Below are 144,179 nucleotides of genomic sequence, written 5' to 3' on the forward strand. Positions count from 1 at the left end.
AAAACTCATTCTTTCTCTATTTCTATCATGTCAGACATATAATTTAAACAGATTTAGAAAGAGAGAACACCAAGCTTTCTCTTTGCATTTAAAAGTTTGCCATAGACGTTGCCATATAATTTAAAACCAAATCTTTTATAGAGAAAACCGCCAAGGTAAAGGTTTGCCAATTTTTTAAATAATTATTTTTACATGATACGAAAAAAAAGCAGTGACTTTTGTAATAATATGTTTGTCTAATTAACTGTGATTTTTTTAGTTTCATATAGAGTGTTAAATACAGTTCCCAAAAAAAAACCCATGGTTAAGCGATTTAAAAAACTATGTTAGAATTCAGTAAATTTTTTTTGTAAAATCAAAATCTGAAAGAATATTTCATCTGCTTTCAAAAACAGTTTTTATTTTGGGATATGTTGAAAAACAGCGAATCTATTGGAAATTTGATCAGAAGCGGGAATATTTGATGATAGTCAATTATTTTTGAAGATCAATCATTTATGTAATAAAATAGTTTTGAGTTACCCCTTCAAAAAACTCTCGTAGTCCAATTTAAAAATTCCACACAATTCCTCAACATGTATACAGATTATTCACACCATCTAATATAAAAATATAATATATCCTCACGTTAAATACAAAAATATGTCCATAACTTTCATTCTTAGCACAGCCCAGGAAAATATGAGTGTAAGTACTAACTTCACACATTCAAAATGACAGTGACTTATGCAGGGTTTTCCAATAAGAGGTGTTATTTTGATATTCAATAGTAAAAGATCAATGGTTTCGTTGCTTGTGTGGCACGTAGCGCCGTCTCGTTGAAAGTAAACATTGTCCAAATCAATACCATCCAATTCCGGCCATAAAAAAATCATTAATCATCTCTCGATAGCGCAATCCATTCACCGTAACTGTTGCTCCAGCCTCATTTTCGAAAAAGTAAGGTCCAATGACTCCGCCGGACCATAAACCGCACCAAACAGTAACACGTTGAGGATAGAGAGGCTTTTCAACAATAACTCTTGGATTTTTCGAGCCCCAGATGCGACAATTTTGCTTGTTGACGAAGCCACCGAGGTGGAAATAGGCCTCATCACTCAAGATGATTTGCATTTGATTCACTCAAGTGAATTTTAATAATTTCAATGCGTTGTTGAAGCTTGTATTGTTCCATTTTTATTAATGACGTAGTTTCTTCTTGTCAAATGTCAAAAAATGACAGCTTCAAAAGTAACATCTACCGAAATAGCGGGCTATTCAAAATAACACCTCTTATTGGAAAACCCTGTATTTATTCACTCATCAAAGTTATTTACAACAGCTGTGAAGCAAACGCAACAATATCAATATTACAACACCTGAAATTTGGGTAACTGTCAATTCAAATGTGGAAATCATCCTTATTATTTGATTAGTTAGATTAATAGATTATTTAGAATAATATCAGTTGATTTTAATTGTATTAATGGTAAGGAGAAAATACTGTTGATCTTTGTTTATAACTACGCTATAATCGACATAAACCGAGTGCTGTAAGACCCTTATAAAGTAAGGAGAAAGACAGCGCAGCCATTGTGGGACTTGACAATTTATATCAATTCCGTACCCTTTTGTAACCATTACTGCCCCATGGGGCGACGGCTTCATTTAAATAATTGAGTTTATTTTCGATAATTTCAAGTATTTGTCAAAATTCTAGTCTTAGAATTAATATCATTGTCTGAGCTGCTTAAATCTCGCAGTAAAAATGTTTCGTTTATCCAATGTACTAATATAATGTACAACAACTATGAAAAAACGAATAGTGCAAAAAATTGGACGAATATTTCAAAAATCTTGAATACTAAAATTTGGCATGATTATGAAAAAAGAGGATAGTTTGGTGTTATTGCAACAAGAGTGTGACACTATTAGATCGAATATAGTTAAAAATTGACACTTTCAGAAAGAAAGCCAAAATTTGACAATAATTACATCAAATTATGAATGTGGCAAGAATGCAACCAATAGGGAATGTCTTATAAGAATTATATTGGAATAAATAATAACATTTGAATTAGATACTATTCAAAGAAATAGCAATGAAATTTGGCATGGAAATGGGATGAAAAGGAATTTGGCTTTATCGCAATGCGTCGAGCAGTATTTAAATATTATTGTAATCTGCACTAGTATCTCGTTGAACCTTGTTTCATTATTAGAACGCAATAAGCAGTGCGCGTAGACCTGATTCGACAGTTTTAGTAAAAGCGTTGGGAGAGTTGGAGGTCAGTTGGAGGTAAAAAAGCGGAATCTATATTTTCGCTTCATGGCTCATCTAAATATAATACATCAATGTATCAGCGTAGATATTACCTACCAAATAAATTATGAAAAAAAGTCCAGGTTTAGGCATTTGTTTCATATAATAAATAATTAGAAATACTAAGGGCCTCTTGTTTCACAGAACTTGAATGTTAAATATTGATCTCATATAAATTGCAAGACAATTTGATTCAGTACTGGCCTTTCTTGATTTGGTTTTGGTAGAACAAGCCATTGGTAAACTTGAAGCTAATATGCAAGACAAATAATACTGTGCAGTTGAAATAAAATGTGGAATACTGAGCAAAGAAATTTAGTAATAAAAAGCAATTGATTGAAGAATCAGTGTCTGTTTTGGCCTAGATTGAATCAAAGAATGTTCCTTGCATGTTTTTGTTGTAGGTACAAGATAGTGTCATGTTTTGATGGATGGCCAATTAAATAATTAAATACATAATTTAAAATGTGATTTAGTTGATATCATGATATACACCATTGTTTCCAAATAGAAACAGAAATTTACCTTTTAAATTTTATATTTGGTGGATAATTAATCATGACATATTTTGATATCAATCGTAGAATGTACAAAGATAAATAAATTAAGACAATTAATAGTAATTGGACATTACAAATTTCATTCCATATCATCTGAAAGTATAAATGAAACAAATCGATTAAAATATATTTAAAAAATTGTGTTGAAATTTTGCGAATTTTGGCACTATTCTGTTTAAAATGGAATTTGATAATTTTGCTGGAAACAGCATTGAACTATGACATTTTCGAGTCAAATTGTGTTGAAGTTTGACACTACTGGATAAAATTGCACTCAAATTTGATATTCTTGCAAGATATGAACTGATATAGTTGAATTTGTTGATATTTGATGACACTGTAGGTAAATAAGTCTCTGATTTGACATTATTGTAACTAATATAGGTAGGGGTACGTTTGTAGTGGATTTAATAAATTAATAATGATGAAATTATTATAAAGCACATTAAAATATGATATAATATACTAAATACTGCTTGATTATCTGTTGAAATTTTTTAAATACTTTAAAAGCAGATTACAAGTAATATGAAAATACGTAATTAACATATAAAACTAACGAATGTAGAATATTTAAAATTTGTAAAAATATTGCTATTTGATACAAACTCAAATTTAAAAAAAAAGTATAACGTGGTTATATGCATATTTAACTATTACTAAATTAATGCTCGTTGGTGTGATTTCATTTTCAATAACTAACTTCAAATAATAATTTGTTTTAGCTAGTAAAATCTGAAAATGAAAAAATTTACGTTTGAAATTTTATACGCCTAAATTCGGGACCTTTATTCATTAATCAATAACGGACCAAGTACAAATCTAACTAAAAACATTTAAAAATACACTTAAGATTCATACTTAATACATTAAGAAAACATTTTGTAAAAAATTAATATTTTACTTAAAAATATGATATATTTATTTTTATTAGGAATGCATAATTTTTATGTATTATTAATATCACTACCGCAATTGATTACTGTTCTAATATGGCAAGTTCTGAACGAATCACCCTTAGACCGGCAATGTTGATTAACTATTTAGCTTGGTTAATCATTTAGTTAACTCAGTTAATTATTCGGTTAACCCAGTTAATTATTTGGTTAACTCAGTTAATTAATTAGTTAACTCAGTTAATTAATTATTTAACTAAATTAATTAATAGGTTAACTCAGTTAATTCAGTTAATTAATCTGTTAACTCAGTTAATTAATTGATTAACACAGTTAATTTATTAGTTAATTCAGTTAATTAATTAGTTAATTAATTAGTTAATTAGTGAGTTAATTCAGTTAATTAATTGAAAGCGTAATATTAGAAGGTCTGGTTAGCAAATAACCATGTAAATTAAGAAAATGCTACAATTTTAAGCTAGTAGGATACCGCTACCTAAGAAAACACCAGTAGTTGTAGGAAATTTAAATAGGAGGAAGAAACACCCTTCGACCCATTATTCTATGGCGCCAATACAAACCTCGATGGGAAAAAGGCTCAGATACCTGGGGAGTTGAATATCATGTTGTGGAACCAGGAGACATGGCCAAATAGACTATTTAAACTGGGTTACTATTAAAGGAAGGAGGTGAAACATGGGATAGTGTACAATAGGCCACGGCGCAGAGCTTACCGGATTGTATGCCATCTCCACATTATCAATAATAATTATATTAAATTAGTATAGCTCATTTGTCAAACAATTAATGTAAATTAATTAAGTCAAGCTCTCTCGGCGAGGCCTGATAGAAAAACTTAAGAACATAAATATAATAAGGTTAGGCACTAAATGAACTGCTAACGCAACAATTTAACCACCATCATGAACTTAAACTTCAGTCAAATGAAGTAAGTTACTAATACAACTCGTTATTAAGTATTGAATCCAACCAAAATAGATTTACAAGTTTACCAGCTATCAGTAAGTAATTGACAGGAAAGGTTAAGGTTTATCTAATCTTTCCGGATCAGCTTCCAGCTTAGATCATTCACACACTGAGATCAATGAGGTAAGCTAGATGCTGTTGGTATTGACGCGTGGAAAGGTTTTTTAATCTTTCCGTGTAAGATACATCATAAATATAACTGGTTACAAGATCACTCGAGTCAGACAGATCAAGTTGTCATTGATGTTAGTTCACCCGTGAGGTTTATTTCTTTCTCTTTTTCCAGGTTACCCGGGTACATGATTACTCAGGACAGCTCGATAGAGCTCTCGTTTATGTCAAGTAGGGTGAACAGGTTATCTAATCCTTTTGGGTCAGATAAATCACCAAAGTAATGGTAACCTAGTCACTTAGATTGATGTAGCTAGCTGGATGAAGTTGTTATTGATATCATCTAATCTTTTGGAGTAAGACAAATCACTGGTTACCCACTCACCGAGACCAATAACCGCTACAAAAGGATGCTACTAATTCCAGGTCGCCTGGAGAGGTTATCCAATCCTTTTGGGTAAGATAAATCACTCACTGAGACCAAAAAGGTCCGCTACGAAAAGTTGTTATGGATGCCAGGTCGCTTTGTCAGGTTGCCCAATCTTCCGAGGTTAGTTTCCGGGTGAGATCGGTCCCTCAAAGGACCGGTTCCGGATCTAGTCCTCGCCACCGCCACCATACTCCTTGCCCAGGCCGAGCAGGATGTAGAAGGCAAGGCCGAGGAACACGGATCCGAGGAGATCGCCGAGAGAGGTCAGGTAGGGGATTGCGGAGTTGTCAGGATCCATCTTGCTCTTCCACATCTTGTTAACGATGACGTGTGCTACATATAGCAGCACCATCACCTGAAACAAGAAAAATATAGTATTATACCCATAGACATATGAATATTAGTAGACCTGCCCTAAGTGATTAAAAGCGTATTATTCCCCACTCCCCATAGCGGTTCCATTGGAGCCGGCTGTGCTCGCGTATGGCCTCAAGTGAATTTAGAAAACGTGACGTCATCATTTTTGTGCGAGCTATGGTCGAGGCATCATCGGTTCATTTTACGAAATAACACGGCAAAATGGTGGCTTGTGGTATGAAAACTTGTAAAAATAGATGTGAAAAAGAGAATAAACCCAATTGTCATATTACATTCCATATATAAGCATTATTTTACTTTATTTTAAGCTTATTCACATCGTATAATATGGATCAGTAGTACAACTATTGTAGAAACATATACTATCACATCGAGATACGTCTGGACGCGAAACACAAAGCTGGTGGTTGCTGGGAAGTAAATTATGAAGATTATAAAAGTGTCTTAACTAAATACGTAAACGAAATATTCGACTCTGAAAATAGAAGAAATTTATTTTGCCGAATTTGGACTTCGCAAATTTGTTCATAACGTGGCGAGTAATTTGCGCTCCCATGTAAAAATGTCTATTCATTCAAAAGCAGATTTTACTTTTAAGAACTAAATGGTGATATTATAATGCGAGATGCCTATATACTGTCAGATTGATTTACTGACGAATCACAGTCAGCTTTACCCCCTTCGTTCTTCAACAGTTGATTTTACCCCTCATCTTTAATTTCTAGTCTATATATTCATATGTCTGTGGTTATACAAGTAAAACTGCTAGAAGCAAAGTACCACCCATTAATTCAAGGGTCCATAATCCATCTGGTTATTTTCTTATTATTTACTATACGATACAACAAGCAGTCCACCTGTTACGAAGGGGGCAGTCTGTAGAAATGCCTCCCAAAAAAAGAAAGAATTGTTGGTTTAATTAATTTGGTAAGTCGGACAAGTCAAGTTAAGTTGAGATTAGGTTAGTCTAGGTAAGGTTAGATTCATTTTAATTGAAGAAGGGTAAGGTGTAGGTTAGGTTACCTGTAGCGTAGAGCAGATGAGGTAGGCCACGGCGAATGCGAAGGTGATGGTGACTCTGGACATGAACATGTAGTCGGCTGCGAACATGAACACCACCTGTCCCACAACGGCCAGGAAGATCAGCAGGCGGGCCGTCTTAGCCGTGTAAGCTGAAAGAAGAAGAAGATGTAAATATCCTATAAATAATACACACTAAGGCTCTTAGAAGTTCGACAAATCGGAATTCAGCGCCATTTATAATTTTGACTCGGTATCAGTCTCAGCCCATTTCAGCATTTGATCAAATTCCAATCTGCCACCAATCACAGTGGTTATAATTGATGGCCAATGAAAATTATATCAAACCCATAAACGGCCGAAAATCTGCGAATACAGAGAAACATTAATTATTTTAACTGCGCTCATTGTCGATTTACGACAGTGTCAACAAGCGAGTCGATTATCGCCGAACTGTGAACAAGCTGCACAGATTATTAAAGAGGCTATGCAATGAAAGTTATGCGTTTGGTGTGTGGGTATAAACAAAGGCTGCTAAAGCAAAACAACTGCTGAGGGTGGAAGCGATTTTGAATAGTTTGGGAGAACGATATTTGCAACAAGGTTTCTTTTCTCCACGGCTGTAGTAGAACTCTGTTTTAACTTACTTCCGTGGAAGAGTACCCTCCAGGGCCACTCCACAATCCTGCATCCTTCGGGCAGTACTCCGGGAACTGTGGTCCGATGCAACATGGTGGACACACGCGAGGCGAGCACCGACACCAAGTTACCACCGATACCATTCACGATAGGCTGGAACACCACGAAACCCTCGAACCGGTCTACAGCCTGGTCGAGCACCAAACCTCCGAGACTGGAAATACAAATCAGTTATTAACAAGCTATTTTGCACATTGTTTTATAAGCCACTCCAGAAACACTCGAGTATAATTTAAGATAGCTACATCACTTCATTCCATCACCAAACATCACACAATAACAATGATTTAAAAACGATTTAAAATTGTATTTTGTAAGTAATGTTTTTATAATGAATTGACTGAATAAATTACACAGACTATCCGGGGTAAAGTGCATTAGGAAGGTGATTCTACGTGATAATACAAGTAAAAAATATAAATGAATTTTTTCAAAAACCAACTTTTAGGGATTCTTTTCTAGTAAAAACATAAAATTGGTCCGCCGTGCGGGTCTGGCATTACAATTTTGCGCTGTTTCTAAATCTACCATCCCGCTCCCAAATACTGTTGTTGCGTCAGTCTATTTAATTGCCGCGCTTCGTGTCAATATCTTTTATTTTATTACCAAAGGATCAGATAATTTAACGTATCTAACAGTGTTTAACCTTTCCTTATCTGTGGTGTGTATTTACTACACATTGCTTCTAATAACTTTAATAACTCTATAAATATAATAAATTCTGGGTTCAGATTTTAAGTATTCCTCCATTATACATTTATGCATGTTATGCTATTGTTTTCAAATTCAATTAAAAATCAGAGATTTTTGTTAAAAATCGGGAACAAATACACCAATACAATCAACCGTGTGATACTAATACGCGAAGAATGTGCGAGAATGTGTGCACACAACCGACACGAACGTACGAGTGCCACGGACGCCAGCTGATCGCTAGTTGATCGCTAGTTTCGTCTGAACGGTTCTCCACGCACACAGGACGCTCACCGTGCACGCCATCGCGGACGCAAAATGATCGTGGCAGTTCGGCCTTGCCTTAAGTGATTACTAGTTGAATAATTTTATTGTTCAATGTGTAACTACATTTTGTTAATTTTAGTACAGTTCTCTTTTGAATTTGATTTAAAACATACAAGTTGTAGCATAATTGTAAACGTCAAACACTCGGCCTAATGTTATTGTTTACATGAAGTTTCAATGGATACGGGCCGATCACAACGTTTCCATCTCAATCTCGGCAAGCTCACAGCGAAATTTATCGAGTAAGTTTGTACCTCACATTAAGGATTTTTAGTAAGTATGTCTTCTTTTTGCATGGGATCCAAAATTTCGAAAAAAGTCATTCACCTTTTTTACTTGTACTATCACATAGAATCACCTCCCGAAGTTAGTGCACTTTACCCCCCGGACACCCTGTATTGTATTGAAAATAATCATTAAATGGAGGCAAGAATCATAGTAATATGTCATATTTCATCATTTATTCTGGAGGAAAGAATCATTGTAGGTATGTTATATTTCATCATTCACACTGGGGAGAATTGTGTAATAATATTATAGTAACTGGAAATGGATTGTATAGAACACTTCATCGTTTCATCACTCACCCGCTGATGAAGAGAGCCACGATGACGGGCGTCCATCCGGTGGTGAGCACAGAGCGGGTGTACTTGTTATAGTAGACGATGTAGACCCACATGGGCAAGATCAGCAGGTAGATGGCTATCACCACACACGGTAGCCAGAGGTTCTCTTCTGCAAGAGCAAAGTTACATTGGGTGATGAAATCCAACAGAAGCAAGTTTGCGAGGTTATAAATGTTGACAGACTATCATACTGACAGACTGACAAACTGACAGACTGAGCAGACTGACAGAACTATAACTCACCTATGTTCCTGTACATATAGGAGGCGGTGATGGACAGCACCGTTATGGAGACCACGTCTCCGATGGAGGCAGCAAGCGGAGTGGCCAAGTTGTCGGGGTTCATCTTGAATTTGTGCGAGACGATGATCACAGACACCAGCACAAAGTCTGAAAACAACAGAAACTCACACTATAACAAAAACATCATTCAACATTTCGTCGGCTGAGGTACTTTATTAACAGCAAATTTTAGGTAAATCGACTTTTTAACTTCTTGGACAGTTACTTAGGTGTATTTTATAACACTGTGCTGTATATTGGGAAAGTAGGAGCAAAACTGTAATCAACACTTCAACAAAACTCTCAATGACTTTTTCCTGCCAAAGCCAAATGAAATGGCCAAAATTCAACTAAATGAGCATAAGTTTTGTTGGCATTTTGCCGGTATTATAGATAGTAAGATCTACTAGTTCTGTGTTGGACTCCAATTTATTTCATACTTAGTTAGGTTTGATCAGAGGTAAGTTACGTCAGGTCAAATTTAAGGTAACTTAGGTAAGGTTAGATCATGTTAGGTTGTGGTAGATTTAGGTTATGTAAAGACAGATTAGAGCAGGTTAAGTTATGAAAAGTTAGAGGTTATAGAACGTTTGGTTAGGTTAGGTATGTTTGAAAGGAATGCAAGGTAAATATGTGACGTGAATTGAAGAGAAGAATAAGTCGGGGATGCCCGAGGAATACATGGGACGGGCAAGTGATTGTACTTGAGTCTGAACATGCCAAGAGTCAAAATAATAGAAAGGTATGTACGAGACGATATATGAATGTGATTGAAGGAAGCAGTGTGTACCAAGACCAAGTTGTTTGGCGATTCCATCACTTCTAGCTACCCCTGAAGATAAACGGCTTAATGGTTAGTTAGTTAGGTAGGTTTTGGTCTGGATAGGTTGTGTTAGGTTCGACCTAGTTAGAGGTAAGGTAGGAGGTTCGGTTAGAGGTTAGGTTAGGCCTGGTGAGAGGTAAGGCAGGAGGTTAGGTTAGGCTAGATTAGGTTGAAACTGGTCAGAGATGATGTAGGAAGTTAGGTTAAGTCAGGCAGATAATTACCCAGCACGAAGCAGGTGGTGGTAGCGGTGAAGACGGCTGAGGAGGTCAGTAGGAGCGCATTGGCGAGGTTGACCTCCTGGTCCACTACAGCGTTGACGCAGATAGCAAATAGGGCCACTAAGATGGCTGCCACGATGGCTTGCACCTGGACAAAACAAAACATACCAATTAATAATATATATATATAACGGTTTGCAGCAATAAAACCATTGGGTTTGAATGTCAATGATGCAACGACGCAAGAAGAAATCTGCTTGTCATTAAATTTTACATCTTCGTAATTATCTCCACTGGCTCCAATCCTGGTCAAGTCTTCTTCTACGCAGTCCACCAGTTACTCTACTTGTCTCTCCCACTTGATCTTGATTTTATGTGTACTATCATCTGACATTATTTTCCATTACTAGCTTATGAGATTCTCAACAAAAGCTAACGAAGTGTTCATAATATGCATTTAGATTTCTTGATTTGATAATTTATTTTATTCAGGTATTCATATATAACAAGCATTTAATTCTCATTAAACGCAAAGTGACTAAACATTGTTTAATTTTATCAAGTTCAACAAGTGATAAAATCTATGCCTTTATTGGGCATAATTTAACGACAATGTTGTCTGTGATAATAATAATTATTATGAATCAGTTATACATATAATACAGTTTGCATACTGCGAGGCGAGTCAAGGGACAAGTGACCTCAGTTGTAGGAAAAATAAAAGTTTTCCATACTTTTTAAATCTCATCTGTATTTTTTGATCTGTATGTTTGTTTCATCACTAGGCATGATTGCTAGTCGAAAGGCTTACACCTCCGTGGCTTTCGACTAGCAATCCGAAGGTCGCAGGTTCTAATCGTAATGCTCAAGTAGTTTTATTTTATAAAGATGTGTTATTTCACAATTCATTAATCAAAAATAATACTCAGTATTGCCCTGATGTAAGACCACCATTCAGAATTGAAACATCGCTTGATACGGGTTTAGCCGTGTTTGGTGATCAGATCTGAACAGCCAGGTACTCCCACACCTTCCACTTCCTCATTTTCTTCCCCTACCCACTACCTTCAGCCTCACAACATACCTATAGACAGCCACAGGGGGCGAGCCTTTGAAATTAGACGCACGAAGATCTGGTCATTTGACATAGCCAAAGCCATTGCAAGCAACGTTTCCATTTGCAATGGTGAACACCAGAGCAATACTGAGAATATTTTACACTCTTCAACTAGCTGTAAGTTACATTGTTGCTTAGACATTTATCAAATGACTGATAGTCGTCAAGGTCTGCTAAAGTGAAAATTGCAAACAAATCGACACGTCAGTAAACACTTGTGTAAGGTGTACGTGGGGAGCAATGAATTGCATTGAATGATGCGCCTGCAATCTTGTTGCACTCAAGCTGGCACTTCTTATGCAGAAAAAACTATGCTAGTCATTTTAATGCTTTTTGTTAGCTTTATTAGAGTGTTTAGCCAATAAAGGTTGATTTTATGTCCTGCTCCGATATAAAATCACTTCAGACTTTCTTAAAAAAATTCAGAAAAATGCGAATTTTGCATTTGCGCTATCGCAAATGTAAATTATTAATTACCTATGTAATGCAAATTTTTTACACAAAATTCGTAATTTATACGAGAAATTCGTCATATTTACGAGAAATTCGTCATTTTTACAAGAATTTTGACATGATTTTGCCATTTTCATGAGAATACCGCGAAATTCGCATTTTCAGGCAAATAAAGAGATTTTTTGTATTTTTCACGCGATAATCTGGTATAATATACATAATTGGCTGCCTTATACAGGGTTTTCCAATAAGAGGTGTTATTTTTAATAGCCCGCTATTTCAGTAGATGTTACTTTTAAAGCTTTCATTTTTTGACATTTGACAAGTAAAAACTACGTCATTAATAAAAATTAAACGATAAACGCCTCAACAACGCATTAAAATTATTAAAATTCACTTGAGTGAATCAAATGCAAAACATCTTGAGTGATGAGGCCCATTCCCACCTCGGTGGCTTCGTCAACAAGCAAAATTGTCGCATCTGGGGCTCGGAAAATCCAAGAGTTATTGTTGAAAAGCCTCTCTATCCCCAACGTGTGACTGTTTGGTGCGATTTATGGTACGGCGAAGTCATTGGACCTTACTTTTTCGAAAATGAGGCTGGAGCAACAGTTACGGTGAATGGATTGCGCTATTGAGAGATGATTAATGATTTTATATGGCCGGAATTGGATGGTATTGATCTGGACAACGTCTACTTTCAACAAAACGGTGCTACGTGCCACACAAGCAAGAAACCATTGATATTTTACGATTGAATATCAAAATAACACCTCTTATTGGAAAACCCTGTATTATAAGAAAGTTAGTTAGTTTAGCAGTTAAATTCACTTCGAAAACGCAGTGTGCCTTGCAAAATATCATAATTTTGTTGAAAAATATACAGCTATTCCCAAAAACGCGAACTTTACCAAGCGATCCCTAACAAGTTAAATTTGTGTTAAGAAAATTGCCTTCAATTATGCGTTAGTAACAAAATCAACAGTCATAATCAACGAATTTTGAATGTTGAAAGAACGAGGGAGAGAAAGTGGAAATGACTTATTTTTATGTTCTTCAAAAATATGCAATTTTCAATAATTTAAAATACGCTTTCCGGAAATCTGTCTCTTTAAGACTTACAAAAACTGGTTTCCGGGAATCTGTTTATCAATACATACATATATTGTAAACATAGGTTTCCGGAAATTTAATTTTAAAAACATTTAAAAATAGATTTCCGGAAAATTCTCTTGTCTAATCTCGTCTTATCTGAAAATGACATACCTATGTAAACAACACACGCAATAATGAATAACTATTTAATAATAATAAATTAATTGTTTAATTAATTAACGATCTTAACGCCATTATTTCCAAGAAACAATGTTCCCGTCGTATTATCTTTATCAAAACGAATCGCAGTGACTTATCTAAAGCGTTCACGATAATAATATTGATGTATTTAATTAGCATGAACATTAACACCTCGATAACAGGAGCAAATTAATAATATATTTTTTTTAAATACATGTTTTCCAATAAGAGGTGTTATTTTGATATTCAATCGTAAAAGATCAATGGTTTCGTGTCTTGTGTGGCACGTACCGCCGTCTAGTTGAAAGTAAACGTTTTCCAGTTCGATACCATCCAATTCGGCCATAAAAAATCATTGATCATCTCTCGATAGCGCAATCCATTCACCGTAACTGTTGTTCAAGCCTCATTTTCGAAAAAGTAAGGTCCAATGACTCCGCCGGACCATAAACCGTACCAAACCATAACTCTTGGGTTTTCCGAGCCCCAGATGCGACAATTTTGCTTGTTGACGAAGCCACCGAGGTGGAAATGGGCCTCATCACTCAAGATGATTTGCATTTGATTCACTCAAGTGAATTTTAATAATTTCAATGCGTTGTTGAAGCGTGTATCGTTCCATTTTTCTTAATGGCGTAGTTTCTACTTGTCAAATGTCAAAAAATGACAGCTTCAAAAGTAACATCTACCGAAATAACGGGCTATTCAAAATAACACCTCTTATTGGAAAAATTGCAGTTGTTTTAAAATCATGAATGAATTATTATAAAAGATGACCCAAAAGTACTCACTCGATTTTCAAAGGCAGTGAACTAACTTTGTTTGTAAATAAAATTAATTATTTACACAACAGTCTTAACACGGTATTTTTTCGCTCCATTTGGACACGCTCCATTTGGACCCGCTCCATTTGGACACGGGTCAAGTTAGGGGTTACATGCGACCGAGCCGAGGAGACGAAGAACCGAGCCAGTTTGATGTAGGAAAATAATTTCCCTCAGGGCTTATGTCATCTTTTGGGATGCTGTGTGGAGGTTCTTTTTAAGGAAAGGAAAGAGAGGAAGATCGGGGGAGGTAAAAGGTACGAGCGTTGGGTATGAATCTCGGCCATGGGTCGAGAGACTAGCTGGAGAGGTCAAAGGGTCTCCCCAAACCAGCCTACCTAAACCCGCCTCCCAAATTGAAAGGATTGCTAAAGCAGGAACACGGCGTGATACCCCAAAAATAAATCACTATAAAAATAAAATTTGGTTTATTTAACCGGGATTCCACTATACTATGTATTCAATTATAACTCATTGTTAACTGAACACTTGGTAATTATTGCAATCAATCAGATTAAAGTGATTGTTTTTTATCATTGAGTCAACACGATTCTATCATTAATATCATATTTTTATGTATAATGCCCACTTGAAAACTACATTATTTATGGTTCCATGATAACTCTTCAAAATGACAATTCAACACACCTATAAAAAGTGCTATAAAGTTATGAAAAGTGATGAAACAAAAAGTAGATCACTTTTCATAATTTTATAGCACTTTTTCCGGTCACTATTATTTATATGTAATCTAAAATTTTCATTTTGAATAATACTATCAACGGCAAAAGAGTTCTAACTGTCGTGTAATATTTTAAATTGAGCCGCTATCAATAACAACCCTTACGTAGATGGCGATAAGGTTTAAATTCCCGCTTAACACCATCCGCCTGTTTTGATTTATGCAAGAAAAAAACATGGTCAAAAAGTGCCTTTTATTTTATTTTGTGGATGTTTAGGCATAAATATTTAATTTATTTTCGATCATTTTATAAATAACTTAATTTGCCACATTATACAATAAAATAATAACCGAAAATGGGTTCGTAAGTAGGAGATTTTGAACTTTAAAGCCGTTTTCATAGGCCTTATACATTATATTTTTCTGGGCTTATAAAAAGACTTATCTAAAAAATACTCGATTATTTTAAAGGCCAAGATGTATTCTACTCGCAGTATTTAATTAAAGCATCTGAAACATTTCTAGGCGACCAAATTTTCAAACCAAAAACAGATGATTTTGCATTACTACGTATGGCATCGCCTTAATGATAAACTAGTGTTTTTATGACAAGTTTTTATGCATAGCATAAAGGATAACAAAACCTTGTCTTATAAACATTAGTTTAACATAAAAAAAAATCGAATTTCATAGTTAATATGCGACCCGTCTATAAATTATCTTGTCTTATAAATGCGAAAGTTTGTTTGTTTGTCCTCACGTCGTAATGGAGAGACCAATCGTCGTAATTTTATGCATAGGTATAGTTGGAGGACTGAGAAGTGACATAGGCTACTTTTCATCCCGGAAAAAGTTTCATTCTCGTGGGAAAATTCTTTATACAGTAATTTCTACCTAATACCACGCGAACGAAGTTAAGGGTAAAAGCTAGTGATGAAATAATAACAGAATTTCAATAAAATAAATATTTTCAACTTTGAAATTTGATGAATTGCAACTCGTTCTTAAGAGAAAGCTACAAGCCAAAAATATGTATATTCTTGGTATAACTTATGTTGTAGGTAATAGGCATTAAAATCGCTTGACAAACGGAGTCTAGAAACGTTCGATTTCAAGCAAAAAAACTGGTTTTTATTTATTTTCTAAATAATTTTATAAGAAAGCAAAAAACGTTAATCAAGTGAAACTGTTACAGATATTTTTAGCTATAATACTGTATTTTTAAAAAGTTGTTTCCTTTATGAGTTCATACATTTCTATTGAAAAAATATTTTTGTTAGTAGCTTACATTTATATTTTTTATTGAGTAATTTATTATTTTATTTGTATTCTACTCAAACGAAGCGATAGGAAAACCTTCAATTTATCTAAAGCATATTTTTTGTTATTCAGAATGTACACCAATTCGTTATAAAGATTAATCAAAATAGTGATTTAGCATTAAGCTTCGCATTTCAACCCGATTATTGTCGATTTTTCGTGCATACATCAAAGGAACTTGGCGCCAACGTTGGTCCAATGTGTTGGCCCAACGTGTACTAGAGGCTTTACGCTTTATATGTCTGTTGGAATCCGGAATGGGGGGTGTTAACACATTCGCTGCCTGGAGCTTATGTTACAATTAAACTTGCATATAATTGGTTCGCCCACGGGAGTTATTGGCACTGAACCGGTTAATATACGCTAGCATAACAAAAGCGGGTAACATACCTGCACCAGCGAGATGTTCCCGATGACCATGGTGAGTATCTCTCGCGTGCTTGTCATGTGGCCCAGGTTGGCTTGCGTTGACAGCCTCGACGCAAGGCACATGTCCAGATTACCTGCAACAAACAAACAAATATATACATTACACATAGTACCATCAGCGTGTATTGAGACAAACACAAATATTTCTAGTTATCAAATTTTCAAACAAAAAACATATGATTTTGCATTAATTTCATTACACATGGCCAAAAATTATTAAAAAAGAGATAGCATGCTAATTTCCTGATAAAATATTAGTCATTCCGAATATATCGAGACCGGTCGGTGGCTGAGTTGACATCGCGTATGGGTCCCACCCAAGCGTAGTGTGTTCAATTCCTCTGTTGGCTAAGTCCTCCATCACAACACAAGAAGCAATTTCAGCTTACTGTGGTGGTAGTAGGAGATTTTCAAAGATTGTCCGGTTATTCGTAACCCGGGAATGTTTGTCTTTCTTTAAAAAAAAATTACAAATTAAAATTACGTATTCTTTTCCTAATGAATATCATGACGGAATACGACAATGTGAATATCAATATCAATATTTATATGAACACGTGTTCCGCCGTCCTCATAAAACATTCGTTTTTAACTGATAAATTGTTATGAACTCTGTCAATTCATTCGTTAAAGACCTGCAATCCCGTTTTTAACAGTATTTCATAAAGGTAAGTTTTCTCCTTACACGTCTGCCCTTATGATAGACACTGAAACGTTGGCTAAAGGAGGAGGTGCGAACGTGGCACAATACACAAATATATGAAAAAGATTTTTATCAAATTTTACCTAAAAAATTAAAACTTCGGACTCCATTTTCTCGAAAACGAGAACTCAAATCAAAAAAAGTTAGAGTACAAAATCGACTTCCAATGTAATATCACAGTAGATTCACAAGTTTCCCGCTTGTAATACGACTTTCCCGACACCGTGTACATCAGATTTATTTAGACTATGAAATAAATTATGAAAATGAATATCACGTTTTTTTTTAACCTAAGGAATGTAATATTATAGGATAGAAAATATTCAATTATTTGTGTTTTTAATTACATAATTAATTACTTAAATATATATAGGCCATAACAGATGTCAGTTTTTTATGATTCAGAGGCGACTTTGACAAATAATTTAGCTGCGTCTGTCTTTAAAATATGATGAAATTAAAACATAAAAATAAAATATGATTGTATTTTTTTAATTTAATTTTTTCAATAAAAATTCAATGCGTTCAGTTCTTCATCTGCTAGTTTCAAAGGCTTCGGATAATCCGCAAACAGCGATTAAGGTTGGATTTGAAGAGCAAATAGATAATAATTGCATTGCAATTAAAAGAAGCGCACGGAGCAGTAAATCAAGGGTTACAAATCTGAAGCAATTCTTCTTTTTTATTGGAACCATAAAAATATAGGAATTAATATGCGTAGTGGAAAAAACAAGCACTGACATACAGGGTGTTAAAGGGCGTAAATGATTTATTTTAATCAGTGATTCCAGAAATGTGATCCCTGAGGCGTATGTGTGCTAAAACCACGTATGATCTTGTGAGCATTGTGGAGATTCTCAAATAATCAAGTGACTTCTGATGCCATAGACTGGCTGAATAACTTCAGTATCGCTCAGTGACTTCCATCAACTTTCCTCCATTATAAAGAAGAAACAAACAATACTTATAGGCATATGCACTAGAAATGAGATCCCTGAGGGGTATGTGTGGTAAAACCATGTATGATCATGTGATAAATGTAGAGATCCGCAAAGAATGCAAGGCTGATGTAAGCGTAATGAGTAAGATTAAGAAAGAGACGCTTGGATGGTTTGGGCATGTAGAGCGAACAAAGGAGTGTAAGGCGAATAAATGACGCAAATGAGAATGGTAACAAAAGTCGGGGACGCCCGATGAAGACATGGCACGACCAAGTGAATCAGATACATGAGTCGGGCCATGTCAAGAGTCAGAATAATAGAAGAAGAAGTATGTATGAGACGGTGTATGAATGTGAATGAAACAAAGTGTGTGTACCAATAACGAGTTGTTTGGCGTTCCGTCCTCTCTGCCTACCCCTGCGGGAAAACGGAGTGATGGTTGGTTAGTTAGTTAGTTCCTGACATTATTTGAAGTAAAAATTTCAGTTGAAATTTTGGTCTATGTTGACTTTTTATATGTATTTTTTTTCAACAAAAAAACATAGAAAATCATTAGTATTCGGGTGATGACACGTGGAAGTTAAAAAAAAGTGTTTTTGAAAAAAAAATCTAAAATGTTATTGGAGACCGAAATTTCGTTTACATGTTTTACTCCAAATAATGTCAGTGAATCAGTGGTTAAAGTAAGTCAAGCGCGTCCCTTAACACCCTGTATATCATTTCACTTTAATAATATGATTTAATTGTTGTTTGCATTAATATTAGTACCCCGCAAGAGTCTCAACTTCTCCTGACTTTCCCAAAAAAATCACGGGATAATCTGAAATCTTTGCAAATAAGTTAAAATTCTTCTAACTAATTCTTAATATCACAAAGAGACATACGCGGATAGCGCCTTTGTTTTATAATTTATCACAAGCAATAATTAGTCGACTATAATATCAATAAAAATTGAAAATATCTCCCGAGTAAAAATAAATGCCGCCGACGGGAATTGAACCCGCGCCTTCTGATGTCCAGTCAGACGCCATGGACCACTGAGCCACGTCGGCTTATTTCCAATCCACCAAATAATTGAATATTTACTAGTACTTCAATCAATAATTACTGATTATTATATTTTTTCACCTGTAAACAACCAACTTTATTTTTGTAGGAAAGACTTTGTTAGTGCTAAATTTCTCACTAGATGGCGTCGAGACATATTATATCTACATTTGTTGGTGAATTTTTTTTTTGTAGAAAAGGCTTTGATAGTTGTTTTATACTATTTAGAGAATACTAGTACAGCGCTATTGGGGTGATTTTTCACAAAAACGGCGCTATAAAGGTCATTCAATTATGGACAGATGACTAGCTGATGGTTGATGACGAATTTTCATAACTTGTAAACATGACGCACAATCTTGTAGCAATGTTTCTCATCAAAACATCCTCTTGATTAGACATAACCTTATTGTCATTACTGATTACTGATAACTGATTAATGTTTTTGATTATCTTTTATTAATAATTATTGACAATCAAAGCACTTCATTCGAAGTTAATACTGCTGACCTTGTGCCTAATATTGTGATGGTGGATCTTACAAATATTTACCTGCTACATATTTCTGTAGTATTTAAAAAAAATAACTTCAAGAGAAATTAATCAATGCGTCGTTATCTCTAATGACATATTATTTTAATGCAAATAGTAACATTTCATTCCATTAAATGTATTTTATTTTCGAAGTGATGAAATTCCTATTAGTATTTTTTCTTTTAATTAAGAACTGTATGTGATTAAAGATCATATATTTGTAAATTTTCTTAAGGCGAAGCTTAATGCTAAATCACTATTTTGATTAATCTTTTATAACGAATTGGTGTACATTATGAATACCAAAAAATATGCTCTGGATAAATTGAAGGTTTTCCTATCGTTTCGCTTGAGTAGAATACAAATAAAATTTAAAAAATACTCAATAAAAATATAAATGTAAACTACAAAAAAAATATTTTTTCAGTAGAAATAAACAACTTTTAATAAATACAGTATTACAGCTAAGATTATCTGTGACAGTTTCACTTGATTAACTTTTTTGCTTTCTTATAAAATTATTTACAAAATAAATGAAAACCAGTTTTGTGCTTGAAATCGAACGTTTCTAGACTCCGTTTGTCAAGCGATTTTAATGCCTCTTACCGACAATATAAGGTATACCAAGAATATACACATTTTTGGCTTGTAGGCAATTTGAAAAAATATTGAATTTTTTTATATGAAACGTCAAAAAAGTGAGGTGATAACAATATTTTGTAATACACTTATTTTTACAAATATATTTTTGTGTGTTTTTTTTACTTCTACCATCATGTAGAATCACCTCCCGAAGTTTGCCACCGGACCTGTATGCTTTGAACATTGTTATTATAGGATAAGAGTCTGTAAAGAAATAAAGAATATAATATTTGAACAAAAATTGGGACTGATTTGTATAGAATTCGGACAATCCCATGATTTTTCGCGATTCTACGCCAGTATACGTCATATGTATTAAATACAGAGATGTGCTTTATTTCAAATAAATCCATTTCAAATGGAAATGCAAATGGGTATTTTCCATTTTGCATTTTAAATGCTTTTCTAAAAACCATTTTGCATTTTGCATTTTAAATGCTTTTCTCAATGCATTTACCATTTTAAATGCTTTTTTGCAACATTCTTCCTACTATCTCCACTCAACTTTTTTTCATAAGCCCCAAATATCAGTCGATCCTCAACCTCGCTATGAGAGATAATTTACATTTGTCAAGTTGCTCCCTGGTAGGAGCCCTGGCAATTGAGTGATACCATTACAAAAAATACTGATTTAAATACTGAACATGGGGCCATGACGCTGTAATATTAAATGTTAGATAGCAGTTTCTAGGTTTTTACGTTGGCAATATTAGTACCGCGCATATTTTTTGTGGTTTCATAATCTGTAGTCGTGGTGTTTTTGGATTTACCATCATGTGTTATCAATATGTTTGTTCTACATTGATGTCCATTATATTTTATTCTTTTCATTTTCTAATAGTACAGTGGTGCCTCCACAGACATAGAAATTAATAGACGAGAAGATAAAGGCGAGGGGTAAAATCAACTGTTGAAGAACGAAGGGAGTGAAGATGACTGTGATTCGTCAATAAATCAATCTGACAGTAAATAGGCATCTCGCATTATAATATCACCATTTACTTCTTAAAAGTAAAATCTGCTTTGAATGAATAGACATTTTTACATGGGAGCGCAAATTACTCGCCACGTTATGAACTAATTTGCGAAGTCCAAATTCGGCAAAGTAAGGCAGCTTCTATATTCAGAGTCGTAGTTAGTTTCAGAGTATTTAGTTAAGACACTTTTATAAATGTTCATAATTTACTTCCCAGCAACCAACCAGCTTTGTGTTTCGCGTCCAGACGTTTCTCGATGTGATAGTAACAACTGATTCATATTATACGATGTGAATATGCTTAAAATAAAATAAAATAATGCTTATATATGGAATGTAATACGACAATTGGGTTTATTTTCTTTTTTCGCATCTATTTTTACCAGTTTTCATAGTACAAGTAAACATTTTGCCGTGTTATTTCGTAAAATGAACCGATGATGCCTCGACCATAGTTCGCACAAGAATGATGACGTCACGTTTTCAAATATCACTTGAGGCCGTACGCGAGCCCAGCCGGCTCAATGGAACCGGTATGGGGAGTGGGGATAATACGCTTTTAATCACTTAGGGCAGGTCTACCTAATATTCATATGTCTATGGGTGCCTCACACAACGAACGCCTCGCACAGCGAATGCTGCACACAACGAACTTCCTTTTCGTTCATTTCACGATTCATACAACGAACTTCGCTTCACACAACGAAGTCGCCCGATCTTCTACGATCACTGCCGATTAATTGCATCCTCCCGCGCAGGCAGTCGTTAGACTCGTTAGTCACTGCGTAGTACGCTTAACTTACGCACGTATCGCAGCAATCGTTCTTCATTACGAATTAAATCGCACACGTATCACGGCAGTCGTCCTTTTAAGATAAACTCAACATTTTTTTTATATGATGGGTTCTAAAAAAAGCAGGAAGGTGATTTCTCTTGAAATGAAACAGGAAATAATTAGAAGGAGTGAATGTGGGGTAAAACAGTGTGACCTCGTCAAAGAGTTTGGCCTCAACAAGACCACCATTTTCACCATTTTGAAAAACAAGGATGCAATAAAATCAGCCAAAGGAGTACCAAAACTATTTAATGAAAAACATAGATCTTCAATCCACGAGGAAATGGAGAGGAATTTTTCACTGCACCATCGGCGGAAAATGGATGAAGATGTGCAAGATTCGATTATTTCTTAAAATTAAAAAATGTGTGTTTTTTTCATTATGTTTTTAGATGTATCTAAATAAAAATAATAACAAAAAATTTATCTTTTTTTTATGTCATCTTACCATATTTTATGCTACAGAACGAATTTTTTTTTAAACATGTATTGTTATGGGAAAACGCGTTTCACATAACGAACTTGCTCCTGGAACGAATTAAGTTCGTTGTATGAGGCACCACTGTATATACCTTTCTAAAATTTTTTATTTTATTTTTTACAAACTCTTATTGCCTTTCAGACATTTTATAAGCACTTCATTCTTGCTTATACTACTTTATTGTATATTATTACATATAATTTCTTACTTTGACTTAATACTATACTAAAGATTGCTACTTATATTTTATTTATATCTCTTTTTTTAATACTTTTAACCTTACTACTATTTACTGATTATACCGTTATACTTACATTTATATTGTTGCATTCCTTATGTTGCTGTACTATTCTCTGTAATTTAGTATGTGAATGGCACATGTTGTGCCGTATATGTAAAAATAAATAAATAAATAAATTAAATGACAAAATTCTTTAAAAATTCTATAATTATTTTAATTGCTTGACCTGAGAAACCATTTTGCATTTTCAATGCATTTTGAAAATAGGTATTTTGCATTTTCAAATGGAAAAGTTTGGACCCATTTCCATTTTGCATTTCAAATGGTTTTGGGTACCCATTTTGCACATCTCTGATTAAATACAATAATTACAGCGAACTATTTTACTGCCGACAATATTAATTATTATCTTCAGTGTAGAGATAAAACGAAATAACTCAAATACATACAATGTGGTCATTAATAAATTGTCGTCAGCGGTTTATAAATTGCTGTATTATCTTTTGTCTATGGATCTTGCGAATTAATATAATCTTATAATAGCTAATGGCCCATTCTTTGCACGGAGAGGTACAAATAAGAAATATCTTTTTGCTGTCTTTATAAGAATTCTCATATTTAAAACATCATTTGGTTGTCTACTTGCTTGCTTTTTTTCTTTATTTTTAATACTACCATCTAACTAATTATTCACAATCACACTGTTTCCTGGTAGAGATGGATTGCTACACAACAAGTAAGCTGGAGTATGCTAATGGTGTAAGAACTCTAACTAACTAACTAACCATCACGCCGTTTCCCCGCAGGGGTAGACAGAGAGGACGGACCGCCAAACAACTCGGTCTTGGCACACACTTCTTGCCTCATTCACATTCATACATCGTCTCATACATACTCTTCTATTATTCTGACTCTTGACATGGCCCGACTCAAGTATCTGATTCACTTGATCGTGCCATGTCTTCCTCGGGCGTCCCCGACTTCTGCTACCATTCGAATTTGCATCATATATCCTCCTAACACTCCTATCTTCACTCATTCGCTCTACATACCCAAACCATCTAAGCGTCCCTTTCTTAATCTTACTCATTACGCTTACATCAGCCTTGGACGCTTTGCGGATCTCCACATTCCTCACACGATACTTTCTATTATTAATCTACTTTCATACTTTCTTTGCCAGTTCCATGCCTCAATTCCATACATCAAGGTTGGTACCAGGACTCCGTTGTGGACTGCTAACTTCGCTTCTTTGGACAGCGCTTCGCTTTTTTGTTGGCGCCAACAGCGTTCAGTCCTCCATTAACGGAATACCTGCATTTACCCTTATTTACTCTCTGTCAGCCTTCCCATCTCTCTAGAACATACTTCCTAAATACACAAACTCATCCACCTGCTCCAAGTATTCCTCATTCACAACTATATTGCACACTGTTTTCGTACTCTATCTTTCAAACACCATTACTTTAGACTTACTTACATTCATCATTAACTCATTCTTCATGCATACTTCGTTCATCCTAGACACGAGAGACTGTAGATCATCCATACTATTAGCAATCAGCACCGCATCATCAGAATACAACAGGCAACATACTTTCAAATTATTCAAATTCGCGCCAAATCCCACCTCTTTCAATTCTTGCATACAATTATCCATGTATAGATTGAATAACCACGGTGACATGACGCAGCCTTGTTTAACACCTTTTGTGATATCAAAACAACCCGTAAAACCACCGTTTACCCTAACACATGCAACGCTTCCCACATACAGAGACGCAATTTCTCAAAACTCTAAGAACTCAAAACTAAATATACGAGTTTAAACGTGGTGGAACAAATTCTCGGGTATGTCTATAGACGAACGCATGGAAATTATCCCCGGTTAATGCATCGTATTATATGGACTTACTCCTTGAGACAGCGAATAGATTTAGACGTTCTTCAAATCTTGCAATATTTAGTTGTATATAAGTCTATTGACAGCCCATTCTACTTGGAATGCTATGGCTTACACATGCTTGAAAACTTCAGTTGTTGTCGTCAACACGGCTTCTCAAGATACCACACGGCAGAAAAGATATTCTAGCACAGCATAACATGACAAATTTCTAAAACAGTAGATTTATTTAATTACTTAAATTGATTTGTTTTGGGGGTATTATGCCGTGTTGCGCTACCTCCTTCTTTAGCCAACGATTCGGACAGTATGGAATGGCCTTATACTGTTAACCGACAAAACTGAGATACGTTTGACGTCACGCGTAGGGTTTGCAATCCCACAACACCACATCCCGGAATCCCGCGGAATTTCAGAAATTTTGAAAAATAACTAAATTTATACCAAAACTTTGCAGTTTTGATTATTGCACATCCTTGCCAGTTGTAGGGAAATGTCTGTTCACTTGAGGTTGACAGGATTCTCCATAGTGACATTTTTAACGATCTTATTTATTATCAAATATTATAATATTTATTACGATACGTTTTCCATATTTTTTGTATAATATTACTAGTACCAAAGAAGATTGATCTCAAACGACTGTGAAGATTCTTAAAATGTCTTCTAAAAATACTTACTATGTTACCTTTTCAATATTTTTTATAATATACTAGAATCAAAGAGGACTGATACCAAATAATAATAAAAGAATGTTCATGAAATTTTCAATTACTTAAAAATCCCGCGGTATTAATATATATTTTATTCCGCAATCCCACGGGATATGAAAAAGGTGCGGGATTTGTAAACCCTAGTCCCGCGTACCCTCCTAAGATTGTGATAGTTGTGGCGGGCTTTGAAAACTAATTATAATTATTTTAATCATGAAAACATCATTAGAGGCTTTACACACCTCCTTGCAATCGGAGGCAATATCGGGGCAGTGATGGAGAGCACCCTAGATCGCTTCATGATCAGCGCGTGAATCGGCTCCGAACTCTGAAATCGGGACCGATATCATAAGTCACCCCCAGTTTGCTTAGTGCTATTGTACCCAGTATCGCCATCTTGATCGACGAGCGCTGCGCTGATTCTCTGATCCTCCGATTGATTGCAGGGAGGTGTATCATTATCAAGTTATTATTTTATTTATAATAAAAAGGAAATAGTTTTCTTACCTTTTAGGCCTGATAGTGATGGAACGAGAACAAAAATGGACGATACTTCCAGGAACACGGCCCATGTCTGAAACAAACACACCACTATTAATACAAAGTGTTTATTAAATTTTTTAAATATAAAAACGATGGTACCTCTACCTGTATTGTAAGGATCCTCTAGGATCCTCAAGGAGAGTGAATGGTTGAAGAAGTTAAGGACGCCCGACATGACACTATTAAGGAATCCTGATCCTTGAGTCGTGCCATAACAAGAGTAAAAATAAAAGAAGAGTATGTATGAATGTGAATGATGCAAGAAGTGTGTGCCAAGACCGAGTTGTTTGGCGGTCTTTCCTCTCTGCCCACCCCTGCGAGAAACGGCGTGATGGTTTGTTAGTTAGTTAGTTTATCGCAGAAGAATGTCCACTTCGTCAAATTCCCCTGTGTCACATCTGTGCTGAACCAAGACACTTTCGATACTGTCAACTGGCTGAATAATCTCAGTTCTTGTAGATCATTGGATGCCAGAAAGCTAAAAAAGAATAATGTTGAGATGAAAAAAGAAACAGTATTGTGATGACTTACTTGCACGTGCCCCAACACCAGCCCGGCACCAATGGTCCCGATGCCAGCTATGAAGAATGGTACAGCGACTTGCATCAAAGTACTCCACCATTTTTCGTCCTTTGCCTGAAAAACACGTAAAAAATTAGCACAATATTGTATTTTCACAAATAATAAATGCTGTTAAAAATGTGTGGAATATTTCAAATATTTTTTTCTGGTTCTGATTGTCGCACTAAACTTGTTAAATTTTAATGTTTCATTGGACAAAAATCGCCAATTCATTAAGTTATTATTTTGGTAAATACACAGAAAAGCGGGACCCGAGGAGGAATTTAAAAAAATACTCATTAATGAGGAATTACACTTAAAAACAAACTTCAATTTTTAAATAGTGTATCTCATTTGTTGTGTCCTTTGTCCTTTTTAATAAACATTAAACATTGTTAATCTTAAGTGACCTCCCGGGTAAGTATGGTCCTGTATATTATTTGCCTGTAAAGAATATAAATAAATAATAATATATGTACATTCTAACGCAGCAACACGTTCATTGGTCAAATGCATTGTACAGGGTTTTCCAATAAGAGGTGTTATTTTGAATAGCCCGCTATTTCGGTAGATGTTACTTTTGAAGCTCATTTTTTGACATTTGACAAGTAGAAACTACGTCATTAATAAAAATGGAACGATACACGCTTCAATAACGCATTGAAATTATTAAAATTCACTTGAGTGAATCAAATGCAAATCATCTCGAGTGATGAGGCCTTTCCACCTCGGTGGCTTCGTCAACAAGCAAAATTGTCGCATCTGGGGCTCGGAAAACCCAAGAGTTATTGTTGAAAAGCCTCTCTATCATCAACGTGTGACTTTTTGGTGCGGTTTATGGTCTGGCGGAGCCATTGGACCTTACTTTTTCTAAAATGAGGCTGGAGCAACAGTTACGGTGAATGGATTGCGCTATTGAGAGATGATTAGTGATATTTTATGGCCGAAATCGGATGGTATTGATTTGGACAACGTTTACTTTCAACTAGACGGCGCTACGTGCCACACAAGCAACGAAACCATTGATCTTTTACGATTGAATATCAAAATAACACCTCTTATTGGGAAACCCTGTACATATAGTTTTGTATTAGTGATCGACGAACCGGTGGATGCAATCTATTAGCCATAAGTTTATAATGGTTTTTCTAGTTAGTTAGAAATAGAGTAAAGATAGAATAAAGATAAATAAGATAGAGTATTTTAGAAAGATATTATATGTTCGGCGCTATACAAATCATCCAATCAATATTGTCATAATTGATACCGACTAAGGGACATCAAATAACATTATTTATTACTTTTGATAGCATATTTTTCATTTTGTATGTCATGATAGCTGAGAGTCAATTTACAAGATGCATTCAAATTACACGAGAAAATTGAGATTTTTAATTAACTAATTTACCCCGTAGACAATGTTGACAGTGACCAGCGTTTCAAATTCTTTTAAAATGATGTGTATAACTGTATTTGTGTAATGAAAAAATAACAAAAAATAAGTGTCAATATTATCTACTACGACATAATAGCGATGAGTCATTTATGAATGAGCCGCACAATTGAGCTGGCTGTTTTTCATGAGCCGTATTCGCACGACTCCCGGTAAACTGTACAATGGCTCAATTGAACGGTTACCCACACCTTACACCTACTAACTACCCAGCGTCTTATTTTTTACACTGTGAAATACATAGCATCTGGCCTGACGTGGCCAGTCTGTATATTGGCTTAGAAGAGGAAGCGCCACACACAACAAAAATTATGAACCCAAAAATCAATCATCATTAGAGTGGAATACTTACTTCTTCGTGCAATAGAAATTCAAATACAGCATAACACCATTCACTCAAGGAGTTCCTTCCAGGTTCAGGATTATCGACGTTATCTGTTTCAGGATTCGAGGAAGGATTTGGATCAGAACTATTCTTATTCAATTCTGGAGGTGTTGGATTTGCTTTGCTTTCTTCATTTGTTTCAGCATTTGGATTGGGATTGGGTTCAGGATCGAGTTCATGGTTTGATTCAGGGTTTGTTGGAGTTTCAGGCGGACTTTGATCTTCATGACCGCCTGGTTCTTCAACTGGGAGAAGGTTTGGTTGGATTGGTAGCTGGAAGAAGGCTTTTGGAAGAGATTGGATCTGTAAATGGGATGGTGAAATAGGTTTTAGCTTTGCCACAGTTTTAATGATAAAAGTGTAGTTTTTTTTAGAATTTCTGAATTCATCCTTCTCTTTTGGAAATGGAATGGTATCGATAATCCCCATGGTCGTCTGGTTAAATTTATAGATTACGAATCCGAGGTTTGCGGGTTCGAATTCCGGCGTGTGTTTTATTTAATACGTCACGTTTTAACGTGTTCTATTACGTTTAATTAATATTTAAAAACACATCTCTTAATAGTAAAAAATAAAGTCGCTATTTGCATCTGTCTGTTTGTGAGCTTAGTTCTTCTAAACTACGCAACAGATATTGATATGGTTTTCACTATCATTTAGATAATTTCTTCTGAAAGGTTTGTATGTATAATTTATTTATTTATTTATTTTTATTTATTTTTTATTTATTTAATACATGTTACATTATTATGAAATTTACATAAAGTAGATATAATGAAACACCATACTAGGCGGCTGCCTGTTTCATGGTGACCAATTGAGTGTAATTAATTTGTATGAAATATGAAATCTAGTGTAAACATATGAAATTAGTAACTATAGATGAAGCTAAAATTTTGGAAAAATTGTAATAAAAAGTAGAAGATAGAAATTAGAAAGGAGAAAGAAGTAAATTAGCATTAGATTGTAAAAATGTACATAATTATATATATATAATTTTTAAAATGTGTGCATGCAAGCACACATGTGTATATAGCAGCAGACATACCTATATACATATAACAGCACATGTATACATACACCCATATGACGCATCCTCACGCATATAAACAATATATACACCTCTATCTGAGTACTTGGAATAGGCTACTAACACTATAACAATATAATACATGCATATTATATTTTTAGAAAAGAGAGGAAAGTCGAACAACGCTGGGTACACGTCAGCCAATAGACTATATTTTAATCGATGTCAGGTTTAAATCTTAGAGAGTTTAAGTGTGAGCTAAATAAATTTTATGTTAGGTTTTTTGATGTGTGTAACTCCAAAACGTGTAATTCTCACCATTAGTCATATTGGAAAGTAAATTCATAATAGTGTAATTTTGTCATGTAACCATTTGAGGTATGTTTCAGAGTTTTAGATACTCTTATCGCCCTGTTGAAAGACACTCGTTCAGAATCAAAGTTTTGCAGGTACTTCCCAACCTTCTATTCCCTATCTCCTTCCCTTTACCACTTCCTTTACTCTCATTACATACTTCAGTCGGGGGATGCCATTGTCCAACTGACTTGATATTGACATGTCTACTGGAATTGACTTAAATAAATAAAATAAAATCCACAAAATTTTCGTGATGACGTTTAAACTACACCGAAACATGTGACAATTTCAATAAAACATTTTTTTCTGAGTAGCGTCCTTCAGAAAATATCAGAATGAATAATTATCTACTCATCTGTTTTACGTAAGCAGACGTTTTTCGGATAAATGTCTCATAAATTTAAGTTGCTTGCAAATGTATTCTTATAATTGAAAACATCTGTACGTTGTTTACGAACATCAGGTACAATAAAACCTGGTAAATATGTTACAGAAATGCTAATGAATCATTATAATTGGAACTCGTGTTTCTTTCCCATACCAGAATTTCTAATTTTTGCAAAATAATTATAAAATTCATCTCTGCATAAGTACATTTTCAAATTTCCAATTTTTCAATTTAAAATAACTACCTACTTAATTTATTTTCGCTCAATCTATTTATATGAAGAATAGCGTCTGTGACGGGTGGAGTGGATTTGATTGTTTAATACAAATCTACAGTTTTATTCAGAGATTGATTTGAATTGAAAACTTGGCACACTTAACCTTTAAAATAAGAGAAAGGACACTATCTACATGAAATAAAATAAAAAAAATCATTCCCATTTCCCTTTCTTACCCTTGAAATAGAATTTTGATGAAGTTTTGTAAACTTAAGTACAAAATAAGAGGGAAATTACTGGCTACATCTGATTTTGAAAAACTCTTATGTAAATTCCAAGGAACCTCTTAATCAAATAAGCAGGGGGGTTTACTTCTATTTTTGCAATAGGCAATACTGACAGCGCCCTTTGTTGACTTCTTTTGAATATAATCGCCGTTTTACAAGAGTTCCTATTGCTCCCGACTATAGGACGTTGTGAGGTTGCTGGGAGTTGGTTATTGGAAGGTACATTTAAAGCAACATTTCGATTCTGAAAAGTGGAAAAGCGATACTGAGAGTATATACCACTTTGACGTCGTCTTCACAATTGCAGTCAGCGATCACAAACATTACATTTTACGCTCGGCGTCTCACCAATTACGTATGTTTGTTAAAACATGATCTTGAATTATCTTAAAGTGTCCGAATAATTTTTTCAACATATTTCAAAGTCAGCGAAACAGACTAAGAAAATAACTCTTTGTCAATTTAACGTGAATTTAAATCAGTCATTAAAATTAGCGTATTCTTTGGAAACCTGTTGTGTTCAGTTTGCATGCATTTGTCAGCCAAGTTATAAAAAATGGATGCATTCACTGTCTTAAAATGCACTCAAACAGATGTTGTTGTATCGATTGTACTATTACCGAAACAGTAACAAAAGCAAATGATGATAAAGAGGTAAGTAAGGTAAACGAATTTTCAAGGAATTATTGTTATTCGTCAGATATTTATGTAAATCTATAAAAGTTTTCCTACATTTAAGATGATTTTGAGCGCTTGCAATAAATACACATCAGAGTAGTAATTCACCCATTCTTCCGATTGAAATGGGTACCGCAAGGCTCTTTTTTGGGACCGCTACTGTTTTGCTTTATTTCAAATAAATTGGTAAAATAGGGGTAAAGTTAGTGATATGAGGCACATGATAAGCATGACGTTAGTGACGTAAGGCAGGTATTATGTGTGAAGCTAGTGATGATGGTATTGAAGTAAATATACATGTATTACCAGAGACGGGAATCTTGGTGTTCCCAAAGGTTTTGTTGTCGATGTTTCTACTAAAGGTACATGCTAGGTGTGAAGCTGTTGACGTGAGACACGTGTTAGGAGGGAAGATAGTGATGATAGCGTTAAAGTAATTATAAATATATTACCGGAGGCCTGTGGTTGACGGGGAGCTTTGTGTCCCCGATGGTACTATCGCCAATGCCGCTGTTGGAGGCAGAACTTAGGGACACCATGTCGAGTGTGGAGTTACTGTTGCTCTTTTCATCTGAGAACAACAAATATACAACAATACTATTATAAACGGTCAAAATAACATATAATTTTAAATTACGATTTCTAAGATCGTGCAGATGGACGCTTGAGAGATTGTGGCATTGAACGGGAGTAGGGGGGGAACAATCAGGACAAAACTTGTTCAGAAAAATGATTTTCAAAAATTATCCACTTGAATATGTTCATTGTGTGAAATATCACGGGATAGTCTCTCAGTTCCAATCTATCTATATATAAAAAATGTAAATGTTCCCCGCGTCTTGGTGATCTTAGTTCTTCTAAACTAAGTAATGGATTTTAATATGGTTTTCACTAGCATTTAGATTATTTCTTCCGTAAGGTCTTTCTATAAAAATAAAAATGTAAATGTTCGTTTGTTTTTCCGATTTTTGTCAGATTGATTTGAAATTTTGACACAACGTTGCAAGAGAATACGCGTGTTTTTTATATACCAATATTGTATACATAAAACGCGCTATTGTTTCTCTATCTGTACAAACATACGGAGCCACAACAACATAATTAATCGCTGAGACTCTTGTGCAGTATTTACATACAAAAAATGAGGATGCAATCGCTGAATCAGAGTTAAAGAGTTTACCGCTCTGCCACGGAGGTAGTCACTTACGAAAGCCGGCGAAAAGGATATCATAAATCGACAGTGTAAAAAATATTTTAAAAGTTTGGTGCACGACACCTTGAACTTCCAACCATGACATAATGAGATTTATTATTTTTATTATATACACTTCAGCGCTCTCCTGGTCTCAACGCTTTGTTAAATGCATTAGTCATGCAAAGATCATTTTGCATTGTTTTCAATTAACAGACCGGTAAGTTGGTCGAGTGGATACATGCGTCTGGTTCACACCCAGGAGACGCGATTTCAATCCTCTGTTAGCCAAGTTTTCCATCATTGGACATGCAACGTTTTTCCACTATAATGATGGAAGTAGGAGGAGTTCAAATGTTGTCAAGTTAATTCACGCAGAGAGAATAGACCGCCACAAAACACAGTCGTGGTACACAATCCTTGCTTCGTTTACATTCATACATGATCTCATACATACCCTTCTGTTAATCTGATTCTTGACATGGCCCGACTCGTGTATTTGAGTACTGCAAAAGAGTCCCAACAGCTCCTAACTGTCTGGAATCAACGAGGCATACCCAATTGGGGTATGTTTTGAGGCTGAAGGTATTGAGGAGAGGAAGTAGAGAAAGGTGGGGAAGCTGGCTATTCAGATCTGGTCAACAAGCACGACTAAAGCCATTTCAAACAATGTTTCGATTAAGAATTGTGGTTTTTCATCAGGGCTATTTTTATTCATAGACGTATTTAAAAAATATGCATATAGGTATTTATTTTTTTGATTAGTATTTTTTGTTTTGACTGAGGATTGTACCTTCCTCCCCTGGGACTGGCTGTGCACTTTTAAAACATAAAAAAAACAGTTTGACTAAGGACTGAACCAACCTCCGCAGGGGCTGAGTAAAATAAGTGAACATCGCTATAACTTAAGCCATACCCTAATTGGATAGTACAGAGATTTATATCGTATAAATAAACTGCTCTAAGTTTTTATAATATCATTTAATTTCAGCGACATGCGTGTGTGTGTGATTGCCACCAATAGTTGATAGAATGCATTGTCACCGACAACGAGTCTCTTTTCCGAGTTTCAGCTCGATCGGATGTAGGGAAGAGGGTTAATTTCCACATCCATTCCACTTTATTCATTCGCTTATTTTCATTAATTCAAAAAAACAAAAACGAAATATCATTGTGTTTTCACATTTATATCATAACTAGCTGACGAGTACCCGGCGTTACTGGGGGTTATCCTTAGAAAATAGACAATATAGACATATATCATGGTGGAATTTTTGTAGGTCGTTTTAAGATACACAATTCCGTAGTAAAATTTTTAATTCTATCTCATAAGGTTTAGCCAGCGTTAGCAATGTAAGCACAGAAAAAATATTTTTTACAACTTGATTACAAAACATCCAATTTTCTCTGCTTTCTGTAAGTATAATGCACATGTTTTATATACAGGGTTTATCAATAAGAGGTGTTATTTTGATATTCAATCTTTAAAGATCAATGGTTTTGTTGTTTGTGTGGCAAGCAGCGCCGTTTTGTTGAAAGTAAACGTTGTCCAGATCAATACCATCCAATTCCGGCCATAAAAAATCATTAATCATCTCTCGATAGCGCAATCCATTCACCGTAACTGTTGCTCCAGCCTCATTTTCGAAAAAGTAAGGTCCAATGACTCCGCCGGACCATAAATCGCACCAAACAGTCACACGTTGAGAATAGAGAGGCTTTTCAACAATAACTTTTGGGTTTTTTGAGCCCCAGATGCGACAATTTTGCTTGATGACGAAGCCACCGAGGTGGAAATGGGCCTCATCACTCAAGATGATTTGCATTTGATTCACTCAAGTTAATTTTAATAATTCCAATGCGTTGTTGAAGCGTGTATAGTTCCATTTTTATTAATGGAGTAGTTTTTACTTGTCAAATGTCAAAAAATGACAGCTTCAAAAGTAACATCTACCGAAATAGCGGGCTATTCAAAATAACACCTCTTATTGGAAAACCCGTATATGTAAACATTCATGAAGAAATTCTCTAAATGATGGTGAAGAACCTATCAAAATTCTTTTCGTAGTTTAAAAGAACTAAGCGCACAAACAGATAGACGCGGATGGCAAATTTGTCTTTCTTTATTTTGTAAATAATAAATGTCAACTGCAAATTTTTCGCATTATTGGCTCATTCTGGTACACAAAACTGGCTAAGAGAGGCAGCTGTCAAAATATAATAAAACATTGTCATTTCTTTTGCAGTTCATTCACTGGACATTATATTTAATCAATGCTAATAAACGTTAAATCAATATTAGAAAAAATCGCGTTTGCTCTGAGAGAAAATTGAAATACATATCTCGACACCACCTACCGGCCATTTTCTGAATTAATTAATCAAATTTATACAGGTGGCATATCTTCTTCTCTTCTCAATTATCTCTAAATAGTATAATACATAGTCACTATCCGCGTCTGCCTGTTTGTGCGCTCAGTTCTTTTAAACTATGCACAGAGAACTTTGGTTTCGTGGAGGTGTACATTTTAATTTTTCTGTGGTTATATTGAAAAATAAAGCATGGTGTTTTTTCTTTCTAATGCGGTTTATTATTTTTTTAATGATAAACTAATGTTTATAAGACAAAGTTTTAATGCATAGCACAAGGTTATCAAAATATATATATATTTGACAAGTCAAAACATTTCACCAACAAATGTAGATATAATATATCTCGACGCCATCTAGTGGGAAATTTAGCACTAACAAAGCCTTTCATACAAAAATAAAGTTGGTTGTTTACAGGTGAAAAAAATATGATGCAGCAATTGTTGATTGAAGTACTAGTACATATTGAATTATTTGGCGTGTTGGAAATAATCAGAAGGCGTGGGTTCAATTCCCGTCGGCGGCATTTATTTTTACTCGGGAGATATTTTCAATTTGTATTGATATTACAGGCGACTAATTTTTGCTTATAATAATTTAATACCGTTTAGTTCATATTTCTATCTATGACGGAAAGGAAGACAACGATTTCTACGAAACCATATGAGCTGGTCCGAAAAGCTACGGATAATAGTTGTTTGTTCCCAAAACCGAGATAATTAGCCTGAGGACTTAAGGCTCCGTAGTAAGCGTTCAAAGATGGTTTGAAAGGAAGATAATTGTAAATATGAATGTTAGAGGGAGCAAGCTAATTTAAAAAAAAACAATAATAATTAACCGAAAATTGTAAAATATTTAATAAAGCACGACTCGTTTGAAATAGACATAAAATCTCTCGACAAATTCTTTAGTTGCATTTAAAGATACACTGTGAATTTTTTCATGCCTATAACATATTAAATAATAGAACAAAATGTGTTTTTAATAATTTTCAGAGCTCACTTTACTTTGATTTTTTCTATCGAGGGAATTTCATGTAATTAATGTTTCGGCATAAAAAATGTATAGGTATTATTAATTATTTATATATTTAACGCCCAGAGGGCTTTTACATGTAGGTTGTACAATTTTAATAACAGTTTTGAAACATGAGAAAGAAATATTAAAAATAAAAGAACATAAATTAAAAATACAGCGATTTGAATGGCTTACAAAAATATAACTTCCATTTAGGAATAGTGTTTAAATAAGTATTTTACTTAATCCACAAAATTCGCAAAGTTAATATTAAATATATCGACATCACCTAAGTATTGGTTTCCCATAGTGTGAAACCGTTGTATTGGGGAGTTCGCAATGTAATTGCGCTTATGTGTGTTGCAGTGGAATAGTGTATTTTGTCGTGTTGTTATTGTAGGTATTCGTAAGTTTATGAGTTGCAGAAGTTCGCAACAGTCGAATTTAGAGTTAAGAATCTTGAATAAAAAATTTAAGTCGTTTATTTTATCTTCAAAAATTACTTTTTTTTTGGGTCCATTGGCGTTAAATTGCGGTTTGTGTCCATAACACGACTGTATCTAATTCAAGGTGATGTGGAGAATCACCTCGCTCGAGAGAATTAGATTTAGCTACAGTAACCTTGGGGTGAATGTGTTTTAAAGGATTGTTTATTAATGTGGAACCAAACAGTCGAAGTTATGACATCAAATGTTATGTTATTGTTAAGTCATTTTCATCGATGATCATAAATTATAACAATGTCATAAGAGATTTGAAATTTTTCTAAAAACGCTTTTCGCATTGGTTTCCCTGGGAGGAAAGAAGGCGTTGTGGGTTCATTCTTTTGCTGGCTAAGTCCTCCGTCATTGTACAAGCAAAATTTTCCTCTTATACCGAGCTCTTCATACTCTAAATAATATTTGTCTTAACTCTAACATTGACATTTTTTCGGATTCACTGCCCAAATTCAAACGTGGCATCATGTCAATAATTTAAAGAATTCAATGCACATACACATACATACTCACCTATATACTACACACGTCACCTGGTAAAGGAATAAACATACCACTTAACAGACATTCCAAGGAAACATATCATAGGTACCCAACATGAAGTATCTAATTCCTTTATATTGTTTCAGCACTGTAAATCATGTACTGTTTGTTTCTATAATATAAAATAAAATAAAAATAATATAGACAGGATTTTCCAATAGAGGTGTTATTTTGATATTCAATCATAAAAGATCAATGGTTTCGTTGCTCGTGTGGCACGTAGCGCCGTCTTGTTGAAAGTAAACGTTGTCCAAATTAATACCATCCAATTCCGGCCATAAAAAATCATTAATCATCTCTCGATAGCGCAATCCATTCACCGTAACTGTTGCTCCACTCTCATTTTCTAAAAAGTAAGGTCCAATGCCTCCGCCGGACAATAAAACCGCACCAAACAGTCACACGTTGAGGATAGAGAGGCTTTTCAACAATAAATCTTGGGTTTTCCGAGCCCCAGATGTGACAATTTTGCTTGTTGACGAAGCCACCGAGGTGGAAATGGGCCTCATCACTCAAGATGTTTTGCATTTGATTCACTCAAGTGAATTTTAATAATTTCAATGCGTTGTTGAAGCTTGTATCGTTCCATTTTTATAAACGGCGCAGTTTCTACTTATCAAATGTCAAAAAATGACAGCTTCAAAAGTAACATCTACCGAAATAGCGGGCTATTCAAAATAACACCTCTTATTGGAAAACCCTGTATAATATGGCAATGTCAGCCAATTATACCTCTGGGTAAGTCTAAAAACAATACATGTATCAAAACCATCAGAGCAATGACACAAGAGCAAAAACGTAAGAGGGAATTTTGATGCAGAAATATAATACAACCTTTGCTCAAAGCCACCACATTTATAAACCGCTTCACACATACTGCCACTATAGAGCATAGCAATAATTAATTTGTATAAAAGATCACAATATTACAATGGAATTGGAGACCTTATAGGTCACCCCAAGTGTTTCGCTAGGTTTGGTGATTGAGCAGGGATGCCCGGGTTCATTCATTCATTCACTCCTTATACCTTTTACCTTCCCAGAACTTCCTCTCCTACCTTTCCTTTAAAAAGACATACAACATCCCAAAATATGTATGCGGTTAATGTAAGAAAAAGACTCATCAGAAAAAGTTACACCTTGGTGGTTAATGAAAAGCATACAATTAAATTATATAGAAAATTAACTGTAGTAACATCTAATATTGTTGTTTTTACGTTGCATGAAAACGTAAAAATTGTATTTCAATTTAATAAACGAGGATTTATCGGCACTGGACTACAAACTACAATATGGTAGTAGAAGATTTTCAAGTATTGCCAGATTATTCGTAACCCGTTAATGTCAGTTTGTCTTAAAAAAAAAACCATTATTTACAAATATACTAAGAAGGTTTATACCAGAGGTTCCCAAACTTTATTTCCCCGTAGACCACTTGTCAAATATATTTTTTCCGTATTTTTGCCTGCCGAATATTGAATTTTCCTAAAACTGTTAACGTCCCATGTGATAATCATTTATCTTTTTCGTAAGAAGATTCCCTTCCCTTGCGTGTCCAACAACCGGGTGGCGGTATAGTTCCTCTGTCTTTACATTGTGCAGACAGGGGCACCCTTGTGAGGTATTACACCAAATGAAAATGGAGCAGGATAAGAAACGGGAATTTCTTTTTGTCTTGTTAGCGCTTATTCCGATCAGTTCTTCTTGTCATATGATATCCGATTCTTAAACATTCCGCTTCTACAGTCAAAATGTCCTCAAACTCAAGTCTGTGTAAAGTACATTTAAATGTTGAACGTCATTATTACCCTGGATGTTTTTCAAAAACAAGTTGGGGAACTAGGAAAATTCGTGGCTTCCGATGTGAAATGTTTTGCTTCAATATATTAATACTGACGAGAAAAGGAAAGTATAATTTTATTTATAAACCTCAATAAACAACTTTATGAAATATAAAAATATCAAATAAGTAATTTCTCATTGTATTATTAGTATTACGTAAACTGTGTTATTTGTGTAAGGTGTATTATGTCATCTACGGAACTCCTAAATGTTGACTTAAGGTAAATGGGGGTCCGCTCGTATGTACCCCATTTGAATCTCGTGGACCCCCAAATTTTTTTCTCGCTGACATAGACCCCCAGCAAGCCGATATTGACCCCTGGGGGTCTATATAGACCACTTTGGGAACCTCTGATTTATACAATAAACTATAATAATTTCTGAAAAATTCAAGAACTATCAACAGCTTTGTCAACAAACCAAATTATTTCAAACATTTGAAAACTTTTATCGTTCAATTGTGTTGACTAGAAAACATAATTCTATATTATATTTCACTGTATTTCCCTGTACACTAATTTTAACAGTTATTTACTCTTCAAAATGTATACATTTTACGATCTTGTTTAGTCTGCAGGTAAATCCCCCTCTAATTCTGTGAACAACAACACTGAAGAGATAAACAGATAGATGTGCGATATGGGCGTTTCCGTATGCCCATAATAGTATTCTCAAATTTTCCTTACTTAAATTGATTAAAAAATCAAATGTCGTGTTGACATGCATTACTCCACCGAATTACCTGTTCCTGTCTAACAGTATGGAATACCTACATACCTACAATAGTGAAATTGCAACAATTTATTATATATTACCAGTCTGTTAAGAAAACCGTTACGGCTAACATGTTACTTCAGTGCGTTTAATTCGAATCTATTATGGAAGCTTGTGCAGTGATCACCAGCAGTATCCTTCAACGCCATAATATCGATCGAAAAGACCGAGGGAATGTCAGAATCTCTTTCCAATTCTAATTGTTAACCACACTTACCCCGATAGTATATTTCGAGTCTATTATGGAAGCTTGTGCAGTGATCACCAGCAGTATCCCTCAACACCATAATATCGATTGAAAAGACCGAGGGTATGTCAGAATCCCTTTCCAATTCTAATTGTTAACCACACTTACCCCGATAGTATATTTCGAGTCTATTATGGAAGCTTGTGCAGTGATCACCAGCAGTATCCCTCAACACCATAATATCGATTGAAAAGACCGAGGGTATGTCAGAATCCCTTTCCAATTCTAATTGTTAACCACACTTACCCCGATAGTATATTTCGAGTCTATTATGGAAGCTTGTGCAGTGATCACCAGCAGTATCCCTCAACACCATAATATCGATTGAAAAGACCGAGGGTATGTAAGAATTCCTTTCCAATTCTAACTGTTAACCACAGCTACCCCAATAGTTGTGTCAAATTTTGATTACAGTCCACAAAAAAAACATAAACTTATTCGCATACATTTGCCAATCCATTTCGAAAATGTTTCTTGAACAGACAATCAATTTTATTGACCTGTCTCGGGCCTAGGAGTTGAAACGTCTCCTGTTAACTAATGGTTATGTGAGCTTTCTTTCTGATCGCTATAAATCACACTTCTATTGATTGTCTATTCAGTGTATAAAACCTTTTAATAATATGTGTAGGTACATCCGATTGTCTAAGATTGCCAACGTGTACTGGCTTTAGATATAAAACGTTTACAACTTTAGGATTATTAATTATAACTGTATGTTTTGTCTAGTAAATTGATGACTGGTGCGTGTATTAACCTTATGGGTGCTGCTGTATCATATGTGAGAATTCTACGGCGTGACTCATAAGCGACTGTCGCAAATATGATACACGAAGTTTCAATCGTTAATCTGTTAACGTTGATTTTGTAGATATTGACAGTTTATATATTTTTATGTTAAATTCATATTTATATTTTCTATTTCCTGAATTTTCTTAACTAGGTAATTTCTCAAAAATTTTGTTTTTTTTCATAGTATGTAAAAGCCTTCCGGGCGGTTAAAATAAATGCTTATATAAACGAAATCCTCAGCAGGGGAGATTCAGTGAGAATGTCAGTATCTCAATGTGTATTTGTTTTTAAATATGAATACGACACAAGAGTCCCAGCTGTTCCTAACCGTTTGGAGTCAGTGTAATAATGTTGACAGGCTGAAGTTAGTGGGAAGATGAAGTAGATGGGGAAGAAGGTAGGAAAGTTAGTATATTATTTTTAATGAGTAAATTGTTAGATAAACACAAATTAATAAAATAAAATTTATTTGTAAACGCCATGATTTGAACCCGCGATCTTCGGATTGCTAGTCGAGAACCTCACCCCTCGACCACAGAGGCGGTCAAAAAAAGAAAGAAAGTTATCTGCCCAAAAAAAGAATATACCAACACTCTTACGGAGGAAATTAAAAAACTCAATTATAACTTAGAAATAAATGAAATAAAAAAGAAAAAACCCAAATTAATTTTGAAAGGACTCAAATCGAACTTGACGGAAGAGGAAATAGTAAATGGGATACTCACACAAAACGAAGGGATTCAAGACATTGTAACGAAAAACGAAGAAAATAAAATAAATTTGATTACTGAAATAAAATACAAACATTCTAAGAAATACCAACGTGGTACTCGGGATCAAGAAGATGAAGAACAAAACAAATTCTCGAACTATATCGTGGAAACCAGCGGTACAACACGAAAAAATTTGCTATCCTTAGAAAAGATAAATATCCAGTACCAAAGGGTTAACATAGTGGATTGTGATCCTTTAACCCAGTGCTACCACTGCTGCAAATTCATGCACACAGCCGCCAGATGCCTAAATCGAATGAATCCATCGGTGTGCCCGCATTGCACGGGTGATCATACTTTTGCTAAATGCCCTGAAAGAGAAAAAACACCGGTTTGTGCAAATTGCACATCGCAAAATAAGAAATATGGCGAGAAAAATAAAACAGACCACACAGCTTTCAGTAACTTATGTCCCTACAAAAATAAAATGCTGAAAGTAGCAAGAGACAGAATAGACTTCGAAGAAAAATGACAGAATTTTTATATAACGCACTAGAAGAAAAAAATAAGACGAAAAAACATATAGCAGCTATCAAGAATATCGTACTCACCAAAACGATCTCAATCTCAGTCCTTTAATTCTACACATGAATATAAGAAGTTTGGAACGAAACATGGATGAATTTTTGACAACAGTAAATAATGATCTCAGGAAGCCCGCTTGCATTGTGTTAACGGAAACACATTCAAGTGGCGAAGTGGCGTACTATATACCGGGATATACCTGTGTATCTACTACAAACCGAATTAACAAAAACAGTGGAATCGTTATGTTCCTACAATATAATTGTGACATATTGTGCGAGGAAGAAATTAATGTGAATGGAACAAATTGCTTACATGTACAAATGAAGTGTTATAACAAAAAAATTGATATTATCTCTCTATACAGAACGCACTCGTCTACTGTAGGTTTGTTTATAGAAGAATTAAGACATGTGTTATTAAACTACAGAAACGCGAATACAATAGTTTTAGGTGACATTAATTTAAATATATCGCACGATTATACATCGAACGAAAAAGATAATTACTTAAATATGATGGCGGAATTGAATTATGTGTCGTGTATTAACTCTTACACCAGAAACGTCAATGGGCAACGTCCATCATGCATTGATCACATTTTCACAAATATCAAGGATATAAATAATTTAAACTCGGGAATTATAAAAACCTCAATTACCGACCATTACATGACTTTGCTACATTACAATTCAATAATACCTCAGGCGATAAACCAACATTGCGGACAAACTGCTAATAATAAGAAAGAAATATCTATTGTTAATATCGAATCTTTGAAAAATAAATTGTCATCGGAATTATGGTTAGATATTCTCCGAAGTGAAAACGTCAACGAGTGCTGTAAAATATTTGAAAATAGATTAACAAACTTTATAAATGATTCAAAAAAAATTATTCCAAAAGGAAATACAGCAAAATTTCGTAAAATCAAACCGTGGATAACACATGGGCTTGTTGTGTCCATAAGACACAAAGAATGGCTTTATAAAGAAACAAAAAAAAAACCACTAGACATTAAATTAAATGGTCATTTTAGAGAATACAAAAATAAATTAACCACGCTCATAAAAAACACGAAAGAAATTTATTATAAAAACAAACTTGATGATTCTGAAAATGACAGTAAGAAAGTTTGGAATATAATCAATGAAATCATGGAAAATAAACAAAAAACCAAAAGTAATACTATTAAGAGTGTAATACAAAACAATAACATAATTAACTGTATTGAAGAACCTAAAAAAGGAGCAAACGCTTTTAATGATTTCTTTGCAAATATAGGAAAGAGTCTAGCAGAAAAAATTACCATGAAAAAAATAAATAATATGTATATTGAAAATATTCCGAATATAGAAACTAAACTTGAACTCTTCGAACCAACCAATCCGTCTGAAATTGTACAAATTATATCAAAAATGCGAGATGGTTCTGCTCCGGGATTTGACGGTCTCACCGTAAAAACACTAAAAAACATTAAAAATTATGTTTCTACACCAATCTCTCATATTATAAACAATAGCTTTAAGACAGGAGTTTTCCCGAGCACGTATAAGAAAACCATAATCTCTCCAATATTTAAGTCCGGTAGCCCGGAGGACATTTCTAATTATAGACCCATTTCACTCTTATCTAATATATCGAAAATTTTTGAAAAAATTGCTAAAAAAAGACTAACTGCATTCTTAAATAAAAACAAAATTATAAATGAAAATCAATTCGGTTTCACAGAGGGAAAAAGTACCCAAGATGCCATTGCAAAAATTTCATCTAGTATTCAGAGTACCCTGGACAAATCAAATAAATGTATAGGAATTTTTATTGACTTAAAGAAAGCATTTGACAGCATTTCCCATGAAAAACTTATATTAAAATTAAAAGAAAATGGCATTGACCACTTAGCCCTTAAATGGATAGAAAGCTACTTAACAGAGAGACCTCAAATTGTAAAATTAAACCAAACTTTTAGTACACCACTAACAAGTACATTTGGCATTCCTCAAGGCACGGTCCTCGGACCATTACTATTTTTAATGTATGTAAATGACATTTTCCAACAGAAAATCAAAGGTGAATTAATCTCTTATGCTGATGATACTGTTTTATTAATAAAAGGTCAAACATGGGAACTAGTTAACAAACTTGCAAATGAATGTATTAATATCTTAAAATCATGGTTTGATAATAACCTACTCACACTTAATGCTAAAAAAACAACATATGTATTATTTTCACTACAAAAAATACCTAAACACGAAGTAAATATCATAATCCATGATGAAAATTGTGACAATATCAACTGTGAACTACTTAATCCTATGTGTACTGTAATCAACTCTTCTTCTGAAATCAAATATCTTGGTGTGATCATCGATGAAAATCTGAAATGGAAAAGCCATATTAGGGAGTTAGTAAAGAGAATAAGGAAATGTATATATATATTTGTTAGGTTAAGAAATATTTTAAATGTGAAAATACTAAAAAATGTATATTATGCTCTTGTCCACTCCCTGCTTATTTACGGAATCATAGGTTGGGGAGGATCTTATAAAAACAACCTAAACTCAGTAAAAGTCTCGCAAAAAATTATTATAAAAGTAATACTTAAAAAAAACTCTACTTTCCCAACAAAATTGCTTTTTAAATTGTTTCCAGTACCAAATATTGATGATATATTTAAGCAAACTTCCATTATAAAAATGTGTAAAGAAAAAAATAACACAGAATATCAAGAATTTTATAAACTCATGAGAAATGGAAATCAATTTATTACGCCAATCTTTAAAACAACTCAAATGCAAAACCATTATATTTACCAAGCCATAAAAAACTACAATAATCTCCCTTCCGAATTGCGCTGTATTACGAACCAACAAGAACAAATAAATAAAATCAAACTTTTTTTCCAAAAAAACTTATATTAAACAAAAATAAAATATATATATATATATATATTTTTTTTTTTTTAAACTTCCGATTTAGTTGTCCGGGTTAAGTCTTCCCCAAAGGAAAAACTTAACCCTTCCACTCACTTTTCCACAAATGATCAGCTAGTCAATCAACACTATGTAAGTGCATTATATAAGTAAAATAAATACAAAACAATACAAGAACAACAACACGTCAAATCACCAGATATCAAATGGGAAAAAAAAATTCACCGTCTCCAGATATTTTCATATCAGAGGGTTCGGCTCGGTAGAACTTCTAACAGGGCCTATAAATCCTACTGATCCCTCAACATAAATATTTAAAAAATCTTTTGTTATCCTACATGTATTCAAAATGACCGACTTTTGCATCTTTATATATAATTTTTTTGATAGATCTAATACGCCTAAATTTTTAATTAGAGAGCTAGGTATAATGCCAGTAGCCGAAATAACGAATGGTAATATTTTTATAGTCTGAGAATGCCAAATTCTTTTTATTTCGTTTCCTAAATCTGTGTATTTTCTAATTTTTTCATTAACAGATTTTTGAATGTTACAGGAATTTGGAATAGCGACATCAATGATATAAGTTATTTTTTTAATTTTGTCATGTAAAACTATATCGGGTCTATTATGACTAATCGCTCGGTCTGTTAGTATAGTTTTATCATAATATATTTTATAAAATTCGTTTTCTAAAAATGAATTTGGTTCGTATTCATAATATGGTACTACATTACGGCAGTCAATCAAGTTATGTTTAATTACCAAATTTTGGTGAATTATTTTTAAAACTTGATTGTGCCTAAATGTATACTCGGACGGTGCTAATATAGAACATCCCGATATAATATGTTCTATAGTTTCCGGAAAAGCCAAACATTTTCTACACAAATCATCAATTTGATTTGTATCTTTGATTATATGCTTTCTATAATTTTTAGTATTAATGACTCTATCCTGAATTGCAAGCATAAATCCTTCTATTTCTGCGCTCAACTCTCCAATACTCAACCATTTGTTTGACTTAATTTTGTCAACATACGTTTGGTTGAGATAATTGAAGTGTTTTGCGTGTAAAATTTTATTTGACCAGGAATCTAATAATTCCTGGTTGGGATTTATAAAAATGTTGGCATTCTCATCGTATAAATTTAAAGGTGTAATATTTCTATCTGCCTTGCAAATTATTTTGTGCATTTCTGAGCTATGAGCTTTCCTATGGAAAAAAGTTCTTAGCATTTCTACCTGATTATGTTTCAAAGAAGTTATTTTGACTATACCTCTACCTCCTAAATTTCTAGGTAAATTAACTCGTTCTATAGCTGAATTTGGATGATGGCAATTAAACTTTGTTAGCGTAGTTCTAATTAATCTTTCTAAGTTATCTAAATCTGTATTAGACCATTTAATTATGCCAAATGAGTACGTTAATAGAGGTATTGCCCAAGTATTTATTGCTTTTACTAAATTTTTAGCAGATAGATTGCATTTTAAAATTTTCCTTATCCTAGTTTGAAATTTAATCCTAATATCATTTTTAATACTACTATGGTCTAATCTATTTGATTGTGGGTATCCTAAATACTTATAAACCTCATCCCTTTTCATACTAGTAATTTGGAAATTTCTAAATATACTCTCGTCCCCATCTACAATTTTGCCTTTCTCTATATGGATCGTTCTACATTTATCTAAACCAAATGTCATTTTGATATCATCTGAAAAGTTTTTAACTACCTCGATCATTTTCTCTAAATTTTGTTCAGAATTCGAAAATAATTTTATATCATCCATAAATAATAAATGCGAAATTGTACTACTCTCCCTTGTATTACCCTTAACTTTTATTCCAAACTTGCTTTTAATTAACATTTTAGATAGAGGATTCAATGCTAAGCAAAACCAAAGAGGACTCAATGAGTCTCCTTGAAAAATCCCTCTTTTAATTGAAATGCCCGGTATTACTATTTTCTTACCTTTTAAATTGATAAGTAAATTGGTATTCCAAAAGGACATAATATTTTCCAAAAAGCTAATAATAATGGGGTTAATTTTATATATTTTTAATACTTTGATCAGCCACGAGTGCGGGACACTATCGAAAGCCTTTTGGTAGTGTTTTTTTAGTGCCTTTTATTTTATTATTATAATATATATTATTATATTATTATTATTATATCTCATTATGAATTATGAATCTAAGTAAGAATCGTGGCTCCCTTATCAGGCACAAGAGCTCCTCTTTTCTGATAAGGTATACATGACCATATATGAACCTTAATATTATATTTTGCAAAATATGTATGTAAATGTAACCCATATGATGTATATTAAAAAAAAAAAAAAAAATTATATTATCAATTAATTAGCACCATTCTTTCAAATTGTTAATTTTCTCTGGTGTTCTTGTATATGTTTCTCTTATTAGCAAAACACTTGATTGTGACGTTTCAATGACACTTCTGTTCGTTTTAAGATTACGGGTATGTTTATTATCGTCTTGTATTTTCAATGGATATCTAACTGGATTCACATCCGTTCTATAGGACGCTCTAATTTATTCTGAAGTGGCTCACTGAAGATGCTCGCCTGTAGACCCAAACGTCCAACAGTGGTATTACTACATACACCTATGGAGACACCTAACTACGTAAAACTATATTATCCTAACGACGTCTGTTGAGAGAAATTGAAAATACATACAAATATTTACAAACACTACAATTTTCGGTGACCGGATAAATCATCAAAACGATAGATTTTGCGGATAATATCAAATATCTCGGCTTAACTGTTGACCATAATCTAAAATGGGATCTCCAAATTAACCTAATAACAAAAAAAATCCGGAAACTATCATACATCTTCAAAACAATACGAAATATTATGTCATTAAATCAGCTAAAAAATATATACTTTGCACTTTGTCGAAGTATTCAGTATGGGGAGTAGCAGCAGACACTCATCTCAAATCCCTTAAAATTAATCATAAATCAATAATTCGAATTATGTTTAGAAAGCCTTATCAACATCCGACAGAACAGCTAATGATTGAAAATAACTTACTAGACATAAATAAACTGTTCATAAAGAAGATCATCTACAAAAACTGCATAAAAAAATTACCACATCACATAACTCACTCGCAAAACACGAGAGCAATTACACACAAACAATTACAAGTACCGTATATCAAATCAAATTTCGCTAAAAGACATGAATCTTACCTGGCTCCTCACATATTCAACATGTTCCTAACCAAACTAAAACTTACGTCCTACCAAATAATTTGAATTGGGTGTTCAAAAGATTTGTAAACTGGTTGATGGTAAAACATAGAACAGATATTAGAAATATTCTAAACATCTAATGCATTTTACAAACCATACTGCACACAAATTCTAACAAAATTACAAAATTTTACAATTAATTATAATACGAAATACTCATTTCATATTTTTATACATAATTCTTCAACACATATAGTACTACACTTATTTTTCTATTTTTATATTAGGTACTAATTTTTTTACTTCTCTTTTTTCTGATTATTTTTATTTTACTAATTTTTACTAAACATTTGGTTTATATATAAATTGTTAATTACCAGCCTCAGAACAGACTATGTCTAGTGAGAAGGGTAATGAAAAAAAAAACATCTGTACAGAACCAACCTTAAATAAACGCCCGGGTTGCCGGCACTGAAACTGATCATCACATCTTTAAAAAGTTATAAAAAGTCATGAAAAGTGATGAAACAAAAACTTTACTAACTGGGTTAAGTAGGTTAGGTTAGGTTTGGTTTTTTTTCCATCGTTATTAATGACTTTTTAAATGTGTGTTGAGTTATCATGGAACCACAATTTTCATACATTACACCTTTCACTTCTTGCATGCAATTTTCCACGAACAACACGACATTCACCTGTAACTGGTACATAATGTTGTTCAACGTAGGTACTAGGTAGCTATCTAAATCATTTTTACGACTTAACAAAGTTGTTTACACTATTAAAACAATTCAAAAGATAATGTATCAGATTTGTTCAGATTTAACTCGATAAGGCCGACCTTAAGGGGTTATGTTTTGATGAAAGGTGACCGTTAATTACTACAAGGTGTTAACCTCATAATTTGTAAACCTGCACGGGTTTTTTGTTCAATTTAAAGTGTAAATCTGCAAACTTTAATGTGACGAACTCAAAAAGTCTCAACTGAAATTGGTTTATGTAGTAAGACTCAAAGAGGCGAGAAGGAAATGAAATGGGAAGAGGAAAATCTAGAAGTGCCTGGTCATTGAGATCTGATCACTCAAAACTGCGTTTCTATTCTGAATGATGGTCTATAAACAGAGCGATACTGAGATTAATCAAATGCAGTGTACAAATATATATATTTTTTTTAAAGTCGGAGGCGGTTTACTTATGTTCCCCGCGAGCACTTAGGCCATAGGCCCATTGTACTATCTCCCATTTTACATCATTCCCTTGCCAGTAACCCGGTCCCTTTTATGAAGTTCACCAGGGCTGTCATTGGATATGTGGCGATGTCTTCTGGTTCCACACTGTGTCTTCCCAGGTATCTGAGCCTTATTCCCAGCAGAGCGGGACATTGGCACCATAGGTGAATTGGAGTCTCTTCCTCCTCTTCACATTTCCTACAGATGTTGGTGTTTTCCACTCCCAACAGTTGCATGTACCAGTTCCCTCGGTGAGTTTCTGTCCATATCGAGTAGTTGCCTGGTTCGGTTAGGGTCCGGTCCGTTTATGAGTACTTTAGATTGCCTCATTCCGGGTGCCTTCTTCCATTCCTTCCAGTGTTGTATAGTTTTGTATTAGTGATCGACGAACCAGTGAATGCAATCTGTAAGCCGTAATAATAGTTTGTCTAGTCTATCGTTAGTAATAAGATAGAGCATTGTAGTAATATATTATATATTTGTACAGCGCCCTTGAGGTGATTTTGCACGAAAACTATACAAATCATCCAAATGTTATGATTATCTATCACTCTAGTTTTGCTCATCGAGATTAGGTACCTAACTACCTCACCTAAAATACAGATATTTTCTTTTAAATTTAAATCTCCTAATGGATTCAAACACCAACACAGTAAGCATAAAACAGACCATCTTAAAAAGATAATTACAATATGACTGATAGAAAGTGTCAGAAAAGAATCGAAAAGCTTTCGAAATGAAACCTTTGTCTGACTGAAAAAATAAATTATAACGAATCGCTGTGGAAATCGGAGAAAAGATCTTTCTCTCCGTCTTTATCCCGACCGTCTTTATGTCGATCAACCCTGACTTTGAGATAAACCTCTTATTGAGAAATGAAGGATGTAGTATAAGTATAGGAATAGAACTGAACACGAGATCTGGACTGGACAGGACTGAACTTGATGACTGGAGAAGGAGATTTATAAGAGTCCACTGTTATCCAACATGACGTCTCCGAATTTGCCTACCAACACCGAGGTACCCAAATCCGTCAGCCTCCAATAAATGGACAGCTGCCCAAATAATGGAACAAAGATAATAATATTTTTTTACCAGCTGACGGGTACCCGGCGTTACTGGGGGTTATGCTTAAAAGAGAGACATATACAATCACGGACTTGTCTGTAGGTCTTTTTATTTCCGTAGTACATTATTTTGACGTATCTCATAGGGTTTAGCCAGCGATAGCAATGTAAGCTACCAAGTTTTTTTTACGACTTCACTACAAAACATCGACTTTTCTCTCCATTCTATAAATACAATATGCATGTATTTTATATATAAACCTTCCGGAAGAAATTTTCTAAATGACAGTGAAAACCTTATCAAACTCCGTTGCGTAGTTTAGAAGAACTAAGCGCACAAAAAAACAGACGCGGATAGCTATTTTATACTATGGGGTTTTCCAATAAGAGGTGTTATTTTGATATTCAAAGAGCTATTGAGAGATGATTAATGATTTTTTATAGCCGGAATTGGATGGTATTGATCTGGATAACGTTTACCTTCAACAAGACGGCGCTACGTGCCACACAAACAACGAAACCATTGATCTTTTACGATTGAATATCAAAATAACACCTCTTATTGGAAAACCCAGTATTTAGATATTCTTAATTATGTTGCCACCATAATACTGGCATTTGCTTAGTTTTGGGCATTTCAAAAATAAATAAATAATATTTTATCAATTGCACCCACAATTTAACCCCTGTTTCAGTAGCTTTGCAGGACGATGGTTGTCGACACCTGACATAGAAAAAGAATAGACATTATTCGCAGGCATAAGCAGCGATGACAGAACGTCGGAAATATCATTGAAAATATTGTCATATTTGCACCAATAATGATTGACGATAGGGGAAAAACCGATATACATGATAATAATTTTGGTTAGTTTTACCGAGTTATTTTGTATTATTATGACGTATCTTTAATCTCGGAACAAACGATTAAAGCCGATAGGCTTTGATATACATTATCATTAATTAGATAAACAAAAAGAGATATTCAAATACTTGGAGCAATAATAATAATAACATGGCATTTATATAGCGCAGTTTAGTGTAATTTCACTTCAAGTGCGCTTTACTATAACAAACTTAAAAACTGTAATATAGTATTAGTGGTCATGTTCTTAAAATTATTCAACTAAATATACTGTTTATACAACGTGATGACAAAACTTAAAATAACAATAACAGCAGGACAGGACAAAACAAGAATATTAAAACTAAAACATAATATAAAACAGGAGGCAGTTTGTGCTCAGAAATGAAAATCTTCTGATCAGACATTTTAAAAGGTACAATAAGGAGGCAACCGAAACCAAACAATTACCGGAAGTTTTAGAATATGGCTTATTATAAAATATTGCAAAGAAGTTAAGATTTATGAACGGTAAGATTTTTTAAATAATTTTGTTTTTAAAGCCTGTTTAAATTCAGCCAAATTCTGGAGATTAGTAAGAGCTGAGGGAAGTCTATTCCAGATGAGCGGGCCTGTTACACTAAAAGAACGATCATAGTAAACGGCTTGATTTGACCTAGAAAGTTCGATTAGACGAGTACTAACATCTAGATCTGCTGACCTTAGAGAGATATACCAGTTTGTGTATGATTTGGGAAATGTTTACGAGAGATAGAAAGGCTGTTAGAGATAGATATATTGAAAGAAGAAATTTTAGGAAAAAAATATGCTTCATAGTATTAAACAGATTTATTTGTTTGCGTCGGTACAATATGAATATATAGTTTTATCCGTATACAAACGCGATTCTTTCAAGAAAGGCAAACAAAATACAATGTTCCATAGGTGATTCAATCCAATATTGTATTTGAATTCGTGAAGTTCCGGCGTTGCCCGAGCATCACGAAGAAATTCATTTTTATCTTATTTTGAATTATGAACGTCATGTTGTCATGAGACGAAGTATGAATGTGAATGAGGCAAGGAGTGTGTACCAAGACCGAGCTGTTTGACGGTCCGTCCTATCTGCCTACCCCTGCGGGAAACAGCATGATTCTTAGTTAGTTATGTGTCTAATTATTCACCAAGAAGTGAGAAAATTTTGCTTTTAGGGGTTGGATGAGGGATGGAGGTGGTTTTTGGAATATCTTGTAAACAGTGACTTTCCTATTGTTTTGAAAATCAAGTGTGCGAAATTTCATCAATCTCTGAATAAAACTGTAGATTTGTATCAGACAAGAATCAAATCCTCCCGTTCTACAATGAGTTTTGTAACTCATCGGGATTCCTCTAGTAAGAAATAAAAATTATAATAAAAAAATTGTTTCTTGTTGTGTTTCATGTTTTATTTAGATTTGTCAGTATTATCGTATCCTTAAATGATATATTATATTGATGGAGATAACCTTAATAAGTTAAAGAAAATTTGTTGCAAAAAAAATGTTAATTTAATTGCATTCCGTCGTGTGTAAAACATTTTTTACAATTAAATGACTTTATCACTATCAACACTCGCTATCTATGTTGCACTTTGCATTCAATAATTAATTTAATCGTTGTTTTTACTTCTGTGTTGTCCGTATTTTAATCGAATATCAATCAAAGGCTATTAAATGAAATCCGAAGGACATCGCGGGCAGGATTCTGCATCACTTTCTTCAAATACCTCAATATCCGTAATCGTCATATGTTTGTCAATAATCTCCTATATATAGGATTTTCCAATAAGAGGTGTTATTTTGAATAGTCCGCTATTTCGGTAGATGTTACTTTTGAAGCCGTCATTTTTTGACATTTTTCAAGTTGAAACTACGCCATTAATAAAAATGGAAAGATACACGCTTCAACAACGCATTGAAATTATTAAAATTCACTTGAGTGAATCAAATGCAAATCATTTTGAGTGATGAGGCCCATTTCCACCTCGGTGGCTTCGTCAACAAGCAAAATTGTCGCATCTGGGGCTCGGAAAACCCAAGAGTTATGGTTTGGTACGGTTTATGGTCCGGCGGAGTCATTGGACCTTACTTTTTCGAAAATGAGGCTGGAGCAACAGTTACCGTGAATGGATTGCGCTATCGAGAGATGATTAATGATTTTTTATGGCCGGAATTGGATGATATTGATCTGGACAACGTTTACTTTCAAAATCTTAAATCTCCTGAAGCTCTTCACCGATTGCTTTCAAATTTTGACACAAAGTTGCATTAGAATACTCGCGTATTGTACAGCGCTATCTGTTTGACGTAAAAGCAACACGCGCTATTCTTTTTCTATCTATCGGCACCACAGTAATGCGTGGTGAGGTACAGGTAATCAATTTTATAATAACAATAACTGAGCCGATTGCAAAATTTTACGATAATTTTTTTTTGTGAACAATGCACTAGAGTCTCAACTGCTCGAAGGCAGTGGGACAATAGAATCCGTGAAAGGGTGAGTGAAGGAGATGCAAAAGGCGAAGGCCAGGGAGTACCTCTCTTTTTAAATACATCTATTTCTATTTAAATTATAATAATATTTGGCCAATTCATGTAGCGCCGTTTTCGTGAAAAATCACATTAAGGGCGATGTACAAATATATTTATTAAATAATAAATACATCTGGCTTACAACTAGGATTCATAATAACTAGTGACTTACATCAACGACTTACATCTAGTGACTTACGACTAAGGCCTATAACTACTGTCTTAATGACATATATATTTACATATGTAGAAAATTACAGCTTACATACTTACATTTAAAAATACATCGATAAATACTTTTTTCAATTTTACTAGCGCCAGAAGAAGAAGGAAGTTCTATAATTAATTTTAGAACACGGGTGTTAAAAACAAGAAATTTACGATAATAATTGGGTATGTCTTAGTCCCATTGTCGTGTTTTTTTTACATTAGCTCCACACAGGAAGCCCTGAGGAAAAAAAATCCGTCATTTTTGGGGATGCTGTTTAGAGGGGGAAATGTGCAAGGATGATGTTAGCGTAATGAGTAAGATAAAGAAGGGACGCTTAGATTGCTTAGGCATGTAGAGCGAACGAGCGAAGAAAGGAGTGTATACGATGCAAATGTGGATGGTAGCAAAAGTCGGGGACATGGCACGATCAAGTGAATCAGATAATTGAGTCGGGCCATGTCAAGAGTCAGAATAATAGCTTGGGGAAGCGCTACAAACACAACAATTGACCTAATTCAAAAAGTTGAAAAGGCAATTATAAAACTCATACTGCAAGTACCATTCTACACAGACTCAAACAAAATCTTCAAAACACTAGACGTCATGTCAATAAGACAACTTTACGCCAAAACTGCTCTCCTACATCTTATTAAGAATAATCTTCATATTACGAATCAACCAATAGCCATAATAAAAACCAGGTCATCAACAAATAAAACACTGAACATTCCGTTAACACACACCACACACGGACAAAGACACTTTCAATACTACGCAACCAAATTTTTAACAGTATGCCCATTACTTTGAAACAATTAATGACTACAAATACATCTACAAACTTTCTCAAAAAACATATCGTAGCCTGGATAAAAAATCAAGATATTCACTTTATTCAAAAGATTATAATTCCAAACCAAACATAACCAAAATATAATAAGTAAAATTAAATATTATACACGTTATTCAAGAATTATCCAAAAATACATACTCTCACCTTCACATATAAATGTGTGTTTTCATGTTTCAATATATGTCTATGAAAAAAAAAAAAACTTTCTACTACAACACATAAATACCTGTCACACTTAATCACAAACACGTTAACACCTCAGCACAGGTTCTCCTAGTGAGGTGTTGTTCACGTAACATACAATATTACCCACACACAGTTTTACCTATATCAACTTATGTTCTTTATTTTTTATACCTTTTTTCTGTACTACAATATAAACCACTGTAATCATTTGTAAAATGTGTATTTAAGAATAGACATAAATAAATAAATAGAAGAGTATGTATGAGACGATGTATGAATGTGAATGAGGCAAGGAATGTGTGCCAAGACCGACTTGTTTAGCGGTCCGTCCTCTGCCTACCCCTACGGAGAAATGGCGTGATGGTTAGTTAGTCTCGATTACTGTAACGGCATTTATGCCAGTCTTCCAAAATATCAAATTGACAAACTTCAATCAGTGTTTAATGCAGCAGCACGGCTCATAACCGGGGTTTCAAAATATTCGCACATTTCAGAACACCTTCGTAACCTTCACTGGCTTAAGTGCCCCGAAAGAATCCAGTACAAACTGTGCTGGATGGTGTTTAAATCCATCAATGAAATGGCCCCACCCTACATCTCTGAACTATACTTCCCGGAAAACACTGGTCTGAGGCAGTCAACTCTTAGATCAGCAACATCATCAGCTGTAGGCAGACTGATAGAACCTATGCGCAAGCCAAATACTAAGTTTGGTGATCGCGCTTTCGGAGTATCTGGGCCGAAGGCTTGGAATAAACTCCCTCCGGAACTAAGATCCATAACTAGTCCAACAGAATTCAGGTCTAAACTAAAAACTTACATTTTAAAGCTGTCATAGCGCCCTTGAGGTGATTTCTCACGAAAACGGCGCTATATAAATTAGCCAAATATTATTATTATTATACCCTTAAATTAAATATACCATTCCTGAGAGAAACTCCAGTCCAATTATGTACCAAATGCTGTATCTAAACGTGTTATTAATAAATTTCGTTAATTAAGTGTTAATCTCAAGTGACCTATCACGTAAGTATTGTACTGTATATTATCTCCATATATAGTTAGTAATAACAAAGTAGAAATGTATTATATACTTGTACAGCGCCCTTGAGGTCATTTTACACAAAAACGGCGCTATAAAAATCATCCAAATATTATTATTATTATTAGTTAGTTAGTCCGTTTAGAGGGTGTTTTTATGGAAAAGGAAGGAGAAGAAATTCTGGGAAGGAAAAAGGTATGAGGGGTGGGCAGGAATATAGGGAGTGACGGACGTTGAATCCGGCTGGAGAGGTCAAAAGGTTTCCCCCTGAACCAGTCTCATCGTTTTTTTTTTATTTTTTTTATATTAACTCCACACAGGAGGCCCTGAAGAAAATAATTTCCCTCAGGGCCTATGTCATCTTTGGGGATGCTGTGTGGAGGGTCTTTTTGTGGAGAGGAAGGAGTGAACATGGGTCTTGAAGAGTCCCATGTTGTAGGAGGGAGGAAACACAGAGGCCGGCAGTTCGTTCCACAGCCGAGCTGTTGAACTTAAGAACGAATCGTAGAAGCGACCCGTTCTCATGTGACAAGTGTCAACTGTGTACAAATGTTGGGCGCGCGTTTGGCGTGTATCCTGACTACGCACCGGTGCCGAAGGGATCAATGACGCTAGTTCCTCAGAGCATCTTCCATTGTAATACCGATAGATCAAGGACAGCATACCTACCTGACGCCTGTGCTCTAAAGATTGCAGTCCGTTTGTTAAGATTGGGGAATCTATCAAACGGACCGCCCGTTTTTGCACAGAGTCAAGGGGTTTTTTTCAGGTATTTAGGGGCTCCGGGCCAGAGATGGCTGCCAAATTCGACAGTAGGGGGCACTTGCGATTTGTACAGGGTCAGCAGTTGTGTATTATTAAAGTATCTGCGGGCCCTGTACAGTACGCCCAGCTTCTGAGAGGCCAACTTTACTCTGGCTTCGATGGAGCCCCCGTACCTGAGCTGGTCACTTATAGTTATACCAAGCATATCAATGGAAGGCCTGTTCGGAAGATTGCTTCCGTTGAAGGAGACTAGATTATCATTTGGATCCCTTTTAGACGTAATCAGACAGGATTGGGTCTTTGAAACATTAAATTCGACGAGATTATTTTTACCCCAGGAGGAAATACTCTCGAGATAACCGTCCATTCTCTGTTTCAAAGTCCTCCGAGCCGTTGGAGTTTGTGTGCCCTTTGGGGGCTTGTCAAACAAAAAGCTATCATGAACTGTACTGTCATCCGCGTAACAATGAATGTTTGGGTCTGTTCAGTCTGTTGTCATATTTTATCCGCGATAAATAACCTGTGAACAACAGTATAGTACTGTACAGGCACGTGCCATGATATCTTTCAATTTGATAAAAAAATTCCAACGAATAATATTATAGCTTGAAAACAGTTAAGTAGACAGTTTTTTTTCTTATCAATAATGAAATATGGGAAAAATCAAAACAAATCGTTTTATAATCCGTTAAGACTGTTTTTCTGCTTTTTAATACGCACGGAGAAAAATGATCCTGTTAAAAAAGTGATACCAATTTCCTGATAAAATATTAGTCATTCAGAATATATCGAGAGCACGCCTTATTTTCCTAATAAATATCAAACGTTATTTTTTAAGATAATATCTATATATTTGTTATGCCGAAACCGTAATTATATGAAATTCCCTCGATAAAAAAAGGCTCCAAAAATTATTAAAAACACGTTTGATTCTGTTAATTAATATGTTATAGGTATGAAAAAATTACTTTATCCAGAGATTTTTGCTCTATTGCAAACGAGTTGTGTTTTATTAAATATTTTCACTATTTTCGCTTAAGGCGATGCACTACGTCGTGTAATATTTTAAATTGAGCCGCTATCAATAACAACCCTTACGTAGATGGCGATAAGTTTTAAATTCCCGCCTAACAACATCCGCCTGTTTTGATTTATGCAAGAAAAAAACGTGGCCAAAAAGTGCCTTTTATTTTATTTTGTGGATGTTCAGGCATAAGTATGAAATTTTTTTTCGATCATTTTATAAATAACTTAATTTACCACATTATACAATACAATCATAACCGAAAATCGGTTCGTAAGTAGGAGATTGAGAGCTTTAAAGCAGTTTTTATAGGCCTTATACATTATTTTTTTCTGGGCTTATAAAAAGACTTATATAAAAACTACTCGATTATTTCAAAGGCCAAGATGTATTCTACTCACAGTATTTAATTAAAGCATCTGAAACATTTCTAGGCGACCAAATTTTCAAACCAAAAACACATGATTTTGCATTACTACGTATGGCATCGCCTTAATTATTATCGTTTCTTAATGATTAGCGAGCTCCCTTCAAAATTCGTATTTACAAATCTCCTTTTTAAAGCGTCTAAACTAAAAACTTACCTTTTTAAGCTGTCATACCCTTAAATTAAATATACAATTCCTAAGAGAAATTCCAGCTATATCCAATTATGTCCTAAATCCTGTATCTAAATTTCGCTAATAAACAATTAGTCAATGTTAATTAAGTGTTAATCTCAAGTGACCTACCAGGTAAGTATTGTACTGTATATTATCTCCATAAATAGTTAGTAATAACATAGATCAACGTAGAAATGTATTATAAATTTATACAGCGCCCTTGAGGTGGTTTTGCACAAAAACCCTGCTATACAAATCATCCAAATATTATTATTATTATCTTTAACAAAGGTGATGATACTGAGAGTATCTGTAACAGGTGTTTAGTATAAGTTAAAGTCGATTGTAATGATTGATTTAAAATTAAATCCTTTAAGACTTTTTGAAATTTCTTAAAATTTTTTCCATAAATCTGCTTCTTTTTTAATTAATTTCTTACGTCACAAATTGTTATTTAAGAAAATGTAATTAAGATGAACGTCACACTATGTTATATAAGTTGGATCTAGTCATCGATTTAAACAAATCAAAGTTGAATCAGTGGCGTAACGATAGTATCTCTTAGCCCCAGGGCACTTTTAAACAGTTATCTTTCCTAAATATCGTTGTAACTATGCATACTGGATGCTTGGGAGATGGATCATAAATCAATATCCTCAGAAAAACGATTTCCTTTTGGGCCCATATCACGTATTTGGGGAAACTATCTGGAGAGGAAGTTATGGGAAGGAAAAAAAGGTATTTAAGGTGTGTAGGAAGCTGGTCAGTGTGCCCAAGTGTGAAGGACGTGTGAATTGATCCCCTTACCGCGGTCCGTATGGAGAGGTCAAAGGGTCTTCTTCAAACAGTATCTCCATATTCATATTGCATCATTGCATCTTCTGGCAAGATCTGGACAAAGCTCACTCCACAAACTCGCACATCACCACACTTTAATTCAAAAAAGAACCAAATTCTAGACATAACACGAAATAAATACTACAAGTTGAAAACGCCATCATTCACGACGACTTGGTACTATTACCTAATATAAGCTATAGATATAACTTATTAACTATATTAACTGGTTCCATGATAAACCAACATAATGACAATTCAACACACTTTTAAAAAGTGATATAAAATCATTAGAAACGATGAAAAAAATTTTAAACCTAACCTAACCTAACTTAACCTAACCTACTTAACCCAGTTAATAAAGTTTTTGTTTCATCACTTTCCATAATAATAATTGGATAATTTGTAGAGCGCCGTTTTTGTGAAAAATCACCTCAAGGGCGCTGTGACCATGACTTTATTTAACTTTTTAAAGATGTGATGAATTATCATTTTGATGAGTTATCCAGTCACCGGTGATCGGATAAATAAGTTGTATAAAATAAGTAAAGTGAGTAAAATAAGTTATATAAAGTCATGGAAAGTGATGACACAAAAAAATTATTAACTGGGTTAAGTAGGTTAGGTTAGGTTAAAAAAATTTTTTTTTCATCGTTTTTAATGGACTTTATATCACTTTTTAAAAGTGTGTTGAATAGTCACTGTGTTGAGTTATCATGGAACCCCGGTCACCATATTAACTATATTTCTTCTCTCGGGGCCCTCTAAGTTCGAGCTCTCGGCGCCTGCCCATTCTGCCTGACCGTTTGCTACCTCAGTGGCAATCAATAATAAAATGGATTATGAGATTATTACACAATAAATTATCTGTTTAAAACCTAGTGGGAACATTGACTCCGGTATAATTCCTCGTATACAGTAGATATATTTCACACTGCACTTTCCGCAGACCCGGTACGTTGCGAGGCAGAATGGATTAAGGAGTTTACAATGGTTTATTACATAATGTTGCTAATTAAGTTCTTTAGAAAATTATGGTAAAAAAAAGTTTATTTATTTATTTATTTTTATTGTGTAACTTATAACATTGTTACATTGTACATAAAATTAGGTAATAATAGGTAATAGTGAAAAACATATGTTATTGAATTTCTACTCCAATGAAGAGTGCTAGCTCTTGAGCTTGGCGTAGGAGTTATTTCACAATTATTTCATGTTTATATCAGTAATTAATATAAATACAGTACAATAAATATAAACTTAAAAGAGGATTGTGACGTTAATTTTGGTTGTAACATGAATTGAAGTTATAACATTTGAAAGGTGATATTAATTTTTTTTAAAGATAAATTTGATCTTTTTTTTGAATAAAATAAAATCTGGTATTTTTTTCACTTCTTCGGGAAGACTATTAAAATATCTTATGCCTTTGTAAATGTAATTATTGTGCATTTGTTGTGTTGAAAATAGAGGAATTTGGATGTTAAAATTATGCCTTAAGGATGAGTTAAATTTAAGTTTTTTTTATTACAGTTTCTTTATATATTTGTAATATTGCATCTTTTTTATAGAGGTTCAATTTTTGGTACTTCGTAAATTTTGAACAATGATGCTGAATGTTGGTTGTTTTTTCAAAATTACTAATAATTAGTTTTTGTACCACTTTTACAGAGCTTAAAATTTTTTCATATGCACCTCCCCACCCAAACCTGTTAATCAATATTTGTATCTGAACAAAGCAAAATAAAATAAAATACATTTGCGATGTTCGTTTCTTGCAGAAATCGAAACCGGAGGCTGTTAAGAAGAGACAATCCCCCATATTAAAGCCAAAATCTTAACGACGTAAGTGAAGCAGCCGTGCATAAAAATTTTCGTCGCGCGGCTCTGCTGCTTTGGACAGACGTGAGGTTGAATTTGCCCTATCAAATCCCTGTAAGTGATAAAGTCGCGTAAACACAATATTAGGCGCTCGACCCGTCGTAATGGACGGACCTACGATCGACTTTGCCCTAGCAGTCCTAGAAAATCAATCTTTCCGTGGTATTTATTTGAATTATTTCTAATGAACGTATTACTAAAATCTCAATTTTTTCTATTGGGATCCTTGGGGAAGTTACTAATTCATCGTCTAAAAATATAAAAACTGGTGATTACCACAAATTTTATAGTTGAAAAACGTTTTACATAAAATATTTTAATGGTAATGTCCTGTTTTTATTAATCTTAAATATAAATAACTTACTTCCGTAGGGATCCTTCTAGAAACATTTGAGGTTTTAGTAATACGTTCATTAGAACTAATCAAAATGTGATCGTTGAGCAAACCCCCGTTATTAGTATCTTAGTCGCCTTATGCGGGAATTTAAACATTATCGCCATCTACATAAGGAGTGTTATTGTTAGCGGCCTGATTCCAAATGTTATACGACATGCATCATCTTAAGGCGAAGCTTAATGCTAAATCACTATTTTGATTAATCTTTATAACGAATTGGTGTACATTGTGAATACCAAAAAATATGCTTTAGATAAATTGAAGGTTTACCTATCGCTTCGCTTGATTAGATTACAAATACAAAATAAATTACTCAATAAAAAATATAATTGCAAACTACTAAATTTTTTTTTTTCAATACAAATGTATGAACGCGTAATAGAAACAACTTTTAAAAAATACAGTATCATAGCTTAGATTATCTGTGATAGTTTCACTTGATTAAGTTTTTTGCTTTCTTATAAAATTATTTACAAAATAAATAAAAACCAGTTTTTTGCTTGAAATCGAACGATTCTAGACTCGTTGTCAAGCGACTTTAATGCCTATCATCTACAATATAAGGTATACCAAGAATATCCACATTTTCGGCTTGTAGCTTCCTCTTAAAAGTCAAATAAATCGACCGTATGACATAAATCTATTGTTTACAATTATTATTCTTAACAAATAATGTAAAACTTAAAACGAGATTTTAACCTTGTATCTGTTCAGAGACGACAATGAAATTCCTTGTATTTATGTGAACCGCAATATAATAGAATGTTTATTAGAAAAAAAAGTGAAATCCACTTCGTTACATTGAACGGATTTGTAATACAAAACGATCATATTGAAAACAATTACAAGACCAGAGCGGTAGAAACTCTCTGTGCCCTAGTGGAGGACCGCCATTCAAAATGATTGGAACGTTGCTTAAAATGACTTTAGACCACAGACGTCCAAATTAATAGACTGGCGCTTACATGAAATCTGCGTATCGTTTCGACGAGCTGTAGGCAAACCACGTGACCATATTTTGGGTTCGAAAATGTTTTGAATAAATTATGACATTGACCACTGAAGAGCGCGCATTGAAATAACCAGAACCTGTGCAGTAAAGTAAAGCTCGCTACTGCATATGATCTGAATGTTCGTTATTAAACGAATCACCTGGCTTAGAGAAATTAAAATAGAATGGTTATGAGTTATGAGCCTTAGTGGTTTTTCCTTCCCAGAATTTCCTCTCCTTCCTTTCCATAAAAACACCCTCTAAACGGACTAACTAACTAACTAACCTTCATGCCGTTTCTCCGCAGGGGTAGGCAGAGGACGGACCGCCAAACAACTCAGTCACCACACACTCCTTGCCTCATTCACATTCATACATGCTCTTCTATTATTCTGACTCTTGACATTGTCCGACTCAAGTATCCGATTCACTTGGTCGTGCCATGTCCCCGACTTCTGCTATCATTCACATTTGCATCATATACACTCCTTTCATCGTTCGTTTGCTCTACATGCCCAAACCATCTAAGCCTCTCTTTCTTGATCTTACCCATTACGCTAACATCAGCCTTGCACTCTTCTTGCGGATCTCTACATTTCTCACTCTAAACAGCATCCCCAACCCCAATCTAATATTATAGAACTTCCTTCTTCTGGCGCTAGTAAAATTGGAAAGAGTATTTATCGATGTATTTTTAAATGTAAGTATGTTAGCTGTAAGTTTCTACATATGTAAATATATATGTCATTAAGACAGTAGTTATAGGCCTTAGTCGTAAGTCACTAGATGTAAGTCCTTGATGTAAGTCACTAGTTATTATGAATCCTAGTCGTAAGCCAGCTGTATTAATTATTCAATACATATATTTGTAGAGCTCTTTTCAGATGATTTTTCACGAAAAACAGCGCTACATAAATCAGCCAAAAATATTATTATTGTATTATTATCGATATCCAAATTTAAATACATAATTTAAATCCGCTAAACATATTGTACCGCACGTTTTAACTGAATAATTCAGGTAAATCTTCATATTACGCGATATTTTTTTCAGGAGAGCCGTCTCCCGGAAGAGTATTATTAGTATGTTTATTGTTATTGTATTTATTCTACCAATCAAACAAAACAAGCATATTATGTTTTTTAAACTAGCTGATAAGAACTGTCAATTTTGTATTACTATCATATTTTGTTGAAGAAGAAGAAAAGAAATGTGACGTGGGCGTGATTCGTAATAACAAAGTCTGACCATTCTTTGCTTATTCGAAATTTAAAAAATATTAAGTTTCTAAGTTCCTAAAAAATATATGTCATTTTTGAAGATAATATCTATGCATTATTTTGTTGAGCCGAAACAGTAATTATATGAAATTCTCTCGATAAAAAAAACGCAAAGCGAGCTGCGAAAATTATTAACACTTTTTGTTCTGTTATTTAATATGTTATGGGCATGAAAAAATAACAGTGTATCTTTAAATGCAACTAAAGCATTTGTCGAGAAATTTTCGCTCAATTTAAAACGAGTCGTGTTTTATTAAATATTTTCGGTCCCTCTAACATTCGTATGTTCATATCTCCCTTTCAAACCATCTCTGAACGCTTATTACGGAGCCTTTAACCCCTACTGTGGCAAAAAATCTATCATGATTTTTCTAGTACCGCACTGTCTCGATTTTATGGTATTTTGGACCTTAAAAAAGCTCTTACAATACTAAAATACAGATTATTCGCTTGGCATTATAATATTTAATATTATTCCAATTTGTCGTTTCGTCACTCGCAAACATGTTTATTTTATGTTTGTTATTTGTTTTTGGGGTGTTATGCCGTGTTGCGCTAACTCCTTCTTTAGCCAACGTTTCGGACAGCATTGCAGTGTCCATCATCAGGGCAGATGTGTTAATTCCCTGATGATGGACACTGCAATGTTGTCCGAAACGTTGGCTAAAGAAGGAGTTAGCGCAACACGGCAAAACACCCCAAAAACAAATAATAAATATACTTTTAGCCGTGAAAATCTTATATAATATTTTCTTTCAATATATTCAAGCCATTAAAAGATAATAAAACACTTATTATTATTATTATTATTATTATTATTCTGGGAAAACTACGATATACAGGGTTTTCCAATAAGAGGTGTTATTTTGATATTCAATCGTAAAAGATCAATGGTTTCGTTGGTTGTGTGGCACGTAGCGCCGTCTTAGATAAAGTAAACGTTGTCCAGATCAATACCATCCAATTCCGGCCATAAAAAATCATTAAGAAATCCATTCACCGTAACTGTTGCTCCAGCCTCATTTAAAAAAAGTAAGGTCCAATGACTCCGCCGGACCATAAACCGCACCAAACAGTCACACGTTGAGGATAGAGAGGCTTTTCAACAATAACTCTTGGGTTTTCCGAGCCCCAGATGCGACAATTTTGCTTGTTGACGAAGCCACCGAGGTGGAAATGGGCCTCATCACTCAAGATGATTTGCATTTGATTCACTCAAGTGAATTTTAATAATTTCAATACGTTGTTGAAGCGTGTATTGTTCCATTTTTATTAATAACGTAGTTTCTACTTGTCAAATGTCAAAAAATGACAGCTTCAAAAGTAACATCTACCGAAATAGCGGGCTATTCAAAATAACACCTCTTATTGGAAAATTCTGTATATATACCAAATGATGATATCAAATGTAAAATTTTTATATATAAATAAAACATAATTGGAAAAAAAGAGCGCGTGCTAAATGGGTTAGGTTAGAACCAAAATTTGGTGTCCATTAAAATCTTCATAGAAGGCATTTCTAGTTCATTTTATATTCATTGCTAGTGGCAGTGGGGATGATTGAATTTATTGCCATTTAATCACAGTTTATTGCTAGGTAATAACAAAAACACATGTTATTCTAGAGTCAATAATAACAATAGCGGTTTTATCTACGATAACGGGCTAAACTATGATATAAGGAAATAATTTGTATTTTTTATCACTTCTAAAACGTAATCTTAACCTTGAAAAGCAGAATAATACATATAACAGTGTCTATGGCGGGCCTGTGTTCTTTTTATACTAACGTGAATACAGTGCAAGAGTGCCAACTGTTCCCAACCGTCTGGAGCCAGAGAGACTATGGCATCCCAAATTGATCCAGAGATGGGGAAAGATGAAGGTGCAACGTTTAAATTCTGAATGCATGTCTTACACCAGGGTATCGATTCTCCAATCCAGGACGCTCGCAATCGTCTTTTAAAGTTCATACTTTGGTCGACGTTCTTATTCTTGAGTCTCGTCAAAGGTGCATACTTACATACGCCAAATAGCAAAGACATTCCACCCGAACAACGAGTGGGTCAAAACACTCGTTGTTGGAGTGGAATGACGTCGAGAATCGAGGCCCAGGGTATCTATTCCAGAGTCTCTACCACGAATTACTCGCTATGCGCCATCTACGAACGAAAATCTCTACCACTTTTGTCATATGTTCTATATTTATACATTTTTGAATGTCGCACGGTTGAAGAGATGACTGTGTTGGCAACCCTGTGAATATTGTCTATGTTTCTGATGTGTTTGAGGTTTCTATGGAGTTAATTTGAAATGTCAAAAACAAACCGTTGCCGCGTCGTTCTGTCAACGTTTTTATTTGCTACCGCACTTTTTCTGAAATGAATGGCGGTGGTGAATACATATCGAAATGCCAGAAAAATGGTTAAAACAACTTTGCAGAACTAAAAGAATCCGATACCAACTTCGAAAAGCGCGAGGGAAACGATCTTTTTTTTGTATAAGGCAATTCACCAGGATGCAATGAGATTTTGACAGTTTTGCCGATCTCTACTGCTTCGACCCACTCGTTGTTTAAGTCGAATGAATTTTGACGTATGGCGTGTAGTATGTACTTTCGGTGAGACTCAAGAATAACAAACTCTACCAGTGTATGTACTTTCGGCGGAAATTGCGAGCGATCGAGACTGGGGAATAGATACCCAGGGCGATTCTGAGAGTATCTCTCACTCTATTCCATCTATGTTTATTAACAGATGGATTGTAATATGAGGATTGAATCTTCCTACCCAAGGACAGAAGTCAATCAGGCTAACAATTGAGCCAAATCCCAATTAAGTAGGACTGACATTTATTTCGCATCTGCTGTAATGTAATCCAATTTCAGAGAAACTAGACTCGTTGCCACCGACAACGAGTCTATCTGCTGAATTTCAGCTCGATCGGATGTCGAGAAGTGGGTTAATTTCCATTTCCAAGATTCCACTTCATTCATAAATTCAATCAAGAAAACAAAAGTCTAATAAATTTGTATTTAAAAATGGATACAAGAGTATGATTACATAAGGTATATTGATTAATTAATTATTTTGCATTCTTTCTCTTCCTGCCTAATAAATTTTAACGATGGTTACTCTTTGACATTGTCAATGTTACGTGTTCCGTAACACGTACGTGGCATAAGGTAACCCTGTGTGACACGATGGAACATGACCAATAAAATACATAATATCGTAATTATTTTTCTGCTTTGACAGTGACAATTAATGGAACCTTCGCGATCCAAAAAACTTTAAGATAAATGGGTTAATATTTTATACTGCTATTGACCTATCAAGGGAATAAATGACGGTAATGATTTGATTGGAAAACAGTGGCGTAGCAAACATTTTAACAGATTGCGTCACGGAAATTGAAGAGGCCAGTCTCAAGGGGCAAGGGTCTCGACTAGGAATCCGGAGGACGTGGGTTCAAATCCCGGCATAAGCTAGTAAATTTTATTTGATTAAGTTGTGGTATAACTCTACGTTATGGTCTCCATTTTTCAAAATTCATTCAGATAACATTGAAAAGATTCAACGGAAGTTTCTAAGGTTTATAAATTATAAATTGCATATTCCTATACAAAACATAAATTACAATTACCTCTTGGATAAAATGTCTCTATTGAAACTTTCAGAAAGAAGAATAAGCACAGATTTAATACTGTTACAAAGAATACTACTTTTTAAAATTGACTGTCCCGAATTACTTCAATGTATCAATATCCATGTTCCCAAAAAATCATGCCGACATTTCTTACCTTTTTACTTCAATAACACCAGGACACTAGCTTACCAAAATTCTCCGATTCCGAGACTTCACAATCTCGGAAACAAATATTCTGATCTGGGTGATATATTTCATTTGAAAACTAATCAGTATAAATGTTGTATATTCTATCACTTGTATTCTTCTAGACACAAATAGACCTATGTACCCATATAACTTCTCCGCTTCTAATATTTTGTTTTGTTGAATCTTTTAAATTCAATTATATGTGTGAGGATTTATTTTTGCCATTATGTTTACATTCTTCTTTATTGTACTCGTATTAATTTTTAAGTGTTTACTCTGATACAAAATGTTTGTATTTTTTTTAAAGAAAACCCCTCTAGGGCGTGTAATAAATAAATATATTGTGTTGTCTTATACAAAAATATGAGAATGGTTTGAAGGTATTGGAGAAGTGAAAGAGACGTGGAAGATGATGGTTGGGAAGTGCCTGGATGTTCAGATCCAATCACTAAACACGACTGTTACCATTTCAAGCCACGTTTCGATATTGAAGTGGTCTTTAACCAGGTTGATACTGAGAGTATTTGCTAATCTGCACAAGGAGAAAAATTACTAAAATTAAATATTGCTAATTTACTAAGAATCTTTTCAAAATACTCGCAATATAAACCTTACTAAAAATAATAATATTTTTGTTAAATGCAGGTGCATGAACACGTGTTCCGATATATCAGGAAATTACTCAAAATTAATCAGGAAATGGTCTGCAATCCCCTTTTAACCGGATTACCAACAATTTTGAATAAATCATCAATACTCATTTATCGCCGTGCAATTCATTAGGTGACAATAATTGGCAATCTTCGATGGCATTCGAAGAAGAAGAATTATTATTAGCATTCAATACGTTATGCAACATTACTTAACTTATTGAGCCAACAAATCACAATAGACAAGTAGCGAACCATTCAAAAGTTACTTTTAGAACTTTACTATTTAAATATCGAACGAGCGTTTGAATAGGGAATTCCCCGTAGCGGTTTTTTCCCGCCAAATCATTACAAATTCAAAACGCATGAGCGTGGATGAACTCGTGACAAAACTAAGCATTTAGCCAGTGCATCTAACGATAGATTTAAATTAATTATTTATAGACATAAGGAACATGAAATTGAATTAATTAATTCTGTGTTAAGGCGATGCACTACGTCGTGTAATATTTTGAATCGAGCCGCTATCAATAACACACCTTACGTAGATGGCGATAAGGCTTAAATTCCCGCTTAACATACCATCTACCTGTTTTGATTTATGCAAGAAAAAAACAATGCCAAAAAGTGCCTTTTATTTTATTTTGTGGATGTTCAGGCATAAATATTTAAATGTTTTTCGATCATTTTATAAATAACTAAATTTGCCACATTATACAAGAAAACCATAACCGAAAATGGGTTTGTAAGTAGGAGATTTTGAACTTTAAAGCAGTTTTCATAGGCCTTATACATTATTTTTTTCTGGGAAAAAAATACTCGATTATTTCAAAGGCCAAGATGTATTCTACTCGCAGTAGTTAGCATCTGAAACATTTCTAGGCGACCAAAAACACATGATTTTGCATTACTACGTAGTGCATCGCCTTAATCATTATCCTTCTCACCACCCACTATACCATATTTTTCTTCTTCCCTGATAATAAACTTAGCTTCTTGAAGAGATTATGGCTCTCGACTGTGATTTCGGAAGTCGCGATTAATTAAAAATTAAATTAAATGATGAACGAGTGTATTTGCGGAACGTTCCAGAGTGTTAGATTCTCTCAGTATCACCCTGGTAAAGACCACCATTCAGAGTTGAAAGGTTGCTTGAAATGGCTTTAGCCGTGTTTCGTAACTAGATCTGAATAGCCATATACTCCCTCACCTTCCTTTTCCCCGTCTCCTTTCCTTTCCACTACCTTCAGCCTTACAACTTACCCCACTTCTATGACAAGTCGTGTCCAAGAAAACAGAAGTCGCCAAGATACGAGTATATTATAAGGCTGTTTAGAATATTCTAGAATATATATTACAAGTTATTGGGTTTATAAAAACAGTTTATTTTTAAACAAGTTCTGCTGTGAATTATTATTACGCGTGACAGCTGTTTCGCCCTCTGAAGGCATTATCAAACTGTCGTAATAATAATTACACAGCAGAACTTGTTTAAAAATAAACTGTTTTTATAAACCCAATAGCTGTCGTACCCTTAAATTAAATATACCATTCCTAAGAGAAAGTCCAGTTATATTCAATTTTTCAATTAAGTCCTAAATCCTGTATCTAAATTTCGCCAATAAACAATTAGATAATGTTAATTAAGTGTTAATCTCAAATGACCTACCAGGTAAGTATTGTACTGTATATTATCTCCATAAATAGTTAGTAATAAGTAATAACATAGATCATTGTAGAAATGTATTATATATATATATATATATATATATATATATATATATATATATATATATATATATATATATATATATATATGTACAGTGCCCTTGAGGTAATTTTGCACATAAACGGCGCTATAGAAATATTGTTATTATTATTATAATAAAATGCAGCACAGTGTACATTTTTTTATCCTCTAATCCTTCAGTTAGCAAACTTCTATCAGCTGATACGTCTTTCAGCACTTCCCATTCCATAACTTACAAACAACTCAAGGTTCCGCTATCGCCAGAAAACCTTGACAAAGGCTTGTGTCATGCTAGGTACAGAGCTAAACAGTGCAATAGAAAGCACTGAACATGGAATCCCTCGAAGTGAGACCTACACAGGCAGATTTCAATGAAAACGTCTACAAGATATATTACAAAGACCTTTTAGAATGTTAATTATTGATTATTATATTACCAGTGAAGTTGCTCGAAAAATCGGGTGATAATCTGAACTCTTGGCATTTTGAAAAAGACATTAAAATAATTTTCTGTAAAAATATTTATATCACAGGTGAGTACGTTGGTACTTTATCTCTTGTCTGAATTCTTCAAACAAACAGTTACAATTTTGAAAATGACACTTTTATTCAAAGCAAATCCGAGTTCTAGGGTTCATTGACCGAAGTAATTAATTCATTCGGTCAATGAACTCTAGAACTCGGATTTGCTTTGAATTAGAGTGTCATTTTCAAAATTGGAACTGTTTGTTTGAAGAATTCAGACAAGAGATAAAGTACCTACATATCCACCTGTAATATAAATATTTTAACAGAAAATTATGTCACACATTATGTTTTTGCCGAAAATATTAATAAGTCACTTTAAACGTCACTAAACAAATGATGTAGGGGTAAATAAAATTGTATAAATAACGAAACAGCTTACAATAATAAAAATTGAAATGCTGGCAGAATTTTATAATATCTATCTAATTTATTCGTACTAATTTCGTTGGTGTGGTAAAGCCGGCCTTGAGCTTTGGTATAAGACCGTTTTAAAAAGTCACTGTTCGGACCTCACGCTACGCTCAATTTTCCCACCACGTTTTTAGTAAAGCTGATTAACAAATAAATAAATATATTAGGTTCAAGATTTTTTTTCGATATTCGAATGTTTTATCTATTTCGCCGTAAAGTAAGGAAAAAATAGCACACTTCGGACTTATCGACACTTCTATAGCTTTATCTCTTCAGTGGAAGAAAGGTAGGTACTCCCTCATACAATGATAATGGACTTAACATAGTCTATGCATGTACTGACTGCAATTATACTGCAACGTATATTTTTTTATTAATAATTACCTATGAATTGCAGACTAAACCTGCTCGTCTATTATGACCGCAGTTAAAAGTGTTATATTATTTTTTAACAGTAATTTGCAATATGTCTGCTGTTAGGTTATAAAACATAATACTATCTCAACAACTTTCGAAGGTATATGTTTCAGTCAATTTTGGTATTGAATTTGACAGCCACTTCTAAAAATAACCCGCAACCACGTTTTTGGGTTAAAATTAATAGCATTTATTAAAAAAAATGTTCATGACCGGATTGCTAATCAAAATGACAATTCAGCACACGAAAAGTGATGAAACAAAAACCAGGCTCAATAGGTCAATGGAGCGATTTTTGGCATATTAAGGCAAATTTGCAAAAACCTTTTGAACGATCACTTGACATAATCTGTCAAATTTATAGACCCTAAATGTAGGGGATAAATGGCGAAATCGAGATGGATACATTGGCTTTAAACCGCAGTAAGCAGTTATCGAACAGCGCAAAACGCCGCTTTAAATTTCTTCGTTCATTTCCCACAATTCGTGACTGGGCTCGCGCTTGGTTCGTACGCGTATATGCAGCTTTGCATTGAAACAAAGGGTTTCCGATAAATCTTTGGAAAATTGCTATATTAAAGCACTCCCCAAGGTCCTAACTATGCAATAAACTGCTGTAAATACTAAAAACTCTGTAAATAGAATTGTCATTTTTATTACGTCTTGTTTATTGATTTACCATTGGCCTTACGGCATAGCCGACGTGTGCCTTTAATAATTACCATTACATAGCAATCAACAAATCCAAACACATTAGACAAAGCGTCTAAGAAAATATGTTCAAACAAACAATAAAAATGAATCATTCGCCTTAAGAAAACAAACATTCATTGAACCGAACATTGGCCTACGTGAGAAACGGAATCCCAAGATGAATCAAAAATACTTCGTGCTTCGATTTGTTAAGAAAGATGAATCAAAAATATATCGTGACTAGATTTGCTAAGTTCTCCACGTTTACTTTCTGTATTTATCCTGTTTATTTGCATTTTATTGCGGAAAATACGAGATAAATACTAAAATAGCCAGTGTTTAAGGATGCATCTGTCAGGTTTCCCGCCCACTTTTGTCTATGGTGCACGCGTGCGCAGTTCGAACGTGATCAGTATTCCAAAACACATCCTACATGGAACATGAAAGACGTCAAAGCGGGGCGAGACGTTTAAAATTTTAAACATTATTCGATGTAAATGGTGTTTTGAGGCAGTTATTATCTGATTAACAAACGCACGAATGAAGGACGAATTAGATCCTACGCTTGTGACGTGTTTCTTACGCGAAATGATTATTAATTGAGCGATTACAATCGATCAATCGAGCGGATTTGAAATGTTTGGGTAGGCAATACAATGGGACAGTGATTCACTGGGAGAACTCGCGATCGTCATTGCAGTTTTTAGGGGAGAGTGATGTGCTATTTTATTCTTGATGTTTTGGAACATCTTAGTTACATTTCGCACTAACTAAACTACGCTTCAATACGTAAAAAATCGGGCCTAACACTAGCGACCTAATTTCTTGAACACAATGTTTTATTTATTAATGACTACTTGTCTTACGATACATTTATCAAGTGTTACATAGAAGTTTTTTTATATTTACAGTACTGCTAACTAGGGATTCTTTTTCCGAAGCGAACTCTAGGTTTTTGTGTAAGTGTTGTAATAATTGTAATAATAATAATAGATGTAAAAAACCAATGTTGTAATAATAATAGATCCATTAATTAAAGCTCAAAAATTGATAATGCGGACTATTTACAAAGTGCACTATATTCACCCCACGAAGGACTTATTTAACGACTTCAAAGTACTCAACATAAAATCCTTATACGTCAAAACATATCCTCCTACTATAAATTCAAACATACGAAAAAAAAAAATTTTTGAATCGACCCATAATACAAGATATTCCAACAAATCCAATTATACTATTCCCCCAATAAAAACCTCAATGGCACAAAGACAATTTAACTTTCTTGCTCCAAAAATATTCAATAATTTAACGTTAGAAATAAAATCAATAGCCAAATACGACAGTTTCAGGAAAGCGCTCGGGGATTTTTTGATGTATGATTGTTATAGTGTTAGTAGCCTATTCCAAGTACTCAGATAGAGGTGTATACACGGTGTCCGGAAACTCGTAGTACAAGCGGGAAACTGGAGAATCTACACCACATGGGGAACCCAAAAAAACATAAAGTTTTTTGATTTGAGCATTTTCAAAAAAAAAAAAAAACCAAAAAAAAATATTTTTCGGCTATTTTAGGGTTAAAGTTTTTTCTGGTTTTTAGGGTTGAATAACAGATGTTTTAACCCTGCAGAGCAGAAATATTTTATGATTACACCGGGTTAAATGAAGGGTGATTTCAAAATAATGCTTCAAATCCGAGTTTCTTCATTTGTTTTACTTTCAAATAGTTTTAATTAGTTGCGTACTTTGATCTTCAGTAATAATTTATAAGAATTTGATTAAAAAAAAAAAAAAAAATCAACTTCAAACTCGATTTACTCGATAACGAAAGCTCAAATAAAAAAAAAATATACTACAAAATCGACTCCAAATGTGATGTAGATTCACCAGTTTCCCGCTTGTACTACGAGTTTCCGGACACCCTGTATATTGTTTATATGCGTGAGGATGCGTCATATGGGTGTATGTATACATGTGTTGTTATATGTATATAGGTATGTCTGCTGCTATATACACATGTGTGCTTGCATGCACACATTTTAAAAATTATATATATAATTATGTACATTTTTACAATCTAATGCTAATTTACTTCTTTCTCCTTTCTAATTTCTATCTTCTACTTTTTATAACAATTTTTCCAAAATTTTAGCTTCATCTATAGTTACTAATTTAATATGTTTACACTAGATTTCATATTTCATACAAAGTAATTACACTCAATTGGTCACCATGAAACAGGCAGCCGCCTAGTATGGTGATTCATTATATCTACTTTATGTAAATTTCAAAACAATGTAACATGTATTAAATAAATAAATAAAAATTATGCTAACCTAACTCAAATTTTAGGAAGTTTTATACTTTCTTCTTCTCATTTGAATTTTTCTCATGTGAATACCGCACAAGAGTCCCAACTGATCGCAACCGCCTGGAGCCGGTGAGACTATGGCATTCCCAATTGGAGTATGTTGTGTGGCTGAGGGTGTTGGGGAGGGGAAGGAGATGAGGAAGAGGAAGGCGGGAGAACACCTGGCTCAGTCGGACCTGGTCACCAAACACAGCTAAAGCCATTTCAAGCAACGTTTCAATTCTGAATGGATGTGTTGCACCAGGGCAATAAAAATAGTATCTTCCGCTCTGGAGCGCGTAACATTTTATTTAAAATGAATAAATTGAATGACACAAATTCAGCAAATAAAATTTACTTGCGCACGCCGGAATTTGAACCCGTTTTGAAAATTGTTTATCTTATTGATATGTTTGTGCTTATTTATCTTCATGATGCTTACTTAGTCAATTGTTGAAGTTGCGAAATAACATTCAATAATCCAACCTCACAACAATAAGCTAAGCACTTATATACGTAAGATATTAAATGTAGATTTTATGAAAAGATACCACTAGTAATAGTTGTTAGTACTAGGTATTTGTTGCTTTTGACAGATTATTATTATCAATAAGATGACGATTGTTCTAAATCGTTAAAGTGACAGTTCAACGCCATTTGTGAGTTTCGGAACATCAATTCCAAATTACATAATATCCCACAAGATAAGCGAACTTTTATAATATCTGTATATTATTCAAATTTACAGATATTTGAAAATAAAGCTATTGGAGTTCCAAAATAGGTAGGGGTCTCTCAATCACATCTAAACGCAGTAGTCTTGCAGACTTTGCGCATTTGGGACATTAATCTATGGTCCTATTGTGACACAATGTACAGTTTTGATTATAAAAATATATAATGCACAAAACAGATAGGAATTAACATTAAAATTTTATAAAATGAATACCAACCTAATATTTTAAGCCCCTAGTACACGCTGGGCCAACGTTGGTGGGTCGGCATCAATACCCTTTGATGTGTGCACGAAAAACCCACAGTAAGAAGGCTCACGTAGCCAGGTAGTTGAAAACACCCAATAACAATCCTGGTGAACATTATTAAAGAAACTGATCTACTATCAAAGGAATAAGGATAAACATTAGTATAAGGATAAATATGGTAATAAGGATAAATATGGTAATATGGATAAACACAACAAAGTCCACAATGGAGTGCTGGTACCTACCCCGATGTATGGAAGTGAGTATGTTCGTGTATGTGCGGTAAAACCAATTATGATCGTGTGAGAGATGAAAAGATCCAGGCTGCAAGGTGCAAGGCTGATGTGAGCGTAATGAGTAAGATTAAGAAAGGGACGCTTAGATGGTTTGGGCATGTGGAGCGAATGAGCGAAGAAAGGAGTGTATATGACGCTAATGTGGATGGTAGCAGAAGTCAGGGACTTTCTCGCCCTCATTTAAAAAAAAATTATTCCTCTGAATTTTAATACGGAGACATATAAACTGATTATAGAGTGCTATATACCCAATGAATTCACCTATATTTTACTGTTAATCCCATAAGAAATGATTAAAAAATCGTATTCTGCAATAATTCGTCAATAATGGCATATTATGGCGTGTGATCACTTAAGACGTTTTGCAAACTCAGCTGAAAACAGTTATTACAAAAGTATTATATAAAGAACTTTTTTCATTTGTATTAAGATTAGTTATTTTTCCAAGAGAATAACATTCATATAATCCTCATCTGACGAATTAACCGGATTAATTTCATTAGCAATAATATTTTCCATTTTTTCTTGCGATTCCTCTGAATTTATTTCAAATAAAGTTTCTGGGCACTAAAACGATAAAATAATGTCAAATAGGTACGATGAATCCAAATAAATTTTGTTTCAAACTCTCAGTTAGGGATTAAACGGCAGCTGAACAAGATTCAAAGAAAAGTTAGAACCTTGTCAAAATAAATGAAAATTAAAAGTGTCTGATATTAGAACTCTGGCCCATTACTAACTTTTTTAATACTCTTTTCCACTTCTAATTCAAAGGTTATGTTCGTCCTAAATGTCAGTCAGAACCTTGTCTAACCAAAGTGACGATTAGGGTATAATTATTTTCCATATTGCGCTGGGTATTTAATTCAGCAATTTAAAAAGACTGAAGATTGTCGCTAAGGAAAGATTGCATTTATAAAAAAAATAAATTGCACTCAAACACAATGCTTCCGTGGCATTAATTATTGTCACAAAACATCAGCTGATAATAAAATAAACTGTGTTATTTCTTACAAAGCATATACTTAATTAGACGTAAAACATGGAAATTTTCTTCTAAATTGTTGTACATAAGGTACTACAACTGCGAGTCTACCAGCCTCGTTAAAAAATGTTTTTTTTATTTTTTTAGTGACAATCGCATCCCTAATTGGGGTATATTTTTGGGCTGAAGGGGGTGGAGAAGGGATGGAGATGAGGTAGACGAAGGTTTAGTCACTAGATATGGTCACCAAACACGGAAGTTGTCTCTTTTATCGTAGCAACATCTTCTCTATTATACTAAAATAATGTCGCTTCCGCGTCTCTCTGCTTGTGCTTTAAGTTCTTCTAAACTACACAACGGATTTTGGTATGGTTTTCACTATCATTTAGAGAATTTCTTCCGAAAGGTTTATATATATAATACATGCATATTATATTTATAGAAAGTAGAGAGAAACGCCGGGTGCTATCTCCCAGCCTGCAGGACTAACTTGCCAATGGTTATGCCTGTGGGGAGAGCAATATTGCTGTTGAACAGAATCAATTCAGATATCGACATTTTTAGCATCAATGAAGCTGCTTTTAAAAGGCAAACTCTATTATTACTGGTATTGTTGATATAAACATTAAAATTATCAATATTGTAATGTTTTTAAAATGAATAAACTGAATTGAATTGAATATTTCGTTCCACTTGTACACTTACTTTTATAATCTTGTATATTGATTATCATCTATTTTATTTACTTACCTAATGTGTAAGCAAATATACACTGCACACTTAACATGTTTTTATAGTTATAGTTAAAAATTTCTTACAGTAAAGATATATCATTATTATATTTTAAACATTATTTTCATTTTATTATATGTGTGAAGTAATCTTCTATATGCATAATAAAGAAAGAAGGATGTCTGTGGCTTTATTTTTTATACAAATCTACAGTTTTATTGTTACTGTCTACGTGATATTCCGAAAAACCACACCCCCAACCTTTTACCATCCCTTAAAGCAGAAATTAAATATTTTTGATCAAATTTCGCACACTTGGCGTTCACAATAAGAAGAAAATTACTGTCTACATCTGATTTCTAAAAAACGTTGCGTAAAGCCCGGGCATTGCTGTCGACTTCAACTATATCTAACCTCAAATTATGCGTTCGTTGGATAATAAACGGCAATTTTATTTTACATCCAAAATTTTGCGATTTTAAACGTCTAAAAAATCATTATGTTGGATATTTCTACGCTTAAAAATGATAACGTATTAATAATGGTTGTTTTTTGCACATTTAGAGGTAATTGCCAGACAAGGAAATACATTAAAATGAATAATTACTGCAAAATCTCCAAAGCACAGGTAATTATTAAGAGTCCACACAGTATTGACACAACTGTCAGTATATACACAAATTAATGCAGTAATTCTTAACATAATAAACTGCATCTAGAATAATGCCATTTGGAAGTTATTTAAAAAAAAACTATATGAAAATGAAACACTTTGTATAGTCCACTCTTTTTCTTCTTCTATATGTACTTTTTTGTCTATAGTTGTTTCACAGAAATTTAAACGTAACGTTGTCATCAAATAGCCATTTAGCGCCATTTTGTTTTTTGATGTTTGAAAGGTCCGCTAAAAACGCCGATTCTGTGTGCAATTCAGTTTTTTAACAGTTCGTAAAAAGCTAACAAGCTTAACGACATGATAGATGTCCCTTTCTGCATTTAAAGGGGACCTTTCAACTGCCAAAACAGAACTCGTTTCAAATCCTCAGGGCAGATGTGTACATTATGCAATTAAATTAAATTTTTGGGAGAGGTTGGTTCAAACATTTGAACCAAAGGCAAATAGATGGAACCACACCTCTTCTATCAATTCTGGCGTTCCCCAGGGCCCTGTTTTGTCTCCACCACTGTTTTTTTAGCACATTAATGGCCATTTTTCGTATGCATCAACACATTTTTACGCAACTTTAAGTACAACGCATGATAGTTTAATGTTTGAATCCCCCGAAAATCGATAAAAATGCCCAAAGGGCGAGGAAAGACGAGGATTCGGAGCGCTTTGAAGCAGTAAGAAAGATTAAGAGAGTTCATTCCAATAAGTTAAGAATGTAGAATTTGGTGTTTCGACGTGACCGAATTATGTCTGATTAAGGACGGGTTGTTTCGGAGAATCTGAACAATTCATCAAATTTCAAAGTTCATTTTCAAGTTCTGTGAAAGATTTTTTCAAGTTCTGTTTTTATTTCAGTTTTGTCAAGCAACTAGCCTACAATGATATAAAAACAGAACTTGAATAAGTCTTTCACAGAACCCGAAAATGAACGTTGAAATTTGATGAATTGTTCAAATTCTCCGAAACAACCCGTCCTAAGACTAAAATGATAATAATAATCTAGTCTCCTTCAACGAAAGGAATCTTCCCAACAAGCCTTCCATTGATAAGATTATTTAACTTGAAAGTGACTAGCTCAACACAGGTAAACAAAATCAAGCGTGACTCGAGAGTCTTTCTGTTTGGGATAAAAATAACCCTCTGTTACGGGAAATTAATGGACTGGGTACACCGTGGTAAAACAAAAATATCTCGAAGGACACGGATAGCTCCCGATCTCCAATGATCGTAGAGGAGGTCCAAGAAACAGAAGGTGATGGACGAAGTTGGTTGATTAATGGTGGTTGTCGGGTGAGGATTGATAATGGTTGTTGGTTGATGGATGATGGTTGTTGACAATTTACGAAGGCACTCACCGTTGATGATGTATATCTCCTTCGGGCCCACTCTATCTGCCGGCAGGGGGGTGGGCTTCTCGTCGATAGGACTATCTTTACTCTGCTCCGACTTGCCGACCATTCCTGCAACAAACAAATAAACGCGATAAGTCAATTGATCAACCATTAAGTTAGTAAAACAATTAGTACAGTATCATTAAAATAGGCAATCGTTGTGGAACTGAAAGAGGCAGTGCGATCAAGGATTGAACTCTTCTATTCATCCCATGACTTATCATTGGTGACTAACGCGTTCAGTCCTTCATTAACGAATTTCCGTGCATTCATCTTTCTTCCAACGTCCTTTACAGACTTTCTGTCTTTCATTAACATACTTCCCAAATACACAAATTCACTTGCTATAAGTGTTCACCATTCTTGAGCATATTGCACAGTTTAACTGGTAGGACAACAGGAGTGAAAAACACCAATAGATCCAGGAAATTTTAAGACGATGAAGAGACTCCACCTTTAGTGCCAATGTCCCGCTCTGTTGGGAACAAGGCTCAAATACCCGGGAAGACACATTGTGGAACCAGAAGACATAGCCATATCCAATAACGATTAGGAACTTTATGAAAGGGGCCTGTTACTTTTAAAAGAGTGAGGATAAGTGGGAGATTGTAGATTAGGCCCATGGCCTAAGTGCTTACGGGAACTATAAGTTCATACTACGAATTTGGACTTGCTTAGATGTTTCATCAATCCTAGACACGAAATACTCAAGAACTTCACCATCAAGACAAAACAAATTCCATGTGTCATCTGTGACGCATATCATGATCATATCACGACGCAAGCAAATAGCTAATAAAAACATTATAAAATTTGATAAAATACCAATCACAGCACCTTCAGTACATACATATCTCAGTACTATCTTAAACCGAATGATATCTTTTTATTACGCCTGTCGATTTTTTTGTTTTACAAGCGACGCGACGGTGGTACTTTTAGAGCTACTTTACAATCACAATATCAGAGATAACAGTGGATTATTCTCAATTATCATAGACAAGCGAATAATATTAATCGTTTTTTTTTAATTTATGGCATGATCCGCGCGTGGCAGAAAGCGTGAATGATTTCAGGTGTATGTCCTAAATAAATAATAATGTTTACGTTGGTGGTTCAGTGTATTAAAGTATTAGAAAAGTATTAGAGCAGGACGGGTAGGACTGAAGACTGATCCCCCGACAGTTGACCCCTCGGACACTTGATCCCCCAGAGGATTATTAATTTCTATTGTACTTACACACTGGTAATTTATGCAGAGAAGACACACGTCAGGGAGATCTATCATCCAATAAATAATCTAATTTATTATTTTAATTAAATCAGATATTTGTCTTCTACCAATCAAACATACAATATGGCATTATAGGATGTGGGGAACTTATAAAAAACGCTTGGGATCAACCGTTGGGGGATCAAATGTATGGCGATCACTATTGAGGTATCAAATATCGGGGGATCAAGACACGGACCACCCTTAAATCAATAAGGTTACTATTAGAATCGGCCATCAAATTCTCTTCAAATAATAATTAAATCAAAGATTCAATTGAAGATCTAAGATTTACATCGCAATTAAAACGAAAAAATGCAGTTCTGTTAGCGTAACTTTAATACATTTACCTATTTCGATCAATGATTTGTTTCAATTTGTCTTCAAAATAGGTGGATAACATATAGTTTCAGAGTTGAACAAACGCTTACCTAAAGTGTTTAAATGTTTCGGCCAATGATCTTCGGTGGGATTTTAAGGTATTGAAATCAAGTAGTCCTGTTAATAATACGAATCCATGTAACAGGAAGGGATAGTTCAGAGAAAAGGTCTGCATTAAATCAGGTATAAAGTTACTATTATTGTAGAGAAGATTCGAGAAGGCCAATTGATTGTAAAACTCCAACCAAACTCCGACCTACTTTAGATAACGTTTCGGTAATTCTACCAATTCCGAGTCCGTACGTAATTGCTATTGAAAAACTGAACCTTTCATCACATTTCTTTTTCAAGAACACAGGGTTTTCCGTACATATTTAAACCTTGAAATATTAAATTAAAGCCGCACAAGAAACAAACGCCCGAATATGACACATGCATATTATTGGAAGAGAGTGTATTTTTGTTGGAAGAAAGACCATTTTTGTTAGAAGAAATGCTATTTTTATTAGAAGAGAGTCTATTTTAATTGGAAGAGAGTGGTATTTTTTTGGAAGAAATACGATTTTTATTGGAAGATAGACTATTTTTATTGGAAGAGAGTGGTTTTTTTGTTGGAAGAAAGACCATTTTTGTTAGAAGAAAGGCTATTTTTATCGGAAGAGAGTGTATTTTTGCTGGAAGAAAGACCATTTTTGTTAGAAGAAAAGCTATTTTTATTGGAAGAGAGTGGTATTTTTGTGGGAAGAAAGACTACTTTTGTTGGAAGAACGGCTATTTTTCGCTCTGTTACATAATATAGTTATAAGATTTAGTCATTAGACCAGCTAATTACTAGAACGCTATTAAATTATTTCAAGGTTGAACTATTTTATTTATACGTATCGAATTCAAATGTGTGAAAACGTTTAATGTATTGCACTACATGAACTGAAAATAACTAAATACTAAATAACTAGCTAAAATACTAAATAACTAGCTGACGTACTCAAAAGGTTTAGCCAGCAATAATGTTTTTAAGTCTTCATTACAAAACATCGACTTTTAATTACTTTCTATATAAATAAATATGTACGTATTATATATAAACCTTTTGAAAGGAATTCTCTAAACGAGATTGAAAACCTTATCAAAATCCATTGCGTAGTTTAAAAGAACTAAGCCACAAACGGATAGCGACTTTATTTTACACTATTTAGATAATTATATTTATCATTTTAATTAAATCAGAAATTTTCCTTCTGCCAATCAATCATAAAACATAGCATTATAGGATAAGGGGAATTTATAAAAAAAAACACACAACCGAGTAACATGGCACAAAAAATACTATTAAGTACGTGCTGTAGGAAGGGCTTTATTAATGCGGGTCTTCAAGAGGCCCGGATTATATGAAGGAGGAAAACACTTGTCAATGTCTATTAAAAAAACATGTATTTTATTAATAAATAAATTTTAAAATGTTCACACGACCACCTTCCTCTCTCTTCTTTCCTCCATGATATTATCTATTTTTGTTTAATTTAAGTTATTAAATTAGTTTCGGAACGCCCGGTAGTAGATCAAAGCGTGTCGTTTTTTCGATTACGCCAGTCAGTATTCGATATTGGATAACTCTCCATAGAATGCAATCACCCGAAACCCTTGCAGCGTTTTGCAAGCGGTCACTGTTGGCCAAATATCGTACAACAAAGTAAAATGGCGGACATCTGCATAAACAATTGATGAATCTAATTCAATATTTTTACAGTGGAACTAGCTGAGGTGTACCCGGCGATGCTGGGGATTATCATTACGAGATAGACAAATATAATTTTTTTTTTGGCCTCTAAAGAAATACAATTCCGTACTACATTATTTTGATGTTTCTCATATCCTGTCCTTGTTTAACCAGTGTTAGCAACAATGTAAGCGTACATAAATATTTTTTACGACTTGATTACAAAACATTGATTTTCTCTACTTTCTATAAATATAATATGCATATATTATAAACAGGGTTTTCCAATAAGAGGTGTTATTTTGAATAGCCCGCTATTTCGGTAGATGTTACTATTGAAGTTGTCATTTTTTTACATTTGACAAGTAAAAACTACGCCATTAATAAAAATGGAACGATACACGTTTCAACAACGCATTGAAATTATTAAAATTCACTTGAGTAAATTAAATGCAAATCATCCTGAGTGATGAGGCCCATTTCCACATCGGTGGCTTCGTCAACAAGCAAAATTGTCGCATCTGGGGCTCGGAAAACCCAAGAGTTATTGTTGAAAAGCCTCTCTATCCTCAACGTGTGACTGTTTGGTGCGGTTTATGGTCCGGCAGAGTCATTGGACCTTACTTTTTCGAAAATGAGGCTGGAGCAACAGTTACGGAGAATGGATCGCTATCGAGAGATGATTAATGATTTTTTATGGCCGGAATTGGATGGTATTGATCTGGACGACGTTTACTTTCAACAAGACGGCGCTACGTGCCACACAAGCAACGAAACCATTGATCTTTTACGATTGAATATCAAAATAACACCTCTTATTGGAAAACCCTGTAGATAAACGTTCCGGAAGAAATTCTCTAAATGATAGTGAAAACCATATCAAAATCAGTTGCGTAGTTTAGAAGAACTAATCGCACAAACAGACAGAGGCGGATAACTTTTTGGTAACATCTTAAATTTTAATATTGAAGCATTCAAGATCAGAAAGAAGTTTCAGGAATTGAGAAAATAAATATAATGTTAATATTTCATAGTTGAAGTATGATATAGTAAAATATGAATAGGGTCGGATTAGCTCAGTGGTAGAGCGAAGCCCCGGAAAGGCTGTGGTCCTTGTTTTAAATCATAGATGCGACTGAAAGCATATAACTCAAAGTCTAATTTGAAAGTACGGACATTTATTTCGTATATTAACTACGGTAATTTTTTAATTTAATAAATATAATGTCATACAATTTCAGAAAATTGCGTGTGTGTGCGTGTGTATGTGAGTGCCACCAATGTTTGAAGAATGCATTGACATCGACAACGAGTCAATCTGACGAGATTCAGCTGGATCGGATGTCAGGTTAATTTCCACTTCATTCATTAATTTATTTATTACTTCAGATGAATTATATTAATACTAATAACACTAATCGTTATTTCTTTCTTAATTGTTTAGTCAATACAAGAGTGAAAATACTATTATTTGGTATGCTATCAGGCTGAAAGGAGAGAGACGAAGAAGTGGAAGGTTGGAACTTACCAGGCGATTCAGACCTGGCCACCAATCACGTCTAAAGCCATTTAAGAGGACGCTACAAGCAGTAAATGTATATATTCTTGGTATGCCTTATATTGCCACGAATGTAGGTAATAGGCATTAAAATCGCTTGAAAAACGGAGTCTAGAATCGTTCGATTTCAAGCACAAAACTGGATATCTATTTTGTAAATAACTTTATAAGAAAGTTAATCAAGTGAAACTGTCACAGATAATCTTAGCTATAATACTTTATTTTTTTAAAATTGTTTCCTTTACGCGTTCATACATTTCTATTGAGATTTTTTTTTTTGTAGTTTACATTTATATTTTTTATTGAGTAATTTATTTTTTTATTTGTGTTCTGCTCAAGCGAAGCGATAGGAAAACCTTCCATTTATCTAAAGCATATTTTTTGGTATTCATAATGTACATCGATTCGTTATAAAGATTTATCAAAATAGTGATTTAGTATTAAGCTTCGCCTTAGAGCATCATTTAAATTCTTAATTTCTGATTATGTCTTTCAAAAAGTCCAAACATAGAGAATCTAGTGCCTACGGTTCTAATCATAGAAAGATGTGCATGCAATGGTTCACGATGGATCTCACTATAGTACACGTCACGTGGATTCGCTGTGATGGCATGTAGGAAGTAATATATTATTAACTGGGATGTCTAGTGTGTAGGTACCCGGCTAATTGCACGGTCATAATCGACGTGACCGCAGTTAACCGCTTATTTACCAATGAAGCCAATCACAAGATGCACATATGTATTATCGAGGAGATGGGAACAAACGGGAGTACTTTATATTATGAGAAAAAAATCTTAAAACAACGATAGAAGCTTCGTTTAAGGCGATGCACTACGTTGTGTAATATTTTAAATTGAGCTGCTATCAATAACAACCCTTGCGTAGGTGGCGATAAGGTTTAAATTCCCGCTTAACACCATCCGACTGTTTTGATTTATGCAAAAAAAAACATGGCCAAAAAGTGCCTTTTATTTTATTTTGTGGATGTTCAAGCATAAATATTTAATTTTTTCCGATCATTTTATAAATAACTTAATTTGCCACATTATACAATAAAATTATAACCGAAAATGGGTTCGTAAGAAGGAGATTATGAACCTTAAAGCAGTTTTCATAGGCCTATACATTATTTTTTTTCTAGGCTAATAAAAAGACTTAAGTATATAAAAAAAATACTCGATTATTTCAAAGGTCAAGATGTATTCTACTCGCAGTATTTAATTAAAGTATCTGAAACATTTCTAGGCGACCAAATTTTGAAACCAAAAACACATGATTTTGCATTACTACGTATGGCATCGCCTTAAATTGGCTTTAGCCGTGTTTGGTGACCAAATCTGAATAGCCAGGTATTTCTCACAACGTAAATGGATCGATTTGCCTTGATAATACATCAAGATGATGATACTAAGAATTTTCGTTGTAATGCAAATATATTCGGATTTTCAGGAACACGTGTTCCGACATCATGATAATATATTCGTAATTTACTAAAAGTTAAAACAGGAAACCTGTTAGTTCATTCTCAGACCATAAAAATATTACCATTTGTTATTTCGGCTACTGGCATTATACCTAGCTCTCTCATTCAAAATTTAGGTGTATTAGATCTGTCAAATAATTTATACATAGAAATGCAAAAATCAGTCATTTTAAATACATGTAGGATTATGAAAGATTTTTTAAATATTTATATTGAGGGATCAGTAGGATTTATAGGTCCAATTAGAAGTTCTGCGGAGCCGAACCCTCTGATATGAAATTATCTGGAGTCGGTGAATTATTTTCCCATTTGATCTCTGGTGAGTTTACGTGTTGTTCTTGTGTTGTTTTGTATTTATTATGCTTATTTAATGTGGATTGACTAGATGATCATTTGTGGAAAAGTGTGTGGAAGAGTTTAGTTTTTCCTGTGGGGAAGATTTAACCCATATAAATTAAACATGGCATTTATATAGCGCAGTTTAGTGTCATTTCACTTCAAGTGCGCTTAACTAGATATAACAAACTTAAAAACGGTAATTTAGTATTAGTGGTCATATTCTTAAAATTATTCCTACAGTGTGGGTAATTGGCATCAGATTTATTTTTCAAATCGGTATAGATACATATAACTATTCTAGGAATTGTATGTACACTGGCTGTACCTATACTATAAAAAAAACACAAAATTAAAATAAATTACCAAGTCCTAGGAATATATTTTGAATAACGAAAAAACACTGCGTTTCCATTGCAATTGTCAAGCTGTAGTCTAATTTTTTTAGAGTTTTGAATTATTGACATTTTAAAGTAAATTCGTGCGGGTGTTTATAATTCTAAAGATTATATAAATATTTACAAAAAAACACTTGAATATATAATATACATACTGGTAGCCATAGATAGCTAGCTACCAAACGTTTTTTTAAACATTTTTCTTTGCATTATTTATCAACTTATCAACTAGTTGTTTCGCAGTAAAAAAACACAGTTCTTTTTTAAGGCGATGCAATACGTAGTAATTTAAAATCATGTGTTTTTGGTTTGAAATTATGGTCGCGTAGAAATGTTTCAGATGCTTTAATTAAATACTGCGAGTAGAATACATCTTGGCCTTTGAAATAATCGAGTATTTTTTAGATAAGTCTTTTTATAAGCCCAGAAAAAATAATGTATAGGTCTATGAAAACTGCTTTAAAGTTCAAAATCTCCTTCTTACAAACCCATTTTCGGTTATGGTTTTATTGTATAATGTGGCAAATTAAGTTCTTTATAAAATGATCTAAAAACATTTAAATATTTGTGCCTGAACATCCACAAAATAAAATAAAAGGCACTTCTTGGCCATGTTTTTTTCTTCATAAATCAAAACAGGTGGATGGTGTGAAGCGGGAATTTAAGCCTTTTCGCCATCTACGTAAGGGTTGTTATTGATAGCGGCTCGATTCAAAATATTACACGACGCACATCTTTAAATGTCTTTTAAATCTTTTTTTAAATAGTTTGACTGAGATTTGAACCTTCCTACCCAGGAATTTAATCGACATCTCTACTAACCTCGTCAAATGCTGATCGCTTAGAACCGACATTTATTTTGAGTATTAATTGCTGTAATGTCATCCGAATTCAGAACAATGCTATGTCCCCGTGTGTACGTGATTGCCACCAAAAGTTAAAAGAATGCATAGTCATCGACAACGTTTCTACCTGTCGAATTTCAGCTTGATCGCAATTCATTCATTACCGAAAACAATAGTGAAATTCAAATAGATGCATTTAAATAATGGTAAGCTCTGGCGTCATGAAAACATAGGTAAACCACGAATGTTTTCAGCTAACAATTTTCATCTTGAATTGTGTAACATTTTCAAACGTTTTGAATTTATGATAATTTCAGTGTTGTGTTTAGGGATTTTTATTTTGATTTTGAAAATTGGAACTGACTATTGGGACGAATCAGACAAGCGATAAAGTAGTTACCAAGATTATTTAATTAATATAATTCTATATTTAAACTGGGTATTTTTTTATGTGATTTGAGATTTTCAAGGCCAAAAGTATTATAATGATTTATTTTTGGGGTATTATGCCGTGTTACGCACCTCCTTCTTTAGCTAAAGTTTAGGACAGCATTACAGTGCCCACCATCGGGGCAGATGTTTAATTAAACTACTGCCCTGATGATGTACATTGTCCGCACTGTTGGCTAAAGAAGGAGGTAGCGTAACAAGGCACATTGCATCAAACAAAATTCAATTGGGTATTTCTTTCGTTTAAATTTTTGACAGATGTCGTAATTTTTCATGTTTACTAAAGGTGTTCATAATGTTCATTCGAAAGATATTTTTTTATATAAATACTTTCACAGTTCAACAGCTCGGCTGTGGAACGATTTGCCAGCTTCTGTGTTTCCTCCGTCCTACAACAGTCTCTTCAAGACCCACAGTCGCTCATTCCTCTCCTCTAAAAGAGACCCTCCACGCAGCATTCCCAGATATGACAAAGGTCTTGAGGGAAACTATTTTCCTCAGGACCTCCTGTGTGTGGAAAAAAAGCTTCACAAATATAATATCCCGTGATTTTGTATAGGTCTGCGCTAGTCAAATTATAAATACAGTCAAAATTCAGAGAAGTTATAAAGTTTTAAAAAATCTAACCTAACCTAACATTGTTTTGTTTCCAATATGAAATTCACGTAGCACAGTAGATGTAATTTAATTCCAGTAGATGTAATTTAATTCAAGTAGATGTAATTTAATTTAGACCATGTGAAATTCATCTGATTTTCTTCTTGTTTAACAATAATATCCCTCGATTTCACGACAAGAGGCCCCGACTTTCCCGACCTTGTCCTTAAATTATAGCAGCTTCCTTTGCAAGTTCAAGTTACGAGGAACGCGAGTAACTTGCACTGTACTGAAGTAAAACGGAAGTGCCCGCTGTAATGCATGATACCAATTACTTCCGATTTGCTAACATTATTCTTGTCGAGGAACCCGCACTGAAAGCGGAATTCATAGATGTAACCTAGGCTATCCTAACCTAACCTAAACCAACAGACAGAAATAAACAGAATAATCATTTACTTATAAAATTTAAACGTACTAATTTTGGTTGTTGGTGAATGGGTAAGTAAGTTCCGTTAAACTACTTTTGATGTCAAAACGCTATTGACTTGCCTACCAATGGACAATGGACAATATCAGTGGGAACATAACACGTCAATCGGTTTAATTGTTGGCAGATGAATCATTTAAATGTGTTAAAGATCGACGATTAATTTCATTCATTCACTTCATTCATTTAAGATATATATCCAGCTTATTCATTGGGCGCATTTTGCACCCTAATATTATAGAAATTCCTTCTTCTGGCGCTAGTAAAATTAGATTGTTAATGTTAATTTTAGATGTAAGTTTCTACATATGTAAATATATATGCCACTAAGATAGTTATAGGATAGACCTTAGTCGTAAGACAGTAGTCACTAGATATACGTCTTAGATGTAAGTCACTAGTTTTAAGTTAGTAGTTCTAGCCTAAATTATTTAAGAAATATATTTGTACAGCGCCCTTGAGGTGATTGTTCACGAAAACGACGCTATATAAATTAGCGTATTATTATTATAAATGTAAAATATTCTTGCGTAATGCTTAAAATTTTGTTTTGCGTTACATTTCATAAAATCGATTTTATTTCGATTACTGTATAATAATGACTAGTGATTTAATAAATAAAGATTAGAAATTTTAAAATTGGAAATTCATATGCCATACGGCATATATTCTGGTCTAGTATAATGTGTAATTTCTATCACCTAAGAAATTCTAAAAAAAAAATTACTATTGGATTCATATGTCTTATACTGATTTATAAATGTGGAAATTCTAACTATACAATTGTAAATGTTCTCCAAAAGGCCCTGGAAAGAATCTCAGACTTGTGATGTCCCGAAAGAAACCATTCATCTGTTCTGAATGCAATTACTAATGTTATCCAAATTGAACCTGGTAATAAATTACATCTTTGCGATTCTTTCAAGGATAAAGATCATCCTATCACTTCGAATGCAATCAACAGCGTTCTCAAAATTTGTTTTGACAGCATCGCCATTCCATTGTAAGAATATTATGTACTAAATACACAATTTGGCTGTCCTTAAACGGGAATCCTTCCCAGATGGACAGACAAAGGTTTATTTTGTTTGTATTGTTTGTAATTTATATAAAATAAATAAATAAAATATGCTATCAGAAGGTCGGAGTATTTGGGTGTATTTTCGCTTCTAAATAAAATTCAAATATATGGAATATTTATGAACGTATCCGAAAATTAAAAACTGTTTTCGAAAGGTTAAGAAATACCCTTTTAAATGTCATCATTAGAAAAACACTTTATAATTTTCAAAGTATTAAATTTTTTAAATCAAAGTTTTAAAAATTGTTAATCCTACGTTTTTTGTTTGTTTAAACATTGAACCAAATAAAATCACTAAAAACTAAAAAGGACACATTTTAAACTTTACCGACACCTTACTTTTTGTCGTTCCTAAATAAATATAATTTGTAAAAAAATCACAATTTTTTCTCAAATTGTGGGTGGAAAATTGGGTTCATATAGGTTTACATTTGAATTATTCTGCAGTTAACTTCTATATTTGCACATAAAGCTTGGTGTTTTCTCTATTTAACACTGATAGTTCATATTTCTAAGTTTGACGGTAAGGGAAAGACAATGTTATTTATAAGACCATATGATCTGTTCCAAAAAGCTAACAAATTTACTCTGCGGATAACAGCTGTTAGAAAATCAAACAATTTAGCCTGAGCAGTTCATAAATTCTTACATAACATCCAGTGATTTTCACGGGTCTGAGCTAGAATTTTCAGTTATATCTACATAAAAATTAATGACATCGTGTCATCTTTTGTTGTCCGGTAATACAGAAATCCAAGGTTCAGTTCCCAGTCGGTAAAAGTTAACCTTTTTATTTTCTGTTTCATGTTTCAACACTTAGAGACTTAGATTAACAGCAGAAATGCGTAGGTTATAATACATTAATATTAATTATGTCTATTTTAAGAAATAATTGCGGAAATGGTACAACTGTCTAAATAAAAATTAGCAAAGACGTTTGGACTGTATTAATTATTATTTTACACAAAGTGGGCAAATGAATTTGCAGGCGGAAGTACCAATAATGGGAACTTTATAAGAATTGCAAAGCTGTTGGATTTTTATTTTATTTTTTTATTACGTAAGAAAATGATCAACAGATTTTCAAGGAATTTTAAAAAGCGTTAATAAAATAGAGCGAGACATTAATAATATATGTATTAATTTTTTAAACTATTGTACGACAGATTAATCACCTATTTAGACAAGCCGAAAACTTACTGATAAATAATATTTCTAATTTACTAAGAATCTCTTAAAATTACTAGTATTTCGATTAAAAACGGGTTTGCAGGCCCGAATGAATTGACAGGCGTCCTGATTAACTTTTAGTAAAATACCAATGTATTAATATTTAGTCATTAATAATAATAAAATAATAATACTTGGATGACTTGTATAGCGCCGTTTTTGTGCAAAAACACCTCAAGGGCGGTGTACAAACTTATAATACATTTCTACAGTGATCTATGTTATTACTTAACTATTTATGGAGAAAATATACAGTACAATACTTATCTGGTAGGTCACTTGAGATTAACACTTAATTAACATTATCTAATTGTTTATTGGCGAAATTTAGATACAGGATTTAGGACTTAATTGAAAAATTGAATATAACTGGACTTTCTCTTAGGAATGGTATATTTAATTTAAGGGTACGACAGCTTATTATATTATTAAGACAAACGCAGGTGCATGAAAACTTCTTTTGTATATTATTATGCAGTCCCGTCTTTAACCGGATTATCAATAATTTGAATCATTTAGGCAATCAACAATATTAATTTTTCTCCTTACACTACAAGCTTTACCATTTTTTTTACATTTGGAAGATAGGTATACAAGAAAATTAAGATTATTTATGGTAGTTATTTCAGAGAATTTCAAACAATTTTCAAATTTGAATTTCAAGTTCTGTGAAGGTTCTATTCAAGTTCGGTTATTATTTCAGTTTTGTGAAACATCTTTCCTAGATATATGTATTTTATCAAGTTAAATATATGTAGTTTATTTAACTAAGTTTAATTTGAAGAACTTTGTTTTAATTGTTTTTTAATATTCAATAATACGTATTATAATTATTCAATTTATAAAAAAAAAATCAATCCGTAAATTTTATTTCTTTACTATAATACATCAATTTGATGTATTTGAAAAAAAAATTGGTTTGACTGAGGATTGGACCTTCCTCCCGCTATCACATTAAGGCCCCGTAGTAAGCGTTCAAAGATGGTTTGAAAGGGATATATATATGTAAATACGAAGGGAGCGCGTTAATTTTGGAAAAAAATATTATGTACATATTTAATTCGTTTGAAATAGAGCAAAAATATGTCGACAAATGCTTAAGTTGCATTTAAAGAAATACTGCGATTTTTTTATACCTATAACATATTAAATAACAGAATAAAAAGTGTTCTGAAAAATTTTCAGATCATACTTTTGCGATTTTTTTTTGTCGAGGTAATTTCATATAATTACCGTTTGAGCTTATCTTAAATTTTAATGGGAATTAATTTGTTAGAGTTAAAACGAAATATCTTATAAATTGGTAGAAATTGGGAAAGCGGGGGCTTAAGCCAAATCCTAATTGGATGTTACCGACATTTATTTCGTATATTAACTGCTGTAAATTTTGATAATAGCGTCCAATTTTAGAAAAATGCTTCTGTGCGCTGATAGTACATGAGTTTCACCAACAGGTAGGTAAGTGATAGAATTCAATCATCAGAAGTAGATGTCTTTAAAAACATCAGTTATTAATATCCAGTGATAAATTATTTTTTAATGATAAACTAATGTTTATAAGACTAGTTTTTTATGCATAGCACAAAGGATAACAAATTATTATAAACAACAATAAGTCGCCTGAAATATCCATACAAATTGAAAATATCTCCCGAGTAAAATTCCCGTCGGAAGCATTTATTTTTACTCGGGAGATGTTTTCAATTTGCATGGATATTTCTGGCGACTAATTATTTCTTATAATAATTTTTTAGGCATTATCATACAGAAGTGAGTCACTTACAGACGAACTATTGATGTTATTATTTCTATGTAGTAACGAATAATACAAATCAAATTGCTTTCAATTTTATTACGTACGCCCTTACAGATTCCGAGTAAATTGCCGGTAATTACTGAAGGTCATTACCATAAGTTAAGTTATTTTGTTTCCCTACTAATTGCATTGTTTAAATTTGACTAAAGGTCGTTAAAGTTAAGGGTTTCCGAATTAATATTGTGTATGACTCACTGCTGGGGTTTTTTTCACGCTTAAGGCTAATTCTTTATTTTCTTTGTATATAATTGAACTTGCTGACCGTGTGCCCAGCGTTGCTGGGAGTTATTTTCAGGAGATAGACATAAACCTTTAAAGACTTTTCTGTAGGTGTTTTTAAGATATACAATTCAGTAGTATATTACTTTGATGTATCTCATAAGGTTTAGCCAGCGTTAGCAATGTAAGCTACTAAGTATTTTTTACGACTTCATTACAAAACATCGATTTTTCTCTACTTTCTATAAATAAAATATGCATTTATTATATATATAAACGTTTAGAAAGAAATTCTCTAAATGATAGTGAAAACTTTATCAAAATCAGTTGCCTAGGTTAGAAGAACTAAGCGCACAAACAGACAGACGCGGATAGCGACTTTATTTATACTATTTAGAGATGATTCTACTCCGGAACATGCCGCAAATTTATTAATTTATTTTATTTTATATATGTATATATATAAATTACAAACAATACGAACCTTTGTCTGTCCAACTGGGAAGGATTCCCGTTTCAGAACAGCCAAATTGTGTATTTATTACATAATATTCTTACAATGGAATGGCGATGCTGTCAAAACAAATTTTGAGAACATTGTTGATTGCATTCGAAGTGACATTATCCTTGAAAGAATCGCAAAGATGTAATTTATTACCAGGTTCAATTTGGATAACATTAGTAATTGCATTCAGAACAGATGAATGGTTTCTTTCGGGACATCACAAGTCTGAGATTCTTTCCAGGGCATTTTGGAGAACATTTACAATTGTATAGTTAGAATTTCCACATTTATAAATCAGTATAAGACATATTAATTTAAATTTTTTTAACTTTAAAAAGAAAGACAAACATTCCCAGGTTACGAATAACCCAACAATGTTTGAAAATCTCCTACTACCGCCACAGAAAGCCGAAAATGTTGCTTGTGTTGTGATGGAGGACTTAGCCAGCCGAGGAATCGAACACGCGACGCTCGGGTGAGACCCAAGCGCTATGCCCACTCAAACACTGACCGGTCATATGAATCCTATAGTACTATATTTTTAGAATGTCTTAGGTGATAGAAATTACACATTAGTAGACCAGAATATATGCCGTATGACATATGAATTTCCAATTTTAAAATTTCAAATCTTTATTTATATAGTATATATTTTATTTTATATTATTAATTTGTGAAATAACACAAATAGGATGATACTGAGAATAACTTCTACTCCGGAATATGCCGCCAAAATAGTATATATTATATTTCATTTTGAATGAGTAATTTGTGAAAAACACAAATAGATCGAATGAAATTTATTTGTGCCCGCTCGGCCACGAATGCTGTCATAAAAATATTATATCACATTGTCAATACAACAAGCCCGAACCTTTTAAAGTAAAGAAATTTGAAAGTACCATAATTCCATTAGTGTAGCAGTTGTTTAATAAAATAATTCTGTTTTAATCCAAAATTAATGGCTTCAACGTAATTTTATGATAATTTATAATAGTTTTTAAAATGTTTACTTACAAGCTTTGTAAAGCGTAACGTGTTTTTATTATAATTATTTTTTCCGTAATTTATTTATTTTCTTGGTTGGTAACCCGTTTTTACGTAAACCAGATAAAACTGCTGAATTTAATAATTAAATATACTTTTATATTACGTAATTGAACTGCGTAAATTATATCATTATGATAGATAATTGAGTTGACATCGGGTTTGGGTCCAGCCCAGGCGTAGTGTGTTCAATTCCTCGGCTGGCTAAGTCCTCCATCACAACACAAACAACATTTTTCGCTTACTGTAATGTGAGTCTTTCTTTTTATAAAAAAGAATATAAAGAGTCAGATCATGTCAGGAGAATAATAGAAGAGTATGTATGAATGTGAACGAGGCAAGGAAAGAAATGAAATGTAATGAAAATAAATAATTGACATAATTTCTTTGGTTTCTTCAACAATGCTTTCTTTGTCAGGATAAAAGAAATAATTAAACTAATCTATGTAAATAAAAATTAATGTGTGTTTGTTTGTCCCTTATAAACTCAACAACTACTAAACTGATTTCGATTTTAAAGTTTGTTCTTATCAGTGTTAAGATTGCTTAAGGCGATGCCATAAGTAGTAATGCAAAATCATGTGTTTTTGGTATGAATATTTTGTTCGCCTAGAAATGTTTCCGATGCTTTAATTAAATACTGCGAGTAGAATATATCTTGGCCTTTGAAATAATCGAGTATTTTTTAGATAAGTCTTTTTATAAGCCCAGAAAAAAATAATGTATAAGGCCTATGAAAACTGTTTCAAAGTTCAGAATCTCCTACTTACGAACCCATTTTCGGTTATAATTTTATTGTATAATGTGGCAAATTAAGTTATCTATAAAATGATCGAAAAAAAATTAAATATTTATGCCTGAACATCCACAAAATAAAATAAAAGGCACTTTTTGGCCATGTTTTTTTCTTGCATAAATCAAAACAGGCGGGCGGTGTTAAGCGGGAATTTAAACATTATCGCCATCTACGTAAGGGTTGTTATTGATAGCGGCTCAATTTAAAATATTACACGACGTAGTGCATTGCCTTAAATGGCAGAGAAAGTCGTTGACGCCCGATTAAGACTAATGAAATGAGATACGGAGTAGAATAAAATTAGACATAATCTTTTTTAAGTTACCAATGTGTTATAGAGTAGTGAATTGTGGAAGTCGCGGACACCCTAGGAAGACATGGCACGATCAAGTGAAAAAAAAGATAACTTTTCAATTCTTTAGAACAATATTATTTCACCTTAAAACATAGACTCATTTTTCAGGTACACTAGATTAACCGCGATCAACGCCGGGTTGGCTTGTAACGACAATATTTTAAAAACTATAACAAATTAAACAAAACAAAAACACAAGTAGGTACTTACTAGAAAAAATATTATCGTGCTTCATTTTGGCGGCAAAGAAAAAAAAAAACATAAAATTCAAAATTGACCACAAAACATCACTTTAAATTTTTCGATGCACAAAATATTTTTCTATACACAGTAAATTGACACAAAAAAATTAACACTTAATTAAATAATTCAAATTAATTTATGTGTCACTGTCACTTTTAAAATTACGTTTTATTTTTCAAATTTAATTAAAACTGTTCTAAATTCGAATCTGACAGTTATGTTGTCAAGATGGTGTCGACAATGTTTAGTATTATTTGCAATTATTCGACCGCTCTGCAACGATTTGTCGACCGTTTGGGCTGCGATTTAGCGAGCGACTGACTTAAAATTGTAACTAGCGGAAAATTATATACGCCTTGATAAGACGTATCAAGTACTGTGACAGTTGCTGTGACGGCACTAGGTACAGTCGATAGATAGATTATACGTTCACTGCGCTTTGCAGGTAGTAAGTCCGTCTTACATTGGCTAGTTGAGCCCACCGAACGGTGATTATCTCTAGAAATGAGTAGGAAGTTTATTTGAAAAAAAAAACATTTATAATCAGTTACAAAAAAAACGAAAAGTAAGTGTTGAGTTTCTTGAAAATGCAAAATAATACATGACGCCAACGAGACCTGAACCCGTGTCCTTTCGATTTCCGGTCGACAGCTCTGACCACTGAGCTATGGCGGCTTATCTCTTATCCGCGAAATAATTCAATATATACCAGTGTTTCATTCAACAATTACTGCTTGTTACATTTTTTCATCTGAAAACAACCAACTTTATTTTATATGAGAAAGGCATTGTAAGTGCTAACTCTCTCACTAGATGGCGTCGAGACAAATTGTCTACATTTTTTTGGTGAAGATACTAGAACTTGTCAAATATTAATTATTATTTTTTTTTGGTAAACTAATGTTTAAGACAAGATTTTTTTATGCATAGCACAAAGGGTAACAATTATTTTACAAGCAATAATTATTCGCCTGAAACACTCATCCACATTGAAAAATCTCCTGATAAAAGATACATGACGCCAACGGGACAATTTTAATATTTTTTTCGTTCAATTTAAAATCGTTTTTTTTTCTATTTATTTTTGTGAATTTCGCAATAAAGTCGAGTGGTAAGGCTCTCGACTAGCAATTCGAAGGTCACGGGTTCAAATACCGGCGTGCGCAAGTAAATTTTATTAGATCGTTTTGCAAAATTTTACAATTATTGATTCATAAAAAATAATATGTAGAATTATTGCGGCACGTTGCGGAAGATACTCCCAGTATCACCCTGATGCAAGATCACCATTTAGAATTGAAACGTTGCTTGAAATGGGTTTAGCCGTGTTTTTACCGTGTAGAGCCAGTGAAACTATGGCATTCTCAATTGGGGTGTGAAGGTAGTCGAGAGACGAAGGAAATGGGACAGAGAAAGGTAGGGAGTACCTGGCAATACAGATCTGGTCAATAAACACGGCTAAAGCCATTTCAAGCAAAGTTTCAACTCACGCGAAGGTGAATTTTAGAAAAAGTCGGGGACGCCTGAGGAAGACATGACACGATCAAGTAAACCAAATACTTGAGTCGGGCCATGTCAAGTGTCGGAATAATAGAAGAGTATTTGTGAGACGATGTATGAATGTGAATGAGGCAAGGAGTGTGTGCCAAGACCTAATTGTTGGTTGACCGTCCTTTCTGCCTACCCCTGCAAGGAAACTGCGTGGTTTCTGAATGACGGTCTTACACCATGGCGATACTGAGAGTATATTTTACTCTGGAACGTGCCGCAAATAAACTATATATATTATTTATTATTTTTTTGGTAAACTAATGTTTAAGACAAGATTTTTTATGCATAGCACAAAGGGTAACAATTATTTTTATAAGCAATAATTACTAGCCTGAAACATAATAATAATATTTGACAAGTTCTAGTATCTTCACCAAAAATGTACCTAGACAATTTGTCTCGACGCCATCTAGTGAGAGAGTTAGCACTTACAATGCCTTTCTCATATAAAAATAAAGTTGGTTGTTTTAGGTAAAAAAAAAAAAAAAAACTATATATTATTTTAAATTACTAAATTGTGAAATAATACAAATTAATCAAATGAATCTTACTTGCGCACGCCAGGATTTGAACCCGCGACGAAGAGAGACTAGTAGAAGGCCTTACCCCTCGGCCACGAAGGCCGTTACTCGTTTTTCGCTTGGCGTACAATATTATCTTTTTTTATTAAAATGCATTCTTTTCCATATCGGTCACTGAATAGCTGTTACTCAACTGATATAAAGGGTTTTTAAAATAACACGTGGCAATTAACTGTGTCGGTTTTCCGTATATTTACCTAATTAGGGATTTATTGCAATTAGAAGGGAAAAGCCAGTAAAGTGGGAAAAAAGTTAAATAGGGTTTTGTGACTCTTAAATATTTTCCCTCTTATCCGGTATTTCCCTTCTAATGGTATTGTAATTACTAATTCTAATAAACGTCCCCCACTTTTAACCCTCCCTTTTCTTCTCTCAACCCCTCCTCCAAAGTTGATATATATAGGGTTTTCCAATAAGAGGTATTATTTTGAATAGCCCCCTATTTCGGTAGTTGTTACTTTTGAAGCTGTCGTTTTTTGACATTTGACAAATAAAAACTACGCCATTAATAAAAATGAAACGATACACGCTTCACCAAAGCATTGAAATTATTAAAAATCACTTGAGTGAATCAAATGCAAATCATCTTGAGTGATGAGGCCCATTTCCACCTCGGTGGCTTCGTCAACAAGCAAAATTGTCGCATCTGGGGCTCGGAAAACCCAAGAGTTATTGTTGAAAAGCCTCACTATCCACAACGTGTGACTGTTTGGTGCGGTTTATGGTCCAACGGAGGTATTGGACCTTACTTTTTTGAAAACGAGGCTGGAGCAACAGTTACGGTGAATGGATTGCGCTATCGAGAGATGATTAATGATTTTTTATGGCCGGAATTGGATGGTATTGATCTGGACAACGTTTACTTTCAATAAGACGGCGCTACGTGCCACACAAGCAACGAAACCATTGATCTTTTACGATTGAATTTCAAAATAACACCTCTTATTGGAAAACCCTGTATTTCAATATTTAAACAATGTAAATAATTAATGATATTGGAATAACTTTTTTTGATAATAACTTTCCAAGGTTATTCCCATCAATCTAATTTACAGAGATATATTATTAATTAGAGACGATGTTCACTCAGTTGACAGCACCGGCAAGGAAAGGTTAAACTACGAACATATTGGTTTGTTAACCCGAATGATACAGAGTGGGACTTTGTAATAATTCAAGAAGATAGCAGCCAAAATATAGGAAAATCAATTGACGATAACATTGTTAATTCTGAATTTTATATAAGGGAGCGAAAAAATTACATAAAATAAGTTTTTTTTTATTGGAATTCCTTCTTTTAGGTACCAAATGAGACCGTTATCTTATTATTTTTCTGTGTCTTATTCTGTTTCACGTCTCGTTTAGATTTATTAGTATTATTTTCTTCGTCAATAATTTTAATATTTTTACTCCCAAAGCAGTGGACATCGTTCACGAAGCATTTAGATTGCCTCCATAAAAATAAAGTGACGTAAAAAGTAAAAAAAAAATACAATTTTGCTATTTAAATACATAGTAATTTATTTTATGAGGTGATTTTACACTAAAAACGGCGCTATACAAATCATCCAAATATTATCATTATTATTAATTGACTTAGCATAGCTTAGTCGTGATTTAATTCGGTTCTTTGGCATTTCGTCTGCCTGCAAATTTGTATGTGCGTTGCGTTTCCGTTTTCGAAAATCTGCTGCATTTCACCACAACCTCAAATAACACATCTGCCCTGATGATGGACACTGCAATGCTGTCCGAAACGTTGGCTAAAGAAGGAGTTAGCGCAACACGGCATAACACCCCAAAAACAAATAACAAAAAAGGCTAAACATTTATCTCTATATAACCATACTAGCGCAGATCTGTGAAAAATCAAGGAATATTATAATTGGAGGATTAGTGAACTTGAAAGTATTTATAAAATATTTTCCCCATAAAAAAAATCAATTGCAGATATGAACAGAAATTTATTTTGAAGGAACACCATCATCAAGTTTAAAAGTGAATATTTAAGTTCTGTGGAAGTCCTATTCAAAATCTTTTACTATCCAAGTACTGTCAAACAATGACAGAACATGAATAGAACTCTCACAGAACTTGATTTTTTTGTTCAAATTCTGTGAAATTGAACATTTGTCAATGTATTAATTTTTGGCAGATAGATTTGTCAAAAATTTAGGCAACAGATATACAAATTTCAATTATCGAATTATTATTAAAATAAAATAATTTCGGTACACACTTACCGATTGGTTCCCACAATCAGTTCCAATTTTGAAAGTTAAAAGTGAATAATTTAACGAATTACAATATCAAGTAATTTCACATAATCACAGACAACCGAAATTAGCACGTTTGATGTAAATAAATGGCAAAGAACTAATATAATTTTTTTGTAAATACCTAAATAAATTATAAATTTTTTTTAAATTCTCTACCCCTTTTTATCGCAGAGTGGGGGTCCATCGGTTCGATATGGCACTGTAAGAATGCAGGGCGGGTCCCAGACTGTAAAAAACAGTGACAAGAACAACAACATCGTTCGCTCAATGAGTTCGCGTTGCCACATATGTAGTTTTTGTGACAATAATGTTGTCAATTGGAAATCACCGATTAAATGACACGCGTCCGAACACGTCGGAGTTTTGACGTGAACTGAAATCATAAAAGTAGGAACTACATTACCTACATTTTTATTATGTATAAACATATTTTATGACATATTATAATAGTTTATACTACAGGGTTTTCCAATAAGAGGTGTTATTTTGATATTCAATCGTAAAAGATCAATGGTTTCGTTGCTTGTGTGGCACGTAGCGCCGTCTTGTTGAAAGTAAACGTTGTCCAGATCAATACCATCCAATTCCGGCCATAAAAAATCATTAATCATCTCTCGATAGCGATCCATTCTCCGTAACTGTTGCTCCAGCCTCATTTTCGAAAAAGTAAGGTCCAATGACTCCGCCGGACAATAAACCGCACCAAACAGTGACACGTTGAGGATAGAGAGGCTTTTCAACAATAACTCTTGGGTTTTCCGAGCCCCAGATGCGACAATTTTTCTTGTTGACGAAGCCACCGAGGTGGAAATGGGCCTCATCACTCAAGATGATTTGCATTTGATTCACTCAAGTGAATTTTAATAATTTCAATGCGTTGTTGAAGCGTATATCGTTTCATTTTTATTAATGGCGTAGTTTCTACTTGTCAAATGTCAAAAAATGACAGCTTCAAAAGTAACATCTACCGAAATAGCGGGCTATTCAAAATAACACCTCTTATTGGAAAACCATGTAGTTGTTAGCGCGAAAAATCACGGAACGTAAATTTACTTGCCTGGATCCAAATGTTCACAACAAAATGGGGGTTTTCTGTGGCGTCCCCGCTTGAAACATTAACCATTATTATGTGAATACCTTACAAGAACTGCAACCGTTTGGAGCCAGTGAGACTATAGCATTCCCAGCTGGGGTATTATTATCCGCCAATTATGCTACATTTTTAGATCTCTCAGATCTATCCTTAACCTAAAAACATTAAAATGTGTCCACTTTGTACTCTTTCAAGCAATTGCTACATATGGGATGTGGGATGGGGAGGTTATGCATCTTCAATTCTCCGTCCCTTGATTTTAACTCAAAAACTATTGCTAAGGTTAATATTCAAATGTCACCCGTCACACCCATCAGAGCCACTTTTCAAAAAATTTATAATCCTAGATATTCGTCAATTATAATGATATACATTAAGGCGATGCTCTAAGTCGTGTAATATTTTAAATTGAGCCGCTATCAATAACAACCCTTTCGTAGATGGCGATAAGGCTTAAATTCCCGCTTAACACCATCCGCAGGTTTTGATTTATGCAAGAAAAAAACATGGCCAAAAAGTGCCTTTTATATTATTTTGTGGATGTTCAGGCATAAATATTTAATTTTTTCCGATCATTTTATAAATAACTTCATTTGCCATATTATACAATAAAATCATTACCGAAAATGGGTTCGTAAGTAGGAGATTTTGAACTTTAAAGCAGTTTTCATAGGCCTTTACATTATTTTTTTCTGGGCTTATAAAAAGACTTATATAAAAAATACTCGACTGTTTCAAAGGCCAAGATGTATTCTACTCGCAGTATTTAATTAAAGCATCTGAAACATTTCTAGGCGACCAAATTTTCAAACCAAAGACACATGATTTTGCATTACTACGTATGGCATCGCCTTGAGACTATTCTTATATGCATATGGAATAAAAACACAACAAAATATTCATACGCGTTACTCGTCACACTTAAAATGTGTAATTCCTCCAACAAAAACATCATTTGCCCAGCTTCAATTTTCCTATATTGCTCCCAAGATATTCAATTGACTCAATATACATACCAGAAAATCGGAAACTGAACATCTTTATATAAAAAATATTCAGAATTGGCTATTGGTAAAGGGAAGCAACTATTACAAATAATGTTTCGTGTCATTAAATTAAATTAACTACTCTTTTATTCCGTTATATTCATATGTTTTCTTCTTATTTTTATTTTTCTTTCTCTTATTTCTGTATATCCTAACATCTTAACATTGTAATCTAAAGAAGTATGGCTACCATAATACGGGCATGTGCCTAGTATGGTGGCTGTAGAAACAAAAAACTGTAATCATTCAATTTTTTTATGAAAAAAGAAACACAAAAAAAAAGTATACTAGTAAAGAAGGCGTGTATAAAAATATGCGGCACGCGGCCCATGCGTATTGGACGGATCTACGGTCGAATTTACATTAGCAGGCCTAGAAAATTGATCTTTCCGAGGGGTATATTTATATATATTCATTGGATAGGACCACGGAGGAAGGTCTTCCTTCCTCCATGGATAGGACGAAGCGCAAACAGATAGACGCGGAGAGGGACTTCCGGAAGGTTTATTATTTTATACTATTTAGATATTAGAGACCAGCTGACGTGTACCCGGAATTTTCTCTGCTTCCTATAAACATAATAATAATCCTTCCGGAAGAAATTCTCTAAATGCTAGAGAAAACCATTTTGATATGCTACAGATTTTGATCCGTTGCGTAATTTAGAAGAACTAAGCGCACAAACAGAGAGACGCGGAAAGCGTTTTTAATTTATACTATTTAGAAAAGATTAAATTGAAAAATGTACTTTTGATTATTATATTATGGTTGTCGATCACTTGATTTATATAATTAAAGGTGACAATTCGTACTGGTTTTAGCTGTACAGTACTAGTTATTGCTCCTCTGTCTAGATTGGTCGTTGTCCCAAACCAGTACAGAAGTCCCAGAGAGAGGTCGTACGTTATGTCATCGTTCTGGTATCTTTTTCGTTTTCTAATACTGCGTATACATTTATGAACGGAAGCGCGAGCCGAACCAGGAAAGGAACGAAGCAACCGCAAACGGCGCGAAACGAAATACAATACAGTATTTTCAATGTTTTTTTTATTATTAAAAAAATACGATATTGAAGGTATCTTTATTTTATTTTTATGTTGACGAATAAATTTTCTCTGTCGATTTAAAATGTACCATTTTCGATTTGCCGCCAAAACGAAATGTTTGTTTTTATTCATGAATTCGGCGGTGTTGACGTCACGCCCGGCGACGTTGATGACAGTCGTCTTACAGCATTTTCTTTGTCATAATGACGTTGTAGCCAGTTGGAATCGTTTGGGAATATGTGGTTTTAGATCGTTTATAAAGTCAATAATTATGAATGAAAATATTAAAATTACACATTTTTAGTTGATACAATGATCAGAAACAGAAAAATAATTTTTAAAACTTACAAAATTTTTTTATGTACTCAAAGTTTGTAAAATTACCGCAAAATTTGCATCATTTTTTGGAAAGCAGGCCACACGTGACATTAACTCCTCGGGTTAATTTGTTCGGTTTTGCGAACAAACAGATATTGCCGGTAGAGTCAATTTGTTCGGTTTTGGGAACAGCTCATATGGTCTCATTAAAATCATTGTGTCTCCCTTACTTTAATGGTGAGAAATACGATGAAAACGGTGTTAGAAAGAGAAAACACCAAGCTTTATATTCAAATTTAGAAATTAACTACAGCAGAATTAAAATGATTACTTCTATAAAGGATTCATTTATATGTGAAAAAAAATTTGTACAAAACTAAAAATAAGCGAGGTGAGTATTTATTTATTTATTGGATGATTTGTATAGCGCTTTTGTGAGATATCACCTCAGGGGCGCTTTTAATTAGTATTCATCAATCATCACCATGGCCGCGTTTATAGTACCTTCAATTAATCTAATAAATAAGTGCATAAAACCCCATCCTGTACTAAAATTTGATCGTGGGGTGATTTATTGTGACGTGTGTGATATTTCTTTAAAACAATTAAAAAAATATACAGTAACTAAGCACGTTTCAAGCAGAAATCATTTGATAATGAAGACAAATGATAAGTCTAAAACAGATTTCTATTTTGATTTAGCTATGTTTTTAATATGTTAATATGTAATATTCCATGTAATATTAGTATGTAGTATTAGTAGTGCTTATAATACATTTTTCAGATAAAACTCCTTAGAGGGTCGTGCCAGAGGACGAAGCGCAACTAAGTGTATATCGTTCCATTTTTATTAATGGCGTAGTTTCTACTTGTCAAATGTCAAAAAATGACAGCTTCAAAAGTAACATCTACCGAAATAGCAGGCGATTCAAAATAACACCTCTTATTGGAAAACTCTCTATAAAACAAAAAATTACGCATTTTTTAAAAATTTAATAATATACAAAAGCAGTCAGAACTCATTGACCTTAAATCATGATCGTTGCAGCAAACAGCACAATGATTTATGAATTAATTATTAATTTATTTACGAAATCAACAATGGCAAAATGATGTTAGTAACAATTTGGAAATTATTTTATGATGAAAACTAGACCATCGGAATTGATTTGATATTAATTGTCGTAACAGCAATTCAATATGATTGTATTTTGCTAATCAATTTCATAAATTTTATCTTATTTTTAAATAAATCCACTTGAATTACTCAATTGTTTTCAGGAAAAGTGAATGCAAATCTAGGAAACGGAATTTAACCCATTTTCCGATATCCGATCAAGCTGAAACTCGGCAGATATGCTCGGCGTTGATGACAATGCATTCTATCAACTTTTGGTGGCGATCACGTACATACTCGCGGATGTATAGGCATCTCTCTGAAATTCAATCAGGATCAAAAACAAGCCTTTCAGATGAACACCGCCATACACTTAAAATAACGATATCGGTCAAAAAATTTAACAAAAGAAATGCACATTTGATACAAATATAGAATTATTATTATATTTATAAAAAAATTGTGCCTACTTTATCGCTTGTCTGTTATGATTCAAATTTAGAAAAAATTAAAGGTGAATGAACGTGAATAATTTTACGCATTACGCAGTAATATTTTAGATCACTTAACGCACGCACCGACAGCTGAAATTAGTATGTTTTATAACATAACATAACATTCATAACAACAATGAAACAGAACAGAAAAAACATTTTGAGAGTGGTTTAGACGTGTTTGGTGACCAGTTATGAATGGCCAGGTACTCGCAAACCTTCCTCTTACCCATCTCCTTCCCTTTCCCACATTTTTCAACCTTGCAACATGCTCCAATTGGGGATGTCATAGTCCCACTGGCTCCGGACAGTGCAGTATTCACATAAAAAAATAAATGTAATAAAAAACAAATGGTTCAATTGTAATTAATTAAATGTTAATTAATGGATATTTCTAGACCATGTAAAACGGGCTTCGGACAATACTTCGAACACCAATAATAATATCTTCATCTCCTTTACAGGTATCTGGCGATTACGATATTGAATAACTGTAAAGGAAGCAGCCAAACTTTGAAATAAATTATTGAAATAAATTAAATAATTTTTATTTTTCCTTTCTTTATCAGTGTTTGTGATTTTTTTTAATATTTTAATCTCTAAAGAGTTTCAAATAAAGTCGCTATCCGCGTATGTCTGTTTGTGCGCTTAGTTCTTCTAAACTACGTAACGGATTTTGATAAGGTTTTCAGTACGCTGGCTAAACCTTATGAGATTCCTTAAAATAATGAACTACGGAATTGTATATATTAAAAAGGCCTTTGGAAAAGTCCAGGACAGTATTTGTCTATCTTCTAAGGATAACCGCAAGTAACGCCGGGTTATAAAAACAACATTTTAAATGTTGTTTTTATAACTACCTATTAAATTTCTTACATAATCTCACCAGAGATGTGCAAAATGGGTACCCAAAACCATTTGAAATGCAAAATGGAAATGGGTCAAAACTTTTCCATTTGAAAATGCAAAATGCAAAATGGTTTTTAGGAAAGCATTTCAAATGCAAAATGCAAAATACCTATCTTCAAAATGCATTGAAAATGCAAAATGGTTTCTCATGTCAAGCAATTAAAATAATTATAGAATTTTTAAACAATTTTGTCATTTAATAATGGACATCAATGTAGAACAAACATATTACATGATGGTTAATCCAAAAAAACCACGACTACAGATTATGAAACCACAAAAAATTTGCGCGGGACATTAGTCAAGTTGCCAACGTAAAAACATAGAAACTGCTATCTAACATTTAATATTACAGCGTCGGCCATGTTCAGTATTTGAATCAGTATTTCTTGTAATGGTATCACTCAATTGCCAGGGCTCCTACCAGGGAGCAACTTGACAAATGTAAATTATCTCTTATAGCGAGGTTGAGGACTGACTGATATTTGGGGCTTATGAAAAAAAGATGAGTGGAGAAAGTAGGAAGAATGTTGCAAAAAAGCATTTAAAATGGAAAATGCATTGAGAAAAGCATTTAAAATGCAAAATGCAAAATGGTTTTTAGAAAAGCATTTGAAATGGATTTATTTGAAATAAAGAACATCTCTGAATCTCACGCATTGAGTACAGGTAAAATCAGGTTTGCTAAATGACATAATTCGTGCATTTTCACCGATTTCACCGATTGAAGACCGCACAACTCTATGTATTCTGGTGTAGGTACCACATAGTTCCCTATTTCACCGATTGAAGGCACAACTCTATGTATTCTAGTGTAGGTACCACAAAGTTCTCAATTTCACCGATTGCAACAAAATAAGAATGAAATTTGAAAACAATCTACGAATCTGGATTGGTTGGAACCAACTGAACTATTGGAATGATAATAATAACAGGAAACTGTCACCTTATGCCTTTTATGGCATCTTCTAGACCGTCTCATCTTGTCTCTTCTGGTCTCTTCTTGATTCTTCTTAGCTCTCCTTGCCTCTTCTTGTAACTTGCTCACCCCATCTTGGCCAGTCTTGTTTCTTCATGTCTTTTCTAGTATTTTCTTGCCTCTTATTGCCTCCTCTTGCATCTTCTCGCTCTTCTTTGGCAAATCTCATCTATTCACATATTCCGTGTGCAAAACAATGACACTCCTCTGAAATGTGATGAATAAAAACCGACTAGAAAATAAGACAAAACAAAAAAAAACATAAACAATTAAGAAATGGTTCGAAACCACTAAAAAAATATCACTTCGTTTTGGTCGGATTTTGCAGGACATATTGCTTGTGTCCGATTTTCGGCGAGATGCCTGCAACACGGCTGAGAGAGTAACTTGACACGATGATATCACACCTCCGATAGGTAGAGCCCAGGAAGAAGATTTAAATCACGTTTTTAAAATGAATAATTAAATAATTTTGTAAAATTATAATTTAAAAAAAGTGACAGACTGGTGGATACGCTCAGAAATTAACATTTAAAAATGAAAAAAATACATCTATAATATAAACTTTTCTTAAAATTATTTTAGCCACTGATTTGAATAGTGAGGCTTTTTCAATAAAATTACAATTAAATTGGGGAAGAAGCAAATAGTAAATTTTAATAAATTAAATAAAATGTAACGCGTCCTCTATAATTCTTTTCCCCATATTTTTTACGATTACAGTTAGCAAATAATTATTGGTATCGCAGAAGTATCCTTGCGAGTGCCGCGTGCGATTATTCTATTTGCACAAGATGAAGATAGGGACCGTTGGCGTGTGCAAGTGCCTACTTACATACAGTCGGTGGTAGCACCCGGTCAGCGATAAAGAACATACTTACTCAGATACTCCACATATTATATTTTAAAAACGCACTAAACATTAAATATAATCTTATAAAACAATTATTATGTATTTAAATGACTTAATTTAATGACTTAAAAAAATTATGGGGTATAAAAGGTATATGATTTTGTGGAATAAAATGTGCATGATTTTGTGGTATAAGAGAATTATGATGTTGTGCTATAAAAGGTATATGATTTTGTGTTATAAAAAGTATATGATTTTCTGTTATAAAAAGTTTTTTTTTGTTGTTTCTTTATTCATAAAAATTTAAATGATTACAGTTTTTTTGTTTTCTACAGCCACCATACTAGGCACATGCCCGTATTATGGTAGCCATATTTCTTTAGATTACAATGTTAAGATGTTAGGATATACAGAAATAAGAGAGAGAAAAATATATGTCAAAATAAAAATAAGAAGAAAACATATGAATATAATGGAATAAAAGAGCAGTTAATTTTATTTAATATGATTTTGTGGTTTAAAAGGTATATGATTTTGTTGTATAAAAAGAATGTGATTATGGGGTATAAAATTTATATGCTTTTGTGGTATAAAGGGTATATGATCGGTGGCTGAGTTGACATCGCGTTTGGGTCCCACCCAGTCGTAGTGTGTTCAATCTCAGACTGGCTAACTCCCCCATCACAACACAAGCAACATTTTCAGCTTACTGTGGTGGTAGTAGGAGATTTTAAAATATTGTCAGGTTATTCGTAACCAGGGAATATTTGTCTTTCTTTAAAAAAAAATAAAATTGAAAAAAAATATGTTGTGGTATAAAAGGTATATGATTTGGTGGTATAAAAGTTATATATTTTGTATTATAAAAGGTATATGATTTTGTGGTATAAAAAGTTGCATCATTTTGTAGTATAAGAAGTATAAGATGCTGTGGTATAAAAGGTATATGATTTTGTTATATAAAAAGTATATGATTTTGTGGTATAAAAAGAATATGACTTTGTGGTATAAAAGGATATGATTTTGTGGTATAAAGGGAATATGATTTTGTTAATAGAAAATAAATTACCCTGGCATACATACCTACCCCGAAAAATTCTGATAGATATTATATACTATTATCATGGTGTTGATATAAATAATGGTGATGAAAACCAAGTTTGACTAAATATCTGCTAGATTAGAACTCTATTTAAATAATCTTGTATTGCTTCATAGTGCTTCACACAAACGAAGTATTGAATTCCGTAAGTCTAAACGTTAGTATTTAGGTTGCACAGTTTACACCCGCGCTGTGCGAGCGGGTTCCCTACAGAGCATCGGACCATATTTATACCTGTCAATGTTAGGTGTACAATTCTTAAACAATTATAGGTCTATTGCTGGGACCATGGCGTGATATCTCTTTCAAGAATTAAAATAACGATTTCAAATTATAAAACCACATTTATTTTGCAAGTAAACTCCACATCAACCTTTCCCCCAGAAACAAAACTAATAAATAATTTCACCCCTCAAGCCTCTGGCACATTGATGGTAATATTTCTTAAGGCGTTAACAGACCGATTGCCTTCTCTAATGCATAGACGCAATGTAGGCATGCTGTGTCTGTTCTACAGGTATTTCAATGGAGCCTGCTCCAAGGAGCTAGCAGCGTTGATTCCTGATGCACCGGTGCACGTGCGCGAAACTCGACGGACACGAACTGAACACCCGTTCACGGTTGACGTTGGCTTCATGAGAACGGGCCGTTTTTACGACTCGTTTTTGTGTAAGTCGGCTCGTATGTGGAACGAGCTACCGGCATCTGTTTTTCCTCCCTCCTATAATCCGAGCCTCTTCAAGGCCCGCATTAACAAATCCCTTCCTACAGCCCCTACCTTATTCCGCCTCACAACGCCGCCCAACCGGGTGGTGACATAGTTCCCCTGTCTGTAGACTGCACAGGCAGGGACACTCTTGTGAGGTGTCACATAAAAAAAATGCCATACGTAGTAATGCAAAATCATGTGTTTTTGGTTTGAAAATTTGGTCGCCTAGAAATGTTTCAGATGCTTTAATTAAATACTGCGAGTAGAATACATCTTGGCCTTTGAAATAATCGAGCATTTTTTAGATAAGTCTTTTTATAAGCCCAGAAAAAAATAACGTAAAAGCCTATGAAAACTGCTTTAAAGTTCAAAATCTCCTACTTAGGTACGAACCCATTTTCGGTTATTATTTTATTGTATAATGTGGCAAATTAAGTTATTTATAAAATGATAGAAAAAAAATATATTTATGCCTGAACATTTACAAAATAAAATAAAAGGCACTTTTTGGCCATGTTTTTTTCTTGCATAAATCAATACAGGCGGATGGTGTTAAGCGGGAATTTATACCTTATCGCCATCTACGTAAGGGTTGTTATTGATAGCGGCTCAATTTAAAATATTACACGACGTAGTGCATCGAAGATGATGTAGGAAAGTTGGAGAATTTGTTTGTATTTCCGTTTCGCAATAAAACCCAATTAAATGGGTTATTTCTAAACGTATCCGAAAACTAAAAACTGAATTTGAAAGTAATGAAATACGCGTTCAAAGTTTATTATTAAAAACTAACTGTATCCCGCCACGCCTTGCTGTGGGTCAGCCTGTATATGCAGATAGAGAAACAATAGCGCGTATTGCTTTTACTTCCAACATATGGAGTTGTTTTTAAATATATATAAAAACAAGGCGTTTGTGCCAGGATGGAGATATTGGGCGATTATAGATAGTTATTATATATAGTCCGAGATTGATGAAATTTCGCACACTTAACCTTCAAAGCAAGAGGAATGTCACAACTGTTTACAAGAAATTTCTAAAAAAAATCGTCACATTTTCTCTCACCTTAAAGTAGAATTTTGATACTCCTTGATGAAATTTTGCACAATTTCAAAAATAAGATGATAAATGAGTATTGCTGATTTATAAAAAAAAAAATGAAATTATTAGTAATCCAGTTAAAAACAGGATTGCAGACCGTTTCCTGATAAACTTTCAGTACATTCCTAATATATCGGTACACGTGTTCATGCACCTGCATAATAATGACGAAATGCGAAAATATTATGATTTTTATAAACCAATGATAATACATTCTTCCTTTATTATAAGTTTAACAGGAAACATATCAATACATTTGTTAAGGGCCTGCAATCCCACTTTCAACCGTATTATAGAAGATGAAGAGATTCTTAATAAATTAAAATATCCTCATTATAATCTCTTCTCTATTCTAATATTATCTAAAACAACTTAAAATAAAATCAAAAAAAATTTACATACTAAAATATATTCTACCGTAAGCAGTGTTAGGGGGATTTACCTTCTGGCCCATTGCAGAAAATCATTTACATAATGTATTTTCAACAAATATAATAACAATAAAATATGCATTAATTATTGTCGTACTGGGAACCGTTGCAATTATTTACAACAAAACGTACACCGATATTGTCTCGTTTCAAAGAAATTGTATTCGAGATATATTCCCGCATACAATGTATGACTAATAATACATTGTTATTCTGAAGTGGGATTTAACAGTGTCATGAGTAGAGACAAGGAATCCCCTAAAAGTCATGGCACGATTTAGTAAATCGTTGATCGGTTCGAAATAATAAAATTCCATGGGTTTTTGAAAACCCTTCATACAAAGAAAATTTCAGGAAATTGTCTACATAAATAATATTTTCCACACCAGCAAAGTGATTTCGAATTATCGATAGTAATTGATTGAGCGTATCGAATTCCTGTTTTATCTCGATCGTTGTGCATTTCGTCTGTATATAGATTAATTTGTACGTTACGTTTCGGTGGCAATCTTAATGGTTCAGTAAATATAATTGTTCAATTGTGGTATAGTCAGTTATGCGCTAATATGTGTTCAAGGGAGATTAGCATCCAAAAATATACACAAAATCAAAACAGCATATTTTATTATCTTTGAAATATTAAATTTTAACAATAATTGATACTAAAAATATAATATTAGGCGTTTGATTAAATCTAATCACAATATAAATAATGTTATTGTTGTAGGCCTGTGTCAGTATTACGTGTCAGATCTGTATATAAGATATCTACGCCTATTCATATTGGAGTTAAACTAAATACACGGAGTTACATCGTGATCAGATCTGGATAGACAGATTTCCCCGCATTCAAACCAAAATTAATATCGTAAATTCCGATTTGGGCTCATGTTTGAAGTACATCATGAAATCTTCAAACAGACAAGCGTAATTCTTGATTTGTAACAATCGATAATCGGATCGATTGTTGAAATACAAAAATATTTAAATTGACAGGGGAGTCCCTAAGATTTCTGATAAAGAAGTTATTCTAGATGGGAAATTCGTTCAGTAGATGCATAGATTATTTCAGTAATACCGCGCAAGAGTCCCAATTGTTCCCAACCGTCTGAAACCAGTGAGACTATGGCATCCCCAATCGGGGTATGTTGTCAGGCAGAAGTTAGTGGGGAGAGGAAGAAGATGGGGAAGAGAAAGGTGGGGAGTACCTGGCTATTCAAATATGGTCACCAAAAACGGTCAAAGCTATTTCAAGCGACGTTTCATTTCTTAATGGTGGTCTTACACCAGAGGTTCCCAAAGTGGTCTATATGGACCCCCACGGGTCGATAAGGGCTTGTTGGGGGTCTATGTCAGCGAGAAAAAAATTGGGGGTCCACGAGATTCAAATGGGAGTACATACGAGCGGACCCCCATTTACCTCAACTCATTATTTAGAAGTTCCGTAAATGACACAATACACCTAATACAAATATTTAGGAGTTCCGTAAATGACACAATACACCTAATACAAATATTTAGGAGTTCCGTAAAATGACACAATACACCTAATACAAATATTTAGGAGTTCCGTAAATGACACAATACACCTAATACAAATATTTAGGAGTTCCGTAAATGACACAATACACCTAATACAAATATTTAGGAGTTCCGTAAATGACACAATACACCTAATACAAATATTTAGGAGTTCCGTAAATGACACAATACACCTAATACAAATATTTAGGAGTTCCGTAAAATGACACAATACACCTAATACAAATATTTAGGAGTTCCGTAAATGACACAATACACCTAATACAAATATTTAGGAGTTCCGTAAAATGACACAATACACCTAATACAAATATTTAGGAGTTCCGTAAATGACACAATACACCTGATACAAATATTTAGGAGTTCCGTAAATGACACAATACACCTAATACAAATATTTAGGAGTTCCGTAAAATGACACAATACACCTAATACAAATATTTAGGAGTTCCGTAAATGACACAATACACCTAATACAAATATTTAGGAGTTCCGTAAAATGACACAATACACCTAATACAAATATTTAGGAGTTCCGTAAATGACACAATACACCTAATACAAATATTTAGGAGTTCCGTAAATGACACAATACACCAATACAAATATTTAGGAGTTCCGTAAAATGACACAATACACCTAATACAAATATTTAGGAGTTCCGTAAAATGACACAATACACCTAATACAAATATTTAGGAGTTCCGTAAAATGACACAATACACCTAATACAAATATTTAGGAGTTCCGTAAATGACACAATACACATAATACAAATATTTAGGAGTTCCGTAAAATGACACAATACACCTAATACAAATATTTAGGAGTTCCGTAAATGACACAATACACCTAATACAAATATTTAGGAGTTCCGTAAATGACACAATACACCTAATACAAATATTTAGGAGTTCCGTAAATGACAAAATACACCTTATACAAATAACACAGTTTACATAATACTAATAATAGACTGAGAAATTACTTATTTGTATGTTTATATATCGTAAAGTTGTTTATTGAAGTATATAAATACGTCCCTTTTCTCGTCAGAATTAATATATTGAACCAAAACATAGCACATTGGAAGCCGCGAGTTTTCCTAGTTCACCAACTTGTTTTTGAAAAACGTCCAGTGTAATAATGACGTTCAACATTTAGATGTACTTCACACAGACTTCAAAACTAAGTTTGAAAACATTTTGACTGTGGAAATGGAATGTTGAAGAATCAGATATCATATGACAGGAAGAACTGACCGGAATAAGCACTAACAAAGAACTTAAGGGGCAGTTCTGTAGGGCCAGCTACAGAAAGAAATTCCCGTTGCTTATCCTGCTCCATTTTCATTTGGTGTAATACCTCACAAGGCCGCCCCTGTCTGCACAATGTAAAGACAGAGGAACTATACCGCCACCCGGTTGTTGGACAGGCAAGGGAAGGGAATCTCTTTACGAAAAAAATAAATGATTATCACATGGGACGTTAATAGTTTTAGGAAAATTCAATATTCGGCAGGAAGGGCTAGTCGAGAGGCCGTCATAAGAATTCAAAAAACCTTACGAACCAACGTGATGTGTTTTTATCAATCAACAAGAGATTAGACGTCTTTTCGTTCTTCGCGTAGCAAGTAGATACGTGAGAATCAATAATCCATATCGGATCCACGTTGAACAGTTGAGATGAGTTTACAAACGGATCAAATCAATATTACCTGCGAGATTCCAGGTGAAATTGCCACACGAAAAGCAATATATTTCTGTGTGACGTTTGCTGAAATATATTATACCATTGAATACACAAAAACCAAATAAGTATGATCTATACCGATTTGAATGAAAATTGATATCTCCAAGTTAGTTAGTAGTACAAAGTAAAGCATTTTCATGGTATTTACTATTTTTTAATGTTTGCAGATTCCGAGTATAAAGTAAAAACGAAAAGGGCGGACAGTTTGATATCTTGACAAGCGGATTAAAATCTTTTGAGCACAGGCGTTTAGATCAGTATGCTGTTATTGTTCTACCGGTATTACGATGAAAGATGCTCTGAAGAACTAGCTTCGTTGATCCCTTCGGTACCGGTGCATAAGCGGGAAACACGCCAAATACGGGCTCAACATAATATGTACACGGTTGACATTGGTCACATGAGAACGGGTCGCTTCTATGACTTGTTCTTGAGTTCAACAGCTCGGCTATGGAACGATTTGCCGTCCTCTGTGTTTCCTCCCTCCTAAAACCCGGGTCTCTTTCAGGTATATGTGGTAAAACCATGTTTGATCGTGTGATAAATTTTGAGGTATGCAAAGAATGCAGGACGGAAGCATAATGAATTAGATTAGGAAAGGTACGCTTAGATGGTTTGGGCATGTAGAGCGAATGAACAAAGAAAGGAATGTAAGGAGAATATACGATGCAAATGTGAATGGTAGCAGAAGTCGGGGACACCCGAGGAAGACATGGCACGATCAAGTGAATTAGATGAGTCGGGACATGCCAAGAGTCAGAATAAGAGCATGTATGAATGTTAGTGAGGCAAAAGTGTGTGCCAAACCGAGTTGTTGTTCTCTCTGCCTACTGCTTCGGAGAAACGGAGCGATGGTTAGTTAGTTAGGTTAAATAAAGTTTAGATGAAAAAAACCATCGCTAAGCGATTTAAAAAACTTTAGCTATGCTTGCGTTCAAAATTTTTAATTGCAATGTCGGTATTTAATTTTAAAATCTGAAAGAGTTTTTCATCTGCTTTCAAAAACAGTTTTTCATTTTGAGATGTGTTCAAAAGCAGCGAATCTATTTAAAATTAAATTTGAAGCAAGAATCCGAAGGGCTGAACTTTAAACGACCCCCAAAAAGCCTACTTCACAAACAACACTAATCACTCTATCAAGTATAATATAAGACAGATTTATCGACATATCAGTACGTGCATCAAAACACAAGGCAATACAAGTCGACAAACAGATCGACAATCGACATATCGGCACTAGATATCAGTATTGCGTTCGATGTGACAATAAAAGGACGTTTATTATGATAAATTCATAATAATCAATTGATAATTGATTTGAGACCCGGCGTCGCCCGAGATTAAAACTGCATCTCTTTTTTTTAAGAAAAAAATTACGAAGTTACGAATTACCTGGTGAAATGGTTTATTCCTGTATGAGTTGAGATTTTCACGGCCAAACGTACAGGGTTTTCCAATAAGAGGTGTTATTTTGATATTCAATCGTAAAAGTTCAATGGTTTCGTTGCTTGTGTGGCACGTAGCGCCGTCTTGTTGAAAGTAAACGTTATCCAGATCAATACCATCCAATTACGGCCACATAAAATCATTAATCATCTCTCAATAGCGCAATCCATTCACCATAACTGTTGCTCCAGCCTCATTTTCGAAAAAGGAAGGTCCAATGACTCCGCCGGACCATAAACCGCACCAAACAGTCACACTTTGAGGATAGAGAGGCTTTTCAACAATAATTCTTGGGTTTTTCGAGCCCCAGATGCGACAATTTTGCTTGTTGACGAAGCCACCGAGGTGGAAATGGGCCTCATCACTCAAGATGATTTGCATTTCATTCACTCAAGTGAATTTTAATAATTTCAATGCGTTGTTGAAGCGTGTATCGTTCAATTAATGGCGTAGTTTCTATTTGTCAAATGTCAAAAAATGACAGCTTCAAAAGTAACATCTACCGAAATAGCGGGCTATTCAAAATAACACCTCTTATTGGAAAACCATGTATAATAGTGATTTATTTTTGGGGTATTGTGCCGTGTTGCGCTACCTCTTTCTTTAGCCAACGTTTCGGACAGCACCAGGGTAGATGTGTAAACTGCCCTGATGATGTGTAGGGATTACACATTTGCCCTGATGATGGACACTACAATGCTGTCCGAAACATTGGCTAAAGAAGGAGTTAGCGCAACACGGCATAATACCCCAAAAACAAATCAATACAATGATCATACCTTTTAAAATATCAAAGTTTTAGAAAACATAATTAATTACACTTGTCTATCTGGGGCCAAAAATGAGTAGAAAGGTTTTATACAAATTGGCGACTTCCGTTTTCTTAAGTCAGTTTGATCAGAACGCCCTTGTTTTCTGTTCAGTAATTATTTTCACGTGAACACCGCGCATGACTCCCAACTGCCCAAACCTTGCCATTGCCTGCATGGAGAAAAATGAGTATTACTGATTTAACATAGAAACACGTGTTCAAGAATTTGCATTTGCCCTATCGAACATTGCGACTTCGAATATAATACATTCCTTTAACTAAAATTTTAACATGAAACCAGACAATTCATTCGTTGAGGGCCTGCAGTCCCATTTTTAACCGGATTACGAATAATTTGAAGAGATTCTCAATAAATTTGCAATATTTTATTTCAATAGTTTTAATTATTATTTTTTTAGTAAACTAATGTTTAAGACAAGATTTTTTTATGCTTAGCACAAAGGGTAACAATTATTTTACAAGCAATAATTATTCGCCTGAAACACTCATCCACATTGAAAAATCTCCTGATAAAAGATACATGACGCTAACGGGACTTAAACCCGTATCCCTTCGATTTCCGGTCGACAGCTCTGACCACTGAGCTATGGCGGCTTATTTCTTATCCGCGAAATAATTCAATATATACTAGTGTTTCATTCAACAATTACTGCTTGTTACATTTTTTTTTCACCTGAAAACAACCAAATTTATTTTATATGAGAAAGGCATTGTAAGTGCTAACTCTCTCACTAGATGGCGTCGAGACAAATTGTCTACATTTTTAGGTGAAATACTAGAACTTGTCAAATATTAATGATTATTTTTTTAGTAAACTAATGTTTAAGACAAGATTTTTTTTATGCATAGCACTAAGGGTAACAATTATTTCACAAGCAATAATTATTCAAGCAAATGTTTTCTCTGTGTGTTGAACCAAGCTATCCCTTATTTGGGTGTGGAACCATGTAGTGAGGCTGAAGGTAGTGGGGAAGGAAAGGAGATGAAGAGGAGGAAGGTTGGGAAGTATCTGGCTGTACTGATCTTGTTACCAAACACGTCTAATATCATTTCAAGGAACGTGAGCGTTTCGACTCTGAAAAAAATATTGTGGTCTTCATATAAATCAATAATTGAATTACTTGTTTCAACCAGTGAGATTCTGGTGTAATGTTCACATAAAACATTATAATGATTGTCTTAACAAAATATATTGGAAACAGAGTTTATACGAAAATAAAAGATCAGTTGAAATTGTTTTCAGCGTTCCTGAAATATTGTTTCTTTCAGTTTTTTGCCGAAAGTCAAATATACTCTTGCAACCATAGACTATACATCAATGCTTGCAACCCAATATTGTGGATTAATGTTTGGCGGGAAGAAAATAAGGGAGTTAAAAAGAGAAGGAAATATGCTGTAACTTCCAAAAAATTACAAAACGTCTTTTATCATATCGGTTTATTAACCTCTTTTGGCAATTTTGAGAGATATTTTCTACAGAAAACAAACAACAGTAGTCTTCTTGGGGGGTGTATGTATTCTATATTCCAGCCTGACAAGGTATCTTAATAATTTATGCTATCTTTTTTTATCGCGGTGAGAAATGTGATTTAAACAGTGTTAGAAATATAAAATATCGCGCTTTCAGTATGCATTCTCTAAATAGTATAAAATAGAGTCGGTATCCGTGTCTGTCGGTTTGTGCGCTTAGTTCTTCTAAACTACGCAACTAATTTTGATAGGGTTTTCACTATCCTTTAGAGAATTTTTTCCGGAGGGTTTATATATATAATACATGTAAATTATATTTATATAAAATAGAGAAAAGTCGGTGTTTTGTAATCGAGTCGTAAAAAAATATTTTCGGGCACTACATTGCTAATGCTGGCTAAACCTTTTAAGATACATCAAAATAATGTACTACAGAATTGTATATCTTGAACAGGCCTGTAGAAAAGTCTATTGTGATATTTGTCGTATAAATGGTACATTCCCAGTAATTCATTTGTATTTGTTACTTTTATGCACTGGTATCCCGATGTTCGACAAACACAGGACGCTCTCGCCTCGTGTGTTGCTGACGAACCAAGAATGTACGAGATGTAATTTTAAAAGTATCTATCCCGTTTACTGCTTTGTGTTTTTTGATTAATTCTATGAATGGAGTCAGTAAATATATATACATATATAGTATCCCCATACTTGTTGCCCAGATCATGCATCCTATTGGTTAGTGAGTGTGTCTGATAGTTAGTTGTGTTTGTATTGCAGAAAAATGTTACGTTCTGTATTGTGTTACTAGTCGGTACATGGAATTTAATAGTGGTAACGATGGCAGGGCTGTCAATTAAGTTGTTAATGATTATGTAACATAACCAGGTCTGACATAATTTTCTTGTCAGACAGTGTTATTAGATGCAATTGATTAATCAAACTGATATAATTAATGTATTCAATTGGAATTTAGATCTTAAAATTTATGTACGAAAAAAAATTGTGCTGAACTCGTTCTATATTGTCAGAGTGAACTTTATTTATTCAAAGGGAACCAAGTAGGTGAATTATATTCCACTTGACTTCTAACTAATTAAATATAGAGCTTTCCCAAACAATCTAAGAACTTAAAATCAATTAAAGTTCTGCAAAGGAAGCCAAGCATCTTAGTCAAAGCCTTATTAGTGAGTACTAATTAATATTATTATGATATCAGCCACTGTTGGTACGCAGTACAGAGGTACAGACAAGGCGGCTATGTGATGTATATTTATTTAGTACAGCCTTTTCCAAAGTGGTCTGTATCGACCCCCGGTGGTCGATTTCGACTTGCAGGGCTTCATGTCAATGAAATAAAAATTGAGAGTGCATGAGATGTAAATAGGTTCACAAGATTGGATTCCATTTAGGCCATTTTGTGTCACTTTTTGTGTTTTCATGTGGAAGAGAATAACTCATACATACAAACACATTTTGAAATCAAGAGAGATTTCTGTCTGAAAAACCAATATTAGGGGTCCACCTAAAACAGAAAAAATCGAAACGTGGTCTACTGGAAAAAAAATTGGGAACCTCTGATATTGTGTTACGTGTTACCCAGGATAGTGGTCATAGAAATAACGTTTTCAAGAATGATTAAGGTCAATAAACCTTTAAATAATATGGGGTTTTCCAATAAGAGGTGTTATGTGTATTTAATTCCGGCCATAAAATGATTTTTATGGCTGGAATTGGATGGTATTGATCTGGACAACGCTTACTTTCAACAAGACGGCGCTACGTGCCACACAAGCAACGAAACCATTGATCTTTTACGCTAAAAGTTTCCGGACCGTGTTATCTCTCGAAGAGGTGATCACAATTGGCCACCGAGATCTTGTGATTTAACACCTTGCGACTTCTTCCTTTGGGGCCACGTGAAAGAGAAGGTCTACGCCAACAGCCCAGCGTCGATTTAAGACCTCAAAGATGGAATTCGTGATGCTATCAAGGACATAAGGCAGCCACTTTGCGATTTGGTTATGGAAAATTTCATTAAAAGGATATGGTCCTGTAGGCGTGGTCGTGGTAGTTATTCGACTGATTTTATTTTTCACTATTAACGGCATACCTTTCTCTTTATAATGATATAAAAATTCGATAATTTATATTAAAAATGGCATTTTTCTTTGAATATCAAAATAACACCTTTTATTGGAAAACCCTGTATATAACCGAACACTTACACACGAAACCAATTACATTTTATCATAAAATCTGACAAATTCGCTCTCAAAATCGAAACATTTTGATCAGCGCCGATTAATTGATACGTGGTTTCGATACAAGATAAAATGCTTAACAATAGAAGATAATATACTTTGGTGTTTTATGCGTGTAATGCAGTCATTAAGTTTACAGTATCAGAACATTAAATCAATATTAATAAAAAATATAAGGTGACGACAATCGAGGTGTTTTGATTTTTACGATTATCACAGGATGTCAGAAGCGATAAGGAATAAATGGAATTTTGATTTCTTTGTCACCATTTTTGCTAAAAGCGAGGTTAAAAGTTCATACAGGAGTTTCGATACTAATCTCTAAATAGAATTTATTTTTGTAATAACTTAACAAGTAAAACCTCAAATTGTAATATTTAATTATTGAAGACAATATTAGCAATTCTTAAGAGGAAGCTACAAGCCAAAAATGTGTATATTCTTGGTATACCCTATACTGTAGGTAATAGGCATTAAAATCGCTTGACAAACGGAGTCTAGAAACGTTCGATTTCAAGCAAAAAACTGGTTTTTATTTATTTTGTAAATAATTTTATAAGAAAACAAAAAAGTTAATCAAGTGAAACTGACAAAGATAATCTTAGCTATACTACTGTATTTTTTACAAGTTGTTTCTTTAATGCGTTCATACATTTATATTGAAAAAATATTTTTTTAGTAGTTTGCATTTATATTTTTTATTGAGTAATATTTTTTTTATTTGTATTCTACTCAAGCGAAGCGATAGGAAAACCTTCAATTTATCTAAATATATTTTTTGGTATTCATAATGTACACCAATTCGTTATAAATATTAATCAAAATAGTGATTTAGCATTAAACTTCGCCTTAAATGAAAATTTAACCCAGGACCCTCAACTTGCCTTTTTAAAAATTTTTCAGCCAAATCGATCCTGTAGTTTTTGACTCCAAACAAAGAAACATTAATTTTAATCTATTTTTATTTATTGGACTATATTTATTAATTTTAATCTATTTTTATTTATTGGACTATATTTAGGAAACATACAGTAATACATGTGAATTAATTTCGCATTTTAGATGTTGAGTGTAAAACAAACCAGTTAAGTTCCATTTACCATCTATTTTATGGTTACAGGTTAGGAAAAAAGTATATATTTAAAGTTATAAGTGAAAAAAAATTATGAAAAGAATAGACGATCAATAAAAAATAATTCTTTTGATTTAGTACATTGTAAGATTACATTAAAACTAACTAACTAACTAACCATCACGCCGTTTCCCCGCAGGGGTAGGCAGAGAGGACGGACCGTCAAACAATTCGGTTACACCATACACTCCTCGCCTCATTCACATTCATACATTCTCTCCTATGACTCTTGATATGGCCCGACTCGAATATCTGATTTACTTGATCGTGCCATGTCTTCCTCGGGCGTCCCCGACTTCTGCTACCATTCACATTTGCATCATATATTCTCCTTACACTCCTTTCTTTGCTCATTCGCTCTATATGCCCAAACCATCTAAGCGTCCCTTTCTTAATCTTGCCGATTAAGCTTACATCAGTCTTTGTGGATCTCCACATTTATCACACGATCATGCATGGTTTTACCACACGTACTGTCTTGCCAGTTCCATGCCTCACTTCCATACATCAGGGTAGGTACCAGCACTCCATTGTGGACTGCTAACTTCGAAATTAAGATTAATTATTATTTTTTAAGTTTAATTTGATTTTTTAAATATTAAGGATACAGTAGGAAAACATCAATATCTCTTACCTAATTGTAAGTTTTGCAGATACGTCCGAATAAAGAGTTTTGGTCGTATTTTGATTTGAATTGTTATATATCAAATAAGGTATTCGATCTGGTGTTGCGTTCAGTTCAAAGAAATGCAATCTTTTCTAATAGAGCTGGCGAGTCAATAATGCAGTTCGCGATCGTATGCTACGTATACATACGCGAGCCGAACTGCCGAACTGAACCTCAACTTATGGGAAGGAACGAAGGGTTCAATGATATTTCATCAAATGAAAATTCAAGACACCTTTAAAAAGTGATATAGAGTCATTAAAAGTGATGAAACAAAAACTAGGTTTAATAGTTACCTATGTAACCTATTTAACCTAGTTTTTGTTTCATAACTCGAATTGTCCAATAAATAAATAAGTCCAACAGAAGTCAGGTCTAAACTAAAAACTTACCCTTTAAGCTGTCATACCCTTAAATTAAACATACTATTCCTGAGAGAAAGTCCAGTTATATTTAATTTTACAATTATGTCTTAAATCCTGTATCTAAATTTCGCCAATAAACAATTAGATAATGTTAATTAAGTGGTAATCTCAAGTGACCTACCAGGTAAGTATTATACTGTATATTATCTCCATAAATAGTTAGTAATAACATAGATCACTGTAGAAATGTATTATAAATTTGTACAGCGTCCTTGAGGTGATTTTGCACAAAAACGGCGTTCTACAAGTCATCCAATTATTATTACTATTATTATTAACTGTATATCACTTTTCGTAGGTGTGTTGAACTGTCATTTTGAAGATTTACCCGGTCACCGGAACGAAGAAACCTCAAATAGCGCGAAACGCCACTTGCAATTGCTTCGTTCCTTTCCTGTAATTCGTAATTCGGTTCGCGTATCGGTTCGCAAATGTATTCGTATCATTATCACGGTAAATCAAAAATGTTTCTCCGTTTGTAAAGAGAAATAGGGTTACCTTGAACGAGTAATTACTGAAAAGCTTCCTCTCAATTTCCGCGCTATCTAAATTAGTTATTTCAATACAGCTTCTAATCTTCCGTCAACTATCTTTAGATATTTGCAAAATGACGTAGGTACTAATAATTAAAATGTTTCGTCTAGGCTGGGAGCAATTTCGCCTACCCGTTTCAAATATATATCGTGGGCGGCAAACTTACAATCTGCGTGGGTTCTCTTCCGCCGTCATGCCCTACCCGCCCTACCCGCTATACCCGCTATACCCGCCCTACCCGCTGTACCCGCCCTACCCACCGAGGTTTAATTTCATTCAATTGCACAAAGGTCAAAGGTCCCGAGAGAGTTTGTAAATAAGATCAAGACATTTCGAAAATATTTTAACTGCATCTTTTTACATTAGCTCCTCACAGGAGACACTGAGGAATCCCTCGGGGCCTGTGCCATCTTTGGGGATGCTGTGTGGAGGTTTTTTTTAGGGAAACTAAGAAGAGAAAGTTCTAGGCAGGAAAATGGTATAAGGAGTGACGGACGTATGAATCCCTCCCACTGCTGTGCAAGGCGATGCTTCGAGAGATGGTTCGAGAGAGAGTCTGGCTAGATCCGAGCCGCCACGCAATATTGAATGTATTGCATTGCACTACCCCTGCATACATTCTGGAATAAACTCTCATTATTATTTAAGTGTTATTTTTAAATATGTAATGGAAAAAACTCTTATTTATTATTTGTCTCTTATTTGTTATTTTAAAATATGTAATGGAATAAACTCTTATTATTATTTGTCTGTTATTTTAAAATACAGGGTCTTCCAATAAGAGGTGTTATTTTGATATTCAATCGTAAAAGATGTGATGGTTTGAATAATCACGAAAATAAATAAACGATAAATAATAAACGAACGTGCTCAAAAAAAATTTTTTGTTTAGACAACGACGGAAGATTTATTGACAGACAGGCCTGGAGTAAGCACATTCACACGGGACAGGGCGCAGGTACAGTCAGTGAGGTTTTGAACTTGAGTACGTTGACAGCGCCGTGAAATCGATACAAATGAGAAGTGTTGTTTGAAATTGCAGTGAATTAGTGAATTCAGATGGCGTTAGAAAGCTTTGTTGGTTTTTGAATTAAAGTGAAATATTATTGGAACGGTTTTTGTGTTAAGTGAAAGTGGTTGGACTCAGTGAGAAAACAATTAATAATAATGACAATAATAATAATTGGATAATTTGTAGAGCGCCGTTTTGTAAAAACCCACCTCAGGGGCGCCAGGTGTTGTGCAATCGCGATTGTGTTATAAAGTTGTGTTGATTTAAACGTGATTTCGTATACAGTTCGAACTAGATTGCTTGTCTTAAAAACATGAAGATAATAAAAATAATGATTGCGTTTTTAAAACAGAGTGAACGTACTTAAAGGCGGGAAGTGTTTAATCGGGCTAGGTTATTGATTTGGCGAGATGGCATTTATCCACGGAGACCGAAAACCAGAGAAACAAATATATCATTAACTGTGGGTTCGAATCCTGACAGATTAGGGAGGTACAATTTTATTTACAGGAATATTTAATTACCCTTTTAAAGTCGTAGGGAGGGGACCAAAATGGAACAAATTACAAGGACTTAAAAGGAGAAAATGATTAATGTAATGGAATGCCGGTAGGGAGGAGACCGAAAATTAAACTGATTTAGCTATATAGTGTGTAACCAGGTAAGCTTCACACTAGGATTTGGAGGTGACTAGCAGGGTGAGTTTTTTTAATATTATTTATTAAACAACAGAAGTCCCTTTTAAAGGACGGATACAGCATCCAAGTTTACAACCCCTGTCGTCCAAATAATGTTTCGAAAGGGAATGTGTCAATCAGACTATCTACCAGCTGGAAAAGGGAGACGGGCCGATGACCTTTTCATATATAGGACAAGACGCAGGTACAGTCAGTCAAAGGGGAAGTTTTGCTAGCGTATGACCGCCCAAATAGAAAGCGATCGGATGCAACCTGACAAAACAGAATGAATACTTTTCTTCTGTTATTTGACTTTCTAATTTAATACTTTTCATCTATTGTTTGACTTTCTAAGTTACGAATTGGGATGCACAAAAACAAATCTAAAGTCGAAAGAGGGAGATGGTAATCTCCGAGATAAAACTACCAACCGAACAACTTTTTCAACAGGTCCCTTTCGAGAGGTAGGCAGCCTCTTTAAATTAAATGCAAAAATCAAACCAATTATCCGTTTATAGCTACCTGAGAGGATAGGTATTCAGTAGGAGTTACCCATACCTAATACACGAGGATGCTAGTAACCTCATAAAATAATTACTAGAACCGAATATTAAAATACAGACAGTCCTCATCCTAAATTTGGCATTTCGAGTAGACCTTACATATATCTCACATGATAATTGGCTGAATGGGTAGGCACACAACCTATCGTTAAAAAGCAGGCTAAATGTCGACAAGATCGTCGTGTGTTATCTATGTATTGACCTAGAAAGGGATGTAAATCCCCGACGACGTGGGAGTTACAACGTTTTCTAGAGGTGGCACGTAACTTAGGACCTTGCGTGTCACATTTTCGCGACTAGATTCGTGACAAGGGATGTCATGGTTTTCCCCTTCTACACTCAGTAAAGTAGATTTTCCTGGAGGTGTATGAGATTGGGGCAATTCTGAAAAATGGTGATGAGACCTGGTTTTCTTTATTCTGGCGTGACGGTTGCCGATTTGGAACAAGGGGAGACCCGGCCGGTTGTGATATCCAGACACGCAGATATCGATCGCCTTGCTCAAATTATCATCCATCAGTTTTGTTTGGTAAGAGGAGGAGTCAATCTTAGCTTGAAAAAAATTCATTTCCTTTCCTCTCCTTCCCCTCCTAAAATATATACATGGATGGCGCCGACAACTAACACCATAAATTTATCGTATGTATATCACATATATAAAATCTAACACTTTATTATACTCACATTACCCTATGACAGGTAGAATCACGTAGCTAGTTTGAAGAGCAGGCGACTTCAGAAAAATAAGGTTTATGAAATGGCTTTAAAACACAGCGATAATGGATTCAACCCACTCTATCTCAAAAGAACCAAGGGATACCACACATACATAGATAACTAGGTTTCTAAACCGAGAAACAAAAAACCAACACAACGTTCGGTGAAGCCTTTTTATACTGAACCGTCACGTGAAATGAGTACGTTCAAGGTCGTACGTCACGTGGACCAACTAGGATGTACACACTTGAAGGGGTGTGTAATAAAGAGAGGAGCAAAGGCTTGTAGAGACGGCAGGGGAGGAATTTTCCATCCCTGCGAACACATATGCAAAGCCTTATGGAAAAGCTACCTATGGGACTTTAAGGAAAAATTATCGTAGAAAGAAGAGAAGGAAAAGTTTGAAGTAGAAAGGGCAAATCATTACATTTGATGCCGCAGACCAGGAGAGATAGATATGCAAGCTGGCTTGAATTCATTACTGTTGTTGAGAAAAAAAATGGATTTCATAAACCTTATTAATTCACATTAACAGCAAAAGAAATGGTACCTATCGTCGAAAATGATAACAGAGACATCGTACTTCAAAGGCAAAATAGAATAAACAGACAAACCCGGAAAACATTGAATTCATTGAAATTCAAAAAAATAATAATCGTACCTACGAAGCGAAGCGTCGTGCTCTGTCAAGCTATCGTTAATAATAGTAAACAACTTTACAATAAATCCGACGGAAGATAAAACGTAATCGTCGTTAAAAACAACGAAAGTTTAACACGTGGTAGTGTTCTCCAGTGACTTTTTAACATTTTACCTTTGTTTTTTTAATAATATAAACTATAAAATTCACTGCATCCCAAACCAAAGTGTTGTGTACAACGGATAAAGTGCGCGGATTGGCCGCTTTAATTATGAGCTCACCATTCAGGGCTCCTATTGGTTGCGTTTGTGTTGTGAATTTGTGATACCCCTTGTTTACAATCGAAACTATCTACATTCTCTGTATTAAATCCTTTTAAAGTGACAATTGTGCGTTGAAAGAGATTACTCTTATCTCGCAAAATACTTTTTAGTATACATTTGTGTATTTTTTCTTTTAAATAAAATTATCCAGAACCTACAAAAAAACATATCCGATAATTTCGTGAATAAAACAGAAACTTTTCGGTAAAACCGATAGTGGATTTCGTAGATACATTCATAGTGATAAACTGTTTAAAGTTATTTGTGCTCAATTAGTGCAAATATAAAAAAAATCGTGATATAAAAACTCGATACGGCGACTTTTGTTTTGATTTACATAGAGCTAGACCGATTGCCCACCTACGAATTTTCAGGCGCAAAGCTGAACAGAACTAATACTTTGTTTCAAACATTGTTTTTTTTTATGTGTCCTTATAAAGTAGTGTTTAATAATGAATCGTCCTAAAAAACGACACATAAGCACCATGATGTCTCCTAGTCCAGAGGATATAGGAGGAAAGTGCGTCACGATTGAGGATGCGGATGAAAACAGCTCGGTTACGTCATCCAAAGGCTCGGACGTCACCGAAGCGGAATATCCTTGCGCTTCAGGAGTAGATGTGCTCAATGAAACCCAAGCACATTTGACAGCTCTTCAACTTGTGTTAGCAGAGAAGCAATCTAAGGTCTCAAAAGACCAGCATTGGAGGGGGACCCACCCTTTCCCGACGGCTGTGTGAGGAAACTGATTGTTTAACCTCCTTAGCCGCACACGTCAGGACTCTAATTTTGTAAAAAGAAGCTACATTTATTTTAAAATGAATCTAGACCCTCCAATGTCCCTGCATGCATGATTGTTAGTACGAAATAATGTATGCATACTTACATTAATAGTAACACAAAATAAGAACACATATGAAATGTGTTCGCCTGGTGGTTTGGCATCTAAAATTAAATAATAAATAAGGAGCACAAATTTTATAAGTGGAAGTATGATTGAAACATAAAAATATACAAGCCGCGTATCGAGGGCAGTTTACCCCACTATCACGGGGCGGTCCCGGCAAGAATGAGCGTGGCAAGCGGCCTGGCCACAACGATCCCAAGCACCCGCGTCCCTTAGCCAGTTTTCCGAGAGTACCCTCGAAGAAATGTAAATGGGGGGAGGGGGGGGGGAGATACTCCCAAAGACCCTAGGGAATGAAGTGAGCCTCAGGTCACCGGAGGCAGGACGGAAGGGGACCGGGCTCGCGCAAACATTCCCCAGGCCCGCTCATGATGCCGGGGGAGGCACCCGTGGTTCGTGGGACAGCCGCCCCGGATTAATGTCACCTTACTGGATGCAGGAACAGGGTCTATCCGCCCCCGTGGTGGGGAAATGAACAATACAGTACGATAGAGTTCAGTTCGACAACCTATTCATAAACCAATTTGTAAGTAACAAATAAAAAGGCAAATAACAAACGTAGAAAATAAGTTGTGATCAACAACAAATTGACCGTTCATAATAGAAAAAAAAGAAGGGAAAAAAAGATTAACATAGTAATAAAGAGCTAAAACACAAAAAGAAACAGTATTATCATTATCAACGCGTTCCTAATAAATAAATAAGGCCTAAATTCAAAAGTAAAAGGAAGAATGTGCATTAAAAAAAAACAGTGTAAAGAATTGGCAAAAACGGTGTAAAAAGCCAGTATACACAATAAATGAATAAGAAATAATAAAACAAACAAATAAAATAATAAATGCATTGCGATCATGCCATAAGACAAAGAAAGTAAAACCAATGAGTATATAAAAATAAAAATAAAAATAAAATATAAAGCAATCGCGCATAAACAATATTAAATTTGTTATAAGAGGAGTAACCGTGGAGTGACAGGAACAATACGCTTGGCACCTGAAACAAAGATGATTTTAATCTAAATCAGCAACTCTAAGCACAGGCCATCTCTCTACCCAGGACTTTACAAACTTTTTGAAGCATTCAAAATTTTCTCTGTTCAACACGAGATCGGCATTCCATGCCGGTCTTGTAATCCCTCTCAAGCCATCCAACATTTCCTCTCGGGCATCCTTCATCAACTCGCAGTGCCACAGAATGTGCTCGGCTGTCTGGTTAGTGTCACCACATGAACAGTTCGGATGAGGAGACAAGGCGAGACTATGTAGCCGCCCCCTGAACTCCCCATGACCGGACACCAATTGCGTCATATAGTGATCCAGTTTTATGTGCGCCCCTTCCATTCTGCTTTTAACTGAAGGGAAGAAAGAGAAAGTCCATCTACCCTTCGTCGACCTATCCCATCGCTCTTGCCATACACTCAGCGTTCTATCTCGCATGGCTTTCAATAAGTCAGGAAGGGACACCGCTCCACCGGGTGTCAGTTCGACTCCCAGGTGGACAGCGGCCTTACCTCTTGTCAATGCCTTTTTTGTCAAAACTTCCCTTATTTCCAAGTCAATCGGCATCATACCAGCCAGAACCGGTAATGCATCATTAGCCACAGTCCTATATGCGCCCGAAAGAGCCAACAGGGGAGTCCGTTGGCCCTGCTTGAGGGCCAAGTGGATCAATGCATTATCCAGCCGGTGCTCCCACACAGAAGCTGCATACGAGACATGCGTCACGTAAACACCCCTATATATGAGGCGAAGTGCCGGAGTCCGCAATCCCCACTCAGCCATTGAGAGCCTTCTCAATTTCAAGAATAGGGCCTGGGCCCTGCTAGAAACGCTCTTGACGTGCGCTAGGAACGAAGAAGATCTATCTAAAGTGACGCCTAAATACCTGGTGCTTTCAACGAAACGAATAGTGGAGCCTCCCATTCTGATGGTAGGGTTTCTGGCACGACTGAGCATACCCTTCATCAAGAGTCCCACGGTCTTATGGGGAGCGAAGTTCAGCCTGTTTCTCTTACCCCATTCAAGAATTTCACGCAGACCCTCTTCTGCTTTACACTCCACTTCCTTTCTGCTGTCCCCTGAGACCAAAAGAAACTTATCATCTGCGTAGTCGACCGATATGCATCCTTCAGGCAAGGGTAACCTAGAGGAGTCGTCAAAAAGGATGTTCCACAGGTCAGGCCCGAGGATTGACCCTTGTGGACAGCCCATGTTAACGTCACGTATGATGAAGAAATCACCATACATCACAATAACCTTTCTGTTACGTAAATAATCACTAATAATATTGAACAGTAAAGGCGGGCAATTACGACTTTTCAACTTAGTTCAAATCATCGGCCACCACGCATGATCGAAGGCACCCGAGATGTCCAAAAATATTCCAATTACATACTTCTTGGTACAAACCCTCACCCATTCAAGCGCATACTTAATGGCGTGCTCAGTGGACTTACCGGGGATGAACCCAAATTGGCGGCCGCAGGGTGGAGACAGGGTGAGACGGAGCCTATGTTTGATGATTTTTTCCAGTATTTTACCTAAGATTGGAAGTAAAGTGATGGGTCTGTAGGCTCCGATATCTGTTCTCGGCTTGTTGTTCCCCTTTGGTATAATCCGGAGCACGCCTTTCTTCCATTCTGTAGGGAATACTCCTCTACGCAAGCACGTTTCCAACACTTGATAAAGCTCCTCTTTAGCGTGGATCCAAACATTCTTCGCTATTATGCCGTTCAATCTGTCAAATCCCGGTGCCTTCTTCGGACCCAAACCCTTAATTATGATTTCAACCTCTGCTCGACTTAATGGTGGTACGCCGTCCCCCTGGGCGAGGTCTCTAGGTGGAAGCCGTGACAGGTTTCTTACCTGTTGATGGTGAACACTTTCCCCATTAACTGAGTCTAGAGGAACTAACTTGCCCAGAAGTGTCTCAAGAGTGGAGACTATGTCAACACTCTCTGCGTTCCCTTCGCTATTACCGAGCACAACGCTCGATAAGTATCGTTCTGATCCTTTTCCCGAGTTTTCAAGAGCGCTGTGGATTTCCCACGGGTTGGCGTTACCCACTTCATCTACCCAACTATGCCATGCAGCTCGTTTTGCTGAGAGGACGGCCGAACGATAGGCGCCACGGGAAGCCCTAAAACGGGCCTGAAGTGCAGCCGCTTCTTCAGGCGAGCATATACTCCGCCTAACCACTACCAGGCCCCTATAGGCTCTTTTGTAGGCCCCTTTCAGCAAAGTCAGCTCTTGTGTCCACCACGGCGTCCTAATTAACTTCTTTGGGTTTGATCTGCCCAAAGAAGTTTCAGCGGCTGATACCACCGCCGCGTTGAAGAAATTCCCCAAGTTGTCCGGTTCCCTAGCGGCTACGTCATGAAAACCCCTTAAAGATTGACGCAGCGCATCCCCAAAGCTATCCCAATTCGCCCTAGTGGTTCTGAAGTTCCAAGATGATTGTGGAGCTTCTGTCTTTGTAATTCCCACTGAAAAAGTTATCAATCTATGATCAGAAACTATCGCACACTCATGAACCGTCCACTTTGATATTTTTGACGCAACAGATCCAGAGCAAAGAGTGAGATCAATGTTGCTTTCGCCACCGGTTCCTGAAAATGTTGAAAACGTACCTGGTTCATTGAGGATGAACAGACCTTGCGCTGAGATAAGATCTTCGACGGCATAGGATCTTTCCGTTCGATTTCCGTTAAAGTCAAACCAGAGAGGCGAGCGCGCATTGAAGTCACCTCCAATAATTATGTTTCGGCCTTTTAATTTATGCAAGGCACGCGTGAGGCTCAAAATATCAAAATCAAAAGACCAGCAGCTGAGGATCGCTAGAAACGTATCGGAAGTTTTCAGATCCGTATCTCAGCTGTTGTTGGAGCGAGAGACGATGCGTGCGGATTTAGCTACAGTTACAGCACAACTTAGAATGGCAGAAATAAAAATACGCCACGAGAAGAGGGAAAAAAGGCACCTTGAGCAAAAAATCATACAATTAGAGTCTGATCTCGGGCCTGTAATGCGGAGAGTGGCAGTGGCAACGGAGGCTACCCTCTCTTTTGCTGACATCGCCCGTAAACAGCCATATGATGCTCACCAACCCCCACCAATCACTCAACAAGGACATCGCGTCGGACCACCAAGACCTGCCGTTTGCATCTTTCCAACGGATGCGGACGCCACAAAGGACAGTGACGGTACGAAAAAAATGATTGAAGATACAATTCGGCCATCTGAACTAGGCGTTCGGGTCACGGGAATAAAAAAAATAAGAAATAAAGGCATCCTGATCAATACGGCAACCACGGGCGAACAACAAAAGCTATTAAATGCACCTTGCTTCGACAACTCGAGCAAACTGAAGGCCCGACTACCGTCAAAGCGTCTACCGAGACTGATATTCTTTAATGTTCCCCGGGACCTGACCGACGAAGATTTTTTAAGGATGGCTCTCACTGGTATTCCCAACGTTGAAGACATTGAAGAAACTATTGCAGGCTGTAAACTAAGTCACCTGGCTGGTGCTCGCATAGGTAACGCTTGTCACCGTATCTACGCAGTACCCGCTACCGTACGTAAATTTCTAGTCGAGCAAGAGAAAGTATTTATAAGCTGGACTATTTGCCGCGTCCGAGATTTTATTGGCCTTACTGTCTGCACCAAATGCTACATGATTGGTCACTCATACAAGTATTGCAGAGATACCAAACCCACATGTGGACATTGTGCTCAACAGAATCATACTGGTGAGTCCTGCCCAAATTCCACCATCAAACCAGTTTGCGCGACATGCACCAGATTTGGTAAGCCTGCTGATCACTCAACTGGAGATAGGGACAACTGCCCGGCCTACATCGCTGCACTCAAGAACGACCTTGCAACTATAGATTATGGAGTGTAACATACATGAGCATAAGTGCCTCACCATCGAGAATTATAATCCCGTGACGAACTGTCTACGAATAATGTATATGAACGCGAGAAGCATCCGTAATAAGTTTGATGAGATCGAAGAAAAAGTAAGAAGTTCGCGGTACATTGTACACGTGCTCGTCATTACGGAAACGTGGCTTAAGATTGGAGAGGAAAAGTTTTACTCCCTGAATGGTTACAAAAGTGTTTTTGCTTCTCGCCCCAACGAAGGAGGAGGCGGCGTAGCAATATATGTGATTGATACTATGAAGTGTGCAATTATTGAAAATTTCTCAAATGAAAATTCCTTTTTAGGTATAACGCTTAGTAGCAGTGATAGGAAACCAGTTAACATCTATGCTATCTATCGAAAACCCAACACAAATATGCAGGATTTTCTAATACATCTGGAAAAAATACTGAACGAAAGTAGACAAGATACATTAATATTCGGAGACTTTAACATTGACATATCCATATCCACACACTCTTCATTAAATTTTTGCAACATCTTACAATCTTACAATTTTTCAATACATAACAAAACATTTCCCACGAGAGTCACTGATACAAGCTGCACCTTAATAGATCACATCTTATCAAATAGGCAAAACATTCAGACTACTATATCGAATATTGATGATCCACTTAGTGACCATAATATACTTATTGTTGATTATAAGAACAATTTAAAAAAATGTTTTAATAATAGAACCAAATCCCGGATTACGAGACCTATCATCAACAGTATGTCAGTAAAATCCTATCTTCTTGATAACAATTTCACGATCAACTTAAGCAACTCAGAAGACCCTTTTAAAAGTTTCAATTATCACATAAAAAAGGCAATAGAATCAGGTACAACTACACCAAAAACAGGATTAAGAAGTCGGGTACAACTGAATACTCCGTGGTTTGATTCCAAATTAAATACATTAATCAAAGAACGAAACCAGATTCACAAGCAGTGGAAACAAGACCCTGGTAATCTTACTCTTGTAACACTTAAAAAGAGATTGAGAAATACCATTACTAATTATAGGCGAAATCTAAAACACAAATATCATGCGAACAGCTTTCAACAAAACCAAAATAACCCCACTAAAACCTGGAAAATCATAAACTCTATTCTATCAAACCGAACACATAAACCAACTAACGAAATAGAATCCCTCGTGGTAAATGACTGCGTAATTAAGGATCCGAGCCAAATAGCATCCGCATTTAATGAGTTTTTTCTCTCAATAGGAAAAAAGCTAGCAGCTACCATTCCGTCATTCCCGGATGACTGTAATACCGTATTTGTGGAACCGAAGGCTTGCCAATCCTTGTACATGGCTAGGACAAACAAAGATGAGGTACTGAGGATCATCTCTAAAACTAAGCTGAAAGCAGCACCGGGACTCGATGGAGTAACACCATCAGTTCTTAAGACTTGTAAAGAAGAATTAGCGGGTCACCTTACAGAACTTTTTAATTGGTCACTGTCCTCGGGAAAGTTTCCAAATGAATTAAAGTTAGCGAAGATAATACCTATACACAAAGGAGACTGTAAAACATGTATCTCTAACTACCGTCCTATATCAATTCTATCGGTTTTTTCAAAAGTATTTGAGACCATAATCAAAGATAGACTCCTAAAATACATATCTGCGAATAATATCCTTACACCACAACAATATGGCTTTCGGAAAAATTCTAGTACTCAATGTGCCGCCTTTGATTTTATCTCCAACCTTCAACAGTATATAGACCAGGGTGAATATGTGGCAGCCATATTTATAGATCTCAAAAAAGCCTTTGATACGGTCGATCATGAAATACTCTTAAAGAAATTGGAATATTTGGGAATTGTTGGGAAGCCCCTAAATCTCCTCCGAAGCTACTTAGATGATAGATTTTGTCTTGTTGAAGTCAAAGGTGTCTCGAGTGGCTTAGGTAAAATCACATGTGGAGTGCCACAGGGATCAATTCTTGGGCCTCTGCTTTTCTTGCTATATGTCAATGACATAACTAAATGTGGTATCTCTGGAAACCTCCAACTTTATGCGGATGACACTGTAATCTATTATCACAGTACAAGCCTGAGTGACCTGGAGTCTCAAATGAATGTAGATGTCTCAATTCTAGCTAATTGGCTGCGTATTAATAAATTGAGCCTCAATATAAAAAAAACGCACTACCTAACTTTCGGTAATAAGGATTATGTGCCCATGAATATCACACTTGGAACTGAGAAGCTCCAAAATATAGAAGTCACGAAATATTTAGGGCTATTAATAGACTCTAAACTTTCGTGGAATTCCCATGTTGAGCATGTGAAATCTAAAATATCCCCAATAACCGGCGTACTGTACCGACTCCAAGGTCTTCTCTCTACATCTCTACTAAGGGCCACATACTATGCGATGATTCACTCCCATCTGAGTTATTTAGTTAGTATCTGGGGCACTATTACTAAAAAACAAATATCAGAAATACAAGTGATTCAAAATCGAGCAATAAGGAATATCTACCGTCTACCGTGGGATATACATATCAAAGATATATATTTAAAGACAAACATACTTCCTTTTACGGTTCTACCTAAATACAATATCACTTGTACAATATTACAAATCATACATAGATCCTCACACACTAACATCAAACCAGCATTTAATTCAGACATACACCAGCACAAAACACGGTCCCAAAATCTAATACACCTAGCATCGTCTACCCACACAACAAAATTTGGTATTAACTCATTACAATATATTGCATATAGACAATACAATGCATTACCTAATGAAATAAAGCAATCAGTAACTAACAAAAAAATATTAGTTAAAACGCTTAAAGATTATTTCCTGAAAATGTTTTTAAACCAGTGAATTTTCGCTCGCTTTCATATGTTGGTTTACTATGTTTCATGTGTATAGATGTCTCTCAGTATTTCTAAAATCTCTATTCTTAACAATGTATTTTTCCTTTTTTATTTATTTTTCTTTTCCTTTTCAATATGTTGTATTTTTTTAAAAGTGTAATATCCTTGTAAAATGTATTTTATGTGTCTGTACTTCCCGTAATGAGTTTTATCTCAACTCATTGGGAATAATGTGTTACTTACCATGTTTTTTGTAATACATTATAAATAAATAAATAAATAAAATTGTGACGACAAAAAACATCTAAAATGTTCATAAACAACGAAGCCAAAGGATAAACAAACATCGAAATCGGATTAATTATAACACAAGAATAAGATAGCTGGGACAAATCTAAAATAAACATTGCATTCGGATATCGTGAAGTATATGGCATATTTTATACCGTTGATATTAGAATAACTGTAAACAATTATTGTTTATTCCAGATCTAAAAGGCAGAGAATGTTTAAGTCATAAATAAAAAGACGGACAAAAACCATCGGATCACCGCCGAGGACACAAAATAAAAACAAATCAACATGAAAATAAATAACACTCGAACATAATACAAATAACGTATTGAGATGAAACAACACTGTTTAAACAATTAACTCAGAGTTTAAAATTCGAAAATAAACAAGTGTGACATGACATATTGAATTTCTACCCATAGAGACACGAAACACTTGAAACAGCCGAGGGCAAAAAAACTCACCAGTAGAACGAGTCGATAATCACGGGAACCAAAATGTAAACAGATGGTAGGTTGCGAAGAAAAAACCGAAGAACAGGGGCGCTCAACATTTTGGAAGAATTAAAATAAAATTTAAAATAAAAATAAAAAATAAATACAGAGGTATTCGAGAAACGTAAATTACCTATAGTTATTTCTAATCCCATCGACTAACACGTGGAAGCGAGATTACCCGCTGGGCTTAGAACTAAAGGGAGGCTGTGATGGTTTGAATATTCACGAAAATAAATAAACGATAAATAATAAACGAACGTGCTCAAAAAAAATTTTTTGTTTAGACAACGACGGAAGATTTATTGACAGACAGGCCTGGAGTAAGCACATTCACACGGGACAGGGCGCAGGTACAGTCAGTGAGGTTTTGAACTTGAGTACGTTGACAGCGCCGTGAAATCGATAAAAATGAGAAGTGTTGTTTGAAATTGCAGTGAATTAGTGAATTCAGATGGCGTTAGAAAGCTTTGTTGGTTTTTGAATTAAAGTGAAATATTATTGGAACGGTTTTTGTGTGAAGTGAAAGTGGTTGGACTCAGTGAGAAAACAATTAATAATAATGACAATAATAATAATTGGATAATTTGTAGAGCGCCGTTTTGTAAAAACCCACCTCAGGGGCGCCAGGTGTTGTGCAATCGCGATTGTGTTATAAAGTTGTGTTGATTTAAACGTGATTTCGTATACAGTTCGAACTAGATTGCTTGTCTTAAAAACATGAAGATAAAAAAAATAATGATTGCGTTTTTAAAACAGAGTGAACGTACTTAAAGGCGGGAAGTGTTTAATCGAGCTAGGTTATTGATTTGGCGAGATGGCATTTATCCACGGAGACCGAAAACCAGAGAAACAAATATATCATTAACTGTGGGTTCGAATCCTGACAGATTAGGGAGGTACAATTTTATTTACAGGAATATTTAATTACCCTTTTAAAGTCGTAGGGAGGGGACCAAAATGGAACAAATTACAAGGACTTAAAAGGAGAAAATGATTAATGTAATGGAATGCCGGTAGGGAGGAGACCGAAAATTAAACTGATTTAGCTATATAGTGTGTAACCAGGTAAGCTTCACACTAGGATTTGGAGGTGACTAGCAGGGTGAGTTTTTTTATATTATTTATTAAACAACAAAAGTCCCTTTTAAAGGACGGATACAGCATCCAAGTTTACAACCCCTGTCGTCCAAATAATGTTTCGAAAGGGAATGTGTCAATCAGACTATCTACCAGCTGGAAAAGGGAGACGGGCCGATGACCTTTTCATATATAGGACAAGACGCAGGTACAGTCAGTCAAAGGGGAAGTTTTGCTAGCGTATGACCGCCCAAATAGAAAGCGATCGGATGCAACCAGACAAAACAGAATGAATACTTTTCTTCTGTTATTTGACTTTCTAATTTAATACTTTTCATCTATTGTTTGACTTTCTAAGTTACGAATTGGGATGCACAAAAACAAATCTAAAGTCGAAAGAGGGAGATGGTAATCTCCGAGATAAAACTACCAACCGAACAACTTTTTCAACAGGTCCCTTTCGAGAGGTAGGCAGCCTCTTTAAATTAAATGCAAAAATCAAACCAATTATCCGTTTATAGCTACCTGAGAGGATGGGTATTCAGTAGGAGTTACCCATACCTAATACACGAGGATGCTAGTAACCTCATAAAATAATTACTAGAACCGAATATTAAAATACAGACAGTCCTCATCCTAAATTTGGCATTTCGAGTAGACCTTACATATATCTCACATGATAATTGGCTGAATGGGTAGGCACACAACCTATCGTTAAAAAGCAGGCTAAATGTCGACAAGATCGTCGTGTGTTATCTATGTATTGACCTAGAAAGGGATGTAAATCCCCGACGACGTGGGAGTTACAACGTTTTCTAGAGGTGGCACGTAACTTAGGACCTTGCGTGTCACATTTTCGCGACTAGATTCGTGACAAGGGATGTCATGGTTTTCCCCTTCTACACTCAGTAAAGTAGATTTTCCTGGAGGTGTATGAGATTGGGGCAATTCTGAAATTGGTGATGAGACCTGGTTTTCTTTATTCTGGCGTGACGGTTGCCGATTTGGAACAAGGGGAGACCCGGCCGGTTGTGATATCCAGACACGCAGATATCGATCGCCTTGCTCAAATTATCATCCATCAGTTTTGTTTGGTAGGAGGAGGAGTCAATCTTAGCTTGAAAAAAATTCATTTCCTTTCCTCTCCTTCCCCTCCTAAAATATATACATGGATGGCGCCGACAACTAACACCATAAATTTATCGTATGTATATCACATATATAAAATCTAACACTTTATTATACTCACATTACCCTATGACAGGTAGAATCACGTAGCTAGTTTGAAGAGCAGGCGACTTCAGAAAAATAAGGTTTATGAAATGGCTTTAAAACACAGCGATAATGGATTCAACCCACTCTATCTCAAAAGAACCAAGGGATACCACACATACATAGATAACTAGGTTTCTAAACCGAGAAACAAAAAACCAACACAACGTTCGGTGAAGCCTTTTTATACTGAACCGTCACGTGAAATGAGTACGTTCAAGGTCGTACGTCACGTGGACCAACTAGGATGTACACACTTGAAGGGGTGTGTAATAAAGAGAGGAGCAAAGGCTTGTAGAGACGGCAGGGGAGGAATTTTCCATCCCTGCGAACACATATGCAAAGCCTTATGGAAAAGCTACCTATGGGACTTTAAGGAAAAATTATCGTAGAAAGAAGAGAAGGAAAAGTTTGAAGTAGAAAGGGCAGATCATTACAAAGATCAATAGTTTCGTTGTTTGTGTGGCACGTAGCGCCGTCTTGTTGAAAGTAAACGTTGTCCAGATCAATACCATCCAATTCCGTCCATAAAAAATCATTAATCATATCTCGATAGCGCAATCCATTCACCGTAACTGTTGCTCCAGCCTCATTTTCGAAAAATTAAAGTGAAATTACTCCGCCGGACCATAAACCGCACCAAACAGTCACACGTTGAGGATAGAGAGGCTTTTCAACAATAACTCTTAAATTTTACGAGCCCCAGATATGACAATTTTGCTTGTTGACGAAGCCACCGAGGTGAAAATGGGCCTCATCACTCAAGATGATTTGCATTTGATAAACTCAAGTGAATTTTAATAATTTCAATGCGTTGTTGAAGCGTGTATTGTTCCATTTTTATTAATGGCGTAGTTTTTACTTGTCAAATGTCAAAAAATAACAGCTTCAAAAGTAACATCTACCGAAATAGCGGACTATTAAAAATAACACCTCTTATTGGAAAACCCTATATTTTATCGAATATTTTTATGTTAATTACATGGTACAATTTTAAACGATATAAATATATGTATAATAATGACGATAATATATAAACAATTAATAAATTATTAAAGAATAAGTAATACCAGTGAATTTAAACGAAATAAAAACAGAACAAGACACAGAAAAATAAAAAGATAACGGTCACAACTAGGAATTGAACCCAGGATCTTTTGTCTTATCCGAGACGCTTTCTAGGTTACAAACCAATTTCATTAGAAACAATGTTTCCATTTAAAAAGGTAGATGCCAAAAATATGGGAAAAATTAATTGCAAGATTATATTGTTAAATCTGAATTTTAAATCGACAATCAGATCGACAAATATGATTTTTCATAAATAGGTCCCAATGGTCGAGTGGTTTAAGACGCCTTTCCCGGTAAGAGATCCTGGATTCAATTCCTAGTTGTGACCGTAATTTTTTTTTTGTAATCTTGTTAATGTTTCATGTTTCATTTTGATTTATTATTATGCTTTCAAAAACAGTGTTTCATTTAAATCATCACAATGATAATTCATCACATCTTTAAAAAGTTATATAAATCATGGAAAGTGATGAAACAAAAATTTTATTAACTGGGTTCAGTAGGTTAGGTTAGGTTAAAAAAAAATTCATCGTGTCTAATGACTTTATATCACTTTTTAAAAGTGTGTTCAATTGTCACTGTGTTGAGTTATCATGGAACCCATTTTTAGATACATTAAAAAATAGCGAATAATTTCAAAATTGAATTTATTAAAAATCTATTCAAATTATTGGTAATCCGGTTAAAAAGGGGACTGCAGGCCGTGTCCTGATAAACTGTTAGTAAATTCGTAAAAATATCAGAACACGTGTTCATGCACCTGCGTTTGTCTTCATAATATATAATGACGAAATGCCAATGTATATTAACGTTAATATTTCAATTCGACATTAGTATTTTTAAATTTGTCGATTTCACAGTCCCAATTCCAGTGTGTGTTTTGAGTTGAGATGGCACTGTCCTGTTAAAATATATTTCTAATATCTCCTTAAACTTTAACTTTCTTTCATTCTCGCCTTTATTTTTACATTATTAATTAGTTAAATTCAACGTAGATACGTTATTCTTCGAAGAACAATAGTCACATAATTTCTATGAACTATTTGAAATAATCAGATAAATCAAAACACATTGATTGATGTCAATCAATCAGGAAACGTGTATCGATCTATCCAATAGCTGATCTCCCCGGAATGTAATTATATTATGTACAGCAGCACAGAAGACCGTGTAAAACAAGCCAGATGGACAAAAATCATACATGATATTAACAAATCGATCATTGGAATACGTTAAGATATAGTTGGATATAAAAAACTTTTATCGTCTTACTCATAAAACATCATACGAAGGGATAAGAGCAGGTTAGTGTAAAACGTTACTCACAATCATACTGCATATACCGGCCGTAATACCACAGTATTAATGGCTGACAGATGTTTAAACTACTCGACCCCCAGGATTAGGGACGTATTACTATGATATTAATGCAGAGATCACGGACTTTGTTAAAAATCTTGACGATTTAAAAAATATCGAAAAGCAGTAATACACATTTGCAACACTATCAGAGGAATATCTTAAATCAAAATATCGATTTACCAAAGCAAATACAGAACACATAATCAAATTGGCCAAATTACGAAGCAATTCAAAGCAGACTGGGTCAATGACATCGCAAATGTCATCTGAAGAAACGTGAAGTTAGCAACTAAATGCGAAATGCATAAATGACCGTGATTTTGAGGATTGGAACAAAGTAGTGCCAGTCTAAAAAATCTTACATAAATATTATTGTGATATATACGTTCATGTTCGGGTTACGTGAAAGTTATATCCAAGTTCTGTTATTATATCATTATAGGCCAGGTACATAAAAGAACTGAAATAATAAAAGAACCCGAAAAAAACTTGCACAGAACTTTAAAAATAAATCGTCCTTAATTGTTAAGGGGGTATTTCACTATCTCTGATTATGTTCTGACCAAGCACTAATCCGCGGATTAGTCATTTTTTCGTTTTCACTATATCTGAAGAACGCTAACGCTCGGGTCAAAGTTAGATTTGACTAATCAGTGCTCGAACCAGACGTTAGGCGCTATTCCTCGAATCAAAGATGGCGTCAAAACATTCCGAGTTTAACAGCTGAGAAGTGAGTCGAATTTTGTAGAATGAATTTGAATGCTTTTTTTTTTATAGTGAATACCTCACAAGAGTCCCAACTGCTCCCGTCTGGAGCCAGTGAGACTATGGCATCCCCAATTGGGGGATGTTGTGAGGCTGAAGGTAAGTGGGGAAGGGAAAGAGGAAGGTGGGGAAGTACCTGGCTATTCAGATCTAGTCACTAAACACGGCTAAAGCCATTTGGAGCAACGTTTCAATTCTGAATGGTGGTCTTACACCAGGGCGATACTGGTAGTATCTTCCACTCTGGAACGTGCCGCAAATATACTATATATTATTTTAATTAATTAATTGTGAAATAACAACAATAACATTGCTTACAACTGCTGTCAAACTTTGCTCTTCCAATATTTTTTTTAATAAAATAATATATTGCGATCATTTTAAATAAGTTATAATTTTAAAAAAATTTATTACATTATATAATAATGACAACGCGATCAAACTCTAAGCCTGCCAGCAATCCGGAACTTTTGCAATTACTGGACAACAAGTTTGAAGACTTCAAAATTCATTTCCTAGAGAAAACCTTTAAGGAATTTAAAAACACTATAGTCGAAGTCATAAAAAATGAATTCAAGGAGGAAATTAACGAGCTTAAAAAGAAAGTGTTCCATTTGGAAAAACAAATTGAAAGCAACGACCAATTTAATCGTTCAAATAACGTCATTATAAGTGGGATCCCCGAAACCAAAAACGAAAATGTGTACGACATTCTCTCCAAAATTAGTGCTACCGCTGGTTGCAATATCACCCGACAAGAAGTGGATTTCGCCAGCAGAATTGCTCCCAGAAAAAATCATGATGCAAATAATGGTAAACCAAGGAACATTATCGTCAAATTAACACGCAGGTACCTCAAGGATGAACTTATAGCTGCAATAAGGAAGAGGAAAGGGATGCTCGCTTCTGAATTACAGCTCCCTGGTGCCGGTAAAATATACATCAACGACCATCTAACCCCAAAAAACCAACATCTGCTGAAACAATGTCGCGACATAAAAATAGCCGGTAAAATTCGCTATTGTTGGGTAAGAAACTGCAAAATATTTACTCGTATAAGCGATTCAACCCCCATAATCCTAATTGCTGACCAAGAGGATGTCAACAGGCTATCAACAT

The 144,179-nt window shown here is 34.5% G+C and overlaps 1 protein-coding gene across 1 annotated transcript; it reads right to left on the minus strand.

The window, feature by feature from the left end:
• Positions 1-5,452: 5,452 nt before the first annotated feature.
• On the minus strand, positions 5,453-96,555 carry LOC149409949 (solute carrier family 41 member 1-like). Its single transcript, XM_089649108.1, has 12 exons — positions 96,393-96,555; positions 79,567-79,671; positions 31,844-31,962; positions 26,567-26,671; positions 26,000-26,066; positions 16,438-16,550; positions 10,359-10,503; positions 9,273-9,419; positions 8,991-9,138; positions 7,332-7,537; positions 6,688-6,836; positions 5,453-5,641 (listed from the first exon to the last, which is right to left on the minus strand). Exons 1-12 carry the CDS (start codon positions 96,442-96,444, stop codon positions 5,453-5,455), a joined length of 1,545 nt encoding a protein of 514 aa, XP_089505234.1. The 5' UTR covers positions 96,445-96,555.
• Positions 96,556-144,179: the final 47,624 nt, after the last annotated feature.

The sequence above is a fragment of the Hesperophylax consimilis genome, chromosome 29, assembly GCF_061612785.1.
Source record: "Hesperophylax consimilis isolate HC1 chromosome 29, BYU_Hcon_1.0, whole genome shotgun sequence".
NCBI classification, from domain to species: domain Eukaryota; kingdom Metazoa; phylum Arthropoda; class Insecta; order Trichoptera; family Limnephilidae; genus Hesperophylax; species Hesperophylax consimilis.

What these genes read in the sequence shown, in the direction of transcription:
- LOC149409949 (XM_089649108.1), bottom strand. Translation starts at nt 96,444, where the DNA reads ATGTTTTTTTTTTTCTTTGCCGCCAAAATGAAGCACGATAATATTTTT. An exon ending in CACCACCTGCTTCGTGCTGG is followed by an intron (nt 9,420 to 10,358) that starts GTAATTATCTGC and finishes TGTTGTTTTCAG; the next exon opens with ACTTTGTGCTGGTGTCTGTG. An exon ending in GTGGCTCTCTTCATCAGCGG is followed by an intron (nt 7,538 to 8,990) that starts GTGAGTGATGAA and finishes TTGTATTTCCAG; the next exon opens with TCTCGGAGGTTTGGTGCTCG.